The 134,342-nt window shown below is 33.2% G+C and overlaps 13 protein-coding genes and 1 non-coding gene across 20 annotated transcripts; 10 read left to right on the forward strand and 4 right to left on the reverse strand.

The window, feature by feature from the left end:
* Nucleotides 1-11,591: 11,591 nt before the first annotated feature.
* On the forward strand, nucleotides 11,592-16,279 carry LOC125821822 (beta-glucosidase 18-like). The gene is made up of 11 exons (XM_049501185.1): nucleotides 11,592-11,747; nucleotides 11,819-11,885; nucleotides 12,180-12,238; nucleotides 13,943-14,018; nucleotides 14,117-14,191; nucleotides 14,294-14,381; nucleotides 14,479-14,727; nucleotides 15,015-15,134; nucleotides 15,226-15,475; nucleotides 15,574-15,676; nucleotides 15,809-16,279. Exons 1-11 carry the CDS (start codon nucleotides 11,592-11,594, stop codon nucleotides 16,117-16,119), a joined length of 1,554 nt encoding a protein of 517 aa, XP_049357142.1. The 3' UTR covers nucleotides 16,120-16,279.
* Nucleotides 16,280-16,808: 529 nt separating this feature from the next.
* Nucleotides 16,809-22,249, reverse strand: LOC125822525 (RNA pseudouridine synthase 6, chloroplastic). 4 transcript variants are annotated; one of them, XM_049501930.1, is made up of 10 exons: nucleotides 21,980-22,249; nucleotides 20,402-20,530; nucleotides 19,995-20,249; nucleotides 19,831-19,912; nucleotides 19,484-19,599; nucleotides 19,317-19,371; nucleotides 19,056-19,167; nucleotides 18,513-18,682; nucleotides 17,723-18,069; nucleotides 16,809-16,889 (listed from the first exon to the last, which is right to left on the reverse strand). In XM_049501930.1, the coding sequence occupies exons 1-9, from the start codon at nucleotides 22,237-22,239 to the stop codon at nucleotides 17,797-17,799; spliced, it is 1,452 nt and encodes a 483-aa protein (XP_049357887.1). In that variant the 5' UTR covers nucleotides 22,240-22,249; the 3' UTR covers nucleotides 16,809-16,889; nucleotides 17,723-17,796. The 4 variants fall into 4 exon arrangements, with proteins under 4 accessions (XP_049357887.1, XP_049357888.1, XP_049357889.1 ...); XM_049501931.1 differs by having other exon boundaries at nucleotides 16,809-16,918; XM_049501929.1 differs by lacking the exon at nucleotides 16,809-16,889 and adding an exon at nucleotides 17,020-17,602.
* Nucleotides 22,250-32,464: 10,215 nt separating this feature from the next.
* Nucleotides 32,465-34,887, forward strand: LOC125822374 (cytochrome P450 77A1). Its single transcript, XM_049501769.1, has 2 exons — nucleotides 32,465-33,249; nucleotides 33,868-34,887. The coding sequence occupies exons 1-2, from the start codon at nucleotides 32,494-32,496 to the stop codon at nucleotides 34,636-34,638; spliced, it is 1,527 nt and encodes a 508-aa protein (XP_049357726.1). The 5' UTR covers nucleotides 32,465-32,493; the 3' UTR covers nucleotides 34,639-34,887.
* Nucleotides 34,888-55,575: 20,688 nt separating this feature from the next.
* On the forward strand, nucleotides 55,576-64,665 carry LOC125821950 (phospholipase A I). Its single transcript, XM_049501302.1, has 18 exons — nucleotides 55,576-56,342; nucleotides 56,860-57,007; nucleotides 57,177-57,255; nucleotides 57,365-57,518; nucleotides 57,611-57,820; nucleotides 57,900-58,145; nucleotides 58,250-58,412; nucleotides 58,484-58,744; nucleotides 58,884-59,005; nucleotides 60,047-60,208; nucleotides 60,334-60,526; nucleotides 60,642-60,778; nucleotides 61,332-61,470; nucleotides 61,722-61,922; nucleotides 62,010-62,484; nucleotides 62,563-62,779; nucleotides 63,032-63,121; nucleotides 63,801-64,665. Exons 1-18 carry the CDS (start codon nucleotides 55,740-55,742, stop codon nucleotides 64,245-64,247), a joined length of 4,047 nt encoding a protein of 1,348 aa, XP_049357259.1. The 5' UTR covers nucleotides 55,576-55,739; the 3' UTR covers nucleotides 64,248-64,665.
* A 694-nt stretch (nucleotides 64,666-65,359) lies between these two features.
* On the forward strand, nucleotides 65,360-66,882 carry LOC125821951 (pentatricopeptide repeat-containing protein At1g77170, mitochondrial). The gene has a single exon (XM_049501303.1). The coding sequence runs from the start codon at nucleotides 65,393-65,395 to the stop codon at nucleotides 66,758-66,760; it is 1,368 nt and encodes a 455-aa protein (XP_049357260.1). The 5' UTR covers nucleotides 65,360-65,392; the 3' UTR covers nucleotides 66,761-66,882.
* A 4,958-nt stretch (nucleotides 66,883-71,840) lies between these two features.
* LOC125822289 (uncharacterized) lies at nucleotides 71,841-72,554 on the forward strand. The gene has a single exon (XM_049501677.1). The coding sequence runs from the start codon at nucleotides 72,004-72,006 to the stop codon at nucleotides 72,409-72,411; it is 408 nt and encodes a 135-aa protein (XP_049357634.1). The 5' UTR covers nucleotides 71,841-72,003; the 3' UTR covers nucleotides 72,412-72,554.
* Nucleotides 72,555-73,978: 1,424 nt separating this feature from the next.
* On the forward strand, nucleotides 73,979-74,174 carry LOC125823019 (U2 spliceosomal RNA). Its single transcript, XR_007442683.1, has one exon. It is a non-coding gene; the product is annotated as a U2 spliceosomal RNA (small nuclear RNA).
* Nucleotides 74,175-75,855: 1,681 nt separating this feature from the next.
* LOC125822618 (tobamovirus multiplication protein 1) lies at nucleotides 75,856-83,768 on the forward strand. 2 transcript variants are annotated; one of them, XM_049502039.1, is made up of 12 exons: nucleotides 75,856-75,900; nucleotides 76,008-76,212; nucleotides 77,086-77,176; nucleotides 77,263-77,315; nucleotides 78,316-78,408; nucleotides 78,483-78,554; nucleotides 79,432-79,504; nucleotides 79,613-79,658; nucleotides 79,784-79,847; nucleotides 82,616-82,669; nucleotides 83,123-83,200; nucleotides 83,278-83,768. In XM_049502039.1, exons 2-12 carry the CDS (start codon nucleotides 76,063-76,065, stop codon nucleotides 83,368-83,370), a joined length of 867 nt encoding a protein of 288 aa, XP_049357996.1. In that variant the 5' UTR covers nucleotides 75,856-75,900; nucleotides 76,008-76,062; the 3' UTR covers nucleotides 83,371-83,768. The 2 variants fall into 2 exon arrangements, with proteins under 2 accessions (XP_049357996.1, XP_049357995.1); XM_049502038.1 differs by lacking the exon at nucleotides 75,856-75,900 and having other exon boundaries at nucleotides 75,945-76,212.
* A 507-nt stretch (nucleotides 83,769-84,275) lies between these two features.
* On the reverse strand, nucleotides 84,276-89,462 carry LOC125822619 (derlin-2.2). Its single transcript, XM_049502040.1, has 7 exons — nucleotides 89,169-89,462; nucleotides 87,970-88,069; nucleotides 87,102-87,316; nucleotides 86,922-87,005; nucleotides 85,800-85,853; nucleotides 84,498-84,798; nucleotides 84,276-84,434 (listed from the first exon to the last, which is right to left on the reverse strand). Exons 1-6 carry the CDS (start codon nucleotides 89,265-89,267, stop codon nucleotides 84,613-84,615), a joined length of 738 nt encoding a protein of 245 aa, XP_049357997.1. The 5' UTR covers nucleotides 89,268-89,462; the 3' UTR covers nucleotides 84,276-84,434; nucleotides 84,498-84,612.
* A 5,226-nt stretch (nucleotides 89,463-94,688) lies between these two features.
* On the forward strand, nucleotides 94,689-108,372 carry LOC125822614 (uncharacterized). The gene is made up of 20 exons (XM_049502034.1): nucleotides 94,689-95,405; nucleotides 96,076-96,544; nucleotides 96,647-96,732; nucleotides 97,023-97,136; nucleotides 97,333-97,521; nucleotides 97,813-97,878; nucleotides 98,179-98,229; nucleotides 98,846-98,968; nucleotides 99,060-99,176; nucleotides 102,927-103,034; nucleotides 103,119-103,254; nucleotides 104,045-104,182; nucleotides 104,541-104,717; nucleotides 104,802-105,403; nucleotides 106,143-106,320; nucleotides 106,403-106,899; nucleotides 107,178-107,367; nucleotides 107,667-107,892; nucleotides 107,989-108,144; nucleotides 108,235-108,372. Exons 1-20 carry the CDS (start codon nucleotides 94,689-94,691, stop codon nucleotides 108,353-108,355), a joined length of 4,461 nt encoding a protein of 1,486 aa, XP_049357991.1. The 3' UTR covers nucleotides 108,356-108,372.
* Nucleotides 108,373-109,670: 1,298 nt separating this feature from the next.
* LOC125822622 (15.4 kDa class V heat shock protein) lies at nucleotides 109,671-110,568 on the reverse strand. The gene is made up of 2 exons (XM_049502044.1): nucleotides 110,315-110,568; nucleotides 109,671-110,167 (listed from the first exon to the last, which is right to left on the reverse strand). The coding sequence occupies exons 1-2, from the start codon at nucleotides 110,454-110,456 to the stop codon at nucleotides 109,896-109,898; spliced, it is 414 nt and encodes a 137-aa protein (XP_049358001.1). The 5' UTR covers nucleotides 110,457-110,568; the 3' UTR covers nucleotides 109,671-109,895.
* Nucleotides 110,569-115,817: 5,249 nt separating this feature from the next.
* Nucleotides 115,818-121,260, forward strand: LOC125822617 (polyadenylate-binding protein RBP45). The gene is made up of 6 exons (XM_049502037.1): nucleotides 115,818-116,194; nucleotides 117,804-118,272; nucleotides 120,485-120,540; nucleotides 120,616-120,746; nucleotides 120,829-120,928; nucleotides 121,017-121,260. The coding sequence occupies exons 1-6, from the start codon at nucleotides 115,883-115,885 to the stop codon at nucleotides 121,191-121,193; spliced, it is 1,245 nt and encodes a 414-aa protein (XP_049357994.1). The 5' UTR covers nucleotides 115,818-115,882; the 3' UTR covers nucleotides 121,194-121,260.
* A 1,072-nt stretch (nucleotides 121,261-122,332) lies between these two features.
* On the reverse strand, nucleotides 122,333-124,858 carry LOC125822620 (mediator of RNA polymerase II transcription subunit 21). Of its 3 annotated transcripts, none has more exons than XM_049502042.1 (5): nucleotides 124,756-124,858; nucleotides 124,452-124,676; nucleotides 123,134-123,211; nucleotides 122,889-122,940; nucleotides 122,333-122,744 (listed from the first exon to the last, which is right to left on the reverse strand). In XM_049502042.1, exons 2-5 carry the CDS (start codon nucleotides 124,659-124,661, stop codon nucleotides 122,668-122,670), a joined length of 417 nt encoding a protein of 138 aa, XP_049357999.1. In that variant the 5' UTR covers nucleotides 124,662-124,676; nucleotides 124,756-124,858; the 3' UTR covers nucleotides 122,333-122,667. The 3 variants fall into 3 exon arrangements, with proteins under 3 accessions (XP_049357999.1, XP_049357998.1, XP_049358000.1); XM_049502041.1 differs by having other exon boundaries at nucleotides 124,452-124,684; nucleotides 124,756-124,787; XM_049502043.1 differs by lacking the exon at nucleotides 124,756-124,858 and having other exon boundaries at nucleotides 122,649-122,766; nucleotides 124,452-124,684.
* Nucleotides 124,859-125,527: 669 nt separating this feature from the next.
* LOC125822616 (UPF0051 protein ABCI8, chloroplastic-like) lies at nucleotides 125,528-128,841 on the forward strand. The gene is made up of 2 exons (XM_049502036.1): nucleotides 125,528-126,960; nucleotides 128,477-128,841. The coding sequence occupies exons 1-2, from the start codon at nucleotides 125,539-125,541 to the stop codon at nucleotides 128,693-128,695; spliced, it is 1,641 nt and encodes a 546-aa protein (XP_049357993.1). The 5' UTR covers nucleotides 125,528-125,538; the 3' UTR covers nucleotides 128,696-128,841.
* Nucleotides 128,842-134,342: the final 5,501 nt, after the last annotated feature.

The raw sequence follows: 134,342 nt of genomic DNA on the forward strand, positions 1-134,342 counted from the left end.
CCAAGTTAAACAAATAAGTCAATAGGATCATGACATGTGTCAAAGATGACAAGCCCGCTTCATAAAGCCCATATGACATGTCACTTAAATCTGATTGGTTGAAGGGAATCTTGTTCCAATCGCAACTCCTCTATTCTAAAACTATAAATAGGAGTCCTCATAATTCAGAATAGAAGATAGAAAATTCTAAACAAGAAGCTAGAGAAAATCCGTGGTACAAACACCATAAAATTCTCTATAAAGCTACAAGTTTAAGATCAATTCAAGCATTCAAGTTCAAGAACAATCAAGATCAAGATCATCAGATTCAAGAACAAGCTCGAAGCCCTTGAATTCAAGTAAAAGTCAAGATAAAGATAAAGTTCAAAGTTCAAATTCATCGAAGATTCAAGAACAAGCTTTAAAGCCCTTGAATTCATATTTGAAAAGGTGAATTCAGAGGAATCATAGAGATTGTAACACTCACACTTTGAAATAATAAATACGATTGTTGCATAATTTGCCGTTCTTGATTATTGTTTTCTTGACGCGAATTTTATTGTCTACAAATTCTGGCATGCCCAGTGGGACCAAATCTGCCCTTCATCTCTTCTCTTAAATCAAATCTGAAAATTTGAAGCTGCAAAGGTGGAAGAATGAGTACTTCAAGCATTGTCTTTGAGTTTTATCAAGTCTACACTCCGACAAGCCTTGAAGCAGGGGGCATTTGTAGACATTGAAATTTTTCGGACTCTACAAGACGTGTTCAATTTGAATTGGGACTCTAGAAGGTGTGTTCAGTTTCAATTAGAATTCTTGGAGGCTACTCAACCCTAAACCCTAGTTTATGCCTATATAAAGAGTATTGAATTCCCTTAAAAGACATCTCAAAATGTCCCATAAACTCTTGGGTATTTTTAAAGATCAAGATTCGAATATTTCACAAAAGTCATGGAATATTCATATAGAGGTCAAATCTAAATCATCCTAGTTCGATAAATATGTCACTAACAGCCCTCGAATCATGGATAAATCTTAAGAGAGTAGAATCAAGGGAGGAACAAAATTGTACCCGTGCTATTTATCAATAAAGTTATGTTTCTTTTTATTTTATTATGATTGCAATTTATTTTCTGTCACTTTAAAATTTGCTGCAAATAAAGAGTATTTTAAATTACTACTAGCGAGAACTAAAATAAGATGAAGAAAATATTTTAGATCAATTGTTGATTTGTTGTTTTCGCAACCACAACAAGTAAAATGGACAGGAGGGAGTAGATCCCCAATTTCAACATGAGTAATTGAAGCAAAAAAAAAGATATTTTTACGTACATCTTTACACTATGTTTGGATGATTATATATTGTACTAGTTTTCGAACACGTGTGTTGTACGTGTAGATTGTGCTAATTATAAGTATAAATACTTCTAAAATATAAGTGTACGATGTGTAAAATATAAGCTCAAATAATCAATAAACGGTATATTCAACTGATATTATGATCATTGCAAGGCACATTATACAAAAATATTGCTATCAAGTGAATTGCAAAACTAATACTATAATGATTTCAATTATACAATTCTTATAATATATCAAGTATTCAACTTGTTAAAACTTCTTTTTTTAATATGTTACAACACATAATTTAAATGTCGACATTATAACAAAAGATTTAATGCCTTAAAGTTTCCGCCTTCTTTTTAAGGAATAATACCCTCCACTTTTTTACAAATGCATACATATCGAGAACTTGTCGTCGAAGGAGAGTGGTGTTTTGTAATAGTTGTAGAGAAATTCGATCAACATATGTCTTCCTTAGGATGGCCAGTAGATCATTATCAATTTCATAGTCTAAACCTTCAAAAAAAGGTATTTATTTGTTATAAAATAATCATTGTTTAAATATTTATTTGACATATATAAATAATAATTACATGTATATGTACCTTTCGTCTTCTTTGGCTCATTCAAAATTATTAATTCTGTCATCTGTAAATTTTGACAAAAGAAATTTTTATCAAGTTATATACATATAATTGAATTATGAAATACAACACAATCATTTGTGATATATTAACAGTATGGTAGAAAAAAAGAAAACAATATAAATAAAAAATTATATGGTACAAAAAATAATGCATATAAAAAAAGATAACTTTGAATATATATATCCTAGGAACGTGCATTGCACGTTTGACCTCTATCATTATATTAAATTTTATACCGTCCGAACTCATATTTCTAATTTATTTATCTTATTGTGTGTCACCAAGTTCGTCCATTAAATCCATGTAATGTAAGAAATTTGGTGAAAATAAATAATATAAAATAGAGTAAAAAAAAACTCTTTTTATAATTCATGGAAGTGTTATTACATGTTTATTTGAAAAACATATAATAAAGTGGAAGTGTCATTATAGGTTTATTTCAAAAGCATATAATAAAGTTCAACATTTTAACATAAACTTTCTAATATATAATATATTAATTGTCATTATTGATTTGATTATAAAATTTAGAAAAAAGTAATTTTTTAATTAGAAAAATTATAGAGAAAGGGATTTTCGTAATCCAACTTTGAATTTAAAACCTTCCACTTTTAACATAAAAAAATATTTGTAACATCAATCCAATTAACGTGACAAGCAATAAGATAAACATGCCATCATACTATTAGGAAAAAAAACTTAAATAATAAATAAATTAATGCAAACCATATCTAAATGTGAAAAGTTTATATTCAACAAATATAAAAATATTATAAAAGTGAAACGGTAGATAACAAACATTAAAGTACTATATAGCACACAAGAATCAATAATCAAAATAATCTTCTTTTTATATTACAATTAACTTATGAAAATGGTTTTCCTATTCTAATTAATTTTTGAAAATCAAAGAACTGCAATGAAGATTAAATATATTAATTTTAATTATTTGACATAATATTAAATCACAAATTTCATTTTTATAAAATTCACTTATTATAGTTGATGCATACTTTTTTTATTATTATTATATTGAATAAATAAATAAAAATAAATTAACACAGTGTGTTGACATAACAAAAAATGATCAAAAAGAAAAGAAAAATATATATTTTTGGATTGTATACTTGAATTTCACCCATGTCAAGTTGCGGACATATTCGATACTTAAAAAGTTATTTAATGTTTAACTAATTTTGCGTAAGAAATAATCATATCTCAATTCATCATTTAAATCAACTTCCGGAAATGGAAGAAATGAAAAAAAGAGTTTGATTTCAGTTCTTTGACGTATATAATTAACTTACAAATTTCAATTTAACAATATAAATTGTATCAAAATTTAAATTTTACCATGTAAATTTGCCAAATATTTTGCTTAGAACTGAGATATCTATTCCTTACTAACAAATGGTACAAAAATAAAATAAAAATTTACTATAATTATGCCAAAAAAAGAAGAAGTTATAATGATACAAACAAAAAATATATTGTATTTATTTACTTCTACGTATGGCTTTATTGGTGCACAAGGTGTAACATTATTTTTCTTCAGAATAATAATTAAGATTATTTGTATCTAACCAAACAAAAATAGAAAATAAAATTATTCTTTATGTAATAAAGAATATCAATGCAACTAAAACGCAAATTAAATCAATTCCATACGTGATGAAGCAGACATACTTTATCAATAACAAATGAAAAACATAAATAACTGAGAAAATAATCTTTATTGAAAGCCTGATAATCAATGGAAGAAGAAGAAATTATTATGAAAAATTACAAGAATCAATAAAGCAAACAAAATTTCTTTATTACAAATGAAACAATACCTGATACAGCCCAATAGAAAAAAAAATCACCAGCTTTAAAATTAAAATCTACTACAAAGTGAATTATTTAAAAAGTTATAAGTATATGTAGTGATATATTGAATTGGGAAGCCAAAAGTTTGGAAGTTAGAAGAGCAAAAGTCTGAGAGTTGAAGAAAAATAATGAAGAGTCGATATTTGTTGTGATCTCTGAAAGAAAATGCCTTAAAGGTGTTTTTACTTTAATTGAAATTTTTTATTAATGCAAATAAACGGAAGTAGCTAGAGAAAATGTAATTATTGATATGATTTTAAAAGTTAGTAAAAGATACTTTTTTAATGGAAAACAATTAGTGTAGGGGTATTTTTGTAATTCAACTTTTGATTTAAACTCTTCCCAATTATAATAATAATAATAATAAAATAATAATATATGATAATGACATATGATGATATGATTATGTTGTATTATTTTAATAAATATAATGTTTGGATACATTAGTATCATTTTTCCGCATACAAATTATTACTATGAAAAGGTACATAAAAAATAAAATAAAATAATAAGTAAAGACAAATTAAAATGACAAGTAATTATTAAGAAAATGACCCAATCTGATCAAATTGGTCGTTTCACAAAATAGTACTCTTTTTTTTATCATTACCTAGCAATAATTAAAATGATACTATACGATGCAATATAATAAAATTTAAATAACGATCAAAATAAATATACAATTCGATATCAACCGTCCAAACAAGATGTTAACAAGTGTCAGTGACACATATATGGTACTCCCTCTATAACAATTTATGTGATTTACTTTCTTTTTTAGTCTTTTTAAAAAAGAATGACACATTTCTATATTAAGTAATAATTTAACTATAAAATGTCTATTTTATCTTTAATGAAATGATTTACGATCAGACAAATTTCTATCATTCATTTTGGACCATAAAATTTAAAAGACTTCAATTTTTTCTTAAATTTCATGTGACAAGTCAAACTACCTCACATAAAATAAGACAAAGAAAGTACTATCTTTTTGTTTCTATTGATTAATTAAAAAAAAGTAAAGAGGTTACTATTCTTCCCAGGTGCTTGAAAGAGAAATATCAAGTAGCACTTGTCTCTGTCTTTCCTCTTTCACTTAACAAATCAAAGCTATATGATTCCTGCAATGTTTTATCACATAGCAATTTGCATTTTGTTTTATGGTTTCATAGTATCATCATGTCATCAAACGCACAACCTTAATATTCTTGCTAACCAAGTTACATCTTCAAGCAATTTCTTGTTTGGAACAGCCTCTTCTTGTTACCAGGTACTTCCACACTTGTTTTTTATTTTTTTTGGGGTGGGGTTGTGAATTGTTGTTCTCAGTACAATTTTTTTTCCTCGGCAGTATGAAGGAGCTATTCTCAGTGATGGAAAAGGTCTCAACAATTGGGACGTTTTTACTCATGAAGCTGGTCAGCTTATAAAATTAATGAATGTCAATTTCTTTTAGTCCATTTTTTTTTAAAAAATATTAATTTTGGTTTGTGTTGTTGCAGGTCATATTAAAGATGGAAGCAATGGAGATGTTGCTGTTGATCACTACAATCGTTATTTGGTAAATCTAATTTATCATTTGAGCTTTCCTTTTTTATGCAAGCATTGTTGTTTATTGGAAACATGGGAATTATATATATATTGTTCACAACTGAACTAATCCAGAACAGGTAAGGGGAAAAGAACAAGTGGGATTTGGGATATTTTATTAATTGGAGAAAGAGTAGGTAAATAATTTTTAGGAGTAGGACATAGTTACTTGTCTGATAAATGGGTATTCCTTAGATAAATATTACTACTGTAATTATAATATATGAAGGAAATTGGATTGGGTCAACCCGGATCCATAGATATATATTATCCTGTTGAGATGAGATCTACCGTTAGGCACATTGAAATTAATAATTACTAGATAGGAAGTAGTTATGCTTGAACAATTTGTGTGACTTTTGGAGATGAGAATTAATTTTTTCATGCAACATCTTTCGAGAAGAAAAGGGAACACCCTACTTTGTGCTTGCAGGACAGCATACATGTTTGACATAAAAGAGAAACAGTTAGTCTTGCTCTGTAAATAAGATCTAAAACTCACATTGCTAATAGCTTGTGTCAAAGCTCATCAATATCATAAGGAACTTGACAAAATGGCAAGACGGATTTGGTTTCTGCAACAAGTTAAAAGCGTCTCACAAGAGCTTATGAATGAATGTTAGATCAACATATTAGCAAGAAAATAGACTCACTCGTAAAGCATGAAAATGATGAATTCTGAATTTCTGATGTTTGGTAATAAAATGAAAACAGGAGGATGTCAAGCTCATGGAAGACATGGGCGTGAATAGCTATCGTTTCTCCATCTCATGGGCAAGAATTCTCCCCAGTAAGTTATAACTGTCACTAGTCTCTTCCCTTCATTTTTCAGCAAATACTTCTTGTTGTCTTTTCGATAGATCAATCTTTTTCTTTGTCGGGTTTAAATTTGACTCAGAGGGGACATTTGGAGATGTTAACATGGCTGGAATTGAGCACTATAATAAGCTTATTGATGCACTCCTACAAAAGGGTCTGTTCGACTTCACCTCCTAATAGTTTTAAGATATTGATAAATCCAAAATGAAGCAAAAAAGTAATTTTTGGGCTCAGACGACTTCTTTATGTGCTGTGAATTCAGGGATCCAACCTTTTATCACATTAACTCATTATGACATACCACAAGAACTTGAGGAAAGATATGGTGGTTGGCTGAGTTCACGAATACAGTAAGTAGCTGGTCCCATCTTACACTTTAAGGTATTTGTAGATTCCATCAAAAAGCTGTAACGATGAACAAGTTACCTTGTCTTGTGTTTCAGGGATGATTTCAGCTATTATGCAGACATATGCTTCAAATATTTTGGGGACAGAGTCAAATACTGGACAACCATCAATGAGCCTAACGTCATGGCTGTATATGGCTATAGACTAGGAACTTATCCTCCAGCTCGATGCTCCAGTATATTTGGGAAATGTAGTGCTGGTGATTCAGAAAGGGAGCCCTTCATTGCAGCTCACAATATGATCCTATCTCATGCAGCTGCTGTCAGAATTTACCGTACCAGATATCAGGTTCGATCGATGACTCTAGAGGGCATGATCTTGCAGAATTAGTCCAAAATGGATTACCCCTTAAGTGCAACGCTAGTAAAACAGGAATGTGGTATACTTAGTGTTGGGTTTTAAAGGTGTGAACAGGAAATGAAGGGTTGTGACCTTTATGAAAGGTTGTGTCTTTTCTAAAGGGTTGTGATCATTTGAAAGGCTGTATTTTTTTCAAAGAGTTGTGACCTTTGCCCTTTGTTAGCTATAAATAGAGAGGTTTTCTCTCATTTTTCTGCATCGAATTATTCCCTTCTTCTGCATACATTTCTTACAAAACAAAATCGATTGATCGTGTCTGTGTGTGCTTCGTTGCTGTCATTTTGAGTTCGTTGAAATTATCGAAGTTGGAGGTACCGCTACTTCTTTAATGGTTAATCCGTTTTATCTTGGGAGGAATTAATTTACAACCTCGGGTACTTGAGGGGATTAAATTTCTTAAGGATACACAGTGGGTTCTGTGGACTCGGATAGTTCTTTTCTTTTTTTTTTCATCTTTTATTATTTCTAGTTTGCTAATCGTACAGGAGACAACACTTAGAAGACTAGAGCTCGAAAATTTATGCTTGGAAACTAATTCCTCCTCTATCTATTAAATGATATATTGTAAAAGTTCATTAAAAGACCATACAATTAGAATCAGTAACTATTTTGTGCTGGTTTTCAGAAAAGACAAGGAGGCATGATTGGAATTGCTTTGGATATCCAATGGTATGAGCCATTTAGCAATTCCTCAGAAGACATAGCTGCAACTGAGAGAGCTCGGTCATTCTACGTCAACTGGTAACCTTTCCTTGTCAGTAGTTCAGTACTACAATCTGGTTTCTTGTGCATCAGATAGTAAGGAAAAGAATGGTGTTTTTTTACTATGCAGGTTTCTAGACCCTATTATATTAGGAAGATATCCCAAAGAAATGGTACAAATTTTGGGATCTAATCTGCCTGACTTTTCAAAGAATGATTTGAGCAAGTTGAGTTATGGCCTAGATTTCATTGGCATCAATTACTATACGGCTAACTATATCAAAGATTGCTTATATTCTGCCTGTGAACATGGAAATACTTGGTCAGAGGGTTCCTATTTTGCTACTATAGAAAAAGACGGTGTCTTCATTGGGCAACCTGTATGTTTTCTCCCCTTTATTACTTTAGCATTCCTCATCTTTTAACCCACTCTGCCATACTATTACTGGCACTTTCTGCATTACTGAATTTATTTATTTTCCACTACTTTAAATGAATCAGACTGGAGTGGAATGGCTCTTTCTGTACCCACAAGGGATGAAAAAAATTGTGATGTACATGAAGGACAAATTCAACAATACTCCAATGGTTATCACCGAAAATGGTAAGAAGCACATTCTTGTCATTTAGAAGCGAGATGCTTTTTTGCATTTTGATCTGTTGGGATGCAACTACTGACATACTTGGCAATGTTGCAGGCATTGCTGAGAACGATAATCTGAATCCTTCAATAACGGACACCTTGAACGATATTCATAGAGTGAACTATATGCATAGCTACTTAAATTCTCTGGCAAATGCAATCAGGGAAGGTGCAGACGTGAGGGGGTACTTTGTTTGGTCCCTTCTCGACAACTTTGAGTGGCTAGATGGATATAAGCTAAGATTTGGACTTCACTATGTCAACTATACTAATCTTCAGAGAATACCAAAATTATCAGCTACCAGATATAAACAGCTCATGTATAACTTCAACATACAGCTTGAAACACATACTGCCCAGAACTAGTGGCTGGGAGAAGACCATGAAAAGCGGAGGCTTGTAAAGTTTATTGTGTAATGAAACAAATAAGTGTTCAGCGTGATTCCTGCCTTCATATTGCAAGAGTTAAGCTCAAGCCTTACCTTGTATTCACTTCTATGGAACTGTAATCATGTAAACAAGATCTATATTAACTATGCAGAAATACTCTATTGAAAGTTGAGTATAACAATCTTATTATCCTGATTTATTGATGACTAAGAGATAACACAGCAGAAAATAATAAACTGATATACATGCATGGACCATTAACCTAGTAATATTTTTTGTGTCCATTTGATATTTAGTCACTAGGGTTATAATATTCAAAGCAAAAGGCTTCCAACAACACAAAGCTTGATAAATCATACACGAACAAAATTTAGAATTGAAACAAGGGAGTATCATTTTCGAAATTGAACTTTTTTTTTTAAAAAAAAAAAGAAGCTATTTCCTTAATGCTAAGAGTACAATTTAGTCTTGAATTTTAATAATGATACTTTCTTAAACAAAAGTGATTAACGATAATTAAAAGAATATGAAAAAAATGTTTAAGATCAATTATTTTTTCTCAACCAGGACAAGTAAAATGGATAGGAGGGAGTAACTCCCCAATTTCTACCTGAGTAATTGAAGAAAAAAATATATTTTTGCTTACACCTTTACACTATACTCGGATGGTTATGTATCATATTATATTATGTTGTATTGCATGATTTTAGTGAAAATAATATTTGGATATATTGTATTGTTTTTTGTTGTTATATAATGTTACATATCAATAATTTTTATGATTAAATTATAACAAGAGAAAAGACATAAAATCATCATTGAATTTGAGTTGTTTGTTTTCAAATTCAAGTTTCTCTTCTTCCTTGGTTGATTGTTTATTCAATTATCTCTTTTTTTCTGCTCTTCTCATCTCTTATTTCTAATCTATCTTACTTTTGTGTTGTTTAATTCGGCATTTGATTTCAATTGGTTTCATCTCCAATTGGCATCCTTATCAAAAAAGGTCGTCAAGATTAAAATAAAATAATTTAATAAAAGTAAAGACAAATTAAAATGAGAAGTAAATATGAAGGTAACAACGCAATCACACCAAATTAATTGTTACACAAAATGATATTTTTGGTCATTACCTAACAATAATTTAAAATAATGCAATACGGTACGATAAAATTTAAGTAACAATCAAAATAAATATAGTACTCCATCTGTTTCAAAAAGAATGATCTCCTTTCTTTTTTAGTTGGTTTCAAAAAGGATTGTCTCTTTCCTTTTTTGATAACATTTTAATTTCAACTTTCCATGTTACATGTTTAAGGATAGAAGATAAAAGGGCAATTTAGTACATTTGACATAGCTTTGATTTAGGACCACAAGATTCAACAGTCTTTTTTATTTTCTAAATTTCGTATCAAGTTAAACTAGGTCACTCTTTTTAAAACTAAAACGAAGGGAGTAATATTTAAAGTAACCATTAATATAACGGAGAAGGGCCTAAAATACCCTTAAACTATTGAAATTGATACAAAAATACCCTTAATTGACCTTTTGGCTCTATAATACCCTTGACGTCAATCTTTACGACCCTATAATGCCCTTTATTACAGATGACTGCGTTAGCAAATATAATTAGAGTTTTCATTTAATATGTGGCACCCTGTGATTCGTTAGAAATTTGATTAAATGTTAACCCAAATTTGGATCCATTTATTAATCCCTACCCGCCCCAACTAGAAAACCCATATCTAAAGAGGCAAAAACTCAAATACCAGGTTCATTTTCTCTTTCCTTCTGTAATGGAGAACTCAAATACATTATGTTTTCCTAATTCTCAATTTTTTTCCGTAGAAGACATTTTATTAAAAGGCATGCTCCTTGATCTGATGGCTTTTTAGATATTTGAGAATCAATTTAAGGAGAAAATTGATTCCCCTTTGCAGAGAACTTGCAGAATATGTTTTAATTTTTTCAAAAACTTTTCATTATTGTGTACTTAATTTTCTTGAGAAACCTCTTTCTTAACATCCATCCATTCCACCAAAAATCAACATTTGTAAAGTATCTTAGCTCAGGATTAGTTCTCGATTCCTCACCATATATACACGATAGAAAGCTCCGTCCGCCAACATTTCTTCTACCGACAAAAACATAAGGGAAAATGGGGCTTCTAGATGGAGCGGGTATGGGTTGAGATTTATTTTATTTAGGTTAATTAAATTTCTAACGAATCACATGATTAAATGAGAACTCTAATTAAATTTGTTAATGGGACTGTTTGTAATAAGGGCCGTAAAGATTGATGTCAAGGATATTATGGAGCCAGTAGGTCAACGGAGAGTATTTTTATACCAATTTCAATAGTTCAAAGATATTTTAGACCCTTTTCCGTTAATATAATACTAACAACCGTCCAAACAAGGGGGGTACACAATAGGAAAATAGACAGTGACACATTTTAATTTTTTTCTAATTACTATCCCTCCGTTTCATAAAGAATGACCTGGTTTGACTTGGCACGGAGTTTAAGTAAATAAATAAGACTTTTGAATCTTGTGGTCCTAAATTAAAGTTATGTCAAATGTACAAAATTGCCCTTAATCTTGTGGTCTTAAATATACCACGTGGAAAGCAAAAAGTAAAATGTTACCAAAAAAGGAAAGAGGTCATTCTTTTTGAAACTGATTAAAAAGGAAAGGAGGTCATTCTTTGTAAAACGGAAGGAGTAATAAAAAACGTGAAGAGGTTGCTATTCTCTGTCTTTTTCCCAGGAGCTTGTAAGAGAGAGTATCTAGCATCACTTCTCTCTATTTTTCCTCATTCACATAAAAAATCAAAGCAGTGCTATGCTTCCTGCAATGTTTTATTACATAGCAACTTGCATGTTGTTTTGTGGTTTCATAGTATCATCGTATCATCAAACACACAACCTTAATAGTCTTCCTAACCAAGTTACATCTTCAAGCAATTTCTTGTTTGGGACAGCCTCTTCTTCTTACCAGGTACTTCCTACACTTGTTTTATTTTTTGGGTCTGAATTCTTGTTCTGAGTACAACTTTTTTTTGTAGGCAGTATGAAGGAGCTATTGTAAGTGATGGAAAAGGTCTCAACAATTGGGACGTTTTTACTCACGAAGCTGGTGAGCTTTTTTAACGGCAGAATATATAAATATGTCATTTAAATTGATCTTATTTTATATTTATGCTCTCCAATTTTTGGATATGTGCAAATTGAACAAGTTAGACACATAATACACTTAAATCACCATATAGGACACAAATTGTCAGGTAAGATACTGCGTAGGACGTATTTCTCTATTTGTTCAATTTTATGATTTTTTAATTAATGAATATCAATTTCTGTAAGAAAATTTGCAAGAATTTTAGTCCATTTGAAAAAAAAATAGTATTCATTTTGGTTATTGTTGTTGCAGGTCATATTAAGGATGGAAGCAATGGTGATGTTGCAGTTGATCACTACAATCGTTATTTGGTAAATCTAATTTATCATTTGAGGTTTCCCTTTTTATGTAGTTTCTGCAAACATTGTTGTTTATTGGAAACAGGGAATTATATATATTGTTCATTCAACTCTTTTTTTCTTTATTTTTGAACAAATCCAATAGAGGTAAGAAAAAGAACACGTGGATATTTAATTCGCGACAGAGTAGGCAAATAATTGTTTGGTCAATAATATGTAGGAGTAGGACATACTTCTTGTAATTATTAAGAAAAATATTTTTGGCCAGAAAATTTGGTCAGAATGATATTTTATTTATGTTATTTAATATTTTTAAATATTTTTATCCTTTTAACTTTAATACCTTTTAACTAAAAAATGAAAAAAAGATCAGTTTGTTTTAAAATAAAAAATATATTATAATTTTTTTAATTTTCTAGCCTAATTTTCTGTCCATTTAGACCATTTTTTATTTTTTTTTAAGTTTCATACCTAAATTATCATTTATTAATTTGAGAAACACACGTCTCTCTTTTATTACACTCTCTACATGGTGTGTGTACTACACTCTCTCTTTTATTAAAAAATATTATCATATCATACTCCACATGGACAAAATATCTCACTTTGACAAAAAATTAAATAAATTATTACCATTAGTTAAAGTTAAAGATTAAAATATTACTATCCAAAAAAAATAATTATAAAAGAAACTGTAAAACTTTCAAAAAAAATTCTCATTTTGTGTTAGATATATACATATGTTTTTAGGATAATATGTTTTACTTGCCATAGAACTTTTTTAAAAATAAAAGAGAGTGTGTAGTACACAATGAAGTTTTTTCCTCATTTTGTGTTAGATATATATGTATGTTTTAAGAAGTATTTTTTACTTGTCAAAAGACTTTTTTAATAAAAGAGAGAGTGTAGTACACACACCACGAAGAGAATGTAATAAAAGATACACACTCAATAGTTCAGATATGAAACTGAAAAAGAAAAATAATTTAGATGTGTTTTTCACACTTATCTCTATTAATTATAATATATATATTTATTAGCACCCCTAGCAAATCTCTTAATACCTTAGATAAGGACTTAATAATGTTGTCATTTATATTGTTACTTGCTAATTACTATATTTGGGTTTTGAAAGAATTAGATGTATTTGACATTTGCTCTCTTTGACATGCTAACATTTTGTACATTTAAGGCAATTTCAGAAGGGTAACACATTCTTGTATGTTTTTATCCTGTTGAGATGGAATCACATTGAGATTAATTAGATGGTTTTTGCTAAATTGGATTTGGCCTACTCAAAATCAACAATAAACTGATAAATTAGATAAAAAGTACTTTTGGAGATCAGAATTAACTTTTTCATGAAACAATCATTCGCGAATCAAAGGGAACACCCTAGTTTGACACAAAAGGGAAACAGTTAGTCTTGCTCTACAATTAAGATGTAAAACTCACATTCTGTGTCAAAGCTGATCAACATCATAATAACGAAGCAGATAAGCACATGATATGCTTTTGTTGCTAATCGGAATGAAGGGAGCATGCATGCAAAATGGCAAGACAAATTTGGTTTCTGCAACAAGTTGATCATACGCGTCTCAGAAGAGTTCATGAATGAATGTTAGATCAACATACTAGCAAGAAAATAGACTCACTCGTAAAGCATGAAAATGAAGAATTCTGAATTTCTGATGTTTGGTAATAAAATGAAAACAGGAGGACGTCAAGCTCATGGAAGATATGGGTGTGAATAGCTATCGTTTCTCCATCTCATGGGCAAGAATTCTGCCCAGTACGTCACTACTCTCTTCCCTTCATTTTCAGCAAATACTTCTTCTTGTCATTTCAATTGAACAATCTTTTTCTTTGTCGGTTGTAAATTTGACTCAGAGGGGACATTTGGAGATGTTAATATGGCTGGAATTGAGCACTATAATAAGCTTATTGATGCACTCTTACAGAAAGGTCAATTCTTCTGCTTCACTTGCTAATAGTTTTAAGATATTGATAAATCCAAAAAAGTTAATTTTTGGGCTCAGATGACTTCTTTATGTGCTGTGAATTCAGGGATCCAACCGTTTATCACATTAACACATTATGACATACCACAAGAACTTGAGGAAAGATATGGTGGTTGGCTTAGTTCACAAATACAGTAAGTAGCTGGTCCCATCTTACACTTTAAGGTAGTTGTATGTATATTCCATCAAAAAGTTGTAATGATGAACAAGTTAACTTGTGTCGTGTTTCAGGGATGATTTCAGCTATTATGCAGACATATGCTTCAAATATTTTGGGGACAGAGTCAAATACTGGACAATCATCAATGAGCCTAACCTCATGGCTGTTCGTGGCTATAGAGAGGGAACTTACCCCCCAGGTCGATGCTCCGGTATACTTGGGAATTGTAGTGCTGGTGATTCAGAAAGGGAGCCCTTCATTGCAGCTCACAATATGATCCTATCTCATGCAGCTGCTGTCTGCATTTACCGTACCAGATATCAGGTTTGTTCGATGGCTCTATGCCCTTTCCCCATTGCCATGTCAACTCTCAACACGCATGATCTTGCAGAATTAGTCCAAATGGATTACCCCTTTAGTGCAACGCTACTTTCTGGCTTGTAGGTGAATTTTGGGGGAAGTAAAACAGGAAAATGGTATACTTAGAAGACTAAAGCTCGAAAATTTATGCTTGGAATTAAACTGCTTCCTCCCCCTCTATCTATCAAATGGTATATTGTAGAAGACCATACAAGTATCAGTAATATAGTCTATTTTATGCTGCTTTTCAAAAAAAACAAGGAGGAATGATTGGAATTTTTTTGGATACCCAATGGTATGAACCATTTAGCAATTCCTCAGAAGACATAGCTGCAGCTGAGAGAGCTCGGTCATTCTACGTCAACTGGTAACCTTTCCTCATCAGTAGTTCAGTACTACAATCTGGTTTCTTGTGCATCAGAAAGAGAAGAAAAAAATGTTATTTTTTTACTATGCAGGTTTTTAGACCCTATTATATTAGGAAGATATCCCAAAGAAATGGTACAAATTCTGGGATCTAATCTGCCAGACTTTTCAAAGAATGATTTGGGCAAGTTGAGTTATGGCCTAGATTTCATTGGCATCAATTACTATACGGCTAAATATATCAAAGATTGCTTATTTTCTGCCTGTGATCATGGAAACACTTGGTCAGAGGGTTCCTATTTAGCTACTACAGAAAAAGACGGTGTCTACATTGGCCAACCAGTATGTTATCTCATCTTTTAACCCACTCTATCAAACCATTGCTAGCACTTTCCACATTGCTGAATTTTTATTTTTTCCCCTAACTTTAAATGAATCAGACTGGTGCTCCATGGATCTTTCTGTACCCACAAGGGATGAAAAAAATTGTGATGTACATGAGGGACAGATTCAATAATACTCCACTGGTTATCACTGAAAATGGTAAGAAGAAAAGGAATTTCACATTCTGTCATTTAGAAGCTAAGCGAGATGCAGTTTATCAACTAATAACTTGAACGAGATGCATTTTGATTTGTTGGGATGCAACTATTGACACAATCGGCAATGTTGCAGGCGTTTCTGAGAATGATAATCTGAATCCTTCAATAACGGACACCTTGAACGATATTCATAGAGTGAACTATTTGCATAGCTACTTAAATTCACTGGCAAATGCAATCAGGGAAGGTGCAGACGTGAGGGGGTACTTTGTTTGGTCCCTTCTCGACAACTTTGAGTGGCTACATGGATATAAGCTAAGATTTGGACTTCACTATGTCAACTACACTAATCTCCAGAGAACCCCAAAATTATCAGCTACCAGGTATAAACAACTCATGTATAACTTCCACATACAGCTTGAAACACATACTGCCCAGAACTAGTTGAAGAAGATGATGCAAAAGCAGCAGCTTGTAAGCAGCCTGATCCCTGCCTTCATATTACAAGAGTTAAGCTCAAACTTAACTTGTATTCACTCCAATAGAACTGTAATCACGTAAGCAAGAAGTTTTAATTATGCAGAAATATTCTGTTGAAAGCTGAGTTCTCTCTATCCCCCCCCCCCCCCCCCGCCCCCCCCAATCTGTTAGGCTTCAACAGATTTATGAATGTTCCAATATTCTACAAAATGGATGTTTTACTCCGGCTGAATTTCAAAATCTACTCTAAGAAAGCTCATGATTAAAAAAACCATCAGCAGATAGGATGGAAAAGTTATATTCAAGAAGCATACACTATTATAACAACCTCACTGACACTATTTTCTCCATTGTCTTCACGAAATTGGTGTTACAACATCAGCCAAAAATGCTATTTATGACAGCGCATTGTATTTACATTCCTAAAAATGAAAAGTTGCAAAAAAAAAAAAAAAAAGCATGAGCCTGAAATATTTATGACATGCTCTACTACTGCAATAAGATCTTTCGTTACACAGAGGGGATTTGACTCCTGGTCAAGGGAAGACTACCTTATCTGCAGACCATTGCTTCAGAAACTACGAGAGTAGGATAAGGTATGGGGTACCTTCAAATGACCGAAATGTGTCGGTGAATTCCTCATCAACATCCTGCTATTCCACAACTACACAAGGTAGATCAGTAAGTGAGCCTTTTCCTTGAAGCTCATAATATGATCCCAGCACAGGCAGTTGCTGTCGATATATAAAGAAGTGAGTATCAGCTATAAACACAAATAAAAAGTGAGTATCAGCTATAGACAGAAATAAGCTATCTTGTCTGGATGCAAGATAGCACAATGTGCTTATTAAGAGGTGTCAAATGAAAGATGAACATTTCTTCTCCAGAAAAAAGTGGTGGTGCTTGGTTGGGTGAGGAGTGGGGTTAGTAGGAACTCAACTCCTTTTTTCACAGATGAAAACAAGTCCAAATAACTTTCGCTCAACACCCCGAGATGACAGCCTAGCCATGCATACATCTAGTGCAAGACACATGAATTTTTACATCTGACAGGTCAGCAAGTTAAAGAGGAAAATCCTACTAGTATGTTACTATTGTATCAGTCCATAATCTAACATCTTGCCTTCCCCCTCAAATCCCTCATCTTTCTCGTCTAGCTTTCTCCCCAAGAGAGTGAAAGAACAGGAGAACACAGTCAAGAGGAAGGAGAACTTCAAAAGTTTATCATTTGCCTTTGGTGCATAATAGATGGCAAGGGTTGATATTAATTAACACAAATTCATGGTTCGGAAAAGTTCCTCTCAACATAAATGTAACTCTTACATATCCCAACAAAACTTCACAGTATGATCCTATTATCACCTCTAACTTAAGTATATGCTGTATTGCTGACATCATGACCAGCTTCCTCTTTCTATCACCAGCTGAGGTACCATACAACACAAAGCTTCACCAATGAGCGGAAGAACTATTCAGCTTAAAATATTTTTATTTTTTTTGAGACAGGTAACTTTTAGCTTAAAGATAATTGTGTTTTATAGTGATTGCTGAATAACAAAGCTCTTACCTTGTGCCGAAGAATTTGTCAGGCCTGCCACATTATCTGATGAAGCCAGGCTTAAACATTAGCACAAGCTTTATCTACCTCCACCAGGGTAATCTGGCACCATAACAGTGCTGGCCGTCGTCCCACGAGATCTGGCATGCCTGAAGACCTACAGCAACACTAGGTTCCTTCCCATGTTGTGCTATCCACTCGTCTATTGCAAGTGATTTATCATTTTCGTTTGAATATAGTTTTTTGTTCTTCCCAAATGGATTACTCCCAGGACAGACTATTTCAGAAATTGCAGCTGGCATATACATTGAGTCACCTACCACTGGCGCACTACATGCAGCTAACTGTGCTCGAATCTGCCAATTATGACCATATATCATCAGAATATCAGTGATTCTCAAGACATAGATTTTCAAACTGAAATGCCATTTTGAGAAAATCACTGTTTTAGTTCCTTTTCACGTCTTCATTTGTTTTGAGATTGCAAAAACCAGAGATGAACTTGTAACAAAAGCTACCATTAGTAAACCAGTTTACGCATGATTAAATAGTTTAGTCATGCACGCTCTCTCTCTCTTTAGACCTGTGAAAAGAAACTATGAAATACTTTTCCGAGAAAGTAACCTGATTCGAGATATTAGGCCTTTCCTGTCTAATACTTGTAGGAATAAAACCCAACTGGCAAGCAGGTCAAACAACTTGCACAAGCAATTACTCAACTTTGAAACATCAAACTAGAAAAATCCTGAGGACAGAAGGACAAATGCATGAGGGAATCAGAAAACTGGAATTTAAATACCTGATGAGTCCGACCAGTTAGAAGGTTGATTTGGCACTCATATGCAAAGTCTTTCAAAGCCCATCCACAGTCCTCAAGGTTGTATGTCCTCTGGATTTCACTACTAGGCCAGGGTACCTTTTTGCATTCTAAGACCTCAAGTTGGCATAACAACCATCCTTTCACAAAATCTGCAAAGCATAGATGCCAGAGGAAAATATGAGCACTTTTGGAAGAACATCCAACTCCTTATGGCAAACATTAACATCATGGGTTGTTTGACATGGAGATGTACATATAACATATGATCCTTTCAATGTCAGCTCTTTTGGGTGTTAGAAACTTGAGAATAGACACAAGCACAAGGACAACTATTTACTTATTTCATATTTGGACTTGATACTTATTTTTCGTCATAATTTATCCAATGATTCTAAAAATCTATCTGTTATAACCTTTTATCCAGATTAGAAATCTCAATTTTAGTATTATCAAACTCTTTCTCTCTCTGTCTATCTCTATCTCTCTCACGCGAGCAAAATATTAGTATTGCTACTTGCTTACCTTCAGAAACAAGTCTTGGGGCCATATTAATAGGACGCATGTAGTGTGTAAGTATTCCAATAGGAACCGGAGCAGCAGCAAGAGCAAGATAAAGCTTTTTGACCTTCTTCTCCTGGCAGATAATAGATGAAGTTATCAAGAACACCAAATGGTACACTCCACAAAGGACCTCCATTGTAAGGGAACATGGAAGTTGTTATTCCCTATAACTCTCTATCAAATCTTTTGTAAGACTATATGCGACATAGAGGTGAGTCTCACCCTGATTTTTCCATGAAATACAGAACAGTACTCCTTGCTCCGAGCCAGCACAACACTGCACAAATTAGAAGTCATGCCAGAACCTTTCTTTCCATGACATCCTATTTCACCTCTGCTTGAATTTTGAAAAAAGAAAATTTACGTGGGATAAATACAGCCAACCATACCATCCTTCAGTGCAATTGTCAATCTGATGGGTAGTAAGCAGTGGAGCTGAAAATCCTAATGCTCGAGTAGCAAATGTAGCACAGCTTTCTTCAATGTTATCTGTAGTTCCTCCTACCTGAGTTTAAGTTGTCAATATGAAAAAGAGTTAGCTTATTGGTAACGGAAAAAGAAGAAGAAGAGCCTAGAACAACATTAATTAATAGTAAAAATTAAAAGGTAACGATATAATGAGAGGAAAACCAATGTCAGTTAGAAGTAATTTATTTGACAGAAATGACTATCAGCAAAAATCAGCTAGAGGATTTCACTCAACAGATAACCATATTTAATTAAGCCTTGTACTCACAGATGTACCAGCAGGTTTATCCAGAACCACATAGTCGTCGGTTACAGCAATAATACGAGATTTCCAGTCAATGTCATAGCACCTAATCATATCAAATCTTACAACATTACCTTCTCACTGACAAAAAGTCATGAGCCAAAGTAAGAATAGGGTTCAGTAATTACCTCGGAAAGCGCTTAGGGTGTACATGCACTCGCAAATACGTTCCAGCTTCAACAATTTCATCAGCACGAGTTATTTTGAAAGTTTTCTGAGCTTCACGTACAGTTTTCCCTTTGATTGAAGTTCTCTGTCTCAGAATTGATGGATCTGTAACTTCTTCATACACTTTAATTTGCTCAGGACTGGCAGTCGGAGGTGGCTTAGGACATACAAGTGCATAATACACAGCTCCAAACTGTATAAGGTCTTCCACATATCTTAATGATGAAAAACATTGGTCAAAATACCACTTAACTGATCCAAGATGACTATCACTCAACTCATCGGTGATCACTCTCAAGGTGTAAATTATGATATGCAGGAAAATAACAAAAGAACAACAGAACACTAAAGAAAGATAGAAATTTACAATGGAGGGAGATCCAAAGCTTTACAAATATATTCTAGAACAGGTCCTTCTTTTGTGACGACAAGATGCTCAACCCTAGGTGGGCTGTTCTGCAAAGGGCATGGCATCAAGCGTCCATATCTAAGGTGGCTGAAAAAGTGAAATAAAAACAAATAGATCAGTGTAACAAATCATAAGAATCAAATTGGATACTAGCCTGGTGGAGGTTGATGACATTGGAGACATGTCTCTACCCGATCAAAGAAAATTGTAACATTACAAATCTAAACTTAAGTTGCAATACACTATCAAAGTAAGCTTCCTGCTCTTGTTTAGACTTTTTAATCTATACAGCCAACAAGTAAAGAAACCATTTTGAACCTAATGATCAGATATGCCGAATTCATGGCACATATTCATGAGCAGCACTAATGCTGTCCACTCCATTAATTGCCTCTACCAAATGAAATCAACACATAGTTTTAAAAAATGCAAAAGTACCCAGATACATTATTTGTTTTCTACAAATAAATTCAGATGTAGAAATGTTTTGTGGACATATAACATCAGTGCAGCTCAGATGCAATTACATTTTTTCAATAACTTGGTGTTCAGGCCAACCTGTGGCCCTTTTTTAACTATTTATACCGATGAAACTGGCAAACAGCCCTTTTTCGGACTGTTGATTAAGTTTTAGCGAGCGCTTTGTTCAGCCATCTTTAATGCGGAAATAAATTTTGACAAATATAACCCCAATTAAAACATGGAAAAACTCCAGGAAACTTTTACTAGTGTTTGAACATTTATCAGTTCGATCATGAATCGTTCCTTGAATTTGAACTGATAAAGCTTCGACTCCATGAATTTATCAGTTTGAACTCCATGAATCATTCCTCAAGTTTGAACTGATAAAGGTTTGGCTCCACGAATCATTGACAATCGCAGCAAACTTTCATAGTTAGATTGTGAAAGTTTGAACTCCATCATCCTTGTTGGAGTTTGAACTGACAAAAATTTGAACTCCATAAATTGTTCATGGAGTTTTAAACTGCAACAAATATTCACACTTAAATTGTGAAAGTTTCAAGTTCATGAATAATAGATAAATGTTTGAACTCCATGAAATCGTTCATGGAATTTGTAACTCCAACAAATTTTCAAACTCGCACAAGATGCTGGAGTTTCACTTGTCAAAGCTTTGAATTCCAGCACAATGTGCTAGCATTTCACTTGTCAAAACTTCGAATTCGAGCACCGTGTGCTGGAATTGTTATAAGTGTTTTGGCTAGGTTTTCTTTTTCAAATTTTACCCCAGTGAGTAAATTTTAATTGCCCGCTCAAAAACTAGTCATCCCACCTAATTTTACTTTTATACCTATTTAGATGGTTACAAATGATTTGAAAAGAGAAAAAAACAGTTTCGAACAGTTTTAAGCTTAATCTATTAGAAATTTACCATTTTCATTTACTTAATTATGTCTTCAACAACCATGAACCCCCAAAAAAAATTGGGAAGGGTAGTCTTGTGATAACTTAAAAAATACAGAACACGACATTCAACTTTTCCAGTAGTCTAACAAATGAAAAAACAAGAATTACCCATTTGAGGAAACAGTGTGAGAAGTTGAATTGATATCAGACAAAGCAGTGGACTGACAGCTGAAGCTTCTACTGCAGGAAGAAAGCGTCAATCTTTTGTAGTGATTCTTGTTCTTGAGCAGACGGCTACGAGTTGAGGCAAATGTGTGCACCATATTGAAAGGGGAGAAAAACCCATTTCTCCAATTTGGGGTCCATATTCGAGAAGCAATCAAACTGTTGGTCAAGATTGGAGTGAAACTGCCACTGGCAAAAGTCATCGTCTTTTGGGGTTCTTGGAGGGTTTAAGGCTGATTGAAGATACTGATACAGTTGCAGAATTTTGAGACAAAAGGATTTTTTGGAAATTGCGATTACGCCTTTATATTTTTGGGAAATTATATCCAAGTCCCTTAATTTTTTCATAATGCACTAAAAAGTTATTTTTTTTAAAAAAAAAGCACTTGTATAAAATTGTAAAAATTAAAAGAATATAAAAAGGTATGAAACTCACTCTCTCAATAGTTTAGGTATGAAACTCAAGAAAATGGATAGTTTAGGTGTGTTTTTTACGTATCTCTATAGTTATTCATATGTACAAAGATCAAGATTTGTAACATAATAATTTCAAGTAAAAAAAATAGTCGTATAGAACTTGTTTGATCATAAAAAGGCTTGTTGAAAGAGATGCTAGTTTTTATATATTATGACATGTTGGCATAGACTCAAAAAATGAGGTTTAAGAGAGAGCAACCATTTTTGTCTTGCGGATTGAGGTATATGAATCATAGTAAACTTACTTGGAAAATCGTAATATATTTTGTTTAAATGTTACTCTAAAACATGAAGATAACATCACATCTTATTAATATTACACTAAAAGTATTTTTGTTAATGAGATACAGTACCTTGAGAATATTTGTGATTATTAATTATTGGTGTGTATAAATCAATTCACAAACATATTATCTCCCAACGTTTTACTAATTGAAAATTGTATTTTTGAAGAAGGAAGGATATCACATGTTATATGAAACTAGTGCATATGGTTAGGCTGTCTTTTTTAAATAAAAAAAAATGGATAGTCAAATTTCACATTTTAATTATTTCTTAACTTTTTTTTTTTTGTTAGAGAGAGCATATGACCTCTGTGTACTCGATAGCATGTTGAAGTTAGTGATTCTCATTTAAAAGTTTAAAATAATAGGAAGCACATGTCTTTTATTTAATTATTACATGCTCAATATTTTTTATGGTCATTTGAATACTAATTCTTAATTGATCGATGAGCCCTAATGAGTAATAACCTTTAAAGAATTATCTTCAATAAACACTTATTTTGGTGATTAGTTATTGTAGCAATAGTTGTTTTTTGATTTGCTCTAAATGATGAATTTCTTCTTCGATATTAATTCTACTAAGTAAGAATTGTGTTCTCACTTGATCAGTAAAATTGGATTAATGCAATTTATGAGTGACACATTATATATTAATCAACTGCAGCCCACCTACTTTGCAATCTAGAAACTGATTCAGATTTCAGCCTAACATCTTTATCTATCAAAGGTTGACATTCAACAATTGGCAATTATATCTCATAATTATAATATTTTTTCTTGGTTATATTTGTAATGGCATACTTGATATATGTGTTAAAATATTGATACGCATATTTATTGTTTCCGGAAAGTACAACAAAACTTCCAATATGCTGTTTTTAGGTTGAGTGTCATTGTATATATGTATAAAATAATGGGGAATTTTTGCAAATAGGACTATAATATATTGAATTATGCTCCATAGTTATAGTTTGCATATTTACAGATTATAGCTACAGTTTAAGCTATCTCATTTGTATAATTGCGAGTTTGTATAAATCGTAGGCGAGTTTGTATAATTCACGGGTATGTTTGTATAATTGAGTTGTTTTTGTATAAACTTGAAATAACGAATTTATACAAACACTAACATCTGAACGTTAAACAATTATACAAACTATATTATATAAAATTACATTATATAAACCCTATACAAATTATACTATACAAATTTTGAATTATACAAACTCGAAACCTCAGCCCACGTAATTATCATTAAATGTTGATCGCGAGTGGTTTAACTAAAACTATAGTTATGATGACTAGTTAACTGTAGATGTTTGCTTAACCATGAAATTTTCCCTAAAATAAATGATAAATAAGTGAATATATAAAATTAAAATAAATTTTGCCTAGCCATATGTGATCACTTTTAGAAGTATTTATTGCCAACTTTCTATGGTAAAGGAAAACTCACAATTTAAATACCAAAAATCTTTAAAATTGAAATCATAGAACTAAAATAATAAATATGAATCTAACAACTAACATTTTATGTTAAGTTGAGCAAATTATTGTGCTCGCCCGTGAAAGCAATTGGTGCCTAATTAACAAATTGCATACGTTACGTTTCTTCTAATTTAATTTCTAGAGTAACAAGAATAATCACTATCTTCTCAAATTTTTGAATCTTGCACAAATTTTATCACACATATACATAGGTTCATGGTGTCTGTCCCCTCCATTCTTTGAATTTGTTGCTTCATCAATTTAGGTATTCATATGCAGTGTCCAAAACTCTATTTAATTCCCTTACGATGAATATAAAGCTAGCCAATCATATAGAGAACTAAAAGGATTATACCTTTTATAGATCAGAGATACTATAGAATCAAAATTTTAACTTGATAGATACAATGTTTACACAAACTTTCGTTCTAATTTCAAACTTATGTTTTTAGATACAATACTTCACGAAATTTTTCATGAGTTCTATGATCTAAAATAAAATAGTGAATTCAAAATGGTTATCTAAGAGCTAAGCTCGGTGGCGAATCCCAAGATGCTTAAATCATGGATGTTCAATTAGAGATGAACCAAACAATGGAAAAAGATCATTTAGTGAATGTAAATTTCAAATATTGATGATGAAAATTGATAATAGACGGTTGTTTTTAGTTAAATTAAGTATATTATATTATACCAACATGGGTTTTGTGGTGTATCTGGTGGGAGTGTTTCACACTTAATCAGTGGTTTCGGATTTGAGTTTTGGGTATAGAGAAAATCTTATTGAGAGCGTCACCCCCGAATGGGCCTGCAGAGCGCAATCCGAATTCGAATTTAGTTGGAGCTTCAATGTGAGCTTCAAACACTATTTGAATTTAATTAGAGCTTCAATGTGGACTCCAGACACCGAACGGAAAAACAAAAAGAAATGTATATTAAAATAATTATATATTATATTGTTAGAAATGAGATGTACAGCAGATCTTCTTGTAACTTTTGATTTCTTACTTATCTTTTCTCTTTTTTCGTAAACATAACAAATATTGTACGTCTGACCAACTTTGACGTAATGACTCTTTTTTTAGTTTATAACTAGATAATCAAAGGCCCGTTTACGGGTCCAATATTATAATATTAAATTATAGTATAATTTAAAAAAAAAATATATATTTGGGGGTTAATTACATCTTATTTCAAAAGTTTCTTCAATTACAAAAATTCTTGAGTTTTATTGCTCTCGGATACATTTTTTGGTTGTTCGATATATTACAAATGATACATTATTTAACGGAAGGGATGTATCCGAGAGGGGAAAGGAATGGATGCAAGGGGGATAGGGATATGTCCAAGAGGATTGAGATGTATTTGAGAGGGAATAGAGATTATCTTAAGTTGTATATTTATGTAATTTTATTATATTATATATGTTTATTTTTTTAAAAATGTTAATCATGAATATTTTAAAACACGATATAGAATGAATTGCACTTTATAATAATCTTTTTTTCTATTTCAACTAAATTAATTGAAACTTATAAGTTTTCTAAGTTTCCATAACTAAAATTTAAAAATATATCTCTCATACTCATTTAAATATTATGTATAACACATACAATGAATCAAATAATAATAACATTGGTATTTTTTCATAATCTATTTCAAAACTCTTTGTATTATCAAGCTTTTATTATGTAGGAGAGTTATTTATATTATCAAACTTTTGTTATGTATAAGAGTGAAGAAGTAGGACGGTCCTTATCACATTTTTGATAAAAATCAAACGGACCATATTATTTTTTCAGAAATATTTTTTTAGACTCAATTAATTGGAACAATATTCTTTTTATACGTTGCAAATAGAATGTCACATAATAGAAAATAATCTAACTTTAAAATACTCATTTTACTGTTAACAAAATTATTTATAGTCATACAAATAGTCAAGGAATATTTAGACCACAATTTTTTTAAAATTATTTCTTTTATAAACTGTGTCAAGTCAAATGGTGTCATATAAAATTGAAATGGAGGAAATAACAAAAGATGAGGAGAATGAAGACTATGCTTTACTTCATATCTTATATAGTACAAAATTGAGAAATAGTGCAAAATAGTCTCTTATCTTTGGGTTAGGACTCAAAATCCTTCTTGAGTTTTCATATGGAGCGGTAATAGTACTTCAGATTTGCAATATTACTGCACTTTCGATCCTTCTCCAGTTTTTTGTCTATTTTTCAACATTGATTTTAGCTACAATTTATGTATGAAATGTTCAATCGTCTTTTTATATATTTAGAATAATAACTTTTGTGAGAAAAGGTGAGAAGTGGAACACCTTGTTTTGTTTAGTAGAAAATGTATTGCAGCTAAAATCAAGAGGTTCATCACATAATCTTCATGTGCAATAGTACAAACTTTTATTTTCTTGCAACGGCATATGTTAAGGTGTCCTTAGTGTAGCTACAATAATATTTCTACTTAATAGAACAAGGTGCTCTTATTCTCATCTTCTCTCACATGGAGATATTTTTAAAAAAATATATATAAAAGACTGTTAAATATTACATGCATAAAATTGTGGACAAAATCAATATTAAAAATAGGCAAAAGTATTGGAGAAACAAAAAATGCAGTAATATTATAAACACAAGATACTATTACTGTTTCATATGAAAAATCAAGGATGAGATTGAGTCCTAACCCCAAAATAAGGCACTATTTTGAACTTTTTCTTAGACAAAATCAATAAAACATTTAGCAACAAAGAGAATTTCAAAGGAATTTTCATCCATGTTGAAACAATGTACTATCCATAATGAAACAATGTATGAAGAGAATAAAAAAGCATTACAAAATTTACGTGTTAGAAATTATAGTAGCTTAGTAAAATTGTTTATAAAACATTTTAATTAAATAACATCAACTGATGATAAAATAATAAACATTTGAAACTTATTTTACATAATTCTATATGTTTTAATTTTTTTTAATTAAAAAAAGGGAATAATATTCCATACCTAATATAGTATATATAGATAAAAGTAAATTACGTAATGTATTTTAAGGAGATAAGAACTATTTTGATTTATAGACATATGTTATATGTTAATTGTCATAATGAAACAACATAAAAATTATAAGATATAATTTACTTATAGTTGAAAATTACTTATGAAAAAATGGATTACAAACTATATATTTAAATAAGTTATGTCATATACATACTAGTGTAAAGAAATTTTACACTATAAATTTATTTACTTATTGTAATATGTAATTTATTTTAATATGAAAATTTACAAATTTGATGTTTTATGAAAAATTGGTATGAATATTTTTATGTGACCTCATAGTATGAAGTTCTTTACTTTATGATATAGAAGAATATTACTTAAAATAAATTATAATATTACCCTTATATATAAGCCAACAACATATGGGACTAACACTGCAATATTTAGTTGTACAAAATGTTATCTGAATTGTACTCTTAACCCTTATATATATGCCAATAACATATGGGACTAACACTGCAATATTTAGTTGTACAAAATGTAATCTGAATTGTACTCTTATTTAGATAAACACACGTGTACTCAGTACTGCACTCTTTTATTTTGACAAATCACGTGTATTTTTTTCCAACACCCACAATATTATTATACTATGTCCAATTCTCCACTCCAATTTTCTCTCATTCATCAGTGGTATAGTTGTCAGATTTATTTGGGTAAGTTTTTCAGTTTCTCGGTGCTTCTATTTTGTTTTCCAATTTACTGCACTAAAATGCACCAAACGGTTTTGCTCTACTTTGTCTCCAGAGGATGTACACAAAGGTAAAATCCTTTCACTTTTTGCTCGCTATGGTGTTTGCTCTGATTAGATCTATTATGGGTATGATTATTTTGAGTAAATTCTGTTGTGATTACAGAAGTTTGAGCTTTACTGACTAATTAAGCATTATAATAGAGAATTAACATAATATGCAAAAAACATATTAATATCATATGACCACCACCATTTTGGTGTTCTCGACTACATCCAAAAGTATTCATGATATCTAAGGGGCCTTGTAGTATGTAGTTTGGTCTTCATATTAACATTCCTCCACCTCCAATTTTGTTGTAAATTTCACAGCTTAGGTATAATTGTTATATACATGAATCTTCTACATCATCTTTGAAATACTATACATGTGGCTCCAACAAAAATACCATACGTGTGCACAAAATCGACAAATATACTTAACTTTGACCCTTTGATAGTGATTCTGCATCATCTTTGAAACTTGAAACAGGGTACTTTCTAAATCTGGAGCAAAACAGAAATATGAATTACTATGGGACACTAAAGAGGTAGGAAGTTTAGTTATTTCTGAATGTTACGTATCCCTACTCCTTCCTGATTGTCATTTTATCGTCTAACAATTCTATATTTTCATTTATTGTGTTGTTTTGTAATATCAGAGTTTCAGTGTTTGCCTTGCAGGTGCTATGTAATAATGATAGGTTGAATGTTGTTATTTCTTTCCTTCCAGCAAATACCATTCATTTTGAAGTTTGGTAATATCAAAGATGAAATGCCCGTTTTGCTGATGTTGCATGATATTGATAGGTTGGGATCTGTTATTCTTTTTCTATCCGCAAGCACCTCTATATTTTGCCATCACTTCATCAGATGAATGAAACCTTTACTATCTACAGCTTTTCTCCCTTTGTGTGCGAGTCTCTGCAACTCACTATAAATTTATGGTCAATACTTGATCTATATACAAGAACTACTTTAGTAAATTTTGTTATTTAAACAGTTCACAAAAGATAATTCAGTGTCTTACTTGTTGATTTTTCCTTCTGGTTCATTTGGATCCATAAGTATGGAATGAAAATAGATATACCTCTATTTGACAAAGGCAGTTCTGGAACTACACTAGGTGTTGTTGACAGTGATGAACGAGTTGAAGAATGAACATATTGGTGGAGCTTTTTCTAAAAATAATAGATGTAAGCTTTCCCCCAAACAATTTCATGGCAGTTGCTCTTTGTTCTTCCTTTGTTGTTAGATTTATATGTTATTTGTCGAATTACATAAAATTTACTTCATTGTACACATTTTTTTGGATCAGGTGCTTGTACTTTGTTCATTAGAAATTACAGGTATGACCACATCTGGCACTAAAAATGGTTTTGCCTCTCAAGTGTGATTACACTTCTATTCATATGTAAGTGTTTTCTCATTTGTTATCTAGAAATTTGATTTGTACAGATAAATTATTTGTATAACTACTCTATGATTAATTTGGTTGCTACTTATGATAGTAATATTTACATGTATGGCTAAATTCATTAAATTTGATAGCTAGACAAAGTGGTGGATAAAGCTTAAGCTTGATGGGTTCAATTGTATCGATTATTTTCCACACGATACATGACCATGTGTAATTTTTAAAGTGTTATGTTTTCAGCCGTAATACCCTAAAGGTTGAATTCATGAAATTTAAATGTTGATGACTCCTCCTTTTCGGCTAGATTGTGAGGGCAATTGCTTAATCAATACTTTTAGTGCTTATATAACTTAAGCATGGAACTTACTCCTTACTAGGTGGATGCTATTTGGAAATTTTGGTAGGTCATTTCCTGAAATATTAGTGTCGTATAGATGAGATATGACAGAGTGAACATGTAAAATTTTATATTTGAAATTCATTGCTTTTCCAAGTGTGATTCCATCATTCTACAAGTTAGCAGATAGTTACAAAATGAAAAAGAAGAGGGGTACCATCAAAGTATTTCATAAATTTTCTGTATATGCCTTTTTAATTGCTGAAAATTTGAGTAAACAATCGATTGTTAGTATTATGCCGTATTATTAAATGGCTTAACTTTTCCTTTGGATTGACAATATAGTAGTCCCGACTTGTGAGCCTGAATTGGATTGTCCCTGTAATCGAAATTGTAGTTTTACATGTGCATGTTTACTCATTTGTATTGAATTTTCTGTTTGGATGGTATCTGATCTTCGTACGCTCCTGACTTCTATTCCAGATTACTTCCCACAGGTGATCATTGTCTTTTGTTCATGCAGGGAACTTTTAGAAGATTATTAATGGAGTCGTCCTTTTAATCGTCTTAACTTTTCATTTTCTAGGGATGCTTCAATATGTTGAGGGCGATCTCTAAAACTCCAAGAAGTTTGATCAACCTAGACAAATTGTGAAAACATTAGTTGTGTAATTGTCCACTGTATCATGACTAATTTATAATGATTGATTACAACTCCAGCATTGTCCTCTGAATTGCAAGGGAGGATAATCTTACAAGATGTATCTAAAATCCTTTACGATTGGATGAACAATTTTATTAGCCATTGTTTTGATTATTTTGTTCTAATGAAGGTATTCTTAAGGGTAAACTTTATGTACTTATTTGGCATACGTTTACATTAATATATCTTTAAATGCTTATAGTTGTGTTGTAACTGCATCAAACAAGCTTTCGTAATATTAGCGCTATGTTTTTCATTTTGATTCACACCTTGCACCTCCAAATGATGATGCACGTAATCCACAATTGAAAATATAAAATGTTGGGCACGGCTATGCCATTCTAGTCTTAATATAAATGTAATTGAAAATGTGGGTCCATATTAAGTATCACATCATTAGGATACACATGACATTTAGAAAAATATAGTTGATTGTACTATCATTATAAATCTATTATCACTTTTTTGATGACATAACATAGAAACAAACATTCTACAGTTTTTATGAAATAATAAAATTTACCCTTGGTCGTCCTCAACTTGGCTCTTCTATGTAAAAAAAATATATATATAGAATAGAAATATACTCCAGTATTATTTTATTTGTTTTTTAAAACAAAAAAAAAATGTTATGACATTCATTTAGGTTGTCATATTTTCGCATTATTTAACCATCCTTATTTATAATATCATCATTCATCATAAAGTGTATTATAAATTTTATGATGATCACAAAATACTTGGTTCTCTTTCGCTCTTATTTTCTTCATATTTGTTTAGTAGACATTAGGTACTTCATTATGATTTGTAAGGTAAGACCTAAATTTGTTTTATTTTTTAAAATATAGGAGTAATTTTCTTAAACAGACCTGTAACATACCATGGTTTTCCACTTCCGCTTACAAAATAAAGGTTTATTACTACTATATTTTATTTTATTTTTTCTTGTGTGGTAATTGATATCCTCCTGTTTAAAATTTCGTAATTTAAATATTGTTTGTCTTTTCTAATAGTTTGGTCAATCCACTCCATTTCTTAGAAACTGTCATAAAAGAGAAAAAATGATGCTTGAGTTGATTTTTGAAGTGGAAACTCGTGACCAAAAAAATAGTTAGATGAGCAGGGAAAAAAAATACTACGTATCAATTTGTGTATGCATTATTGGTTACAGGTTAGACATGAAATCGGTTGTGCAGTACCAATAAATTTTTAATATTATTTTCATTGTTTTAGTTTTTATTTTTTTTTCTCATATTTATTTATTTTGGTCAGAGATTATATTGTTTCTCCATATTTGGAGGTTGAGGAGTAGAGATTGCCATTTATTGCTTCTTTTCGTGTATAATTCACAGTTTTTCCCTAGCTAGTAGGAGTACCACTTGATTTAGTCTCAGTAAAAGATGACTTTTAATGCATTATATTTAATTCATTTGATGTACACACCTGTCCACTTATAATATTGAATTCGAAAACCTTACTATAATTAATATCATTACATAAGTTGTATTAATCTTTTTCCTAGTTAATTATATATGATTTCATATAGTAATCTTCCAAACTGCAACCTAACTCATTATATTCAGGTCAAAATCTATTTCTTTTCCCTAAATACCCAAAATTATGAGTATATAAATTTATTTAATTAATTAATTAAGTATCAAATTTATTCGGAAATATAAAAATAGATAATAATTTATTTATTTTCTAAAGTCATGTAGATGTCAGACGATATATATAGTTGTCCTCCTACCAGTAACTACTAAAATATTTATGATCAGGTACGGAGATTAAATGTATAGTAAATATTTTGTTGAGTATACAATAAATATACGACCAGTAGGTAGATAAACTCATTCACTACCGATCCGATCTGATCCCTCCCAATTTTTTCTTTATAAACAAATATACATTTCACAACACAACACACTCAAAAGAAAGAAAAATAAAATGGAGGTAATGGATATTCTATTACTTGGCTTAGTAATTCTTTTTTTATTTGTATGGTGGAAATATTGGTCAATCACTGGTGGTGGAAAAAAAAATTTGCCACCAGGTCCCCCTGGTTGGCCATTGGTTGGAAATCTTTTCCAAGTTATTCTCCAACGTCGTCCTTTTATTTACGTAGTACGTGATTTACGTAAAAAATATGGACCTATTTTCACCATGCAAATGGGGCAACGTACCCTTGTTATAATTACTAGTTCCGAACTAATCCACGAAGCATTAGTTCAAAACGGCCCGCTTTTCGCGAGCCGTCCTCCGGATTCACCGATCCGTTTGATATTTTCCGTGGGAAAGTGCGCCATCAACTCGGCCGAGTATGGCCCGTTGTGGCGCGCTCTCCGACGGAATTTTGTTACGGAGTTGATTAATCCAACGAGGATTAAGCAGTGTAGTTGGATAAGGAAATGGGCAATGGAATATCACATGAAAAGGCTTGAAAATGAGGTTTCTGAGAATGGATTTGTGGAAGTGATGGCGAATTGTCGATTTACGATATGTAGCATTCTTATTTGTCTTTGTTTTGGAGCTAAAATTTCTGAAGAGAGAAATAAAAAGATTGAGAGTATACTTAAAGATGTTATGCTTATTACAGCTCCTCAACTTCCTGACTTTTTGCCAGTGCTCACACCGTTGTTTCGCAGCCAAGTGAAACAGGCAAAAAAATTGAGGCAGACTCAACTTGAGTACCTAATTCCTTTGGTAAGTTTAAGCTTCTAAAAATCAGCTTATTTTGGAGAGTGAATAATTTGTCCACCATACATTTAAAAAAAAATACAACAGTTTTGTATGGTTAATTAATTTGAAAATCACTTTTGCCAAATATTAGGCTAGCGTTTTGGGTTTGGCCAACTTTCCAAAAACTAGTGGCTTTTAGGGGAGATAAAATTAAAGCTACCTTTTTTTTTGCTTGTACTACTACTCAAAATATTTACTATTTTTGTGTAGAAGCTTTGTCAATCACCTAACTCTCTAAACCAAAGCAAACTTCATATTAAACATAGAAGTATTTTTTGGCTTTTTAAAAGATTGGCCAAACAGGCTACAAATCATTAATGAGATATAGATTTTTAATTATAAACGTTTACAATATGAAGAAAGAAATAAGGGTCGAAGTTTAGACTGCTCACAGTAATTCAAATGTAGATATGATTCTCTTTTACGGGTCAAACATGTGGAACTATTTTTTGTTTTGTGGATAAAGATGAGATTTGAACAATGGACCTTTCACTTGCAAAATCACATATGTGATTGTATTATCTAAAAGTTTAAGTTATTAAAAAAATCACATTTTAAATTATATCATGCATGTCTGGACAGGTACGAGACAGAAAGGCATTTGTGGACAGCAATGGAGATCCTAAAAGCAGTGAATCAGAAATGGTAAGTCCAATTGGTGCAGCTTATGTTGATTCATTATTTAGTCTTGAGCCACCTGGCAGAAAACTTGGAGAAGCAGAGATTATCACACTTGTTTCAGAAACAATAGGTGCAGGAACTGATACTAGTGCCACAGCACTTGAATGGGCTTTGCTTCACTTAGTAATGAACCAAGAAATCCAAGAAAAACTCTACAAAGAAATAGTTGATTGTGTTGGTAAAAATGGTTCAATTTCAGAAAGTGATGTTGAAAAATTGCCTTATCTTGGAGCCATTGTGAAGGAGACTTTTAGAAGGCATCCACCTAGCCATTTTGTTTTGTCACATTCTGTAACAAATGATACACAATTAGGTGGCTACAATATCCCTTCTGATGCCTATGTTGAATTTTACACCGCCTGGTTAACGGAGGATCCTAGCTTATGGAAAGACCCGGGTGAGTTTCGACCCGAAAGGTTTTTGACTGGGGACGGAGTTGACGTGGATTTAACCGGAATGAGGGGTGTCAAGATGCTACCGTTCGGGGCGGGTCGTCGGATCTGCCCCGCTTGGTCATTGGGTACGTTGCACATTAATTTGATGCTTGCTAAGATGGTTCACAAATTCAAGTGGATACCCATACCCGACAACCCGCCCGACCCGACAGAGACCTTTGCTTTTACCGTAGTGATGAAAAATCCCCTCAAAGCAATTATTTTGCCAAGGATCTAAATCAAAATTTGAGGGAATTAATTAATTAATTGGATCGTGGTTAATTATATTCCACATGTGTGTTCAAGTGGTGTACGTGCGATGTATTATATAAGGTCTTAGGTGGCTTCTTTTTAATGTTATACAAATTACTATGGATAATGTTTCTTCACTAATTTGCTTTTGTTGGATGTCATGTGGGTTGTGGATGTATTAATGATGAAAATTTTATCTATATATATGTTCACTTGGTGACATGAAATTAATATAGTGCAGATTTCTTTTTATGTGTCAACTATCAACAACAACACTTCTTGTGATCATAATTAGGACAAAAGGGTCCGGTGAACCCTTATATTTATACGAGCTTGTATTATAGACTCTTTTATTTAATATTTTATCAACTGAATCCTTAAATTCAATAAAATATAATATATCAAACCCCTCTAACCATTGATCATGCTGACTGACATTAAGATAGCTGAGTTGGCGAGACAGTGTATCTACTCGCGTGTTAAAGGCAAGTGAATACCATAATTCAGTTTTTAAAAAATATTAAAATCATATCAAAATAAAACTAAATAAAATAAAAACATTCATATCAGAATAAAACTAAGTAGGCGTTTGGCCATGCGATACCATATCACGATATGGTATCGTGAGATGGAATCAGCGTTTGGACATGCGATTTTACGCTGATTCCATCTCATGATTCCATATCATGAGAGGTGATACCATATTCTCCAAAAACCATGATATGGAATTATATGGTGATTCTGTATCATGATTTGAGATATTTTAATACAATAATTAATCCATGAGTTTATATTTTGTTAAAACAACCCCACATTTATATCTACTAACCATTTGTTTCATATGTAAATAAAATTTATAATCACATCATTACTTTTTAAAATTTATTATTCTCACCGACATAAAATTTATTATTCTTACCAACATATAGTCATTTTAACTCACACCTCACGATTGTGAAACTTTTCAACATTCACTTGAAACAATTAACCGGCATGTTAAAATAGTTGCCGAGGCAATTGGTAAGATAGCACCAACATTTATACAACCAAAAAATATGACTGGTGTACATTCCAAAATTCGACATAATACTCAATTTTGGCCTTGGTTTAAGGTAAAATTTCAATCACATTAATAAATTTATTTTATGGCCTTAATAAGTGCACATTTATATTTTATGTGTAAGTTATTAGTATTTAGTTACATATTTCCGCCACATGGTAACTTTAAATTATATCCTTAGAATAAATATTATTTATTTACACAAAAATGTCTCATTTACGTCACATATGCTTTTAGTAATTCTTTATAAAATGTTTTTTGGTAGATAAATATTATGTTGTTGATGTTGGTTTCCGAAACGCAAAAGGATTTTTAGTTCCATACAAAGGACTACGCTATCATTTGCAAGATTATCGAGGAAGTGAAAGAGAGCCTCAAAATGCCAAAGAACTATTTAATTATAGGCATTCATCTCTGCGCAATGTGATTGAACAGACTTTTGGAGCTTGGAAAAATAGATTTAGAATACTGAAACAAGGTATGAACCATTGTGATATTGATACACAAGTGAAAATTGGCATAGCTTGTGTAGTGTTACATAATTATTTGCGAAAATACCAATGTAGTGATGAAATATTTATGGTCTATGAACATGAAGATATAGTTGCGGAGGATATTGACCAACAAATGGCTCAAAGTAACAATGTTGGTTCGTCTTCTTGGTCACATGATCGAGAAATGCAAGTTCAACGTGAGGAAATTGTTCGTACTATGTGGGAAGATTATATTAAAGACTAGTACACTACAATTTATGTTCAATTTTTTTTATTAAATTAAAGTTAGATGAAACAATTACTTAAGTGGAGAACAAATAACTTTGTAATAATTTATTATGCGATTTAATAATTTTTTGTTTATTTGATAAGATTGAATAAACATATAAACAATTGAGGCTATTTTAATAGTTTTACAACTTATGTGATTTTTATGTTTATGAGAAAATATACAACACAAAAATTTCGTATCACATGTACATGTCTAAACAAACCTTCAATTTCATCTCATGATTCCATATCATAATACCATATCATGATACCATATCGCATGGCCAAACGGGCCCTAATAAAATAAAAAACATTCTGCTTCACCCACTCAACCATTTTTCAACCATTATCATCCCTCCCCAACCCCTTTTTCATCTAATGCAGATCCCAGAATTGACATTAACACATCCTTCAGTCTACTGATTCACCGATGAAGGGAGAGAGTGACGATGTGTACCGGAGTTCACTGATTCGGAGTGGAGTGAGAGAGAGGTAGCGCTGGTTCCTTTTTCTACAAAATGGGAGGTAGCGAGGAGGTTTGCCAGCCGGAGTTGATGGTGCAGCAGCGGGTTGCTGGATTTGTGGAGTTAGAGAAGAAGGAAAGGAAAATGGTGAGGGTCTGTCGGAGATGGAAACAAGTGAGAGAGAGAATATGTGATTTCACCGGCAAGAGGAGTGGCGGCGGCGGCAATGACTTTCTCCGGTGAAATTTGATCATTTCACCATGGGAATGGAGGAAGATGTATGGTCCTGGACTCCCAAATTTTAGTTTGAAGAAAAAAAATTAAAATTTATTAAATTAGTACTTTTTATTTAATAATTTTGGTTATTTTTTTAAAAAAATAATTAATGAAGATTAATATGACATGTTATTAATTTATGTGACATGAATTTGACATGTCATCTATTTAAGGGAGAGTGAACTACACACATTGTAGGAGGGATTTAAAAATCTTCTTTTAATTGAACCTAAGGGTTCAGTTGATAAATTGTTAAGTAAAAGGGCCTATAATATAAACGCATACAAGTATAAGAGTCTACTAAACCATTTCGCGCATAATTAATAAAGGCTCAACTTTTATAGTATACTAGCAATAACGCGCTTTAAACATATGCTAATAATAGATTGGATAATATAATTAGGAATAATTAACAGTCACATCTCTTTTATTCCCCATAATTAAGCATTTAATATGGTACAGTATAAAAAAAGTTCTTTATGTTGCGATCTTAAAAATAAGAAATATGATTTAATAATATAAAAATTATTTATTTAAGCTATTATAATTAGTTACTTACAACATGTAACTACACACGTAAACCTGATAAGTAGTAACATAAAAAGATGGAGGAAATAGTTAACCTATCACTATATTATACTCCGTTTGTCTCAATTTATGTGACACATTTCATTTTTCGAGAGTCAAACAGTTTAAGTTTAACCGAAAATTTGCTCATGAAATTTTCAAATTTTTAAAAATGAAATTTATATATTTGTAAACTACACAAAAAATACTATTAGTCTTAATAATTAATAATACAGAATATTTAAAAGATATAGGAAAAATTTACGGTAAAAAATAGGCATGTTTAAATCTCGATATCTGAAATATATCACATAAATTGAGACAGCGGAAGTAACAAGTTAAAATACTTTAATATCAGTTTATATATTTTATTATTTTACTAATATAGTACTTTACTTTATACAATAAATGGATACTCTATGACAGGAAAGTGTAAAAGCGGACCTGAATTGGGAGACAACCCGTCAAATCTAAGTAATGACTTGTAATATATAGTGTCCCACAACTATTTAGCTGTTTTTATGAAATTAAACAAACAAGCATTCAATTTTTATTTTTCATTTCTTTTTTTGGTTATCATGAGTATACTACTGGTTAGAGAAAACTTTCATAAAACCTTCAACAACCTTCATTGAAGAAACTTTATGGTTTTGTACTTTGTTAGGTCTAATAATTAAAGAGAATGGAAAAGAAATAATGGTCACGAGTTACGACACGTTAGCAGATTTTGTAAAGTTCATTTGATGAATAATAATATTAAGATTGTGACTAACAGGATACTGCTTATTAGACCTTTTGTTGAAATTTGATATTCTTCGATTCAGTGACAAAGAAATGGTTCCATTCCTTAAATACACCGACTTTATCTGAAAAATTAATATTATGACTAATTCAACCTTAAAATATAACTTGGGATTGTTTAAGTTTATATTAAAGAGACTATATTAATCTCTTTAAAGGACTGATGTAGAATTCTTCGTACACCCGAGGCTCCATCAAAAAAAAAAAAATTAATTTTACTCATATAAAAAATAATAATTTAAACTTAATTTTCAAAACTAATTTGAAAGATGAGATTGTTTAACCATGATAAGAAAGTACTCTTCTTCTCAAAATTAGATGAGACTTTTCACGATAGAATTAATCCATAAACATGTGCCTTAATATAAAAATTAGTACTACTATTTTTTATTTATATAATGATTAAATGAAAACAAAGAGAGTTAATACCAAATAAAGTTAAATCATTATTTCACTTGCCAATTTAATCAAATTTAAATTTTCAAAATATTATTAATAAGATTAATTTAATAAAATACATATGTAATACGTATCATGTCAACGAGGACTAAGTACTATGAAATCGAGGAAGTACTTAACAAATTATCAAGCTCAAATATAGCTCATTCGAGTAATAATAATACTACTAAGATTGGGACCAATAGAAGTTTGTGATTCTATTCAGTGGCGGAGAGACATATCTTCTATAAAAATTATCATTCAACACCTACTTCGTCAATAAATTTAATTTATAACGATGAACATTTAACCTAATATAATGTTTGATGTATCTTTAAATCCTTTTAGTGACATATTTATAAAATGATCACCTGATGTATCTAATAACCAAGGCATCATAAACAAAGAGCAAATCAAATATTACCAAATGAACTACTATTCTACTAATATTATCACTTGATACCACTTACCAATAATTATTACGGGTTCGAACCATGGGCCAAAACTTTTTATTTAAGAGTAATTTACAATAATCTCACTAGTATAGAATCTAATTATTTGAATACACGTTATGTTGTAATATTATGAATCTTCGTACCTAGATACATGTATCTCGGAATAAATGAACTCAAAATTAGGTTAATTTGTTCTAGATACACTTTATCCAAGTAGATTCACATATATCTAAGATACATATACAAATCTCGCGCCCTCGCCTCCCTTCCATCTTGCTTGTCACTCTCTTATCTCACTCGTGTATCTGGTATGCGAGATATATGCTAATTACACTAGATTTTTGATAGTGTAAGGGTACGGTGCTATCCTTGTACTTTGTTTGTTGCACATGGCCTAATGTACACTTGCCCACTTTTTCTCACTCTTTTGGTGGTTTGTCAATTTGAATCTATTTTTTGAAACAACACCATTATTTGCCATATTTGATTTGAAAATCTTCTCATTTTCTTGATGTTATAGAATTATAAGTTTGAAAAAAAAAAAGGCTAGCCCACCCCAGCCCTCGGCCCTTCTAGGGTCGGGTTGGATTGAGCATTTTCAGGCCCTACCAAATGAAGGGTTGGCCCTCCCCAGCCCTTCAAATTCTTTGGCCCACGAGGCTTGGGCCGGGTGGGGTAGGGCCGGCCCTTTTTGACAGTTCTAGTCTTTATGCATGCTGAGAAAATCATGTATGAGTCAAGCTCATATGAATAGTACTATACTAAGATTGTGACTAATAGGAAAGTGATCATCAATTTAAGGTCTTTGGTTTAAAGATTGATATATATGGTTCTATTTAATAATTAGTGGTAGAGGGGCATCTTTCCTAAAGATTGCCATTAGTTACCAATTTTGTCAAATATTTAGGACCCGTTTGGACATAGATTTCTTAAGAAAAAACGGGGAAAAATTTAGCAAATAGTATTTGTCCATACAGTTTGTCATTATTTGGCAAATAACCCAAATGCTAGAAAAAACTAGTATTTAGGTCAAGTCTCATTATTTGGGAACTTTTAATAATTCAAGTTCTACACCAAACTTTTATCTTTTACAAGAACACCCTCTATAGTAGTTGTTTGCGTTGTTTTACATAATTTTTTTACGTGAACATCAAAGTACTGATGGAATATTCAGTGACTATGAAAGTGATGATATGGTTGTTGATGAAAATGATAAACAATCGGCTTAGGGTAACAAAGTCATGTGCCATGAAACACAAATTAACATATGGCTAGTTTTGATAGTTCTTAAAACTTATGCGTATAAATCAAATCTCTCTATATATATAAAGCTGGATGTGAAAACGCTGATGTGACACCTTTTAGAAGACAGTATTCCTATTTATCTATTTTCTCAATTTTTTTAATTTTTCATCACACTAAATACAATATAATTTAATATTATATTCAATATATTAAGCATTAATTGCATTGCAAGAATAGAAAGAAAATCACCATTTATAAACAATAAAGATTTAATTACAATTTTATTATAATTAAGGAAAGGGAAAGATTAATTCAACATTCTATAATCACATTCAATATTCTAAACATTAATTGTATAGTTGGAAACGGAAGAAAGACCCCACGGAAACAAATATTCTAATATCCTAATCTAATTTTTTTGGCATTCTCTATAATATTAAAAATTATAAATTTCATTTAGAATAACTACGTATTTATGGTATGAAACAGTGAAATCATTTACAAATTTTATTAGTAACGTAATGATTAAAAATATTGTGAGTATATAAAGAGAATCACCATTTAAGGAAAATAAAATTTTAATTATAATATATATTTTTATCTATTTTTTTAAACCCTCTATATTTCTTTATCTATTTTTTTACTTTTTTTTTAAACCCTTATCTTTCTTTTCTTTCTTTCACGTTCTTTCAACAAAAAATAATAAGAGCATAAACTTTTATTTGATTATTGTTATTTATATCATTTTCTTTTATTTTCATTTTCAATTTCATTAAATTCGTCTCTTTATTCTATTTGTGTATAAGCTGATTATCCTTTCATATTCTTCATTAATGTTATTTATTAAGATTAATTAAAAGTCATTATAATAATCTTTTAAATACGATAGCAAAAGGAGCCTCAATTCAAATTCAACCATGATTTTTTTCACAATTTTCTTTTCTTGCTTTTCAACATTGCTATTAGAAAATAATACTTTGGAGAGACATAAGGTAATTTTAACTTCCTTACTATTTTTATGTTTATACTATTGTGAAAAATGTATTTTTTTTCCATTTCATTTAAATTATATAATCAACAAAAATATGATGATTATATTGTATATAACAATAAACATTAAGGCATCTTTCATACTGTCAAAAAATTGTTCCAACAAATTGAGATTTACATTTTTATGAAATTGTTTGGTTGTTCTATATTTGGAAATTTGTAAAGGGATTCATAATATGGATATTTATATTAAATTAAATACAAATGCATTGTTCATATGTTTCCTTGGTTCTTTTTTTTTCCAATTAATTTGGCAGGCTTTATCAAACTAAGGATCTCAGGACACATCTTTTCTGTCTCTCTATTTATTTTTTTTCATATTTCACTTGTGAAATTACATTAAATATGTTATTGTTGTTACATTATTAGAGGATATTTAATATTATTTTTTTATGAGAAATTGTAATTGTTTCTGTAAGTTATCATGGCATGGTGTGATTTTGGTGATTGTCGAGACATGTATGGAGGAGCAGACATGAAAAAGGTTCTTATAGAAGCATCTTGTCATTTGAGTATTTTCTCTATTTTCATCTAACACCCAAAATAATAATAAAAAATTGTTGAATAATAAAGAGATGGCAAATGAAAAATTATCTCAATATATTGTAATTGATTGATTTATTAGTTTCATTATCCATACATATTAGAGGTTTGGTTAAATTTTTTGGAAAATAATATTAATTTTTTTAATTATATTGTTCAAAAAATATTGATTGTTGAATTCAAACTATTATGTTTTACTCGCGGGTTCAAAATTTATTTAAAAATAAAAAAGTGTTAATTATATGTTTAAAACTTACTTCTAAAAGAAATGTGTTAACTAATGACTATAGGTTCAAATAATTTTAAGCACGAATAAGCTTATTTTGTTACATTATAATAGAATAGTTAAGATGAATTTATCAACAAATTAACAAGAAGTCTTGACTAAATTTGTACTTAATAATTTTAAACTTAACAAGTATAAGGATCTTTAAATTTAATATTGTGTTAAGATTTGAATTTTTTTATTGACGGATAGTCTTAATTAGATAAAATTTAAATTTTTACTTAATTAATATGTCATATTCCTCTTGCTAAAATATATTAAGTGGATATTTAATTTTTAGAATGATTGTAAATTATATTTATATATACATGTTTCTTTTAAAATCTTTAGTAACTTATTGACTTGTGCTAAATAGTTATATCACCACAATACAGTTAGAAAAAGATAAAGTGAGGGTGATATTTTTCTTTGGTCAAGAAATATAATTATATTTTTTTTAGATTTCTTTTTTTATTTATGTGTGCTATATTAAAAGAACTAAATTTTTTTTTAACTCTGTTAATTGTATTAAATGTGCATTGCAAAGAAATTAAAAAAGACATTTTTAGAATATGTTAAATGTAAAACTTAATTTGACTTTATTTTCATTAATCACTCCACGCAACTTTTTATTATTATGACCTATAAAATAATTAATAGTCATATTTATCATATTATTTGGTGTTTCATATTGTAGCCCTGAAAATAAAATCATTGTACGATTTATAGAAGATCACATTAGCTTTTTAGGTTGTTATATTTTCGATGCTTATTATATTCATATTTTAATTTGATTTGAAGAATAAGATGAAGAATGGTGATCGGTTTGTGGGAGTGGAGTGGACGTCCATAAGAACTCGGAAGATATGTGTGCTGATTTCACATTTTTACTTCTATTTTTTAATGAGTAAGGAATTAAGAATGATGTTGCATTTTTATTGGTATGATTTATCTTTATTTCACATCTTATGTGAATTTCTTATTGCAATTTTTCTGTTCAAAATAGTAAAAAATTTAATAACTTTATTGGAAGTCTACTAAGTACTAACCAAACTTTTTTATCTTACATCAATATTATATTTAATAAAATTATCAAAAATTTATCACTCTTTCTAACCGCGCGAAGTGCGGAGAAGTTCACTAGTTTCTTAAAAAGGTGAAATATATTTCCCAAATACTATGGTCAAACACATGGTAAAATTTCACCCAAATAATATTTGCCAAAAATATTTGAAAATCTATGATCAAACGCTAACTTAATTGATGAACTTTACTTAATATAAAAAAAATTATGATACATATAAAGTAAAATCTCACTAAATTAATATTCAGTTAATTAATTATCTATCTAAATAATATTTTTTTTCGATCCCCTATTGGGGTCAATGAACAAATCACTCATTTTGATAAGATAATAATATAATATATTTTCAGAAGACGTCTATATATGGTCCCATTAATTTTATAAGTTATTAATTCTTTATAAGTACAAATATATCTAAGACAATTTAGTGAAATATGATTCTATTGTGTTCTATCTTTTGTTAAAATTTAAATCTAGTTGAAGCTCATCTCTCACTTTTCTCATTGCATCCAAAAGTTTCGTTGTTGTCTTTTCGAACTGCACCATAAAATTGTGAAGAGTTTTAGATGTGATAAGTGTTTCCTTACGCGTAACTGGTTCTGAATGTATTGTATTATCTTCAACTTTATCATCAATATTGTTTTTCCAATGGTATCCACATTTTTTTCTAAACTCTGGGGAGCTTTGAACTTGCATTATTTCACTCATCCAACATGTTATTAACGTCCATTTTATTGTGGTAATCGAGATTATTAATCATGACCTCAAGTTCATAAATGACGTTTTTGTTAGGGTTTTGTCCTGATTTTCTTACATTATTTGAAGTTTATTTTTTCCTTAAAGAAAAGACAAAACATTACCATAAATGTTTTTACTTTTCCTGAAAGGAAAATATAATATTCTTTCATATTTGGTTTATTCTTTCCTTTTAGGAAAAGGTTTTTGAGTAGCTAGACCTTTTCTAATAAGAAAATGTTTTAGGACTCTATAAATATAGATTTGTTTCTTCTAACACAAGAACAATAACATCCACAGTGTAGTCGTTTAAGAGTCTTGTTTATGTGGAGATTTATTCTCTCTAAAGTTTCAATGTTTTTCTTTATATTAGTTTTGATATAATAATATTTTGATTTTTAGTATAAGTTTTTGTTATCTGATTTATCAACTATATGATTTGCAAATTGTAAGCTTCCGCATGACGCTCTAATTCACCTTCAGAACCCAACAATTTTCACAAGTAGATTCATTCAAATTCTCTGAGATTTCATTCCCTAGTGACTTTTGTGTTGTCAAAACACTCTTTAAATTAATAAATATTAATTCATCAATTAAATAATACATTTACAAAATAATAGTATTTTATAATCTCACCTATATTAATTTAGTAAGATTTTACTGTATCTCTGGATTATGATTTAATTACTATATTCTTTTCAAGCTAGTTGATGAGAAGAAATTTATTAGATTATAGAATTTATCTAGTTTTGGGGATATTTTAATAATCAAAACAAATTTCAAAATTTGCTTCAAATCTGTTTTTGGATTAAGATGTCGGTTTCTTTTAAAAAATTTATGACCTCTTAAATTATTATATTTTTTTTATGGATCTTTCGTAACTGCAATTTGATGAATTGTAGTAGCTAGTAATTTTTATTAAAATATCGTGTTATGATTTTAAAATAATATATTATCTAGTTCATTAAAAATGATAATTTTATGTTAAACTTTATATAAAATTGGGATTTATGATAATGATAATGAACATTATCAAAGTAGTTTCTACATAATTTTCGAAATTATCAAGTATGTTTGTTTGACAAGATTGAATATTTTTGATTGTTTTAAGAACTTATCGATATAAATCATATTTCATATTTTTCAAAGAAAAATAGTGAAATATGTCTTTAAAAAATTATGATCAAACACATTTTAAAACTTCAATTCAAATTTCAGCAAAATTTATTTTTTTCAAAAGTATTTACGAATTTATGATCAAAACGCTAGCTAATTAGCACCACAAAAATGCAGAGTAGAAGTAAATGATTTGTTGGGTAGTTGGTGCTCAGTGGTTGTTCTGACTTCTGACTTGTTTTATTATGAGTGGACCCTTAACTAGCAAGATATTGAAATGTGGGCAATGGCCTGGTAATATATAGTAAAACAATTATCTATTCATACTAAATTATTTTGTTCATTTTACTGCTTTTGAGATATTCTCTCCGTTTTATATTAGTTGACTCATGTTAACTTGATATACTTATTAAAAATTTAATTAAAGAAGTATTTTAGTAATAATATTTTGAATTCTTAAATTTAACTATTATTGTCTTATGTAGTTTTTTTTGTTTCCTATTTGGTGTCCGGTACCGTATTGGAGCCCAATAATTCCAAATTGGCACCGCGTAGCGCCTCATTTGGAAGAAAACGCTTCCTATCAAGAATTTTTCATACTCAAGACTCGAATATGAAACCTTTGGTTAAGGAAAGAGCGACCCATTCGCTACATCATATCTTTTGATGGTTCTTATGTAGCTCGTTAACACTAAAAATAGTATAAGAACAAATAAAATATTTATTTTTAACATAAAAATCAAATAAAATGAAATGGGGGAGTAATATTATATGTTAGGAATTTGGATCATAAATGTTGCTTCATAAGGAAAGGAAACTATTGTTCCCATTTTTGGTGGTCTTTTATTGGTCTGCTCTCTGCCACCTCATTGATCTCTATATCCAAGAAAAATATACAGTTGACCTTTAATTATTTGGACTTTGATGTATTAAAAATAATAAGCTAATTAAATTTTTTGAGTGAGATCCATTGGAATTTGTCTGACGGAGTTTTTGCTCTCCAGATTCGCAGTTTATCCTTGAAAAATTTACTTATTTTTAAGAGTAGTAAATTTATCTTGCTATAGGTTAACTCGTATGTGATTTGAAAACTACTGTATATGAGCGAAATTTCTGTACACACTTAAAAAATAGCGATTGCGAATTTTTGTTGTCATAAAAAGAAAGTCTTGATGTCTTCATATCATATGGTATGAAGCAAATGTATAGAACATTTTAACTTTTAACTAGATTTGAAATTGGCAAATCACTTTTTTCTCGTGTTAAAAAATTAGAAAATTGTTCTATGATTTAGACTTATCATGACCTAACATTTTATTTCTTGCGCTAAACGTACGATTTCTCTGGCATTACGAGTTTTTGGTTTATATCATAATGATGATGATATCTATATAAAATTAATTTTGAATAGCATTTCACGTGACTACTCATGTCTATAGTTTTGTTGTAAAATGCTTATAGAAAAAAAGTTTTGTACACCGGTATTTTCATGCTTTTTATATTGAGTATTCTACTTGAGATTTTTTTAAAAATAATGATATACCACTATTTAAGGTGTCGAAGTTGATAAAATTTTGCAAGTCTAATTGCTTTTATACTCAGATAAATTTTTTACAAAAACTTCAAACAATATGATCTTAATTTTTTGCTTAAAATATCTTAAATCAATAACAAAACTCCTTCGTGACTTGAATTAACAGACCACCCGTCAAAGCTATGAATTCTACCCCTCCATTCCTTTTTAATTGTCATAGTTTTCTTTTTTATAGTCAAACGATATGAATTCTGACTAATATATTAAGATGTATTTTTTTTATCATATTGATATGAAAAGAATTATAATTTATAGTACTTTCTGTAAAGTTTTTGAATGTCTAAATTATTATTTTTTTAAATATCAAATTAATGTAATCTAATTTAAATTTAAAATTAATTAAATTGATTATCGAAAAGCGTAATATGACACAACTAAAAAAGAACATCCAATTATTTAGTACTATTTGTTTTCATTTCTTTCTCTCTTTGGTTATGTTTTGGTCACAGCGGGGCAATGAAAGATGAGTAAGGCAAAGTTCCATTAAAACCTTTCAACAACCCCCACAGAAGAAGCTTTATGGTTCTATTTGACTTGATATACAAGTTGGTCTATTCATTTATTTAAGACAATAATAAAGAAATAAAAGGTCACGAGTTGCGACACATATGCAAACACGATCAATTTTACTCTCCTACTACATGGTCAAAAATAAGGCTGGGCACCGAAACGGGTTGTACCGATACCGTTCCGATTCGTTCCGGTTCGTTCCGGTCCGGTTGTATTCGGGACGGGATGGGATACACTGAACCGGTACACGGAACGGAACGGTCAAAAATAAGGCTGGGCACCGAAACGGTCAAAAATAAGGCTGGGCACCGAAACGGGTTGTACCGGTACCATTCCGATTCGTTCCGGTTCGTTTCGGTCCGGTTGTATTCGGGACGGGATGGGATACACTGAACCGGTACACGGAACGGAACGGTATCATGATTTGGTACCGGTATACCGGTACCGGTTCCGTTCCGGTCCGGTCCGGTACCGGTCCGGTCCCGATAAATCATTTTTAATTAAAATAAAAAATAATATTTTTGTCATTATTTACTTTTATTAGCATTTCTTTTTTGTTTATTTAATTTTTTAAAATTACAAACTTAAGTTATTTAACTTACAAGTTATAAGTATAACTTAATAGCTTAATAACTTATAAACTTCAAAAGATTCAAATCTTTAAAACTTATAACATAACTACATAAGCTCAAAAACTTTTTTAAAAAAAACTTTATTAAACTAAACTTACAAACTTATATACGTAAAAAAACTTTAAAATATCTTTAAAATAAACTTAAGTAAAATTATTATAAATTTTAAAACTCAAATACTATAAACTAATATAACTTAGAAAAAAAAAAAAAAACATTCGTATTTTCGTAATTCAAAATAACTCAAAAAAAATAATTATTTTTTGAAATAGCTATATGTGCCGTCCCGTTTATCCCATCCCGTTCCGTTCCGGTCCATTCCGGTCCGTCCCGGTTCTATCCCGGTATATAGTGGGACGGGACGGAATTGAGCCTCCATCCCGGTAGTTCCGGTCCGGTTCATCCCGATACCGGTCAACAACCCGGTCAAACCGTCCCATTCCGATCCGGTACCGGTTCGTTCCGGTCCGGTGCCCAGCCTTACTCAAAAATAGCTTCGACGCTATCCAAATAACTCAAATATATCCTTCTTCTATAAGAATTATTCAAGCTGGATGTCCAAATCCACGTGACACTGATATTATGGTAAAATTGATATTTCCTCCGTCCAATTTTTTTGTCATATTTTTCTTTTTTTAAAGTCAAACTATAATAATTTTGACTAACTTTTTATGATGTATTTTTTCATCATATGCCACTACAAAAAAAGGGTCGATTTGTGGGGGTTAAAATTACAAATAGTGGGGGTTTTAAACCCCCACAATTTACTGATAGAGGGGTTGCTGAAACTCCCGTGGTTAGGTGCTATTGGTTTGTGGCAGTTTTTAAGCGACCCCGCAATCAACAAATTACGAGATTTTAACCTCCGTAATCTTGTTTAGACAAATGATTCTATTTCTTTTTAATTTGTGGGGGTTTATAACCTCAACAATTAAATTTTAGTACTTCATGTTGTGAGGGTTATAACCTCCGCTCTATTTTTTTAATTGAAATTTTAATATTCAATTTCACAGAGGTTGTAGTTTACATAAAATTAAACTACAACTAATATTCATGCTAATTTTGTAATTAAACCAATACATTCATAATTGTAATTAAATTGATTAATATCTCATAGAATAAAAAGTACAAAGATTTGTTAAATCATGAAGAAGTTAATATAAATTAATGTCAAATGTCATCAAATTTATAGTAGACTTTCTTTAAACTAAAAGAACACAAAAACGAAAAAAATTTGATACCTTGTCTCTATGTACTATAAATTGCATGTAAAAAATTGTAATTTATAGTACTTTTCGTATAGTTTTGAATATCTAAATTTTATGTTTAAAATATTAAATTAATGCAATCTAATTTAACTTTAAAAATTAGTCAAATTGACTTTCGAAAACGAAAAGCGCAACATGACAATTAAAAGGGGCAGGCCCACGTGGGTTCGAGGGGTTCTCATCCGAACCCCCTCGGCAAAAAATTATACCGTATATGTAAGGTAAATTTTCTATATATATATATTGAACCTCCTCAATGATAAGGAGAAACTGATAGCGTAGTGGTAAGTCTCCCTGAAATTAAGCTTCACATCACCAGTTTAAATCCCTGTGATGGCGTTTTTTCTTCTTTTTTTTTTAGTTTCAGTTCTGTTTTTCATGTTTGTTTTTTTTTTATTTTAAAAAAAGTGCAAAAAATGTGATTTTAAACCCAAAAGAATTCAAGGGTCCCATTTCTAAAGGCTTATTTACACGTTTATACTTTTATTTTTCGAACCCTCTGAACGAAAATCATGAGTCCGCTACTGATGTGGCATACAACCTCACCCAAGTCCTAACACATCTCACCTCATCCCCCTCCCCCCTTTCCACTACTTGGACTATAAACGACGTACCATACATCAACATCACTGTTTGTTGATTAGAAGTTATATGTTGCTTGATTTTAATTTTAGAATTTTTTTAAAAAAAAATGTTTCATCCTGCCTCCACTATATATATATCGAATAAATAGTGCATAAGTTTGAACGATTACACGAATTTATTTTTATGGACTAAATTTGATATATTCCTATTAGTGAATTGTTTCAACGTATAAGTAACCATGAAAAATATGGGAAATTTTTCTGTACATGTGCTACCTTATTATAGTGTTATTTACCTATAAAAGATTTGTTTGAATTGTCCATCAATTGGTATTAATGATTAGATGTGTGTGTTGTGTGATTCGCGCAAATGACTTTTTTTGAGTTTCTTGTTTAGATTTTGTCCATATTTTTAAAAAGTAGTACTTATAAATATAGTTCTTAGGAAATTACTCTTCTGAACAGTATTAGATTCGGTTCTAATATTTGGTCATATATTTTACAATCTTTCAAACAAAATATTAGACAATCGTCTATTGTTTTCTTATAAGATCTTCAGTTTACTCATAAAGACCTTTGGATTGTGGTTTAAAAGGTCCATAAATTCTAAGAGATATAAAAAGGTCATTTACTAAATAGCTATATCTCCAAAATGTACAACTGATAAAACAAATCTGATTTTGCATAGGATTAACTGATTGAGGGAGGACTAAATGGAAAATATGATTATTAATTCTTCAAAGTTGAATTAATATGCTATAATCAACGTAAAGAGTTTGTTTGAAAAGAATGTGAAGTGAATACAAATAGACACAATTCAAAGATTGGCCTCATGAACTGGCTATTTATGCAAAATTAGCCATTAAAGGGCCTAAGGTACTAGCCCAAATAACCTGCTCATGTGTAAGGCCCAAATTTGCCTAAAACCGTGGGCTTGAAGTTTGAGTTCTAGATATCACAACTGAATCGACATGTCTCAAGTTTGAACTTGATTAGTCCTTTTATTTAGCTATCCATTAGTATTTACTTGAGTAAAATAGAAGACAAGAAATTAGGAAAAAGATTGGTATTTATCACCATATGTTTTAAAATTAAGATTAATACATAGGGTGTGTTCGGTGTGGAGAAAAATATTTCTCAGAAAATGTTTTTCAATTCTTTCATGTTCGATTGGTCTACAATTTTGAAAAAAAAAATCTTTAGGAAAACAAATTTCTTAAAAATGAGGAAAATGACTTCCCGGATAGAAATAAGAAAAATACAAGTTCTACAAGTGACTTTCCATATTGATTGTGTCATTTTCACCCCAAACAAGCCTCATCTTCACCCCTACCCTAGTATCTCCTATCCCCATTACCTCACACTCCTACCCATACTTCCAGGTCTCATGGCATTTATCTATACTATATTATATACACATGTATTTAGCATAATATTTTTTCCTAAAAAACATTTTCCTTCCTACTGAACACACCTATAGTGTTGTTTGATTTTTCTTGTATATCTCATAGATAACTTGTAAATCTAATCACTAAAATAAGAGAGAAAAGCATAACCACAACGAAATCAAGTGCCATGTAATTAAATTATTCATTCGTATCACACTCTATATAGATAGTATTTTGGTGATATGAACAAAATAATAGCAACAAATATTAGTTTACATTAGAGAAAACTAAAGTATGTGATAACTAAATCATATTAGTAGAAGCACACACTCAACTATCTACTAACTCTTGATCCTAATTTTCGAGCTTCATACCTTTATGTTTAAGTCTATGTCCTCAGTCTATTAATGGTGTGTCATACCTATCTAATCACTTCTTATAAGTTCTTCGACCTGCCTATACCACTCATAACTCTTGTTGTAACTAACATATCACAACTCCTCACTGATGCATCTTCGCACACGTCTGAAAACATCTGAGTCTTGTTTCTCTCATCTTATCCACCATGGAGACCACTCTCATTTTGTCTTGTATAACTTTATTCTTAATCATGTCTTTTCTAGTATGCCCACACATTCGACATCTGAGTATTCTCATTTACTACCTTTATCTTGTAAATCTAGATAATTTTCATTGGATCACTCTGCTCCATTCAATAGTGCTAGTTCAACCATCACTCTATACAACTTACCTTTAAGCCTTGACCCTTGTCGATACATTCTTATTGCACAATACCTCAAATGTGAGCCTCAATTTCACTCACCTACTCCAATTGATGCATGGCATAATCGTTAATTGTACCATCTCCTTAAATAACACACACAAAATACTTGAAGCTTTCTCTTTTAAATATGATTAGTGTATCGATCTTCACCTCCACTCCCTCTTCACGTGTCACGTTACTAAACATAACTTTATTTCTTGCATAAAATAATACTAAATCAAAATTTTAAATTACAAATCAAATACAATCAAACCCAATTTCTTAAAAGTCTTTTTTTCAAGTTATATTTGATTATTGATTCAGTTTTGAGTTTATTTTCTTTGAACAACTCTCCTCAAGTCCAATAAAAAGAAAAAAAAAAGTGTAGTATATATTGATGTACATAGTGATGTGACTGCCTTACCCTTAACTAGAGGTTTCAAGTTTGATTAATTAACCAAAGTCTCAAATTCAAGCTTTGGATATGAAAAAACTCATGTTTGGAGTTTCACCCTTGCAGTGCACGATCTGATTTAGTCGAGACTCCAATGCAGACTTTGAACACCAAGTGGAAAATCAATAATAAAAAAAATTGTAGGGAAATATGCAATCAACACTAGAAGGAAATTACTCTTCTAAATAGTATTAGATTCGGTTCTAATATTTGGTCATATATATTACAATCTTTCAAACAAAATATTAGACAATCGTCTATTGTTTTCTTATAAGATCTTCAGTTTACTCATAAAGACCTTTGGATTGTGGTTTAAAAGGTCCATAAATTCTAAGAGATATAAAAAGGTCATTTACTAAATAGCTATATCTCCAAAATGTACAACTGATAAAACAAATCTGATTTTGCATAGGATTAACTGATTGAGGGAGGACTAAATGGAAAATATGATTATTAATTCTTCAAAGTTGAATTAATATGCTATAATCAACGTAAAGAGTTTGTTTGAAAAGAATGTGAAGTGAATACAAATAGACACAATTCAAAGATTTGCCTCATGAACTGGCTATTTATGCAAAATTAGCCATTAAAGGGCCTAAGGTACTAGCCCAAATAACCTGCTCATGTGTAAGGCCCAAATTTGCCTAAAACCGTGGGCTTGAAGTTTGAGGTCTAGATATCACAACTGAATCGACATGTCTCAAGTTTGAACTTGATTAGGCCTTTTATTTAGGATTAGCTATCCATTACAATTTACTTGAATAAAATAGAAGACAATAAATTAGGAAAAAGTTTGGTATTTATCATCATATGTTTTAAAATTAAGATTAATACGGTGTGGAGAAAAATATTTTTCAGAAAATGTTTTTCAATTTTTTTCATGTTCGATTGGTCTACATTTTTGGAAAAAAAAAATTCTTTAGGAAAACAATTTTTTAAAAAATGAGGAAAAGGACTTCCCTGATAGAAATAAGAAAAAAACAAGTGCTACAAGTGACATTCCATAGTGATTGTGTCATTTCCACCCCAAACAAGCCTCATCTTCACCCCTACCCTAGTATCTCCTATCCCCATCACCTCAGACTCCTAAGTCCTACCCCTACTTCCAGGTCTCATGGTATTTATCTATATTATATATACATGCACTTAGCATAATATTTTTTCCTAAAAAACATTTTCCTTCCTACTGAACACACCTATAGTGTTGTTTGATTTTTCTTGTATATCTCAAAGATAACTTGCAAATCTAATCACTAAAATAAGAGAGAAAAGCACAACCACAAAGAAATCATGTGTCATGTAATTAAATTATTCATTCGTATCACACTGTATATAGATAGTATTTTGGTGATATGAACAAAATAAGTGTAGCAACAAATATTAATTTACATTAGAGAAAAATAAAGTATGTGATAACTAAATCAGTAGAAGTACACACTCAACTATCTACTAACCATTTACTCTAATTCTCGAGCTTCATACCTTCATGTTTAAGTCCATGTCCTCAGTCTATTAATGGTGTGTTATACCTATCTAATCAACTCTTTTAAGTTCTTCGACCTGTCTCTATCTCTCATAACTCTTGTTGTAACTAACATTCCATAACTCCTCACCGATGCATCTTCACACACGTCTGAAAGTATCTCTGTCTTGTTTCTCTCATCATGTCCACCACGAAGACCACTCTCATTTTGTTTTGTATAACTTTATTCTTAATCATGTCTTTTCTAGTATGCCAACACATGCGACATTTGAGCATTCTCATCTGCTGCCTTTATTTTGTAAATCTGGACATTTTTCATTGGCTGTCACTCTGCCCCATACAACTGTGTTAGTTCAACCATCACTTTATACAACTTACCAGCTTTAAACATTGTTGATACATTCTTATTGCACAATACCTAAAATGTGAGCCTCGATTTCACTCACCCTACTCCAATATGATGCATGACATAATCGTCAATTGTCCCGTCTCCTTAAATAACACACACAAAATGCTTGAAGCTTTCTCTTTCAAATATGATTAGTGTATCGATCTTCACCTCCACTCCCTCCTCATGTTTCACGTTACTAAACATAATTTTATTTCTTGCATAAAAAACAACACTAAATTAAAATTTCAAATTACAAATCAAATACAATCAAACCCAATTTCTTAAAAGTCTTTTTTTCAAGTAATATTTGATTATCAATTTAGTTTTGAGTTTATTTTCTTTGAACAACTCTCCTCAAGTCCAATAAAAAGAAAAAAAAAAGTGTAGTATATATTGATGCAGTGATGAGACTGTTTTATCTTTAACTAGAGGTCTCAAGTTTGATTAATTAACCAGAGTCTCAGATTCAAGCTTTGGATATGAAAAAACTCATGTTTGGAGCGCCACCCTTGCGATACACAAATGTATTTAGTCGAGACTCCAATGCAGACTTTGAACACCAAGTGGAAAATCAATAGTAAAAAAAATTGTTGGGAAATATGCAATCAACACTAGAAGGAAAAGGAGCAAAGAAAAAAAGAAAAAGGCAATTGTAAATTTGCAAATACAATAACGACGTCATAACACCTTATTTATTTGGCGTTCTTTACTGCAATTGGAAATCTATATAATAACGACGTCGTAAAGGCCTATGAAATACTTTTCCATTCCTGACTTCTTCGCGTTGTTTCCTTTTTTCTCCAACTTAACGTAACACTGCCGTTCCGAAACGGTCCCGCGAGAAACCAAAAGCAGAAACAACGAGACTGGAAAATGGAGTAAAAGGCCTTCTCTTCAACAAGAAAATCAAGAATCATCAAAATCTTCACTTTTACTAACCAATCTTAATTTTCTCCAAATCCCATTTTCGTTTTCGGATAAAACAAGAAGTTCTTTTAAACCCTCCGGAAAATTCCAGACAGGGACAATTGGGATTTTCAGTTCCAGTCATTCTTTGATCTGATGATCTGATCGCCATTGTAATGTAAAGAACAAATTAAATTACGTAAAGGGTCTGTTAGAATCAAATAATCTTGGAAAATTTGACGGGGTGACCAATGTCTTGGGGATTGGGTTGGAAACGCCCATCAGATGTATTTCACCTCACATTAAGCTATGGTGAAGACGAGGCATTAGATGAGTCCACGCCCACATCTTCAAGATCGTCCTCATCGACGTCGGCGCATACTTCACCATTCTCGCCGTCACCCCCGTCGCCGGCGGCGGAGGGTCAAGAGGAGAATAATCAAGAAGAGCTATTAGGGTTTAGGGTGGATTTAGATTGGAACGTCGGTGATGATGAGGATCAGGTGGCTTTAAAGTTGCAGTCACAGGTTATGGTGGCATTGCCTTCACCACAAGATACTGTGGAAATTGAATTCAAGGAAAAGACGGAGAATGAAAATGCTGGGGAGGAGGATATGGGTGAGGTGGCTGTGGAAATGAGAGTGGTGAAGAGGAGAGAGCCATTGAAAGGGGTGATGATGTGGCGGGTGGGTAGTTCAAGCCAGCAGAGTGATGGGATGGGGGTATTGTCAAAGTTGATGAGGTTGAATTTCGCCAATGGCGGTGGTTTAGGAATCGGGGAAGGCACACCAGTGGGGTGTGCTGACCACTGGAAGAGTGTTACTGTTGTTAGTCTATGTGGTCTTGGACTAATGGTGAGTGATTCTTGTTTTAACATTAGTTCGTAGTTGCAAGTGTGTATGAATTTATAATTAAGTTTTGATGAGTAATTTTGAGTTTAAAATTATATCATGTTCGTTCTTGCCAAACCATAATAATTGGTCTCAAATAGAACTATTGAGTATTGGAATGAATTTGGCTCTAAGTTGAATAGAGTGAATATCAAGGATCATGTAGCCAATTCCAGCTAGTTTTGAAATTGGTTGGAGTTGTTTTTCTTGTTTTGTGCATATGCACAATGTGGTGTTTGTTGTTCAATATACAGGGCACTTCTAACTTCAGAAAGCATTCCAAGGTATGGTATTTGTTATATGTACTATGTCTTTCTTTTGTTTTCCTGATTCTGAGGGACTGGTAGGATATATGAGAAACTGATCTGCTAATAGTGGTTTTGATTAAAACCAATCCAACTACTGTTTGTAACTTGTAGAATGGCTGTACTGAGAAGTAGTTTCCGATCAATTGGGTCTCCCATATTTTTACATGTTGCAGGTGCTGCCAGTAGAGATAACCCAGCTGCCTCTTATTGAAAGGCTATATCTTGATAACAATAAGCTATCAAATTTGCCACCTGAGCTTGGTGCACTAAAATGCTTGAAAGTTCTTGCCGTGGACTACAACATGTTAGTCTCTGTCCCTGGTAAGATTGAAATCTTCACATAAATACTGACAGAGTACAACCTATATAGCTGTGAACAGTATATTTGTTGGATTTACCTTAAGTCAGTTCATAAGGAGTAGTAATACAAATAGCAAATGATTCCTTCCTACTCATTTCATTCTTTGCCCTGGTTGGATATGATGAACAGTGGAACTAAGAGAGTGTATTGGGCTAGTCGAATTATCGCTGGAACACAACAAGCTGGTGCGACCTCTTCTTGATTTCAGGTCTCTCTATTTAGACTTATGATAGGCCAATCTTCCATTTCTCTTTATTTCTTAGTCAAATCCTGTCATTCCGTGCTTGAGATCCGATGTTTTTATAACTTAATTATAGGGCAATGACAATGTTACGTGTTCTGAGGCTTTTTGGTAATCCTCTAGAATTTCTTCCTGATATTTTGCCACTCCAGAAGCTTCGCCACTTATCTCTTGCAAACATAAGGGTTGTGGCAGACGATCAGTTGAGATTAGTGAATGTGCAAATAGAGGTATTCATAACACTCTTTTTCAAGTTATTCTGCTTATCTAACAGGCCTTATGAGGTTGAAGAACTCTGTTTTTTTTTTAATTGAACTTGCAGATGGAGAATAGTTCTTACTTTATTGCATCTCGGCATAAACTGAGTGCCTTCTTCTCTCTTATATTCCGTTTCTCTTCTTGTCACCATCCCCTGCTAGCTTCGGCCCTGGCAAAGATAATGCAAGATGAGGGGAATCGTGTAGTTGTTGGGAAAGATGAGAACGCTGTGAGGCAACTCATAAGTATGATCAGTAGTGACAATCAACATGTGGTATGCTAGCTTATACTCTGTAGGATGCTTTGATCTAATTTCATATCCAATCAATGCATAAAATTGTGTTTTTGTGCAGGTAGAACAAGCTTGCTCCGCTCTTTCTTCTCTTGCCACAGACGTTTCTGTGGCAATGCAGTTAATGAAATCAGATATTATGCAACCCATAGAAAGAGTACTAAAATCTGCTGGTCCTGAGGAAGTCATATCTGTGTTGCAAGTTTTGGGAAATTTGGCGTTTGCATCAGATATTGTATCCCAAAAGCTGCTGACAAAGGATGTATTGAGATCATTGAAACTTTTGTGTGCTCACAGAAATCCAGAGGCAAGCCTCGCTTATTCTCTTTTTTTGTTTGGGTAATTCAGTTAGTAAAATGTTTTCCTGTTTCCGTTGAGTGATCTTTGAAATGAATTATTTTGTCTACTTAGGTGCAAAGACTAGCTTTATTTGCAGTTGGTAATTTAGCGTTCTGCTTGGAAAATCGTCGTATTTTAGTTACTTCAGAAAGTTTACGGGAATTGCTATTGCGGTTGACAGTTGCATCAGAGGCACAAGTCAGCAAGGCTGCAGCTCGTGCTTTGGCAATACTAGGTTGGTTTCTGTATGTTTCTTATGGTTCAGCTATACCTGGCCTTTTGAATACATATTCTATCTTATTGCAGGGGAGAATGAGGTTCTGCGGCGAGCTATAAGAGGGAGACAGGTCCCAAAGCAAGGATTGCGCATACTTTCAATGGATGGTGGTGGCATGAAAGGTCTGGCAACTGTGAGAATCCTTAAGGAGATTGAGAAAGGTACTGGGAAGCAGATACACGAACTTTTTGACCTCATTTGTGGGACTTCAACTGGTGGTATGCTTGCTGTTGCTCTTGGGATCAAACTGATGTCCTTGGAAAAATGTGAAGAAATATATAAAAAACTTGGTGAGTTTCTACTCTAAAAAGGCTCAACTTTGCTGCGTCCTTTCAAGTGTTTTTAAACTTGTTGTAGTTTGCTTGACACAGTGGCAGTGCTGATGCATATCTTATCATATACCATGCCTCTCTAAATTCACTTTTTCAGGAAAACTTGTGTTTGCTGAAACTGTTCACAAGGACAATGAAGCAGCAACATGGAGAGAAAAGTTGGATCAACTCTACAAGAGCTCATCTCAGAGTTTCAGGGTTGTTGTACATGGATCTAAAGTATGTGATGCCATTAGTTTTCTTCCTTTAAGTTAATTCACACTTAGTCTTGCCATGCAACTTATGTCTTGCCTATATTGATAATAGGGTGTCCAAAATATTAGAGTACTTGTACATAAAATGGTTATTTATTATAGGGAAAAGGGGTAAATATACCCCTCAACTTTGCAATTACAAATATACCCCTCATTAAAAAAATTGTGCATATATCTACACTCACCGTTAACAAATGGTGTATATATACCCTCACCGTATAACAAATGGTGCATATTTACCTTTTTCGTTGACAAATTGAATTTTAAAAAACAATCCTAAAATTGGTTTTTTAATTCCAAAAATGACATGTGGCTTTAAAAGATTATACCTCACCCATTTCTTTTTACCCCTTCAGACATGACCCAACTATAAATAACCCAATCCTTCTTTTAATCAGACACTACCCAAACCCATTTTATGACACTGAAGTAGTCGTGGAATAGTGCCAAACATCAGTGGGAATAGTAGCCAGAACTGTGGCCACAGTAGCCTGAATAGTGATGGAAAAGTGTCGGAACGATAAACCTAAAAGAGGCATGATGTTGCTCAAACAGACACTGGAAAAGTGGAAAGAATTGTTCTAGTAAGATCAGGGGAAAGAAGATGGTGTTGCTGGAATAGTCACTAAAAGTGTGGTTTCACTGAAACAGCGTTCAATAAAAGATTAGAATAGTGATTAGGGATGAGAACAGAAATATTTTTCGAGCATCAGCAAAAATAATAGGATTTGATACCATGTGAGAAATAAGAGGAGATAAGAGAAGGCTTGAGACAAGTGTCTGTCTTATGCCTAGGAACTTATCAAAAAAAGAAGAAGTGTATAAATAATAATACACAAATACTGTCATCCCATATGGTACAATATATCTAATCTATCAGTTCGACTGTTTCTAATTTGTAGTTTTTAAACATCTACCCGGATTTTTTTTCTAGTACTTAAAATGCTGCTGAATAAGAGGGACCTTGTGACTTTGAAATCACAATTGACCCTCTATCCTCTTCCAGCACAGTGCAGAACAGTTTGAGAGATTGTTGCAGGAGATGTGTGCTGACGAGGATGGGGATCTTCTGATAGAGTCAGCAATTAAAAGGATTCCTAAAGTTTTTGTTGTATCAACTCTGGTCAGTGCGACTCCAGCTCAACCCTTTATTTTCCGCAACTATCAGGTTATTACTGAATCCTCATATGACTCAATACTTGGACTTCATCTGAGTAGTGCTTACACTAGCTCTGCCTCTATTATTTCCTTTTTATTAGTTTGTCATTGAACCTTTGTGTTGGGGAAGTGCAGTACCCTCCTGGGACACCAGAGATTTCCCCTGCGGCTACTGAGAATTTGACTATTGCTGGCCAAGGAACAGTAAGTGATCCAGCTCAAGTTGAACATAAGAGAAATGCTTTCATGGGAAGCTGTAAGCATCGGATATGGCAGGCCATAAGAGCATCATCCGCTGCACCTTATTATCTTGATGATTACTCTGATGGTATAATTTTGCTTATGTTTAAAAAAATTAACTCATGGCAAATCCTCACGAGCTCTGTTTCTATGGACGCATGTCATTGTCATCTTCCCTGACTCTTCTCTCTGTTTAATTTCAGATGTATACCGCTGGCAAGATGGTGCAATTGTTGCCAACAATCCTACCATTTTTGCCATACGAGAAGCACAACTATTATGGCCAGATGCAAGGATTGACTGCATGGTCTCAATTGGTTGTGGTTCTGTACCCATGAAGGTATACTAAAGGATTGCCTATTATGATCAAGACTGCCATCATTTTTCAGGCTTTAAAAGGCCTTGAACATGCTGTTGGAACTTGATGTATTCATGGATCACATTTGCTTGCCTGTTCTTTTCCATATATTTAGATTGGAGAATCTGGAAATGCACCTTCAATACAGTTCTTAACTAAAATGTTGATTATGTGATACTCATAGAATTTTGGTATTATTTGACAACTTAAGTCAGCTGCAAATTTGTTCGTTATTCTTAATGTGTCATAATGTCAGGGGGTTCCCTTGGATCATAGCATATTTTTTCAATATTCTTATCTTCTGCTGTTAATTCTGGAGTTGAGTTCACAGTCTGCTACTTTTTAAAAAAATAGAAAAATACCAAATTTTTTAAAGAAATTAAACGTTGAAAACAGTGCATGATATTTTATCGCCAAGGTCTTACTCTCCATTGCTACTGGAAGTTTTCGTTAAGGCAAGATAACATTTACTTCAAACCATGTTACTTGAGTGTTCAATTTATAGCTGTTTCTGCTGTTTTTCCTGCTGTGTTAGGTCCGCAAAGGTGGATGGCGTTATCTTGATACTGGCCAAGTGTTGATAGAAAGTGCATGCTCAGTTGACCGGGTGGAGGAAGCTTTAAGTACATTGCTTCCACTGCTTCCTGATGTGCACTATTTTCGCTTTAATCCAGGTGAAGTTACTTTACAATGTTGCCTGAGGTGAAATATTACAAGCTAAAGATTGGTTCTTTTCCTTTTGGGAAACCTTATTTCCCTAATTCTTTTCCTGAACTTTTGGAATTTCATAAACAATTCAATTTTTAGGTATCAGCCAGAATTAAAGAAAATGAATTAGGAGTATGATCTAGTCTTGCACTGCGGTGATATTGAGTTATAATTTTCTTCACATTCTTAACATGCTTTCTACATATCTGGGATGCAGTTGATGAGCGATGTGATATGGAGCTAGATGAGACGGACCCTGCTGTCTGGTTAAAGTTAGAGGCTGCAACAGATGATTACATTCAGAACACCTCTGCTGCTTTCAAGAATATTTGTGAAAGATTGTTGGAGAGGCCACATGATGAGAAATTTTCAGATAAAAAGTCCAATCAGTTTCTCAAAGCGAAGAATTCTAAAACTGGTGTGTGTGGAATCATTTTTAATTTCTTGCCATGATATTCTTTTGTCTCAGATGGATTGAACTTTATTGGATTCAATTTATTTTCAGATGAAAGCAGTCCTTCTTTAGGTTGGAGGCGGAGCGTGCTTCTTGTCGAGGCCCCAAATAGTGCAGATGCTGGAAGAGTCTTTCACCATGTTCGCTCACTAGAGTCATTTTGTGCTCGTAACGGAATAAAGCTCAGTCTTTTTAATGGCATATCAAATACTCAGAAAGCAACTCCAGGATCAACTTTTCCGACACCTTTTGCTTCTCCATTGTTCACTGGGAGTTTCCCTTCAAGCCCTCTCTTATACAGTCCTGATATTGGGGCTCATAGGGTTGGTAGAATTGAGTTAGTTCCACCACTAAGCTTGGATGGATTACAATCTGCAAAAACAACCGTCTCACCGCCCGAGTCTCCTCGAAAACGTCGACAGCTTTCGTTGCCTGTTCAATCTTTGTATGAGAAGCTAAAGAATTCCCCTCAGGTTGGAGTTGTGCATTTGGCTCTGCAAAATGATACATCTGGCTCTGTACTGAGGTAAGATATTCCTTATTTTTTGGTTACTTATTGGAAATGCTGTTTATCATGCTAATGTCATCAACTTCTACGAGATAGTTGGCAGAATGATGTATTTGTGGTTGCCGAACCTGGAGAACTAGCAGATAAGTTTCTGCAGAGTGTCAAATTCAGCTTGCTGTCTATGATGCGAGGCCGCCGGAGAAAGTATGCATCAGTCATCTCTGACATCTCAACCGTTGCTGATCTTGTTAGGTGTAGGCCATGCTTCCAAATTGGGGGTGTAGTCCACCGTTATATTGGGCGTCAGACACAGGTTTGTGCGGACATGATGTCTGCCATCCTTATTTTGTTATTCTTTGCTTTCAGAAACCAAGATTTATGAATTTGCTTTGACGAGAGGGAGTTGCTCGGATGGTAAGCACCCCTCACTTCCAACCTGAAGGTTGCGAGTTCGAGTCACCAAGGGAGCAAAAGGGGTGGGAGCTCCTAGGGAGGGTAAGAAAAAAAAGTGAATTTGCTTTTGATCAAAGGAGTTCATGAATTTCCTATTTTTTGTCTTCTGAAGGTCATGGAAGATGACCAAGAAATTGGTGCCTATATGTTCCGCAGGACGGTTCCTTCAATGCATTTAACTTCAGAAGATATTCGGTGGATGGTATACCCTCTGATCATTTATGTCATTCAGTATTGCATCTTTTTTTCATTGCAAGATTTTATGTGTGAGAAGGAACTTATCTTTTCCAAATGATGTTATATGGTTGGTATCATTTGATTGAACAAGTCAACACCAATCTGGTTGGGTTCAAAATATGACAAATGAACTTACTTGGGTTCAAGTATCTGTGGCAAGGATAAACTCTTCAGCACTCAGAGGTCTTCTGCAGATAAAGCTCTGCAGTGCTGATGCTCCCTAATGGATGTGCACAGATAGCGCTTTCCACATATTGCTTTTATCCTAAAAATTGAATTGAATAAATTTATCTCTGGTTTCATTGCTTCATCTGCATCACAAATTTAAGAGGCTTGTTCATTACACTACACATTTTTGAATGTATACTTAAGGTTTACTACCAAGACTTGGTTAATCACTTGCTATACTAAAGGTTTACTATTAAGACTTGGTTAATCACTTGCTCTGTCATTCATCGTTTAAGTAAATTGGGTTGCATTTCTTTCATTTGTCATGATAGAGGGCTTAATACACTGTCAGTGAGTATGTTGATTTATTTCGTGTTATCTCTCCAAGACCTGTGCTTGTGACCTATTACTCTATGCGTACACATTTACCCTAGAAAATTTGTTAATCCTTTTAGTATATTTGTTAAACCTTCCAGGTTGGAGCATGGAGGGAGAGAATTATAATCTTCACTGGTTTCTATGGCCCTATCCAACCTGTAATCAAGGCTTTTCTAGATTCAGGAGCAAAAGCTGTTATATGTCCTTCCTCTGAGCCTGATGAAGTGCAGTTGTCTACATTTCACGGATCAGGTGATTTTAATTCTTTCGATAATGGAAAGTTTGAAATTGGCGAAGAAGAAGCAGAGGATGACGATACTGAACCTACTAGTCCAGCTAGTGATTGGGATGATAGTGAACCAGAGCAAAGTGAAGGACGCTCTCAATTCTTTTGGGATGATGATGAGGGGGAGTTGTCCCAATTCATATGTCAATTCTATGAGTCTCTTTTTCAGGGTGGTTCAAGAATAGGTGCTGCATTGCAGCATGCTCGTGCCTCGCACCGTAGCCTAAGATATTCATGCCATCTTCCCAGCATACCATAGTTCGTCGGTTGACTCATACCATGATAGTCTCAAGGAAGGCGCAAGTCAGCCAATGCTTTTGCTGACTGCATGTTGCTTGATTAAGGCAATTTGCACGATCTCTACATTACTCCATACTTTGTAAAGAAGACGTATACTTGTTCAAGCAAAGGAAAAGGATTGCAGAAGAAGCATGGGAAGAGAAAAAAGCAGTAGAAATGAGTAATAGTTCCAAGAAGCTAGAGAAGCAACCAATTTGAGGCTCTGAAGTCAGTTTTTTTGTGTTCTTAGTCACTGATGGATGCTTGTTTTTCTTTAGGGACCAGTTTTGCAGAATTTTCCTTGTAAGTCATTTCAGATTGAGAAAGGTTTTGAGTCCCAATAAGTAACTTGTATAGGAAAATTAATTTATTGGATAAAGCATGGACAATTTTTTTAACCACCCTTATCCACAATGAAGATTTATCTGCCTTCTTGCGAAAAGCAGATTCATTTCTTTCTTGTTCTTCTTGGACAGTGGTTGATGGTGACAACACAATTTGAAACTGATATGCTATTAGAATCTGGTGTTCTCAAGTGGTGTCTGCAAATTGTAAAGGAGGAACCTATGTGATGTTGTGCTTGTTAAACAAAAACTAGTTGGGACTTGGGATAAACTCATGTGCTCTTGTGACATCTTATTTTACGAAAATAGAGACATTAAGGTGAGGCTTAACGGTCAATGAAGTGGGAAACTATTCAAGATAGGATTCAAATAATCTCAGTAGATACACAAATCATTATGTGATCTCTTTCCATTCCATCTTTCAAGGTTTGGATGACAGAGCTATTTACTATTTCTGCCCATTGATAACGCAAGGTGATCTCCTTTCATTGAAGATAGGCGTCTGATTGCGATTGAGTAGATCTCAAATTGGTCCGGCCATGAAATTTGATTAGATTTTTATCAAATTTCCAAAAATTAGTCCCGTCATTTTACTAATTTCTGGGACATCTCTTAAACACTACTTAAAAAACTCAAATTTTCAAGTTTGAACTTCAAAAGCTATGACCAAACCGAAAGTATTAGTTGTATAAGTACATCAATCAAATTGCCTAGGATAAATATAAGGTCTTTTGGGATTAAAGCAACAGCTGGTAAGAAATCAACACCAAATATATTATTGATGAGTCCATTTCATTGTCTGTTGCTCCGATTTGGTAGAAACAGAGTGAACTCATTTCATCTGAGTCATAGTTTAGCCACTGCTACTAATATTCTCGACAGCAATGACAAGATAATAGCGACCCGAATATCAAATTGCAACAATCTACACCATCTTGACCAAATTTACGCCCAGGTAATCCGAAATCACTTCTTGGAGTTGTACCCTGTACAATTCCACTGGAACAACATTATTAGATCATATACTAGGCTCAACTCCCCTAGCAACGCTCTACATGTATACATCACTATGTCAAGAACTGGTGTTCGCCCAGATACTTTCACGTTACCCATTGTTTTAAAGGCGATTTGTCAGGTTCTGAATTATGTTGTGGCAAGGCAGCTCCATGGGATTGCAATAAAGCTCGGATTAGAAACTAATATGTATTGTGAGAGTGGGTTTATTAGCTTGTACGCTAAAGCTGGTGAATTTGAGAATGCACGGAAGGTGTTTGAACAAAATAGTGAAAGAAAGTTGGGGTCTTGGAATGCTATTATAGCGGGGTTGTCACAAGGTGGGCGTGCTAAAGAAGCCATAGAAATGTTCTTGGAGTTGAGAGAGAGTGGGTTGCAGCCAGATGATGTGACTATGGTTAGTGTGACATCTGCTTGTGGTAGTCTTGGAGACTTGGATTTGGCTTCTCAATTGCATAAATGTGTCTTTCAAGCGAAAGAAATGGAAAGGTCTGATCTTTTGATGATGAATTCTCTTATTGATATGTACGGTAAATGTGGGAAGATGGATCTTGCTTATAGGGTGTTTTCAAGGATGAACGAAAGAAATGTATCCTCGTGGACTTCTATGATTGTTGGATATGCAATGCATGGGTATGTTAGAGATGCGGTTGAATGCTTCCATTGCATGAGAGAGGCAGGTGTTAGGCCTAACCATGTGACATTTATTGGGGTGTTGAGCGCTTGTGTACATGGTGGGATGGTGAAAGAAGGAAAGTATTATTTCAACATGATGAAGAATGAATATGGTATTGCACCCATGTTGCAGCATTACGGGTGCATGGTGGATTTGCTTGGCAGGGCTGGGTTGTTCGAGGAGGCAAGGGGGACGATTGAAGGGATGTCGATGAAACCGAATGTTGTGATCTGGGGGTGCCTAATGGGGGCTTGTGAGAAGCATGGGCATGTGAAAATGGGAGAATGGGTGGCTAAGCACCTGCAACAGTTGGAACCGTGGAACGATGGAGTGTATGTGGTATTGTCCAACATTTATGCCAGTAATGACATGTGGGAAGAGGTAAGGAGGATTAGAGCAATCATGAAGGAGCGAAAACTTGCCAAGATTCCTGCTTATAGTTTGTCAACAAGTTCATAGTGAGAGCTGAAGGTGGACCTGCGAAGGATAAATGATCAGAAACATTGCTCTCTCTAATAGAAGTGAGTGCACAAGATGGTTGTCATATGCTGCACCTCACAAAAGTGGTTCATATAGGAGCAATGTACGTATTTTAACGTACCCGTTGACCCTCAATTTTGATCCACTTAATTATTATTTTATTTATTTTTAGGTGAGAATGTTGATTCATTTCGAGCCATCTCTCCAAGAGATGTGCTTGTGACCTATTGCTCTATGCACACACATTTATCCCAGAAAATATAATGATTTAGAAAGGAGGCAGCACTAACTCCTCCAGTATTTGTTAAACCTTCCAGATTGTAGCATGGAGGGGGAGAATTATAATCTTCACTGGTTTCTGTGGCCCTACCCAATTTGTAGTCAAGGTTTTTCTAGATTCAGGAGCTAAAGCTGTTGCATGTCCTTCCATTGAGCCCGATGAAGCGCGGTTGTTTACATGTCAGGGGTCAGGTGATTTTAATTCTTTCAATAATGGGAAGTTTGAAATTGGCGAAGAAGAAGCAGAGGATGACAACTCGGAACCTTCTAGAGTCCAGCAAGTGCTTGGGAAGATAGTGAACCAGAGAAAAGTGAAGGACACTCAGAGTTCTTTTGAGATGAATATGATGATCAGGGGGAGTTATCCCAGTTCATATGTCAGTATTATGAGTCTCTTTATCAGGGTGGTTCAAGAATAGATGATGCATTACAACATGCTTGTGCCTCACACCAGTGCCTAAGATATTCATGCCATCTTCCCAGCATACCGACTACCGTAGTTAGTTGGTTATATCTGATCATGATAGTAGTCCCAAGGGAAGCGCAAGTTTGTGAATGCTTATGCTGACTGCATGCTGTTGCTTATCAAAGCATTTGCATGGTCTTGTGATTCCATACGTTGTAAAGAAGAACTGTACTTGTATATGCAATGGAAAAGGATTGCAGAAGGAAGAAAACATGGAGAGAGAAAGAGAGAGAAGTAGTAGAAATGAGTAATAATTTTGAGATTTTTAACTGATTGTTTATGTTCTGTCTTTGATGGATGTTTGATCATTTTTCTTAAAGGTTACTCTTTTGTGAAAAACAGGTACATTTCTTTGTTGTTCTACTTGGACACTGCTGGATGTTGACACAATTTAAAACATGCTATCACAATCTGGTGTTCTCAAGTGCTCTCCGTGCAACTTGCAATGTGTGAACAGCAATACATGAGATGTTAGTGCCTGTTACACAAAAACTAGTTTGGTTGACGTTGAACTCATCTCGTGACTTTATATTATACTAGATATAGGACCCCATGCCAGCACGGGGCCCAATATATATATATTTTTTATTTTAATTTATGTCATATTATGGAATTTGAGAAGTTGTTGAAATTTTTATATGATTTTTAAAATATTTTAAATTTTTAGCTATTGTGATTTGTAGTACTTTTTTTTAACATAATTTTGAAAATAATATTTATTATTCTGTTTGTTCTAATTTATGTGGCACACGCAGAATTTCAAATATTAACCCTTTTTTATATGTCTCTTTAATATATTAAGTTGTTAATTATTGTATTTTATAGTACATTTTGAACCTAATTTTTTAATAATATATGTTATTTGTCATGTCCCAATTTATGTGGCATTAATTGATAGATTTGTTGGAGTCGAGAGATTTATTTTGTTAATTATTGTAATTTATAGTTTTTTTTTCCGTCAATTTCAAACAATATATGTTGTTAATTGATAGAATACTTTTAATGTAATTTTTTTTTAAAAAAATATGTGTGACTCTCCATGTCTCAATTTATGTGGCACATGTAAAGTTTTGACAATTAACCAAAATTTTAATACATTTAAAAAAATATTTTTAAGTCGTTAAATTTTAAGTAATTTAAATTGTTGTATTATTTATTACAATTTATAATACTTTTAAAGTAGTTGAAATATTGTACTATTTATTATGATTTATAACAGTTTTTTAAAAAATTTATGTCATATTATGGAATTTGAGAAGTTATTGAAATTTTTATATGATTTAAAAAATATTTTAAATTGTTAGCTATTGTGATTTGTAGTACTTTTTTTTAACATAATTTTGAAAATAATATTTATTACTCTATTTGTTCTAATTTATGTGGCAGATGCAAAATTTCAAATATTAACCCTTTTTTATATGTGTCTTTAATATATTAAGTTGTTAATTGTTGTATTTTATAGTACATTTTGAACCTAATTTTTTAATAATATATGTTATTTGCCATGTCCCAATTTATGTGGCATTAATTGATAGATTTGTTGGAGTCGAGAGATTTATTTTGTTAATTATTGTAATTTATAATTTGTTTTTCGTCAATTTCGTCGACTATTTATTTTATTAATTATTGTAATTTATTGTTTCTTTTTCGTCAATTTCAAACAATATATGTTTATCATATAATCCATTTTATGTGGTACCAATAGAATTTAGAGAGTCAATTAAATTTTGAATATAAGTTTTAAATAATTAAGCTGTTAATTATTGTAATGTATAGTATTACTTATATTATTTTTAAATATATTTAAATATTATATGTTAGGTTTTTTATCCTAATTTATATGGCATTGATAGAATTGAAAGTGTCAAATAATTGTTAATTATTGTAATAGATAATATGGAGTATTTAAGTCATTTATAGTATAGTAATTAATATATAGTATGTAGTATTTAAGTGTTATATTATGGAATTTGAGAAGTTATTGAAATTTTTATATGATTTTAAAAATATTTTAAATTGTTAGCTATTGTGATTTGTAGTACTTTTTTTTTTACATAATTTTGAAAATAATATTTATTACTCTGTTTGTTCTAATTTATGTGGCACAAGCAGAATTTCAAATATTAACCATTTTTTATATGTCTCTTTAATATATTAAGTTGTTAATTATTGTATTTTATAGTACATTTTGAACCTAATTTTTTAATAATATATGTTATTTGCCATGTCCCAATTTATGTGGCATTAATTGATAGATTTGTTGGGGTCGAGAGATTTATTTTGTTAACTATTGTAATTTATAGTTTCTTTTTCGTCAATTTCAAACAATATATGTTGTTAATTGATAGAATACTTTTAATGTAATTTTTTTAAAAAAATATGTGTGACTGTCCATGTCCCAATTTATGTGGCACATGTAAAGTTTTGAAAATTAACCAAAATTTTAATACATTTAAAAAAAAAAATTAAGTCGTTAAATTTTAAGTAATTTAAATTGTTGTATTATTTATTACAATTTATAATGCTTTTAAAGTAGTTTAAATATTGTACTATTTATTATGATTTATAACACATTTTTTTAAATTTATGTCATATTATGGAATTTGAGAAGTTATTGAAATTTTTATATGATTTTAAAAATATTTTAAATTGTTAGCTATTGTGATTTGTAGTACTTTTTTTTAACATAATTTTGAAAATAATATTTATTACTCTCTTTGTTCTAATTTATGTGGCAGATGCAGAATTTCAAATATTAACCCTTTTTTATATGTGTCTTTAATATATTAAGTTGTTAATTATTGTATTTTTTAGTACATTTTGAACCTAATTTTTTAATAATATATGTTTGTCATGTCCCAATTTATGTGGCATTAATTGATAGATTTGTTGGAGTCGAGAGATTTATTTTGTTAATTATTGTATTTATAGTTTCTTTTTCGTCAATTTCAAACAATATATGTTGTTATTTGATAGATTTTTTGGAGTGGACTATTTTTTTTATTAATTATTGTAATTTATTGTTTCTTTTTCGTCAATTTCAAACAATATATGTTTGTTATATAATCCATTTTATGTGGTACCAATAGAATTTAGAGAGTCAATTAAATTTTTTATATAAGTTTTAAATAATTAAGTTGTTAATTATTGTAATGTATAGTATTACTTATATTATTTTTAAATATATTTAAATATTATATCTTAGGTTTTTTATCCTAATTTATATGGCATTGATAGAATTTATAGTGCCAAATAATTGTTAATTATTGTAATAGATAATATGGAGTATTTAAGTCATTTATAGTATAGTAATTAATATATAATATGTAGTATTTAAGTCATTTATAGTATAGTAATTAATATATAATATGTAGTATTTAAGTGGAAGGTGGTGGGGCCCACTTATATAGTTTGATAAATATATTGGATATTAGTAGTGATTTATAGTTTAGTAATTAATAATATATAATATGTAGTATTTAAGTGGAAGGTGGTGGGGCCCACTTATATATTTTATAAATATATTGGACATTAGTAGTGATCTTATTGGCACAATGGTAGTCATTCCTAGAGTCTTCTATAATATAGTAATATATGAAAATAGAGTCACAAGTGTGAGGCTGACCGATGATAAGACAAGAGTTCAAATTTCAATAGATATAAAATTCTTGGTGATCTCTTCCCATTTGTTCAACGAGAGGTAGTAAGCATACATCACCTTTATTAAAAAAATAAATACACAAGCAATTTAGCGATGTGTTTTTAATAAGAATACTTACTTGGTAATGGTTTCTTTAACTTAGTAAACATTGCAATCTTAGGTAAACGTCGCTTTAAACAAACTAGGATTAGTGCTTACGCCATTTTTATTTTTAAGTGCATGATTAGGTTGTATAAGTACATCATTCAAATAACCATGGATAACTACAAAGGTTATTTTAAATTAATGGGGCGGCGTAAACATGATAATCTTTTCCAAATTATCCTATGATTATTTGCAAAGCAAGGGTTAAAAAAAAGGCCTAGACATTGATTGCTAAGGACCACAGAGGTATCCTCTGCTGTCATAGACATGATTAAGTTCATTTTTAGCAATAATTTAATAACAAAAAAAATAAATTTTCTTTCTTGAGGTTGATCATGATGACTAACTTGTGTATGAACCAATAAGTCAGAGAGACAGGAAAAGGTAAAATAAATAGTAATTTATATTTAGGCGTATGCTTTGGTTGCAAGTTTGTTGATGATTACATCTCCCATCCATCCACTGCTACAATTATGCAGAGCCTCACGCTGTCCACTTTCAACAAAAAAAAAAGAAGAAGCATATGTCTATTAAACACTATCATTAGGCATTAGCACTATAGACAAGTTGCTTCCTTAATGCAAAGTTAAAAATACCAACCAATTCATTCTTCACAAACAAGCCTTCCAACAATCTCTGAATTTCATCTTCATTTTTTAGCGAAAAAACATAATGTTATACAGAGCTAGGAGTATTACTAGTAGGTTCTCTGATAAAATGAGTACAAGTGTGCCGGTTGAAGTAGGCACAAGGGGAACTATAGGATCACTTTTGAAGAAAGAGATTGAGTATTTCAGAAAAGTTGAGGTGGATTGTTGTAAAGGGAGTTGTAATAATAAATCTCAGAAGAGTTCAGTGGAAATAGATTCATGTGGTGGTAATTCTAATTGGCCTAGTTTCGGGTTCTTGACGATGAAATGGAAAAAGAAGAAGAGAAGAGGTACTGGTGGTGCATTACCTGCAATGTGTTCTATGGTTGAAGTTTCTGAGAGTTGTAAGATGAATGAAATTCCAGGGTTCAGTTATAGAAATCTCAAGGTTGATTCTAAGAGATTTGAGGAAGAAATAATGCTCTCATAGGAGCTTTCAATTTTTTGTGTCAAGACTGAATTCTGTTCTTATTCTTTAGCCAAATATCTTTTGCTTTCTGATTGCCTTCAATTGCTTGGAATTTGAGAGAATTGTCAATCATCTGGACTTCTTGTTTTGGCAAGAGCAGGTAATACTTTGCAGTTAGACCTGGAAAGTTACATGTATAGACCATAGACGGGCACGTATAGAATATGGACTGTGTTGTTCATAAGCAGGAAGACTTGTCTGCATTACTAGGCCTAAGTATTTTGATTTCCAGTCAAAAGTGAGCAAGATATGAAACATAAAACATGTTTTGTGCAGATTAAAAGACCAAAAAACTCTAGGTTATTGTCATTGAAAGAAATTTGCAGTTTTCCACTTTATCAAATAGTGGAACTTGAATATAGTTGAGACTTGAGAGTCATATTTGATGTTTGTACATGAGGTGAACATGTTCATGTTTAATGTTTTCGCCTGCAGCAAAGAGATTTTTCTTGTAGTTCTTACAGATTTCATCTTCCACGTCATGGTAATTGTTCATGTTATTTATTCATCCTTTCTAATGTTTATGCATATGCAATTGTGGAAAAACAGAAACTTTGAGGCCACATGTTTTTTCATATCATTAACTCAAAAATTACAGAACCCATAGTCTGCAACAACCTTAGGTCTGTTTCTACTGAATCCACTTGAACCATGTATATATCTTACTCAAAAGTAACTGTAAGAAACATGGATATATTTAACACTATACTCATTCTGAAGTTACTAGCTCTTAGAACATCTTAGGTGTAGTATAAGAACGAGAAAAAGAGGAATGTCTAGTCACGCGTTAAACTACATTGACTGTTTTACATTATTTGTTATATATCATTTGAACTTTTGTTATATTAGCTCAAGCTATGTTAACTAAGGAATTCTGGCAAATGATGATGCTTAATTCTTACTTCACCTTCTCATATCTAAGTACATATTCAGCTGTTGTCTTCTGCTTGCTGACCCTGCTAATTTATAAAAAGAATTAGTAGCACATTTGTTGGGATCAATTCAAAAAAAAAAAAAAAAGGATCAAGAACAAGATATAGTTTCATCAAGTCCATTCAACGTTTTTGTACCAATTTTCACTATAAAAAACAAGGAATCACCATGTATTTTTTAAAAGCATTGAAGCTTGATTAATCCGGATAAGGCTAGTTAAAGTGGGTGCGCGCTCCCAAGCAGAACTTTTTTTCATATTCAGGGCTCAAACCCCAAATGTTTAGTTAAAGGTGAAGAGATTTTATCCATCTCACCACAACCTTCTATGATAATAAACATTGTATTGACAAACACTTTGAGGAATGTATTGAAAATTCCATAATTTTGAACAGCTTGCTAAGGAGAAAAACATACACAATAAGTTACATGTAAAAAGAGTACATTTGATTTTCTTGGTCCTTTGCTGCAAATTTCTTGTGTAATACATAGTTCTCGCAAATGTGGTGCGTTTGTCCAAAAGTCCCACATCTCCACACAGACTAAGCAACAAGGAATCTGTACGCAATAAAATGCCAAACGGGCCTCTATTCAAAGCATACCTTTCTCGGCCTTTTGGCTAAGATCAAGTGTAGTATCTGTTCTTATCAGTTTAATATCTGATATGTGGGCCATTGGTTCACACGATATTAACTCAATTTCTTAAGGGGGAGAGTTCATCAAGGTAGCTTGCTACCTGGGCTCTCAAGCGTCGCCCATGCGTTGCACTATTGCAAGGGCCCGGCGCACCCCACCAAATCAGTCTAATAATTTCAGCTTGCGACCCAAACTATTTGGGTAGTTTTGATTTTACAATTTTGTTCACTGGTGAAGCTATTAAAAATGGACAATTGGTCGTAAGTTAGAGTAATTCGCAGGTTAAAGAATTAAAAAGTTCAGTAAGTGTAACGCAGGTCTTCTAGTTCTGTTTTCAACACGTAAATGGATTATAACTTATATCCCCCAATTCATCAACAACAGTTCTCAATCTTAACTTTCAGTGTTACACTAAACTTTCTTAACCTATTGAAACACTTGTTCCGAACTCTTTTAACCAATAATGTCAACTATTAACAAGCTGGGAATATCTTCAGATAAAGCATTTAAGGTCTTATCAGCCTTTTAGGACCTAAGAGGCAAGAGCCATGAGATGTAGGAGGTGCTACTAGATTCTTAAGCGGAACCATATTATCATTAGTGACCAAGCCAGAAATATAAAACTATTGTTTTTTACTTGCACAACATAATTTTTTGATGAAGGGTTAATATAATTACGTCTTTGCAAGCACTAACTTTAACGATCCTAAGGTGGTCTCTCTCTATCTCGTACTTCCTTTGAATCCGAATTGGAGTAACATTCTCGGAAATTAAAAGTATAACCTGGTCAAACACATCTAGGACTTGGTCCATTCTTTCCAGTTTCTAACGAGTCCTGCTCCTTCAAATATACTTATGGTCTATCAAATAGGAGTTCTATTTATATTTCATAAATAAAGTTAACAATATGATTTTAACTCTCCTTAATCCATAGTCCATGATTTTGTCAAAGTCCAGACACTGATATATAATTCATAGTCCATTTTTTTCAATAAAATAACAACTCAAGTTTGGCGATGAAAATTGGGTATACGGCGGCATGTAATTGTCGACTTGGAATTTGTGTTTGGCTTTTGGGCCATGCCGCCTTTCAACCATAGAATATCCGTGTTAAATTCGTACATGATCCTTTAAGTTTTATTTTATTTATATTCAAATTACTAAACTATTATTTTATAAAAAAATAAATCACAACTTTTAATTGATTATTATGAAAGTCGTGAAACTAATTTTTTTATATTTTGCCGAAAGTAAAAGACTTTTTTGTTACCAAAATTGTTCGGAGTCTTGTTTTAATTCTTAGGTAAAATTGAATAATTTTTTTTTGTTACGAAATATAGTTTAGTGACGTTTTGCATTATCAGCCTTTATTAAAATTATTTTTTCTATGGTAAAATCAGCTGTTCACTGTTTGTATGTATCATATCATAATGAATAGTGAATTGAATAGAATGAAATCCGTCTCCATATTTCATTACAACTAATGGGATAATTTTTGAGTCTTGATAAATTTAAGGTAAGGTTTCAAAAATGGAATCCTGCTATTCTAGCTCGTGCAAGGGACTATGATATTTTTTCCTTAGCAATCAAATTGTAGATAAATTCAAATTGAATCTATTGATTATTCTACCTCAGTACCTCTAAAGTAAAGAGATATTGAAAAATTTACACATACTAATATACTACAGACTTCTAACTTTCAACGTGAATATATATAGAAGAATCATTAAGAATAAAATAAAAACATCAAATATAAAAGTGTATTGTAATATTTTGTCACAAGACACATAAGATTTTATAATATAGTTAAAATATGAAACGAAATGGCCAATAACTCCAAATGAAGTTGAATAGTTAGTTATCTTAATATTTTGTATTAGGAAGGTAAGAGTAAATAAAACTATAGAAAGATTTCCATTTATGATTTGATGGCATTGTTTTCATGTGTATGGCACCTTAAGCACGTTCCTTACTTGTTCTTTCTTTTATAGCATCAGTTTTTTGACTTCTTTCAATACAATAAGATAAGCGGAGGAGAGAGCTGAAATGACTAGGTTGCCACTTGGGTCGTCGCCGATTGACATCGCCGGTCCGGCGACTAACTGGTGGGACCACGTCAACGAATCCGTTCAGTGGCAAGATGGGATTTTCTACTCCCTTTGTGCTTCTTATGCTCTTGTTTCAGCCGTTGCCCTTGTAAGTTTCTCTTTTTCTGCTCTGTAGATATGTAAAGATTGGTTTTTTCTTTCCTTTTTGTGAATTTCACGATCAAAGTAGAGTTTGGGAGCTGAAATGGTGGAATTGATGTAGATGATTTATATTTTAGACTCCAACTAATTTGATGTTGAGATGCAGTTGATAGAATTGCAGTGTCTAGTTCATGTTATAAAGTCAAATACTTGCTGTTAGTTGGGTTTTTTTCGTAACTTCTGTTAGAAATGGAAAATCTTGGTTGGTCAACTGTAGGAATGAAATAATGAAGTTTGCATATCATTCAAGAATGCTTGATTACCAAGTGTAATTTAGGGGTTTTCATTAAGGCAAATTACCGGATATTTTGTGCTTTTCTATGTCACTATTAAAAGTTGGAGCAGTGGACTGACTGGTTAATCATACTTCTGGTAGGTTCGGTTAGACTGTTGGTTAAAAGCTACAGAATAGTTTTACTTAGGTTCAAATACAATACTTCTTTATTTGTACTCTCCTTTCTTTCCTGAGGATTCTGCAAGACTTTGGATGTAGCTATGTCAGAATTCCAAATTATTTCATAATCAATTATCATGTAGCTGCTTGTTGTTAATTTATCTATATCTTTAAAGCTTTGATCTCTTATCTAAGGTTTTGATGTCAGTATTTGGGAGTACTCCTTTTGTGTGTGCTTTTGGGGCTTATGACCTTTTCCAATAAGTAGATGAGTTTCATGGAAGGGTGTTTTTTCATACTTCGATTAATATATGTGTTTCAGATACAGTATTTACCTAATACTGCATGTGTAGAGAACTGTTTTCCTCGTGGTGCTTGCTTAGTTGGCAGGACTTTTGGTTGAGTCTATGAGTTAATTATGTGCAGATTCAATTAATAAGGATCGATTTGAGGGTACCCGAGTATGGTTGGACAACACAAAAGGTGTTCCATCTGATGAACTTTGTTGTAAATGGAGGTAAATCGGACTCAGATTAAACAACCCATCCAGCTCTTTTTTTTAATCTGGAATTTTGTTTTAAATGCAAATCTTTTGTTTTTCAGTTCGTGCAATTGTCTTTGGATTTCACAAACAGGTTTTTCTGTTCCATTATAAGGTAATGTGCTTTCTTGAAAAGTAACTTTTCAATTGTCAATATTTCTTCTTAATTATGTTCAGTTTGCTTTCAATAGAGCGCGACAATGTATGCAAAGTTAGTTGCGCGGACTCTTCACTTTTGATGCCGCACCCGTCTCGGATTCTTCAAAAATACACTACTTTTGGCGAATCCGACATGCACCCGTTGGCATTTTTGAAGAGTCCGAGCAACATAGAATTGCAAACCTGAATGTATTGCCTTGTTCTTATCAACCGTTTAACTTTTTCTCTAATTATTATTCTTTTCTTTATAGTGCGTCAACTTATGTAGGAACTATCAGAAATCAAAATTAGGTTAGAACTGTACCTAGAAAAGTTATCACCTGATGGGACCATTTTCAAGTGGAAGTGCATGATGTTACTTTTGCTAATTGGAGCTGTAGGCTTTCTTATATCTTTGACGTTCTTAACTTTGAGCTTAATTTGACATTTCAGATTCCTTACCTTTTAATTTATTTATTCGCAAGGTCATCCTGCTCGCTTACTGCTAATATAATCCAATAGCAGTTCAGCAATCCTTGTTTGTAAATGTGTGAGCTAATTGGATTGAAAGCTCATTAGCATATACATTCTGTCTTTCAGATTCCAGTTTGAAGCTTATCACCTAGTTACCCATCTTTTACTTGCTCTAAACTTTTGGTTTGACTGCGATGGGCCGATGGCATTGTTCAAGTGCTTAGTTCCTCTGCAGCCAGCAACACCGTACTGTTACCTTGTCAAACCTTTAGCTTTGACTATCATTTTATTGAGATGAATTTTCTGTTAGCAATAACGAATCTACTGAAAGCACTTCCCTATTACGGCTTCTGTGATCTCTTTCCTTAATTTGGGTGGGCTACTGCTGGACCGTCACTTTTAGGCTGATGACGTGAGAAATAGAAATAAATAACATGCCACAACTGCCTCTTAAGCTACTGCCTAATTGTTTACTGATGTTAGATTTGCTCCACAATAACCAGGTGCTGACTCTGGCAATATTGGACCTACCAGGGCTCCTTTTCTTTTCAACATTCACACTCCTTGTTCTATTTTGGGCTGAGATATATCACCAGGCAAGTGAAGTATAGCATCTTGCAGGCAAACTGTAAATCTATTGATTCTAACCCTTGCATTTATGTAATGGCAGGCTAGGAGTTTACCAACAGATAAGCTCAGGATTTCTTATATTGCAATAAATGGTGCAATATACTTCATTCAGGTTTGCTACAAACGTGTCCCCTGCTCATACGCTATTGGACATCATTGTTGTTCATAGGGAAATATAATCGATCAAGTATCATTACTTATTATTATTTTGTCTGTAGTACTGTGTGATTTCTTTTAAGATTCTTTCACGCCAGTCAAACCCATCTAATTTTGGGTTCTAGTTGATAACCCCTTGTATTTTGGTGGTGACAGGGGCGGATTAGTGTAGAAGTTATAGGTTCAACTGAAGAAGGGTTCCCCGAACCCAACTTTAGCTCAAACCCTGTATATATGTTAAAAATTCTGTAAACAAGTACAAATAATAGATTTTGAACCCACTAAATCAATTGGGTTGTGGTAGAATTTCTGAGACACATAAAGTTCGAATCCTGGGGCCACCTCTGCTCATCGATATGCGGTCATATGTGTGCTTCTTAATATGTTGAATTCTGAGATATTCTTCTTTCTCAAAATGTTATGCCTGGTTTACCTGGGGTAACATGCTTGGAGAAAAGTTCAATTCAGAGCTCTCCTCCTACTTTCATTATCAAATATTCATAGCTTGGTTCTGGTTATACCTTTAATTATTTTTTCGAGAACAGTTGAAATATCTTTCCAAGATCTTGCAATAAATTTTTACAGAACCATATGCAAATTTAGCCTTGAAATAGGGCTAGATTCTCCTAATCCCCAGCCCATGAGAACCCTAGCTTTTCCCCTTTCCTAAAGGATAGATCACTTCTAAATAAATAAAGATGTCCATTATTCTTGATTTCTTGGTGAACATTCCCGATCGACCCGCTTGTCTCAAAAGCTAAGAAGCTTCTTGAGTCTTCCAGGTCTTATCTCAGGTAATAAACTAAATACAACTGAAAAATGGTTTTTGTCAGGCCTGTATCTGGGTTTACCTCTGGGTCAATGACGATAGCACAGTGGAATTCATTGGGAAGATATTTATGGCAGGTGAATCTCTTTTATATTAATTTTCTCCTTTTGCCCTATTTTACGGAAGGTTAGATCTGCTTTCAAAGTTTATTGCTTTCTTTAACCTTGCATGTTTATTTGGTGCAGTTGTATCAGTTATTGCAGCCTTGGGCTTTCTGCTATATGGTGGAAGGTGAATTTAAGTGCTATTTTCTCTGTGCATTTATCTTCTAAAGCATTATTGATCATTCTTACATGACCTTAGACATGATTAAATTTCATTGCTTTTCTTGTGGAATTTGTTTTTACAATCATCAGGTTATTTCTCATGCTGCGGCGCTTTCCTATTGAATCTAAAGGGAGGAGAAAGAAGCTTCATGAGGTTTGTGTACTACACATCTGTCTTCTTCTTCTTTTTTCTTTTTGAACTGGTAAAGGTATTTACACTTTTATCTTCTTACTTTATATATACAGAGGTTAGTGCTGTAGTTTGGCATAGAATACGTTTGCATGTAAGGCATAAGATTTATTCCTCACAAACTTAAGTTCTCCCTACAGCACCGAGAGGGAGAAACTTTTTAAACATGAAGTTTGATTAATTTCCTTGTCCTAAGATGTCCTGCTAATTGTTCTGCTATATTATAATCTTAACTTGCGGTGAATGACTGATATATTTAGTCCAGGTAACATTTAAGTGGAGAGCTAGAGTAAGGCTATCCCTGAGATTGTATAATTAAATTCTAAAATGATAATTAACAAGAATATGGAACCTTGTTGTGACATTCTTATTCAGACATTTTATTCAGTGCGTGAAGGGGTAACCTTTTGGTCATGAATCCACTAAACTGTCAAAGGCTGGTGCATACTATCTTTTTCTATTTAGTTTGTGTCACATAATGTGTTTGACTTTGACCATAAGCTCAACTCCAGCAAATTATTAATTTCTGTATCTGCAATCTGATGGGACTGTTCAAAGTTGTTTGGATATAAATAGACAGAAGATGTCAAGTAATAAAGATTGCCTAACTAGATGAGCAGGAATGGAACAAATTATAACATACAACATTAGGGTACCAACTTTTGATGTCTCCCTTCTCTAGATTCCTCTTTTTTTATGATTAAGATTTTATTAAACCATCTGCAGCACCAACAAGGTGTAAGAGTGCACGATAGTAGCTAGGAATTTATTCCTTTAACAATGTAAGGAGTCAATGAACACCACTATATGGTCAAAATCAGTAGCAGCATTCCTGCTTCAAAAATTCATGTTCTGTAAGCATTTCAATATTACAAAAGATAAGGATGATGCTTTATCCTGAAAGCAGCTGCAGTTCCCTTCTATTCAAACCATCTGAAATAACATAGAGGGATTCTGTAAGTCCTCTGTATATTTTTTAATAAGGTCCTCTGTTTCTTCTTGATTCCCTGCACTGCCAACTTTGTACTGCCTCTACCAGGCATCATCCAAACAATCCCAAACCGGTTTAGAAATATACACCAAGTTATCCAGATGAATTTACAGCGTAGGAGTAAGTGTCTAAATGATTTAAAGCCCTCTTTGCAGTAGTAGTATCTGCTGGAGAAGTGAAATCTTCCTCTGTGCTGGCTATCATATGTTATGCATGCTTCATTTAAGGCTAATACCCAAAAACAGCCACTTTGGGAGTTGCTCTGGTCCTCCAAGTCATCTTCCATGACTACTAAGCCAATATTACCACATTCCTCCTTAACAACTAACTGTATCATGCTTTAGCTGAGAAGTTCCCATCATCCAATGATCCATTTCCATCACTCCCCCTAATTTAACAACTAGCACACACAGACTGTACCTAGTGTTGATGATTTTTTTAAGAAAAAAATTGATGATTTATTCTACATTGGAGATTCCAGTATTCTTCTTTGAAGGGTTCTCCAATGTACGTCAAATACTCTTTGTTGATGAAAGATTATATTAACTTGGGAAGAGTTGTTTCAGAGTGCTGGTTTCCAGTCGTTTGTCTTGCCATAGTTTGTTCTTCTGCTATTATCCATTTTGACCTTTCCACCTCTGCAAACTCTCCCCATGGATTTCCGATTCATCTTCCTAATACAACTCCATAAGATGTGACTGCTTTACTGCATCATTGTCCATCAATTCCATATTAATCTTTGATAACCCATTCCACATCTTCTCTTTGTTGGTATTCAGTCTCCATCTCCATCTCCATGGCCATTTGAACTTAAAAGACACTTAATAAATAGTCTAAAGCTCTTCACAACTAGTCCCCAGTTGTTTGCTCATAGTTGACCATCTAATCAAATGCACCTTCTTCATCTCACAATTAAATCCCCATAAAAAGTTACTTCTCAACTTATTCGTTTGTTTTTCAACTTTAGAAGGAATTGATACTAGTGATATTAGATAGATGGTGATCCCTGCAATACATATTTGTAAGTTCATCCTTTACCCATATGAGAGAGATCACTTCTTTCAATGGATTGATTTCCTTTCACATCTTTCAATAACTTCTCGCCATATGTCAATAAAGGCAAAAGATGCTGGATGATTGTTTCTCATCTCAATACCTGTATTGATGGGAGGGTATCGTTGCCTGGTAGAATAATTGAGAATTGTGCAAGCCCCTCATCATACCCTTGACTCCTTGTTTTTAGCTCCTAGTCACAGACCCAAATAAACTTGATGGGAAGTACTCCATTTTACACCTCAGAAGACTTGCTAGACTCTTCATAAGCATTAACTGAAAACAAACTACGCTTGGCTGATTTCCTTTTCTTCTTTGTTGATGAATAAACAGGAAATAAAAATATCTTAGATTAGTCTGACTAGATGGAAACACAATATTAACATATGATGTTTCTGAAGAAAGAATTTTTTTTATCACTATTTGTGAACCTAAGGAGTTCTTTTTTTTCTTAATTGATCATTAGTGGCCAACTCAAGAAAACGTTTTATTGGTCTATCTGATTGTTCTAACAACGTCTTCTGCGTCACCAACCATTAAATGATGCTGCTGTGAATATGTTTGTGTTATCTGAAGTTTTAATGAATGTTTCTAAGCACGTGCATGCATGGTAGATCATGGCTTATAATTCTTAACATCTCTTACTCTAAATTGGTTCATCTGATCTGATGTATGTATGTGATCACAGGTTGGATCTGTGACTGCCATATGTTTCACCTGTTTCCTCATTAGATGCTTTGTGGTAAGGCTTTATGTACCTGTTTCCTTCTCCCCATGATGGTCAACCTTTTATTATCCAAAGTGTAATAGTGTCCTAGCTCCAGTGTAATAGTGTCCTAGCTACATTATTAAGTTTTGCAAACTGGTTAACCAAATGAGATACTCTTAGCTTGTCTACGGGGAGGTCCAAGCAGGGAAATGAGGTTTTACACAATTGGTGCTTTAGCTTGTCAGAGGTGAAAACATTGAGGCTATCTTTATGAAATAAAGGGTTGCAACTCATGCCTTCCTTCAGGCTTCAGTCAAACCATAACTACTCCTGGGAACAAATAATAGAAAAAGGTAGACTAGAGAATAGGAACATGATAAAAAAAAGAGAAAGTATATCAGGTTTAAAGTAAAGCTAAACCGGCCTCAAATCTCCAACTCTCATGCACATGAGCTTCTTTGCTATGTCTAATCTGGTTCGCTGCAGGTTGTGTTATCTGCTTTTGATTCTGACGCATCTCTTGAAGTCTTGGACCATCCTGTTTTGAATCTGATATACTACCTGGTATGTATCATTTTCGTTATTCCATGTTGCTTACATTTACTACTTTGTCTGAGTGATCACATTCTTCTCTGTGGCAGCTAGTAGAAATTCTTCCTTCAGCTCTTGTGCTCTACATCCTGCGAAAATTGCCTCCAAAAAGAGTGTCTGCACAATACCACCCAATCAGTTAGCTGCAGCAGAATTTTATCGTCAGTCATACACGTTCCCATGGTTGCTGTTGCAGAAGCTAACTGGAGTTCTTCAGGAAAAGTGAAACTGCAAAAAAGATATTCAGTTGCAATAATTCTGTGGAAAGGCCAAAGATTCAACACTTTTTTCGCAGTTGTTAAACAGAGGTTAAGCTGTTTTTCTTACATTATATTGTTTCTGTGGTTGTAGCGTGAAGCATGAGACGAATAATTGTTCCCCACGTTTGTGAAAAATATCCTAGTCATGATGTAATGATGCAGAGGGTAATCTCAGTTTTCGCCATTGTACTGGCCATATTGTAACTATGATGTTCTAGATCTCCTTTACTGCAATGACTGATGTCCTTTGTTTGGTGAGTTTGTTCTAGTAATTTTACTTTATAGAACCCAGTAATTTTAAAGATTCAGTTACAGATGGTTCAAAATCTGGGTGGGTAACAGGCTTACTCGCTAATCGACATATCACACGATGCTGCTTGTACTACTCACTCGAAGCACTGGGGGCACAGAGTTATTTCCAATTAACGGCAACAATAACACAGCTTTGGTTTTCTAATATGGCAAAATTGATTCGTAACAAAATATGGCGAACTGATTATAGAAAACATTTTTCATTTTCTAGTTCTCGGAAACCCTTGTTGCTGCCTGCATTACAGCTTAATTTTTTTTTATATAATTGAGGTTACACAACAATCCTCATTAAACGCCAATGCACACACATATATGTACTGGACTGCATGTATACGACCTACATAGACGAGGTAGGTTTTCTTTGTCCTTTAAAATCTGGTTTTCCCCCAAGTTGATGCATGACATACTCCAAAACTGGAGTTGAAAATTTCAGTTCAACCAGTTTTTCTTTGAGTCTCAATAATGCACACCTCTAATACCAAAAATCAGCAATTGGCTTCTAAGGGAAGGAGAAACAACACCAAACAATTGAATTCTAAGACTTATAACAGAGAAAAAACACTTCATATAGGCGAATTTTCTCTACCAGCCAGCACAGCACTTCTCCAGTTCCAGATCTAAATTACAAAAAGCATCTTCAAACCCAAGTTGCCCAGCGTAAGAAATACACCAACAATTTGACAAGGAATGAAGACGGATAGTAACTAGCACAATCATCATCAACAAGACCAACCCTGATTCCCTCCAACCAAATATCTAAGGTCAATTTACAGGAACTGAAGACAGAGCCAATGGTTTACTTATAAAATTATCTCATTGATTTGGTGGAACTTCATCAACAGGAGGAGCAGCGAAGCGAACATTAGCAGGTCGAGCCACCACTACTGGCTCGTCAGCAAACAATGCTTTGATAACTGCTGGTGTTTTCAGGGGTCTACGACCAGTCATTCGCGGATAGACGCCTTCTAGGAAATAATAAGCATGGCCTGCAATCATTCCCTGAAACATGAAAGTTCACTTTCAGTATATAGCACCAACATTGCATGGTATAGGGTGTGGTGTGTTTGGTAGGAGGAAAACATTTTCCTGAAAATATTTTACAATTCTCATATTTGGTTGTCAAAGTTTTTGAAAAGTATTCTCTCTAGAAAATATAAGTTTCCTTAAAAATGAGGAAAATGACTTCCCTAACATAAGTCGCAAGTTCCATAAGTGGCATTCCACATAATCGTTTCACCCCACCCTCCAACACACACTACTTCCACCCTCATCCCCCACACTTCTACCTTCTAACCCACCCCTAGAGTGTTTGTCTAGATTATATAAACTATTTTCTGCTTACTCATCAAACACCAGAAAATAAGTAAAAATCCACTTATCTTATTTTTTAGGAAAACATTTTACAAGAAAAAATTCTGCATGAAAAACATTTTCCTTCGTATCAAATGCACACATAAAGTTCAATGAAAGGAAATTGGAATATTCAAACCCCACAAAAGGAATTTTAAAATGCAAGGTAACTGAGTGCTGGCATAAAAACAACAGGCACCAGTGCAGGTAGAAAGGTCTACACAGAAAAGCTTAACAATACATTGTGACAACAAAAGGAAACTAGTGAAAGATAGATGTGCAAGAATCCATATCTTCTTTTACAAACAAGAACTTTTTTACCACTATACTACAGATCAGCATCCAGTTTTCGGGGTTTATCACCTTGGACAAAATCCTCATTAGAAAACATAAATATGGCTGGTTGGTGAAGGCATCGACACATCTTTGTAGTTGGGGAAAGAAGAAAAGAAGAGAAATCTCTCTCACTAAATGAAAATAAGTAAGAAAATCCTGGCTACCAGAACTTTTATCAAAGATTCAGGCAAGATATCCAACAGGAAGGCTCAAGCAGGAGCAAAAACCATTTAACTAAAACTCTTAAGAGTCTCATATAGTAGGCATGAAACAAGTAAAACCTAATAAAAGCACATGAGTCACCAGAAGCGTACCAGTAGATCCCCCCAAGCACTGGCGCCAACAAGCACAGAGAACCCCAAAAGAACCTGCAACAAGGAGAAAGAAGTGTGATGAGGTTATCCACCACAAACATAAACAACAAACTTCATTGAAGCAAAACTACAAGTAGTTTTCCACTTCAAGAAACAAAATATGAAAAAGATTGTGACCCATGTAAATATTAATTTCCTGGATTCCTAATTCTATTCTAATTCAAGAATGTGTTTCTATTTATATTCAATGTTCTTTCAGTAGTTCTCCCAAAAAAGAACATCACTGCCAAATATCCGGGTGCTTGGATACACACTATTGGCTGAGCTATATGTAAGGGGCAAATAAGTTATTGGATTTCTCACTGCGTCTTTCTTGCCAAGACTATTTTGGTGAAGAACTCCATAACTAGGTTACAGAAAGGGTTTCTAGCCAAATAGATCCTAAAAACTGGAAACATAAAAGACTACATAAAAGCATGGCTCTGCAAATAACCCCTTGTTCACATAATAAAGAAGGGAGTGATTTTCAAAATCAACATACTGCAAGGTTCATCATCTTGAATGCAAAACACCACCTAAGATTGCATAAATCCAAAACAAAATGAAAAAGAAACCTGGCGCACAGGAAAAGCTTTCCTGGACCCAGGTGATGCTCTACCCACCCCAAATCTCCAGCCCATTGAATAGGAATGAACAGGAAAAATATTTGAGTAATGGATCTGCTGTAGCCCTTCAGGTTTGATAGCTCACATATAGCATAACCTATGAAGTCTTTTTTTTTTTTGGAAGAAGAACCAATGAAGTCTTCTTTAAACAGAGTCTATGATCACTGATTTGTCTACTTGAAAATAATACCTTTAAAGGCAAATTCCAAATATTTAAACTCATCCCCACTATGTATCAAAAGTTAGAGATTAGGTACTTAGATGAGTAACAAGCCACAACTTGTAAGGATTGTTCATAAATGACGGATTGCATTAAAGAAGTGGCAAATTGATAATGTCATATCTAGCAGAAGAAACATAAAGATGCAAGGGGACAAACCACGGGTGAGGCAGCTCTTAAAGTTAAAAGCTAATGATTTGTGAAGCAAATTATGATGGATTAAGTATAAACACTAACCCATGGGAGGTAAGCTGCGGTGAAAGTAAACAGACCCAAAAAGCTCATGTGGATAAACGGATTTTGCTTGCTCCATACATAAACCTACATATAGAAGGAAGCAGAATGATGAAAAAAGAAAGGCCAAGACAGAAAACAAAAGCCGAGTAAGAAATGGAGTTATACTGCAGAGGAGCTAACCATCATAAAAGTCAATGAATTGCTCAGGAATATGATCTTTGCAAATGACTCTGAGACATACGGTATCATCCCCCCGACAAGAACAATTCCTGTTAAAACAGTGGCACCAAACAAGAGCATGTAGAAGAAATCTGCCGTCCTTCCCCTGAAGGAGTTCTCTTCTAGAAGCTTGCAGTACCGAGCTAGGAAAAACATGTGAAACAGAAAGTCCAAGTCTGAAAACATTAAGAAAAAAGATATCAGAATAACGTAGAAAAAGAAAGAGAAAGTGTCTTCTCATGTTGATGTATTCCTCCAAACAAGCGACTCTGCCTTCATCTCATAACCTCAGATGCACTCACAAATAAAAATACATGATTAAAAGGAAAACTTGTAGGGCTGATTAGCAGAATGAGCTTAGTTTCCATTTTGGATTTAATCTACCATACTGTTAAGAACTACAAAATTCATTTCTGTGACTTGTGTCTTCCACTTCTCTCACATTTTTTTGTACCCAACTTCATCTCACTGTGGGTGAAATATCTTTTTCCAAGATCAGAAAGAAGTGAATATCAGGAATTGACTTCTACAAACATATTACAATTCCAATGACCATTGGCAAGAGTTGCTATAGCATTAACCATAATGAGAGCAGAGTGTATTGAACAGAAGTGCTACAAAACAATCAGTCAGACTACAAAGTACTGGCTGAATCCTGTATTTATCCACGATAGCTATTGAACAAAAGAGCCTAGCCATTAAAGCCTTAAAAGATTCATGGCTGTTCAATTAAAGTTATGCCTCATTAAGACGCTCATCCTCTCTAAACTAAAAGGAGGAAAAAAACTTTTCAGAAAACGAAGCTAACTGCTGGGAGAAGAGAAATTACCCATCTTCCGGAAGTAGAGAAAATTTGTAACCAGGCGCCACACCTGGTATTGCTTCACCACTAACTTGGGGTTCAGGTACAACTTATAAGGAGATATAATCTGCAACCCACACAAAATACAATCAATCAGTCAACCAACACTATATGTGGATGATTGTTACATATTGTTTCATAATGTATCGTATCGTGTTGTGTTGCATTGTATCGTATTGTTTTAATTAATATTACATTTGGATAGACTGCAATGTTCTTTGTCAATCACACATCAACAATTTGAATGATAAACCTACAAGAAAAGTAGGGTACGGGGTAGAGCTACTATAAAAAGGTTAAGGAAAAGAGTAAAATAAGATCTGGAAGCTTCGGGTGCCACACTACTTTGTCGCGTAACGTATGAAATGTTTTGCGAAAGTGGTGGCAATATTCATAGAGGAAACAAATAATTATTATTCATCAGCGTAATTTTGTACAAGATATACTCTAGTCTACTTGGTGTAGTTAAGATTTTAGTTATACGAGGTCAAACGTTCTAATCTAGATAACCATAACTTTACAACTTTTTTAACAATGATTCCGGCATGCTAAAATAGTTTTATAAAATAAACTCAGCCTGATTCGAACTTGCGTCCCTAGGGAGGAAAAGCTGAGCTTTGACCACTGGTACCATGAGCTCCATTGTTGCTCTGGGTGCCACGATTTATATTTATACAAATCCTTATACATAAATATGGATATACACGTATATAAACATAGTTCCAATCAAAACCATCAGGTGCCGTGGCACCTGCAAGTGTTAAACGTAGATACATAGATACGGTTAACAATCATCCTGTGCAAGTTTCAATCCTAAACTAGTTAGGGCCAGCTATACGACATGTAAATCCATTCTTCTCAATTCAGGTCCATTTCAACATCCCAATTACAACAATCAATCAACTATACCCCAATCCCAAATTAATTAGGGTTAGCTATATGAAACCCCTGTATCCATTAATCAAGGTTCATCTCAACATCCCAAATTACAACCCCCACTAAAAAAACAATCAACATACAAACAACCCTCAATTTTTATCATCGATATCTCAAAAAAAAAAAAAAAACCTACCCAGATATAGAAATCCTCAAATCCATACGAAAACATTTTAAAAAATCAATCTTGAAAGTCTACTGCTTTTCCTTAAGATGAATCATATCCATACCTCCAGAGAACAACCGATTGTGGTGATGATTGCAGCAGTGAGATAGGAACGGGTGATTATCGGCATCTGCTTGTACCATTCTTCCACAGCTTGTGCCATTCAGCCAAATCAAACTTTCCCCAAAACAAAACTTCCCAGAAATCCCTAACAACCCGACTGATAAAGCCTCTTGGTTATCTGAAAATTGATCAATTCGAGGATTTCTAATACATATACACACTCACATGCATATAATATGTATATATATGTATGTGATCGGATTTTATTTAGCTAGAGGAAATCAAAGATGAATGGCAAAGGGAACAATAAATTCTTTTATAGGATTCTAATCTTGTTTCTTTGAGGGGGCTATTGTCTATGAGGTTATAAGCGCGTATTAGTCACGGACCAATTAGATTATCCGGTGACGAGCAGAGGCCAATGAGATTGTTTGCGAGAATAGTATTGATGTCAGAGGCGCGTCAGTTGTTGGATTTTGTTGTTTTTGAGTTACTTTTAAAAGAGGAAATTCGATGATTTTTGAGTTTCAATCTACTTTAGTATTAGTATTGCTAGTGTATTGTTTATATTAGGAATATTGTGGAGTACCTCTTATCTATTCTTGAAATTATTTTATTTCTAGTCAGAGGGAGAGCGTCCGAGACATTGATAAAGTTATTGGGGGGAGAGAATTGGAGTAATTGATAAAGTTATTGGTATGAGAGTGTTGGAGTAATTGATAAAGTTATTGGAAGGGAAATGTTGAAGTAACCATTAAAGTTATCAGAAATGGAACAGTTGTAGTATCTGGTAAAGTTATCAGAAGGGAATGTTTAAGTAACTTGTGAAGTTATCGAAAGGGAGAACGTTGGAGCAACTGATAAAGTTATTGGAAGGAAAGCGTTGGAGTACTTGATAAAGTTAATGGGAGGAGAGCATTGAAGTAATTCGTAAAGTTATTGGAATGAGAGTGTTGGAGTAATTGATAAAGTTGTTGGACGGGGAACATTGAAGTAACTGTTAAAGTTATCAAAAGTGTAACAGTTGCAGGATCTAGGAAAGTTATTAGAAGGGAAATGTTTAAGTAACTTGTGAAGTTATCGGAAGGTAGAACGTTGGAATAACTAATAAAGTTATCGAAAGGGGAACGTTGGAATAATTGATAAAGTTATTGAGAGGAAAACATTTGAATAACTGGTAAAGTTGTTGTCATGTGATCAAGAGTTCACGAGTTCATATCATGGAAACAGACTCTGGCATAAATATGGAGTAAGCATGTGTAAAGTAAACCCTTACAATTCAAAACTCTTTTTCAAATTTTGCATATAGAGAGAACTTTAGTACATCAAACTGTTCACTAATTTTATTTCTAGTTGAAATGTTTTTCTTATTTTTTTTTCTATTTTAGGGAAGGAACAACTATAGTGGTTGGATCTATGTGTTGTGATTCACAACTTCATTTTATTTTATTTTGACTTTCAATCATATATGTCTATAGTTAGGGCAAATATATGATTTGACGATTTTGCGCCAAAGAAAATGAAATTTGACCATGCAAAGACATAACTTTGATAAAAGAATGTACGAAGTTAAATTTTTCGAGGTCATAAACTTCACTGAAATTGCCATTGACAAGCTATTATATATCTCGTGTTTTGTCAAGGCCATAACTTCAATTAAAAAAAGGGCTAAATATGCCTTTATCAAATTCACAACTCCAGTAAAAAGAAAATATTTGAAGTTGACCTTGACAAGCATACCAATCTTCAAGCAAAATGTATGATGTTTGACCTTCACAATGACATTTTCAGACAAATATAAACTTGCAATAATAATTGACCATTGGATATAAATGATCATTCCAAAAGCAAGTATTTGCATACTTCACCCATCTAATTGTCATGTTTCACTATTCTATATATATACTAATTAACTAAAGTATCCTTATTTATTTTTTGAGCAATTTTCATAAAGTACATTAGTATCGATGCTAATTACTCAACACATGAATAGTTTTATTAATTACGCGTCTTATTCGAATTGTCGTTAGATACACTATCTTTGCGTGTATATACTGTATCTAGTGAAATGTCTTATCTCTCCTTTCTTGCTCCCTCTCTCGTCCCTGTACTTCTCTTTAATTATATTTTACAATTATTTATATGTCATAATTTCACGTATATGTGTATCAATATCAAATATGCAATGATATATCTGTGTGTATGTAATCTCATCTTGTGTATCTAGTATCAATTTCATGTATCCATCATAAAAATACATTGATGTATATAACGTATCTTTACATAGTATATGTTGTGTATGTGCATAATTATAGATTAATTATGAAAAGGAACTAATATACCCAATGTATTTATACATAAATAAACTCATATGATATCAAATTTGTGACGTATCCAATATATCTAACAAATACTTTTAAAAAGATGATCAAGAAGATATAATTATAAAAAAAGAAATATAAAGTCACCATTGAAGTTGTCCCAAATTTTCAAAAAGACACCTTAACATTGCAACCGTCTTATGACCCCACTAAACAATTTTGAACATATATTATATATAATTTTTCGATCATCCCCAAATTTTACGAAGCAAGTGTGTTCACACATCAATCATTACATGACACGTGTTAATTTAATTAAAAATGTAATTTTTTTCATTTTAATTTTTTTCTTTCTCTCTCTCTCTCTCTCTTTGACTTATTTTAATTTGATTTCATCTTAAATTCCACTTAATCTTTCACCCTCCACTTTCAAGTGTTCCATCCCACCCTATTCTTTCTTTTTCTTCACCTCCCACGTTAAGTTGAACCCCTCTCCCATTTTTTTTCTTCTCCAGTCAAATTCTTTATTTCAGTAATTTTTTATAAAAAAGAATTCATACTATTTTCTAGATTTTATGAGTGATAAACAAAACTATTTATTTTTCTAAGAAAATTTAAATTTTTGAAGGTATCATCAATTACTCATTTTCATGTACCTTCAAAATTAGATATAATAATTTTAAAAGAATCAATGAATTTCCCGAAAATTGAAAGAACTTAATTGAAATCAGATTAAAAAAAACTATATGATACTTCCTAATCATCTCGAAATCTAATGTGTTTATCAAATTATTCGAAATGTAAGAAAATATTCAGATAAAGTTTTAAAATTAAAGAGATTAAAACTAATAGTAGTAAAAAAAGGAAGGTAAGTTGTGGTAGAAATGGTGATATTGAAAGTGAAAAGCTTCAATGGAGATGACAATGAATTTTTGAAGAAGAAAGAAAGAGAAAAAATAAAAAGGAAAAAAAGTAAAAATAATAAGAAAATATATTTTACAATAAAATACTTGTAAAAATAAAATTATATTAGTTATTTTAGATTGACAAAAAATGATGTAATAATATTCGTTCAAGATTGTTTAGTGGGGTAATAGAACGTCCGCATATTTAAAGTATCTTTTTGAAAATTCAAAACAAGTTTAGATGTCACTTTATGTCTTTTCTTAAATATATCTACATGTGCATAGAGACAAATGTTTGGTGCAATTATGCCTTAAACACAGGGAGGGGAGCTGGGAAGGGGAGAGTGAATAAGTGAAAGGGGAGGAGAAGGAGTGAAACATTATGTAATTATTTTTATGTATAATGAAATTTAGTAGATAAGGTAGAGATGTTTGTTCGATTAGGTTTTTTTGTTTAACTTAATCAGAGTTTTTCTTCCACTACAATTATCTCTTGACACACCTATTAAAATAAAAATAACAATTAATCCTAATTTATTTTTTGTAAAATGATAAAGTATTTGGGACTAGATATTTTTAGTAATTATGAGAAGTAGAGTCGCCAATATGGGCTAGGCCCGTAGGGCCGGCCTGGCCTAACCCGTGATTTAATAGGGCTGGGCTACGATTTTTTGAGCCCATTTAAGAAAAAGGTTTTTAAGCCCGGCCTGAATAAGCCTGTCGATTTGTGGGGCTTGAGAAATATGGATAGGGCAGGCCTGTGTGCTAAATAAAAATGAATTAAAAAATAAAATTAAAATAGAGTATTAAAAATAACAAGAGTCTAAACTCAAAATCTATTAAAAGATTGAAATATTATAATTTAAATATAAATTATATTTATAAAATATGTACTATATAAAATAAAAATTTCCTAAAATTTATAGGGAATTACTACATAGGTCGTAACCTAGGGATGTTGTCATAGTTTCTATGTTTTATTATGATCATTGGAAAACAATTAGATTAATATTTATATTTAGCTATTTGTGTTTTTACTTAAAATCAAACTTAATAAATATTATAAAGATAATTTTATTTGTTGATTTGATTAACAAGTAGTAACACTAACACTATGTAATATTCTCTTGTCGATATTTATGATAATAAAATTTAAATTTAAAAATAATAAAAAATTTACTTTCAAAAAAAGAAGGCTGGCCCGGCAAAGCCCGTAGCCCACATACTTGTGGGTTGGACCGACCATTTTCTGGCCCACACCAGAAATGGGCTAGCCCGGCCTGGACCATAAAATTTCAAAGCTTGTGTGGGTTAGCCCGAATGAGGTTGGCAGCCCATATTGACAGTTCTAATGAGAAGTATAGGGTGTGTCCAGTGTGATACATTTTTTTTTCATGAATAATATTTTATTAGAAATTGTTTTCCAGGAAACAAGTATTTTATTTATTTATTTGTTGTGTTAGGTAGGCATGCAAAAAATATTATCTTTAAAATATTTATAAATAATCTAGACAAATATTATGAGATGTAGGGGTGTGCACTATTTGGATTAAATCGAAAAATCAAATTAAATCAAATCGAATTCTAATTTGGATTGGTTATTTATGTTTTGACATCTATAATAGATTTACGCTTAAATATTGTGTTTTACGTTATATATATATATATATTCAAATAGTAACTATAACTTTGATTATGTTTCTCATTATTTCATAACCGAATAACCAAATCGAAAAAAAGATAAACCAAACCGAATCAAATTTATTTTGGTTCGAATTGGGTTACACTTCTTCAAAACAAAACATTGAAAAATCCAAACCAAATAGTACAAAATCAAACTGAAAAATCGAATGCACACCACTAATGGGATGTGAAGATAAAGAGGGACTACAGAGTGTGAAGTTGAAGATGATGTGTGTTGGAACATGAAGATGATACTATCAATGTGAAATATCACTTATGTAACTTGTTTTCCACACCGTCATCCCAAAAATCATCTTACTCATTTTAAGAAAATAAATAGTTCTCACAAATTTTGATCAATCGAACATGAGAAATAGGAAACACTTGTGCCAAACATACCCTAAATATTTTTACTTTCGGAGCCTCTTTCCTTTTCTGGGTTCCTTACCTTTTGGAGTGGGCCGGAGACCCGAGAATCCGAGGACAATTCAAAATTTTACTACTAATAAAAACCCCGCCCGTCTCCACATTCAAATTGAAATGGTAACATAAAAAATTCACCATTTTTCTCTTTCAGACAAATCTTCACAGAGATCGGAATTTGACCGGAAAATGGAACCAAAGAAACCGTCACAAACTTCATGCTCGTCACCCTTCCAGAACCTTCCATTTTCTTCGTCATCTTCTACTTCTCTTCTCCAAGATATATCCAATTTCAAAACTCCGAAGCATTCACGGAAAACAAATTTCATTTCTTCTTCTCCTTCTCCGTACCGACATCCAGAATTCTTCACTGCCTTGAAAACCACACCAGTATCCTCCGTCCGTCGCCGTGGAAGCATAAAGCCATCGGCTGTGAAGTCGAGTGCTGCTCGAAGATTAAAGGCGTTCGAGCTCGAGCAGTCGAAATCAGCACGGAAGGCGTTGAATGACAAAGAGAGATCGTTGAAATCACTAGCGAAGTCGTTAACTGTGTGGCTCAATTTCTTGTTTGAAAATCCTAGCTCTTGTGGCTGTGACGTGACGAGGTTTACTGGAGGATTTGAGAGGTCCAATAGGACGTGTATTGCGGAAAATGGGAAGAGGGAGAGTGGGCCAGGGTACACTGTTGGAGTTGATGTGTTATGGAGAGGGCCGAAGAGACAGAGACATTTGTTGTCGAATTCTGAAGATGAAGAGACAACAGTTATTTCGGATTCCATGTTTTCTGGACTTAAAGATTCGTTGATGGAGATTTGCAGTTTTGATGATTTAAAGGAGAGAATGAGTGCTTACCTGAGCTTAGGAAGCTGTAAAGAGGTCTTTGTTACAATGACTCAACTAACAAAGGTTAGTCCTTTTTTCTTACTAGACATATGGAGATGCTAATTTTGCCATTTAATCACCTTACAAATCCATTTTATGCGGAGTGATTATACAATGCGCTTAATCTACATTACAATAATATGAGATGCTTTCAGAAAACTTTGCCTTCACAAAGTATGGTTGGTCTCAAGTTTGAACAGATGATGAGGTTTATGGAGATTGAAGCTAAAAAAATAGTCTAACTGCTAGAACCTCTAGTCTCAAAGAGCCCTAATTCCCCTTGAAGGCAAACTAATCAGTATTGGATGAAATAGGCTAAAAAGAGAACTAATAGAAATATTGAAGGTTCTATTTCAACAGGGAATAAAGGGGACAACACAATTCATATAGCCATGCCAACTAGTATGGAAGAATTGATTGATTGATTTGATGATGCTTTTTAAGTACTCTTCTGCTATGTTTACTCAAGGAGATGATAATGTGTTAGATATTGGAATCAAGATTTTAGACACCAACTAAAATCCTTTGAGACACAGTGCAAAACTGAAAACTGTAACAAATGCAAGCCTTAGGTAATAATTGGATGATTCAACCAAGATGTTGTTATCACAGGGTAAAATTTATGGCTACTTTACTATGGTTTGCATTATGGTTGTTAGTTAAAGTTTCTCCTGTTTTGGTTATCTTTTTTCAGACCATTGATGAAGGACGGCTGAAAATGAGAGCTCACTGTCCCATGGTAACTGATGCTGGAATGAAGGAGAAAGCCTTGAGAATCCTGATGTGTTATAACCCCACTTGGCTTCGGATTGGATTGCACATACTCTTGGGGGGTGACACCTTATTACCGAATGGAGATGTCAATTCTGAGCAAGAAATTGCTTTCTTGAAGATGGTGCTTGAGAGACAATTTTTCTCACATGTTGGTCTAGCAAAGACCTATGCTTATAACAAGTTAGTGGAGGGTTTATATAGACCTGGTTACTATGAAAAGTTAGGCAACATAGTTCTGAAGAGATTTTTGCTGCTTGTTCTCATACTAGATAGAGTCAAAACTCAGAGTAGTCTGCCACTTAAATATGGTATTGATGGACTAGATGGAGGATCTCCTTTACTTTTCTCTTTGCAATCAGATGTTAAATCTAGCCGTCAACTGATCAACAGTAATTACCTGTTTACTCTTCATAATTCTTCTTGAGTAGCTTGTTTACTCCTTTTTATTTTAACTCACGAATTAACATTTCTATGACTTAAATACATGTTAGAATTCTTGCCATCGGATGTGATGCATGGTGAAGGTAATCTACTTGCGCATCTTGTCATCGTAGGCTATAAAGTGACATATCAACAGGTAAGCATGTTGATTAATGAACTGAGTTTGATAGTGCATATGCTTTTACTACATGGTTGAGTTTTTCTGGTTACAGGGTCGTCTCTTGTCTAATTTGGACAAAATAGATTCCTTGTCAAGCAGGTTTTCTCTTGGATACCAGATTGTCTCTTGTCTTTTGTTTACTTTTACTGCATGTTTGATCCCCATCAATGATCAAACAAAAAAAATTTTTTTACTGCATGTTTGACATCATTCATATGTGTTTCTTTATAGGTTTTTATTGTGACAATTGATATTTCCTGGTGCAGAATCCGTTGCTTGAGTATCAATTTGGTGTGGCTGATTTATTTGAGGACCTTCAAGATGGCATTCAACTTTGCAGAGTCATTCAGCTCTTGCGACATGATCCTTCTATCCTCTCGGTTAGCTTATGAACAATTGTTTTTCTCTCTTCTCCTTTCTTATATTCTAGTTTGATTCTTTTTAGCAAAATATTGGCATGAAGTGAATAGCTATATAAATTACATTAAAGAATAAATTAAAAATAGAGTTGTCACGAAGTGTATAGCTATTTCTCTTGATTGGTAACATAAGTCTTGTTTTTCTGTTCTATGTCAGAAAATGGTTGTCCCCTCAGATACTCGCAAGAAGAGTTTGGCGAACTGTGGCACTGTTCTAAAATATCTCCAGGAGGCAGGTGTACCATTTTTTGATCAAGATGGAACTATAATTATGGCAGAAGACATAGTTGATGGAGACAAGGAGCTCACCATTTCATTGCTCTGGAACATGTTCGTGCACTTGCAGGTAAAATGTAGTATTCCTAGTAATTATTCCATCTATGTCATTACAAGCTAAAAAATCTAACCATAATTATAACGAGTTATGATCTATTACCTGGTGCTTTTGTATTAAAAAATATTTAGTTATGCAATAAATCCTTTCTCAGTTTACTCAGTTTACTCAGTTGTTCCAGTTTCCTTACTATTATAAATCTGTTGTTAGCTGCAGGAATTATGAGACCAAATCACTGGAAGTTGAATTTTGTAGTCCTTTACTCCTTTTATATTCTCACGATATATTCTGTACATTCTGCAGTTGCCACTTCTAATCAACAAATCACTTTTGTCTGAGGAGATTTTTAAAATCCGAGGAGTTGTTAAGGTATGCTCAGTTTGGACTGTAGTTATTATTTTCATCTACTTTCCAGATAAAAAACACTCACATAGAAAGGTTCTGGTTGAAATCAAAATGTCTTTTAAGAACTTAATAAGTCTATAATGTGAGTAGTAGTGGTGTAAATTGGGTAAAATAGGAAATCTGAACCTCTAGTTTGCAATACTGTTAGTCTATGTGTTAATGCTCATTGTGTCTAAAAGAGTGATTACTTTATATTCACACACTGAAAGTCCTCTTTTATAAGCGATTCAAATTAGGTAATGCTTTTTATCTTTTCCTTTACAGCAAAACTCAAATGGCTGCACTCACTTGGACATGCTCCTGAGTTGGATCCAGGTATTGTTGTAATTTAATACTCTGTGACAGTGGCAGTATTATTTTCTTTAAATCAACCCTGTGGTGATCCTAGTATCATTCTCACTTGGTTTTGTGATGATGCTTTCCCATTCTTTCAGTATATTGTTACTTGGTGATCTGAACTCTGATTATTTCACATATGGTTTAGTGATGCTTAAAGGTTGATTAGTTGACGTAGATGAAATAAATTCAATTCATTCGGGGTGTGATTCTATACAGGCATTTTGAATGCACTACTCTCTTGGATTATCCTTTTGTCTCCTTTCTGGAAAACATAGCTCTTCAACTGTGATGCAAAGGGAACATACAGGATTTAATGGTGAATATGCCTCTGATTAATCAAAATGTAGTAAACTCCAATTATTTGGATTGTTTGACACGTTAACCCCTCAGTCTAAATACCATATTTCCAGTATTTCTGGAGGCGGTAGTAACACTCACACTTAGTTTTCAAATAACCTTGGCTGCAGAGTGTGTAGCTTCCACTGTGGAACACCCTAATACTCGTAAAGTAGTAGACTCATTAGAATATTATTGCTTCCTGTATGATGAGGGTTTGGATTCTGCATATGAACGTGATCACTGAATGTTTCAGGCAATTTGTGGAAGTTATGATCTCGAGGTCGAAAATTTTTCATCATTGGTTGATGGAAAAGCTATGTGGTGCTTGCTTGATTATTATTTCCGCAAGGACCACCGCTGTTCCTGCTCTTGTCAGGTGCTTGAATGTTATCCCATGAATGTATCATTGTTTAAAATTCTACTAATACAATTTTGCAGCTCAATACCATTTTGTGATGATATTACAGGCACTCTGTGAAACAAAAGAAGAAGTTTCCATAGTATCTGCAGTTGATTACACAGATGCAGTGCACAATTTTATTCTATCTCAAAAGCTGCCATTGCTATTGGGGAAGTTTCCAGAGGTGAATATATATATATATATATATATATAATTCTGTCGTAATTCTGTTATAAGTCTGTAAGGATTGAACGATCTATAATTCTGTTATCATCTTATTAAAACAATTAGCAAATAATTCTGAGTTTTTCAACGCGATGCTGCTCCAAGTGTTGTTTTCTGAGGATGAAGTTTCCCCCTTCAAATAAGAATAATGGACTTGGAAATTAAGAGAGGTAGGAAGAAGAAGGTTGTTTTTGATCGACCGAGGATTAAATGGGGTGGCTTGACCCCTACCCTTTCTCGGGAGATGGGCGAGAAGTTGACTGGGATGGGGGCTTGGAGTGGTAGTGAGGATGCGGACACCATGTGGAATAAAGCAGCTAGTTGCATTAGGGAAGTTGCTTCAAAGGTGTTGGGGGTATCAAGGGGTAACTTTGAAGGCCATAAAGGAGATTGGTGGTGGAATGGGGAAGTCCAAGGCATAGTGGAAGCAAAGAAGGCGGCATACACAAAGTTGGTGGAGTGCGTAGATGAGGAAGAGAAGCGGACGCTTAAGAAGGTTTATAAGACGACAAAGACAGAAGCTAAGTTAGCTGTTACGAAGGCTAAGACGGCAACTTTCGAACGCTTGTATGTCGAGCTGGGGGACAAAGGTGGGGATAAGAAATTGTCTAGGCTCGCAAAAGCAAGAGAGAGGAAGGCTCGCGACGTGGACCAAGTGAAGTGTATCAAGGATGAGGAAGGCAAAGTATTAGTGGAAGAGACCTCCATCAAACAAAGATGGCGAAAATACTTTCACAAACTTTTAAATGAAGAAGGGGACGGAGACATTGTGTTGGGTGATTTGGCGCACTCTGAAAGACTTCGGGACTTTGGGTACTGTAGGTGTTTTAGGATCGAGGAGATTATACGTGCTATTAGTAAGATGAGCAGGGGAAGAGTGACCGGACCCGATGAGATTCCGGTGGAATTTTGGAAAAGCACGGACAAGGCAGGTATAGAGTGGTTAACTGGGCTGTTTAATGTTATTTTTAAGACAGCAAAGATGCCTGATGAATGGAGGTGGAGTACAATGGTTCTGTTGTATAAAAACAAAGGTGATATCCAAAACTGTAACAACTACAGGGGTATCAAATTGCTAAGCCATACTATGAAGATTTGGGAAAGAGTGGTGGAGATGAGGGTGAGAAGAGGGGTGTCCATTTCTGAGAATCAGTTTGGATTCATGCTGGGACGATCGACTACCGAAACCATTCATCTTATGCGAAGACTGGTAGAAAAATATAGAGAAAGGAAGAGAGACCTACATATGGTGTTCATTGACCTTGAAAAGGCCTATGACAAAGTACCGAGGAATGTCCTCTGGAGGTGCTTGGAGGCTAAAGGTGTCCCGATGATTTATAATAGGGCGATAAAGGAATGTACGGTGGAGCCAAGACTCGGGTTAGAACGGTTGGAGGAGACTCAGAACATTTCCCAGTTGAGATGGGGCTTCATCAGGGATCAATCCTTAGCCTTTTTCTATTTGCTTTGGTGATGGATGAGTTGACGCGGTCAATTCAGGAGAAGGTCCCATGGTGTATGTTATTTGCGGATGACATAGTACTGATTGATGAGACGCGGGACAGAGTTAATACGAGGCTGGAGGTGTGGAGACAAACGCTGGAGTCCAAAGGGTTCAGGTTGAGTAGGACCAAAACGGAATATTTGGGGTGCAAATTCAGTGATGCGTTGGATGAGGCAGATGGGGAAGTGAGACTTGACACACAGATCATTCTTAAGAAAGAAAGTTCTAAGTATCTTGGGGCTGTAATCCAAGGAAGTGGTGACATTGTCGATGATGTCACACATCGCATTGGGGCTGCTTGGATGAAATGGAGGCTTGCCTCTGGAGTCTTGTGTGATTAGAAAGTTCCACATAAACTTAAAGGTAAGTTCTACAGAGTGGTAGTTAGACCGGTCTTGTTGTATGGAGCAGAGTGTTGGCCAGTCAAGAACTCACATGTTCAAAAAATGCATGTTGCGGAGATGAGGATGTTGAGATGGATGTGTGGGAACACTAGGAGCGATAAGATTAGGAATGAGGTTATCCGGGAGAAGGTGGGAGTGGCCTCTGTGGTGGACAAGCTGAGGGAAGCGAGACTGAGATGGTTTGGGCATGTGAAGAGACGGTGCGCAGACGCCCCAGTGAGGAGGTGCGAGGGGCTGGTTGTAGAGGGTATGCGGAGGGGTAGAGGTAGGCTTAAGAAGTATTGGGGAGAGGTGATTAGACAGGACTTGGCTCAGCTTCACATTACCGAGGACATGACTCTAGATAGAAAGGAGTGGAGGTCGCGTATTAAGGTTGAAGGTTAGTAGGGTTAGCGTGTTGTCTTTCCTTGCGAGGGTATGAGTTGGTAGCGTTTGTAGTAGTCCTAGCCTGGCACTTGTAGTTCTTGTCTGTGATCCTATAGCCATATGTTGTTTACTGCGTTTCACCTCTCACAGTATTTTCTTGATGTTATTGTCTCCGTTGTTGATTATGCACTATTTTTCTTATTGGATGTTATGTTTTATATTTTGTTTCCTCTTCTTTTACTTGGTTTGGATGTACTTAAGCCGAGGGTCCTCCGGAAACAGCCTCTCTACCTTCACGAGGTAGTGGTAAGGTCTGCGTACACTTTACCCTCCCCAGACCCCACTTTGTGGGATTTCACTGGGTATGTTGTTGTTGTTGTTGTACTACGAGTACTTGATTTTTTTACATAGTATGAATATGCCAGATTTCTTGTTTGTCCTATAAGTGTTTCAAACTATTTACATGGCTTCTGCACTCACATATTAATCTGAATGAAGTACCTTCTAATCAAAACAACATACATTCTTCTTTGCCAGGCAAATTATATGTTAAAAGGGCTTCTATTGTGACTAAACATTAACTGTGGCTCAAACAATTGTTATATTTTCCGGGATATCTCAAGTAGCAGTGTGTTGCAAGCATTTGCTTGTAAAGTTTCATGTATTGCAAGCATTTGCTCCTAAAAAATTGAGGCAAGCAAGGATTTTCTACTACTACACACTCCACAGCTTGTTAGGGGAGCCAAGCCTATGCAAAACAACCATTATGTAGTTTACCTATGCAGTAATGCAGATACAATATCTGAAAATGGAAGTTTGCTGGTAGTTGCCCTCTTAGTCTTTTCGTGCCAGAAGTGCATTCCTCCTTATTAATCGATGTTCCTAGTGACTGGATATGACACTGTACATACTTCATATGAGCGTTTATCCCTTTCTATGTTCTCTAGTCTTTTGTTGAAACTATCTGTTGAACTGAGAAAGAGAGTCAATTTGTAGAAATGACCCTGTCCTGACCTTAACCAATTTTTTTGGGATTCATTTCAAAAGTGGATGAAACCATTTGTCTGATACCTTAATGCTTTTAAATACATTACCTTCTGGAGGTCACAATACCATTTATGCAATTCTATGAATTTGGTATTGTTGTTCACTTAATGATCTACCTTTTTTGTCAAATCCTTCAGTCCCAATTCCATGTCCATCATTCCCTTTTGGTCGTTTCTACTAGGAAAGTTAAGTTTTACTGCATATTATGCAATCAGAATAATTCATTTGACCAAAATGATTTTCGTAGTTATTTTATTTTAGTGTGTCGATTAAGTAAAACCATGTCAAGCTAAACATCGTAATTCATTTCGGGGTGGCAGGAATAATCCAATTCTATACTCGTGGGAAGAAAATTGTATGATTGCAAGTTAAAAATGTATTTCTGCAGGTAATACAAGTCAGTGATATACTGGAAACAAACGGTGCATGCAATGGTCAGAGTGTCATTATTCTCTTGGTGTTTCTCTCGTATCAACTACTAGTAAAACGAAACAAGGTAATTATTCATTGTAGATTATATGCAACAAACTAGTGTCAGTCTTCATTTAGGAAAGTCATGACCATTGATGTCTTTTAACAGGATCAATTAAACTTCCACAAGTTATTGGGATTTAATTGTCAAAGTCCCGAAAGGAGACGGTTAAGCACAGATCAGTGGTTTATGCATCCCAAAGCAGCTGTAGATAAAGAACAAACACATTGGAAGGATGGTGAAGGTCTCTGATGGTTCTTTAGAGGGATTTTAGTTTTAGAAAGTTTATTGTTTATTTATTTCATATGTTTGGCCAACAAATGACTTGAAACATTCATTAATATAGCTGTTTATATGAACTAGAGGAAGTAAATTTTTGGATAACACAACACCCAAGGGTGTGGCCTAGTGGTCAATGAAGTGGTTGAGAACCCTGATGTCTCAAATTCAAAACTCAGCGGAGACAAAAAACACTAGGTGATTCTTCCCATCTGTCCTATCCTTGGTGGACAAAGTTACTTGGTACGTTGGTACCTGTTGGTGGTGGGAGGTGGTAGGTATCCCGTGTCCTAGCCTTGGTGGACAAAGTTACCTGGTACTTGCAAAAAAAAGTTTTAGATAACACCATGCAGCAAAAATCTTTCCACAACACCAAATGGTAGTGAGCACTGCAGACACTGTTTATATAAATTGCAGAGAGCATAGTTTTGATTGATAGCCATACTGCAGAACCCTTTTCTTGGAACCATAAAGTTGTCAACACTGAAGAAATTTTTGTTTTCCATCATATTTATATTCTTCTAGTTTCATCAAAGTTGGTTAGAATAAAACTTTTTAAGTTTTAATTTCCTATTTTCAATGAATTTGAATTTTATGAAAAAGGTTCCCACTTCTTTATGGAAATAATTTTGGGTAGAGGTGATCCCTCTTCGCATGAAGGCGTCTCTCCTTTGTAACAGCTCTATATTTATGTCATCGACATCCGTTTGAATTAATTTAATTTCATGATCTTTATGACCTTTTTGATGATACAGATGCTGCCAGAAATTTTAAGGCTGTAATGGCTTGGTGGCAAGAGATGGCTCAACAAAATAACAAATGCTTTTCTAAGGAAACTTCTAGCGGTCCAAAGCGGTCTTTCATTTTAAGAGGGAGAAATGATACTCATAAAGGTAATCATCCACGACATTTTAGACTTTCTCTGCAATGTTTAGTCCTTCAATCCATTATAAATTGAGTTAAATGCTGTTGGCACTTGGGCTGCGATAGGTTTGATGCGATGTTAGCAACTTCTACATCTGACAACTATCTACTAGTGTGTAAATCTTTTGCTGTAACCAATTTTGGGGGCACATCAATATTCCCTTAGATAGCTATTCTTCTTGTATATAACAACTTTGATGTAGATGTCACTCTTATCTATCATCATTCTTTGCTTTGTCATCTGAGGATGAAAATTTGAAATTATGCTTCGAGTAAAGTTTTTCCGGCCCTCAAGCCAGCTGAAAGATGTTTGTTTCATTGTTTCAGGAAATGCTGCAAAAGTAATACAGTCACTTTTCAGACAGTCAGTGCAGCAACGTAAATATTTGAGGATTAAGAATGCGGTTTATATCTTGCAAGCTGCAATACAAGCATGGCTGTGGGTAAAGAAGGAACCATCAATTCAATTCTTTGGTTCTCCGGCGTATCTAGCATCACTATGTGGTATATGCTTCTTTTTTTCCCCCTTTTGCTCAGTACTAGATGTTAGAATTTTAATCATTTACTGTATTGATACAAAATGAACAGGTACAAGGAGCCGTTCAGCAAATTTTGAAAAACACGCAGCCTTTGTGATTGATAGACATGCTTTTCTTAAGTTGAAAAGATCTGTAATAATCATCCAGCGTGCCTCAAGAGACTGGATTTCTCGAAAACATGTAACGGGAAACTCGTTGCCACAAGATTTGTCCACTCCAAGATTCATTGATGCTGCCATTGTCATACAAAAGTGTATTCGTGGGTGGATAGCGAGGTCTTGTCTTGTAAACACAGAACAATTTCACGAAGTTCCTAAGGAATGTGAAGATAATATTTGTCAAATAAATGCTGCGGTAGCAACCCAATGTGCTTCAAAGGAATATAAATTAAGCAGTTCTCTACACAGTCATCACTTTGCAGCAACTAAAATTCAAAGTTACTATCGTGGATGGTTGATGAGAAAGAATTTTGTGGATCAGAAGCAAGCAGCAGTAAAAATACAGAGTATTTTCCGATCTGCAAGATGTTTGAGGGATTTTCATTCCTACAAACAGGAAACTCTGTCAGTGATTACAATCCAGGCTTATATCCGCAAATGTATTGCTAAAAGAGATGTTTATAGGCATAAATCTCAAATTATTTTGATTCAGGTAAATATTTCTTGAAATATTAAAGGCTTAAGCATAGATAGATTGATTCATTTTTCTTTACTTCTGTGATTGGATCGATATTGACCTGCCATACATTGTACTTGAGTACACCTTTTAATTGGTGCTTCAGGCTTCTTAAGTCACTCAATTTGAAGTACATTCTGTTGAGGTCAACATATGGTCAAAAGAATTAGGTGGTGTAGCTTCTATTTTTCATGCATTTGCCTTGTATTTTCTGATAGTTGTATCCTGCATCCTTCAGAAATCATCAATCACATAAGGTGCAGGGTTCCAAATGTTTGTGACTCCTAGTCAAAATGCAGAAATTTAAGTATTTCCTTTCATGAGCAGATTATATTTCTATATATTGTTGAATCATCAGCCTAGAGGATTGGCTTAGTGTTTCTTCAGGCTTAAATAGAGTGTTTGCACCAGTTAGCATGAGGAGACATGTAGATAGATAAACCAGAAACATTGTAAGCTTATCTAAGAAGATGTGTATTTTATAACGTTTATATTTCTAAACGTTGTTGCCTTAGTTTGGCAAAAATGTTGAACTGCAATACTTTGTTTTCACACTTCTTGCTGCTATTCCGTCCTGACTTTGCAGACAGTCAATTGTTGTATCATTTCTGGCCTCTGTATTGATAACCTCTATGGTTACCCTTACATGAATTACTCTAACAAGGATTGCATTTAGCATCTCATGCAACTTTATCATGATATGTCATTGTGCCAGAGCCATTGTCGTGGCTGGTTAACAAGGAGAAAACTGGTCATTGAAAAAGAGGCTGTTATAAGGATTCAAGCTGCAGTTCGAAGCCTGAAATACCAGAAAGCATTCCTTCACCAAAAGCACGCCATTTTGGAAATACAACGGTTTGCAAGAGGAGCCATTACTAGAAAGAGGCTCCTAGGTGCCTTTATTTTTCAATCACAAGTTTCATTATTGACCTTTTCTATTCCTGCTTATAATCAACATAATGCATGGTATTCCAGGGGCCTCTTGCTACCGTAACGTCTCAAAATTGGGTTACCAGGCTCTTGAACTTAAAATACTACTGCAAGCAGTAGTAAAATTGCAAAGGTGGTGGAGATGTAAATTGCTTCATGCACAGAGAACAAAAGCCGCAGTTTTCATCCAATCGCATGCCTTAGGATGGATTACCCGGCAACGTGCTTCAAGAAACAAGGAACGATTACTTCAAGCAGTATTAAAGTTGCAAAGGTGGTGGAGAAGTAAATTGCTTCATGAACAGAGAACAAAAGCAGCAGTTGTCATCCAATCACATATCCTAGGATGGAAAGCCCGACAAAGTGCTTCAAGAAAGAAGTACCTGACACTGTTAGCAGTATTAAAGTTGCAAAGGTGGTGGAGAGGTAAATTACTTCATAAACAGAGAACAAAATCAGCAGTTGTCATCCAATCGTATGTCCGAGGATGGATAGCCTGCCAAAGTGTTTCAAGAAACAAGCACCGAATTGTTGTGATCCAAGTAAGTTATTGATCTCTCTAATAGCACCGTGCTTTTCTTAACATTCTTGAGGCAACTTCTGAAGTTCAGATGTTATTAGCCATATAGAATGAAGCTCGGTGTTGCATGATTAAGCTTGTACTGATTGTGCCTATACCGTAGGGGATCTGCTAGAGATCTTCTTGGATAATTTTCTTGTTTATGTTCTGAATATTTCCAAATTTATGTGGAGTTGAAGCAGCAGCATCTGCCTTTCTTTTTGAATTTTCTGTTTTCATGCTTTATTTTTCGCTATGCAGGCATACATGAAAGGATACCTTGCAAGAAAAGATTTAAGAGGGCAGCTTCTTGATTTGCGTCTGAAAATACAAAAATCTGCTGCAAATGTTGATGATGGCATGCGCATAATAAACAGACTTGTCGCAGCATTGTCAGAACTTCTGAATATGAGAAGTGTCAGTGACATTCTTCATATCTGTGCAACTCTGAGTAAGTTTCTTGTGCATCTGGCACAAATATTGTTGATCATCTCTTGTTGTCAATGTCCTTTTACTTACCAATGTTGGCGTTATATCTCATATTTCATTGCCCTTAACTGAGTTGTGCGGTCTTTACTGATGTATGTTGTCCTTTTATTTGTTGTGCAGCTCTTTTCTATAGAGACTGGACTTTAATTTAACAATAAATGTTAGAACAATGCATGTTTAGAAGATCATGAGTTTGCATTCAATCAAGATTGTTCAGCTAGGGATCACAAAGCAATAATTTTCTCATTTTTCCTATGATAGATATGGCAACACAACATTCACAAAAGTGTTGTGAAGAACTTGTTGCTGCGGGTGCTGTTGGTACATTGTTTAAGCTGATCCGCTCTCTCAGCCGGAGCATACCTGATCAAGAAGTTCTTAAACCTGCTCTCTCCACTCTCAGAAACCTTTCCCGATATCCACATTTGATTGATGTACTAATTGAAAGCTATGGATCACTGGAAACAATAGTGTCGGAGTTTTTAAGGTTTGCTATTGAAATATTGAGCATTAAAATAAAGTTTCCAATGCACTTAAGATGACGTAAGCTTTATATATTTCTGCTTTGCAAATGCTTGTTCAGAAACAAAGAAGAGGGATATTTCATTGCTTCCGATCTTCTGAAGAAGATATTCACAGAGAAAAAAGGTGTTGAAGCTGTGTGCAAGTCGCCTGCTCTTTTGAAGAGACTGCACAATCATGTGGAAGAGCTTTCAAGAAGAGCAAAAGCTGACAAGAGGTCTGCTCTTTAGTATACCAACCCCAGTTGCTTAATCTTCTTTCTCCATACATTAGATTATAGTGAGCTAATTGGACATAATTTATGCAGGACTAAACCTCACGCAATGAAAGAGCCTGTGGACAAAAGATTGAGAGAAGCTGTTGAGATATTGGAATTGATTAAAGTGTCCATGGGAAATCCAACTAGACGACTCTCTATGAAGGTGTAAGAATTTTCTTTCTAGTTGGATAAAAGTTCTAAATCTTTCTTGATATTGCTATACATGCAATTTGTACATCATGTATAACAAGAAAGACTAGAAACCTTTTATATCTGAATTGTGAAGAGAGCTTTACTTTATCTTTAACTTCCCATTCTCTAACACCATATCATTGATCTGACTTTTAGATAGTCCATTAGGGACTCTATGTGATTGTCTGAGAGCATCTGTTAGTTTTAGGATTACTGTATCTTGGCAGTTTAGTAGTACCTGCTTTATTTTCAAGTAACTAGTTCCACTTATTTTCGACAACTACATATTATTTTTTAGATATAGTGCCAAAACTTACCCTGTTAATCTAATAGTAGAAACTAACCTCATTTATTGAGTTTGAATCCACTAAATTGGTCAGTTGCCTTGCGGGTGTCATTAAATCTGGATAAGATATTTTTGATTGCATTGATCATACTCCGTGTGTGGCTTTTGCAAGTTGCAGCCTTTTGCTTAAAATCATGCAAGTTGTAATTTTTAATTATCTGGCAAGGGCAAGTTGCAGTTCATTAAACTAAAAGTTGGTTAAAGTAGACGTGAAGTAAAGGGGCGGAAGGGCCCACCTACAGGCTGCCGTCCCCAAGCTTTATTTAGATTCTATAGCCAAAAAAATATCACCACCCATCTACTGTTAAATTCTTTTTTAGCCCAAAATTTGTTTATTGAATTTAGGTAAAATAATTCTACCCTCTTATCTCACTCTTCCATTTTAAAATCCATATTATCGTCTTCCCTGCTCCCTCGGTAAAGATGAAGATATTTTTTGAAGCTTCCAATGCTTTTCTTCTTAATTAACCAAGTTCAACTTCCAATGGTGGTGCATTGAATTCTGAAACTATCGTGCCCAGATTTTCCCTGGAGATACTAATGCATAAGCTTTGGGGCGTGTTTGGTAAGGAGGAGAGTATTTCAAAAAAAAAAAATCATGTTAAATTTGTTTAAATATTTTCTTCTAGGAAAATAAGTTTTAAACATGAGAAAAAATAATTTTCTAAATGAAGAAGAAACAAACAAGTGACCTTCAAATTCATTATTTTCTCTCCACCTACTCAATGCCCCTCCACACACCCCTGATTTCACCCTGATAATATTTAGTTAAATTATATATAAATATTTAAGATAATAATTTAGAATGCACTTACCAAATATTAAAAATAAATAAGAAACTCATATATTTTCCGGCATGAAACACACCCTTGGTTTTTGTTCTTTTACTTCTAAATAAAAATGGGAGGGTGGAACATGAAAAGGAGAAGGAATGTAAAATCAGGGTAAATAGACTGCACTCCATCCTTTTGTTACAAATATAGTATTTTTCAAGCTCAAAAGTTTTTGGAATGACAGCAAATTCAGTTTAAGGATTACCATTGATCTAACTATGTACATAATCTCAAAGAGAGCACAATCTTGAAATCCCCCTCCCTAAACCCTATAATAATACTAATAATAATAAGATTAGGTATTAATATCAACCAAATCTTGTTTGGAAACAAAATAATCAAGCAGCACTAGCACCAAGATTCACTATGCTTTCTGGCAAGTCATCTGGTTCAATGAAAAATCCCCTTCTCACAAGTGTTCTTGGAACTGTGACTGTCAAAACACCATCTCTATAACTAGCAGAAATTCCATCCATATCCACCATTCCAGGTAGCCTAAATTTCCTCATAAAGCTCCTTATAGGCTCTGTTGTTTCATTGGCTGCTTCGGTTCTTATTATCAGATAGCTTGAATCCTCAACTTCCACCTTTATTTCGTCTTTCTTCACACCTATCCAAAAAAAAAAAAAAAATCATCCAAAATTCAAGAAAATTAATACCCAATACAGAAAAAAGCAAAGGGTGTCCAAGAAAGAGTCACTTTAACTAGTTCAACACTATTTTTTTTTTTTTTTTTTTTTTTTGTGTGTGTGTTTACCTGGAAGATCAGCAGAGTATATGTGAGATTCAGGGGTCTCTCTCCAGTGAACATAATTCTCAGGAATGAACTGATAGGGAAAAAGGAGAGGAGAGGTGAAAAAAGAATTCCATGTTGAGGGATGGAAAGTTGAGAATTCCATTTTCTTGAAAGTTGGAAGAAAGAAGAGGATTTAGGAGGAAAAAATGGTGGCTGCAAGAGAGGTGGTTGGTTGGTTTGGAGGATGAAAAGAGAGTTGATTTTGTCCTTATATAAGCCTAGCCAAGTTGGTGGCATTGCTCATCTTATTATACTTTTTATTTTAAAAAGAATGATTGGCTTCTCAATTCTTTAAAGAGGAAATGCAATTATATCTATCTTGGATAGAGAGCTACATGTGAGTTGCTACTTGCTAGTTTGGGTATCAAATAGTAAAGTGACAATTCACCCCAATTTAACTGTGATAGTCTACATTTCTGACAATCTTCTTTGCTTTGGTAGCAAAAAAGAAAATACTCATTTCTATATTTAGTATGAGAAATAATTTAATTTTAACCGTTTTATTTTATAGTGAGATGAGTTATAACCACATAAATATTTATAATTTATTTTATATTATTAATTTCAAAAGTCTTATTTTTATTCTTACACTTTATATCAAGTAAAATATCTTCTTTAAACATCTCACTTTAATTAACATTCAACTAATTAAAGTAACAAAATATATTTACGAGGAAAAAAATTGTCACGCTTTACTAAGTAAGGATGCGTATGTGCTGCATGACAAAAGTTACAGCCGCCTGATATTTTTATCAATTTCTTAATTTTCAATTTCCAAAGTTTGGTTTATTACATTTTCACATGTCCAATATTGATATGACAAGAAATAATAAATACTTTAAAACAATAATTTTAGTATATTACTTTTGAATATAATAATTCAATATTTTAGAAAAATGAATATAATTAATAAAAAAATAATTAAAAGTTAAGTGAGATATTATTTGTCAATTTTTTAAATTGAACCGTAAAAGTGAACAAAAAAAATACAAATATAAGAAGAAAAAAAAAAAGAGCATATAAATGCTGCTATCGTCACTGATGGAAGAAGAGAGCCAGTGTTATTAAATTCAACAAACTCAGCCTTACATAAGCAAGGGATTATTGCTTCATGTAGAAGTCATGTGCTTTATCAAAATGTACGCTTCAAACAAAGGTTTTTTTTTTTTTTTGGTTTCCCATATCCCACATTAGAGCTCCGACTAAATCTAGATCGTGCTCTGCAGGGCCCATTCAATCAAAGTAAACCTCATGAAAGCTATATATATATTATTCCCCGTCTACATTACGTTTTTTAAGAAATAATAAATGATATGAAATGGATGTAAGATTAAGTGGAATAATTCGTGTGATAATTCATATAGCTAACTCGAACATCTAATGAGTTTAGGATTGAGACATAACTATTCTTATTGTTGCTAGTAGTTAGATTAATAGTTTTAATTTGATTCAACTTATTTGTGTTAATGTCAAATCTAGCCAAATATTCTATTATCACATATATTATGCATCAGTCTCATAACCAGTAAAATAGTTAAGGTGATACATAACAATTACTTAATGAAAGAAATAACAGCCAAATCATATTGATTGAAAGCAATTTACAATTAAACATTTCTTTAATAAAATACCCTAGATCATTAATATATAACTGAATTTTTAACAACAGTATGCAAGACATGTGAATTACAATATCAATATGGCTCTAGTGGATATAATTACGAGATAGCTAATATGTAAATTTGCGGTGCAAAAAAAACTATTTAACATTAAACATGAAAGCTCTAATTCGTTGGTGAAATAAGTCATCAAGAGCTCCACCCCTAACTTCAATAGCTTCCTAAACCACAATTCAACATCACGATAACACGAGGAATCGATAAATAATTGATTTCATCCTGATAAAGATCCTTTACAAGATTTACCATCGAGTCTAACAAATGGAACAAAACAAGTTTGATGAGCTTGATAACTATCTCCATAAATGCGAGCTTGATCAAGTTGAATTAAACTTTATTTAAATTGAGTCAAACTTATATAAGATGTGGTGGATTCAGATTTTTCAGTCAGAAGATCAAAAAAATTAGAGCTTGACACGCAGATCCGATATTCTCACCTTTTTTGAGTCTTCAAGTACTTCTTTTTCCTTAACTTTTGAAGACTTAACCCACGATCTTTAGAAGTCTTACCTTTCTCGTGACTTGTACTATCGACTACGACATTTGAGGTTTGGATTTATTCTTGTCTTTGCCCAACTTTGAGGCATGCTCTCCTCACGTCAAGGAAAACATAATGTTCTTGAATGTATATTTTCTTGATTAGTATTCCATACTCAAATGTATTGTTGGTGTTTCTTTGACTACTATATCACTAAACTAGTGAACTTAGCCGCGCTTCGCGCGATCATAAATAGCTCGTTAATTAAATTCGCCAAATAACTAATTTTTAGAATAGTTGAGTACTACAAATATTCTAAAGATTCTTTGTAGTGTTTAATCCAAATATATCAAATTTTAAGTCTTAATTAAGTTTATTATTAGTACTTAAATTTTATACCTTTTGTAATTTTAAATCGCTTGAGAACTTTCGATCTTATGAAATTTTTTTACCTAAAATTATTCTCCTTATTTTAATAAGAAAAGTAAGTTTAAGGGAAAAGAGTCTGAAAAATACTCCAACTTTGGTCGAATTTGCTGTTACGATACCAAACTTTATGGAGGACCTTTTACCCCCTGCACTATTTAATAATGTATTTTAAAGGTACATATGTGCCCACGTGGACACATTACTATTTATAATATTGCAATATTTATGATGTCCACGTGGACACATATATACCTTTAAAATACACTATTAAATAGTGCAGGGGGTAAAAGGTCATTTCCAAAGTTCGGTATTGTTACAACAATTTTGATCAAAGTTCGAATATATTTCAGACATTTTTCCCTAAGTTTAATTTAATAAGTTGAACTCTTTATGGATATGTTTGTCTACACATAATTTTTTTATTCTGAAATATACATAAGATTAATTTAAATATATTTAAAATATTTTTGTACGGAAAATGATGTTTTTTTTTTAATTTCTATTTTTTGTTCCTTTAAACAAAAGATTTTTATTTTTATGATATCAACTATATATATATTCGAAAGTTATTGTTCTTTTGTTTAGTAATAATTAGTTGTTTTTTCATCTTTCACTAATTTTAGCTTATGAAATATTTGTAAATCATTTTCTATCTTGACTAATTTTTACTATAATTATTATATACTACCTATTATTTATATAAAAATGAATAGATTGAAAGATACATAGTCTCAATTACGCAAAGAATATAAAGTACTCAAATAAATTAAACTCAAACTATTTATATGTATTAACTAAAAATACTCCTTTAAATTTATCTATATTTTAGTTAATATTTCTAAATTATTCTAAAAAGTAAACATAAACAAAAATTGTGGAATCTCCTAATTCTCAAAATTGATTTCATTATTCACAATTTTTTTCATTAGAACAAAAGAATTAACTTTTGTGAAGAAAAATATATATATACAATGTTGAAACAATAAAAAAAATCTTGAAGGATAATGAACAAAACGATTCAAGCCTTCACAGTTAAAAATAATTTACCTGAAATTTCAAAAATATTATTTAGTGTAAGAATAAATTAAAATTAAATAAATAAATAAATGAATCTTTGTTGGAGTACCAAAGAAAATTAGAATAAATTAAAATAAAACAAATAAATAAAAGAATCTTTATAGGAATACTTAAGAAAATTATCCTAGCCTCTAATATTTAATTTGTACATAGTGTCAATATTCACCATTGAAGATTAATGGACAAAAACAATAATGTAGGGGTTCCTTTTCCTAGTGGGTTCATCAAACTTAAACTTAAATCCCCAAATACTGTCATATGTTCATCTTATCTTTCACTGTAAACAATAAAGATTATTTACAAAAAATATATATGCATAGAATAATAAGTACAGTAAAATCACCAATAATGAGGAAAAAAGCAACAAAACAAAAAAAAAAGAATAAAAAGGAATACTGCAAATAAAAGAGATCAAACAAGCTGAAATGAAAAGAGTAACATGGGTGAAATATTGTACTCACCAAGATTGAATTTGAATTACCAAAATTGTCATATACTCATCTTATCTTCTGGTAAACAATATAAATTAGTCACAAATAATCTATATATTATAAAATTAGACACAATCAAAGTGATGCAATTTGGTAACATAAATTAGATATTGTACTCGTCAAGATTAAATTTTGAATTCCCAAAATTGTCATATGCTCATCTTATAAACAATAGAAGTTAGTCACAAATAATCTATAATTCTATATATTATAAAATTAAACATAATCAAAGTGATGTACTTTAGTATAAATATAATGAAGAAAGGAAAAGAGAAGAAGAAATTCTTACATTGGTGAAGATGACATGCTCTAGTATTTATAGTACTCAATAAACTTTTAACTATTGAATAATATAAATTAAAAGAGTAATGTAGTAATCAATACAATTGTAACTTATATTGGTAATTAGTGTCTTAATTGTAATTTAGTAATAATTTTAAGAAGGAATAGAGAAAGGTTTTAGGAAAAAGTGATTAATGGTGTTAAATGGTGAACAAAATAAATAAAATTATCTTTAATTTCTACAAAATATTTAGGCAAGAAAATAAGGAAAAAGACACAAAATCTAGTGACAGAAAAAAGAGAGGATGAGTTGAAAACGTAAAAAGGAGTAATGGTAAGAAATTAAGCAAGGAGATTAGGAGAAGACATGGTGACCTTTGCAATTCTTCAATAATATATAGAATAATTAACAATTAATGTAATAGCTTATTATAGACAATAAAGTAATATGGTCATTAAAAAATTAATGGAACTTCATAAATAAGATGGAATATGGTTGATATTTTGATTTAAAAATAAGATAAAATATACAAAAAAAAAAGAGAAAAAAAAATAGCAATAGAGGCCTTAGAGAGGTGCCACATCACCTTTTCTACATTTGGTTTTATATTATATATAGATGAGACACGTTACACATAAGTTGGAAATACTAATAATAAAGCTTGATTTCTTACCTTAGTACATGCATATTATTGTTTAGAGAATTTAAATTTATATATATAGTTTCATGTAAATATAATATTATAATTTTTTGATTGAGCGATTCGAGTAAACACCCGCCTCTGAATATTAGCTTTGATCAAAATTAAGTTATTTTTTAATTCAAATCCAAATTTATAAGTGGAGATGGATTCAAACACTTTTAAAATCTTTTTTTTTTTTTTATATATGTATATATACAAGATTTTTTTTCCATATATATATTTTCTCCTTGTCTTAAAAAAGGAAAAACCCCACAAGGGCAGAAAATATCTCATCCGCTGGTTTCGGAATAAATAAAAGCCACGCGTGCATACAATACACTTCTCGTGTTCCTCCAAACATCCTTCTAGGGTTCCATCGTTCCCCCTCTCTGAACCCCATCTTCATCACGATGCAGCCAGCGAATTCCATGGTTCCACCACCACAGTACCAGCAGACACAGCAGTGGATGGCTCAGCAGCCGCCGCAGTATCAGGTTGCGCCTCCGCAGCAATCGGGATATTATTATCAGCAACCTCCGCAACAGGGCGGAGTTCCTCCACCCCAACAACAACAACCTCAGTACAACGCCTCTGGTTTGGCTGCTAGTACCGGTTCTGTCCAGCCGACTAGTGCTGATGAGATCCGAAGCCTTTGGATCGGAGATCTACAGTTTTGGATGGATGAACAATACATTCTCAACTGTTTCGCACAAACTGGAGAGGTATGCTACTGTTAATGCCCCTTTTTATTTTTTTTTCTTGAACAACTTGATATAGATTCTTGGTAAGTTTTCGAATGGTTCTTGTTCTTTTTCGAGTTTGAAAATGTGATTGGGGTACAAAATTATATGATCTTTCGTATTGAATGTTTATTTGAGTAATGTTAATTTGATAGTCTCTCTATGTATGATGTAGTCAGAGGCGTATCCAGGATTTTGGCTAGATGGGTGCACGATTACGAAAAAATATATTTTAAATATAAATTTGATCAATTTGACTTTTAGTTCGTATATGAACCATTAAATTTTAAAAATTATAGGTTCAAAATGTATAGTACTACTAGTTTTAAATTTTAATATACACATTTAATTTAATTATATAAAAATTTTACAATGTTAAATTTTTTAAAATTTTCAATGTAACACACTTGAAAATTTTGAAAGATTAAAGAAAAAAAACAAAAGCAAAATTAGCTGAAACGTCAAAAGTATAACCGATAACCACTTGGAAAGGTCTTACTCACAGAGACAAGATAGATATAAGATTTAAATTTATATCCTCACTTAGAGAGGTGCACCCAATCATCATCGCATTATTATATGATATACTTTGAACATGAGTTCACACATCTATATTTAAATATTTTTTTAAAAATATAGCACTACTATACATGATCTAGAGAGGGGAGCATGGGTTCACGTGAACCCACGGCACCCCCTCTAGATACGCCTCTGGATGTAGTTTCATAGTAAATAACTTTCGGTTACATTCTTGGTTAAAGGTATGTGAATAAACTGTTATTTGCATTCAGTGACTTGTCTTTCATGGTTGGTAAAAGGTATGAGGGTATGCTGTCGTTTGTATTCAGTGGCTAGTATTACCTTTGTTGGTAAAAGGTATGTGAATTTGATGTTTGTATTTAAGCTTGTGTTTTGTTGTTGGTATACAGTGTGACCTGTGAATATGCTGTTGTTTATATTCTCTAACTTCTGTTATATTGCTGGACTATCTGGCTAAAGGATATGTGAATATGCTGTAGTTTGTATCAGAAACTTTTATTACCTTGGTGGTAGAAGTATGCATTATGCAAATATGCGGAAGTTTGTATTCATGAACTTGTATTACCTTCTTGGTTGAAGGGATGTGAGTATGCTGTAATTTGTCTTCTGCAACCTGTATTGTGTTACTGTTTTTCCTGAAACATTTTAAGGTTAACCATAGACTAGTAAGGTAACCTTGCTGGTTCATTCTTTTATTGACTTTGGGTATTGACACTAGAAAGGGTTTTGGCGAATGCCTTTGCCAATTGTCACTTTATTTGAGATAGTGAAAGAAGGGATCTAATAATCCTTACACAACCTTAGTCAATAAAGAAATAAATCCATGCCTAAATCCGTGTGTAAACTTGTTCGTACTAAATGATTGTGTGGTGATTGCCTTTAGTTGCATGCTTGCCGAAATATACCAAAACACACTTTCACTTGCCCCCCCTCTCTAAATTAACTTTCTTGTCTTTTGTACTGTATGGGCATTATTATACTACTATTAGCAGTCTTTTTTCTCTTTCACTTGCCCTTTTTAGAGAATATGAACTGTTTTTCTATTATGTAGGTGACCTCTGCTAAAGTTATCCGTAACAAGCAAAGTGGACAGTCAGAGGGTTATGGCTTTATTGAGTTTATTAGTCATGCTGCTGCAGAAAGGAATCTGCAAGCATATAATGGGACCTTGATGCCTAATATTGAGCAAAATTTCAGACTCAACTGGGCTTCACTCGGTTCCGGTGAAAAACGTTCTGATAATGGTCCTGAACATACAATATTTGTTGGCGACTTGGCAGCTGATGTTTCTGATTATATGCTTCAGGAGACATTTAGGGCTAACTATCCTTCTGTGAAGGGTGCTAAGGTTGTAACAGATAAGGCCACGGGGCGCACCAAGGGTTATGGTTTTGTTAAGTTTGGGGATGAAAGTGAGCAGTTACGTGCTATGACTGAGATGAATGGACAGTTTTGCTCCACTAGGCCCATGCGGATTGGTCCTGCATCTAATAAGAAGAGTATGGGTGGTCAAAGTCAAGGTATGCCTCAACCTAGTTGGTACATGTACTGTGTTGTGTGGTAATCTTTGTAGCAGTTAAGTGAAACAAATCCAGCTTGCAGCTTGTTTGCTAACGTCAATCAGCATTTAGATTCTGGATCTTTTGTCTTGTTTAGTTGTCATAAATTCCTTTAATGATCAAGTTGTGATTGCTCGAGGATGCTGTTCCTTTAATTTGGTGGGTAAAGTGATAGTCTATATTTGTTCTGCTCGCCTATGCAGGTGTTGTTATGTTTTCTTTCATTTGTTATGCTCTTGAATTCTTGATGAGTACCCAGCTATCGACGTCATTTCGTTCCAGTAGTTAAAAACTTCCCCTTGAAATATTAAATCTCATAAAACTCCGCTTGTCTCCAAGCAGGATGATTTGGAGGCTCTATGATATAAGGGCCTGGACGCTTGTTTCAGCTGAAATACCTTTTAGGACGTGGTGTGGCGTAAGTCAGTTCATTTAAATGTGGTTAAATTTCACTATGTAGGATCCTCTTGACATTTATCCGTTCTAAGTTTTGCTACTTTTTCCCATTACTCCAGACTCCAGTCAGATTGATTTTTCTTTATGATCAGCCATTTTACTTCATCATTACTTTTCAGCCATTTTACTCTGTCTTTACTTTTCAGTCATTTTACTTCATCATTACTTTTCAGTCATTTTGCTTTATCATTACGTTTCAGCTATTTCACTTTAGCATTATGTTTCAGCCATTTCACTTTAGCGTTATGTTTCAGCCATTTCACTTTAGCGTTATGTTTCAGCCATTTCACTTTAGTGTTATGTTTCAGCCATTTCACTTTAGTGTTATGTTTCAGCCTTCTAATTCTTTGATTTCAATATCTTGTTAGCTTGCCTCGTGTTACACTCTGATCTTCAGTATACCTCTACGATTTGTGGCAGTCTCGTTCATTAATTTTGTAATCCTAGTCCTGAAATCATTTCTTAGTTCTGCTCCATATACCTTGTGAACCTGTTCAGTATTCCCCCTTCATAGGGACGAGAAGTTTCCTGCCATCATTTGTTTCTTGTTGGTACAACTTTTCAGTACGCATTTTTTTCTTTTTGTGATGCTATTACTATTTGGGTGGTGTTAAAATCATTTTTCTTTGACTATGATTTTTTCTTGTTTTTTAAATTATGTATTATTATACTTGGAATACTTATTATACAATTCAGATAATCTGTAGGTTTTATTCAAGAAGCTTGAAGAATCTATGCCCAGTAGCAAATTAATAGTAATATCTTCTTGATAAAAAAAGGGATTAGACTTTTTATCTACTGGAGTGCTGGTAGCTGTATGTATAGTTACTTGTTAGTTGTTACATTATTTAGGAAACTAGCACCCCTTTTCTGCCTTTTCTCGTCTTTATTGTTTGATAGGGCACATGCCAAAGCATTAAAAAATAAAATTATCTTAATGCATGAGATAGTATGTAATAAGATAATGACGTGCGGGCTGGCAGGTTCATGATATTATTCAGGAACCGCAGGTCCATCTGATGGTGTATAACTGTATATACAACTTCTAAATAATTTTTATATTTGTATATTAATATATTGGTCTTCTTCTTGCCCCTTTGCCAAACTATGGCCCATCCTTCACAAAATTGAACATAAATCTTTTCTTGCTTCTGAACTCCCAAAAGCACATCTGAGTTATAGACATTGTTGTATGTGAAGAACCTTTTTTTTTTGGTGATCCATCAGTTGAAATGTGTGTCCATTTCTCGAATGCTTGATTGCCTCTCCAAACTGTTAGACATGCCTCCTGGTTTTCTTAAACCTTTTAGTCAAATGTCTGTCAGTTTGTGTTCTGAATCTATACATATTCTGCTTCTTTTGAGACCTGTAAGGGGTAAAAGTTATTAGCCTTCTTGCCCTGTTGGAGCAATGCAATCACAAGTCTGATGCTTGATATATTTAATTGTGAAATAATAGTGCAGTCTCATCTCTTGAATTATATATAATAGTGTCCTCTTACTGGGAACCTTTGCACTTATTTGTTCTACTGATGGTGATGGTGGTAGTTTTCTGACCAGCCTTTGCCTTGTAGTTATGGTTTATTTATGGTACATACATATGCTTTGTAGTTTTGTATTCCTACTGTCCTGTCATTGCAAAAATGTGCAATGTACTTCATCTTACTCATGGAGCATAAAGTTCACCCTCTCTTCACATTTGCCTCTTCCATTTGCAGCTTCGTATCAAAGTTCACCTGGAACTCAAAATGAGGATGACCCTTCTAATACCACTGTCAGTACATTTCTTTCTGGTATCATTTGATGTTCTGTTAGCTTGTACTCATATCCAAATGAATTTTGGTTGCAGATTTTTGTTGGGAACTTGGATTCCAATATAACGGATGAACATCTAAGGCAGATTTTTGGACATTATGGGCAGTTGCTTCATGTAAAAATACCAGTAGGCAAGCGGTGTGGCTTTATTCAGTTTGCTGACAGGTATAGTAATTAATTAGCCTTCTCAAGAGGATCAATCTCAATGCTTGGAGAATTAACACATGGTCCATCCTTGTTATTGCAGAAGTTGTGCTGAGGAAGCTATACGGGTATTAAATGGAACTCAGCTGGGTGGACAAAGCATCCGTCTTTCCTGGGGTCGAAGTCCTGCAAACAAGCAGCAGGTAAGTAATGCCAAAATTATAATTTCTGTTTTTCGCTCTTCCCAGTCAAATACCAATCTGAATCTTATGTTCCATCTGGTATGTGCAGCCTCAGGTTGATCCAAACCAATATGCTGGTTATTATGGGTATACAGCTGGATATGATGGTTATGGTTATGCTCCCCCTGCTCAGGATCCAAATCAGTATTATGCGGGCTACGCTGGATATGGAAATTACGCACAACCTCAACAGCAGCAGCAAGTTTTGCAGCATCCTCAGGTTTGATGAACCCGTTGAGCTTATTTATCAACTAAAGCTACTTTATACCCACATCTCCATTTTGGAATGGAAATGAATGTGAAATGCTATTAGATAATATCTTTTTAGTTTTATTGCCAAATGGGTCCTTAAACTGATAATAGTTTCTTCACAAAAAATAACGATGTGTTTGAATACTCGTCTCACTTCCTTGCAGTGATATGCTGGTGAAAGGACTTGCTGAGTGCTTCCCGGCGTGATTTGTGTATTGATGTTATAAGCGGGACATGAGATTATCAGTTGGAATCCAGATGTGTATTTCACTATCTTAGGGTGTTGGAAACTTTTGTAGGCTATTTATTGAGGATACGATTTATGGTTCTGATCAACTGATTGTGTTCTGTTTGTTTTTTTTCGTGTTGCCATTTTGGTACTTAGATATGAGATCTAGATATACTTTTGAAGGTCTCGGAGAAGTGTAGGCATGTAATTTTATACTTGTGTGCTTTTTGGCTATCTCAGCAATGCTTAACACTCTATTTTGCTCGTTGCTCAATGTTGGTTCACCTTACAATAGCAATTTTTACTAATGCAGTGATTTCCGTGATAGTTTTATTTTGGATAAAATGGCTTATGTATTATTGGAGTCTTCAATATGTCTCCTGTTTTAGTGTCGACTATTGATGCCAATTGTCAGCTGACGTAGTTAAGTCCTGCTACCAGTCATAATTGGACCTACGTTCTATCTAAATTTTAGCATTCAACAAACCCCAGATAAATGTAAATTCTTCTCTTCGTTGCTGCTCACTCTTCCATCTTCGGTAGTCTAGGTTTTCTAGGTATTTTGTATGGTTGTTACTAGTTCGCTGCCGTGCCTCGTTTCCAGCACCAACAAGAAAATATTGCAAGTGCACTCAATATGGTACATCTGGCGATATGTAATCTATACTCCAAAGTATCCCAGACATAGTATTAGTAGTATAACGAGATTGTTAACTCCCCAAAATATGTCTACGAATTAAAACCATCAATTCGTTTGGGTAGTTATGCATGCAAGCTGCCATGTTTTGGGATCACATGTTTAGGAAGATACAGTCCGAGAATTGCATAACTTTTGACAACAAGTGCTAGAGCAGAAAAATTAGCCAACTTCCAAATAGAATTCGTGGCACAGAAGACACTAATATTTAAGGAATGTGAAGAGACAAAAAACTGCTGATTTTTGCTTTTAAAGCACATCATTCATACCTCTTTTCATTCTATAAACAAAGATCTAAACCAGATACAATGGTATACTGAATTCTTTTCTCCAGCAGTGGCCAAGAACTTAAAATAATAATGTCAGAACACGCCTAGTTATAATCAGTTAGTAAATGTACCCATAACAGAGACGGACACTATCAATTTGTTGTTCCTCCAGGGTATATCCCAGCAAAAATGGGCTCCTCCAGCAAATTCTTTCCCCTTAGATCTATCAAAGGGGAAATATCTACTACCTTATTCATTCTGGCTTCTTCAAGTTCAGGCAGTTATCTGTTGCTTGGTTAAACAACTCCTGGACCTGCTTTAGCTCCTTCTCTAAATCACCAAAATCAGCAAACTGAGTCTCAGAATAAACAAAAAATTAATAATACAAAGAGGTAAATGGAAATTTAGACCTTAGCCTAGTCAGAACAACTTCCACTATCTCAGGAAGAAAACAAGGGAAAAACAAACTCTTACCTGCAGCTTCCAGTTGTTTTTGAAGTTCTTGGCCAACTGCATCGTTCTCAGCCTACATCACATACATACATAACCGAGTAAGAATTTGGGTATAGCAAGACAAAATACTAAGCCCAAAATAGACAGATTAATCTTTATTTATCCTTCTTTATTTTTTTAGTTTAAATACTGTAAAGCTATAAGACATTGGAATTAGAGGATGTCAATATGTTAATTCCACCAATTATTCACAAAGAAGCATGTACCTGGAGTTCTGCAATTCTTTTCAATTGGGCTTCTTCACCCCCATCTGATAAAGGAAGAGCAGCAACCAACGCATCAAACTGCCCAAAAAAGGAAAAGGAAAAGGAAAAGGAAAAGGAAAAGGAAAAGGAAAAGAAAAAGAAAAAGAAAAAGAGAAGATTGTTTTAATACAATGACATTGTAGCAAAGCATACACTTTAGGATCACAATGCAAATTCATAATTGGTCTGAATTAGAGCCACACAACCCTCAAGGCTACTCTCAAGTCTCAAGTGTCAGCTGTGCAGCTTAAGTTTGATAGGATGCTAGATTAGACAACCTCTGGTTGTGAGGCCAAGAAGAAAACAAGGGAAATATAACTGTGAACTTGAACACCTTAGAACTAATCACAGGGTTGTCCATATACATTTCATAGAAGACAGCTAAAGGGCGATAAACTAGAATTCAGTTTTCCGGTTTTGACAAACAAGGTTTACCCGGTGAGACTTGGCCTAGATGTCATGGTTCCCAAACCTGAGAGGCTGAGATCAAGTTCTCAAGTTAAAATCCCTAGAGGCATGAGATCCTGTCCAGCTAGTAGTTGGAATTTGTCCGCCATTATGTGATTCAGTCAGGTTTTAATTCAAGTAGTTGGTGATGCTAATAGCATTATTGTATTTGTCGTTAAACTGAAGGACAAAAGACTAGGTCTTTGAACTCAACCACACTGGTCTCAGGAGTCAGTACTAAGGTCTTTGAACTCAACCACGCAGGTCTCAAGTCTGAACAAACAAAGACTTAATATCATCTGGTATAGAACTGCATGTACACATTAGATATGATGAGCCAAGAAACAACTTAGTGTTATCTCGTATAGAACTGTACAGACACATCATATATGATGAGCCAAGAAACATAAAGTATCCCCACGATATAATCTAAAGAGTTGACGTTTCCAAAAGTAAACATACTAGTCAAAGGAAGACAAAAAGAAACATTATTTTGTCCAAAAATGATTTTTAAAAAAAGGAATGGTAAGTGCAATTTTAATATAGCACCAAGAAGGTGCAATCAACAACATTTACAAGGAACCCAAGGATATACCTTCCTATTCTTAAAGGGATTCTACAAGTTCAATCACTTCTTCAGCCTCATTTACAACAAAAACTGTTTACACAAAAAACGAAACTAAACTAAATAGTTCATCTTGATCTTCCGAGAAAGTGAAAATTCCCCATTCTTGAAGTACATGCAGGTTATTCATATACCCTGGTCTGTGGCTTGCTCATATTAGTTGATGAATAAGCAGAAAAAGTGAAGGTATGGACTATGGAGTTTTACCTGCTTGGCAGCCTTAACAAAAGCAGCACTCATTTGTTTTGGTTGTTCTGCAACATTAGTTGAGTCTTCTGTGGGATTAGCAGGTGGAGGTTCTGGATAATTAGGTGATAGACGCACAGGAGGGGCGTCCCTTTGAAGAGTACCAAAGGTGTTGAAAGCAAGAGCTGCAATTGTATTTACTTGTTCCTGTAACTGTGATATGATATCCATCTTCCAAATCCTTCCCTAAATTGCTAACAAAAATGGTGAATTTACAGAAAAAAAATTCGAACAAAGGAATAGAAAACAGAGGAGAAGAACTTACCTTAAAACCCTAGAATTGGAGGTACGGGTCGAAGCAGCAGGGAAGAACCGAAGAAGATCCGAAAATCTGTTACAATTGTTTTAAAATTAGACCTAAAATTAACCATTATTTCAATTAAATTTAAAAAAACTCAAATACTTTTTTTTTTGTGCAAAAGCTACCCTTCAGGCCTTCACAGTTCACGACTTCAGGGAAAAACGCAACAAGGGAGAATTAATTTTGTTATATTAAAGGGTTTTAAAAATATCATTTTAAAGTCTATTCATTTTGTATGTGACGAAGAGAATTCATTTAAAAACACTCACTTGTCGCTTCACCTTGCTTCTAGTTCTAGTGTACCTTCCTTCAAGCGTTGAACATGATATTAGGTAGGATCAAAAAGTTTATTTAAATTTCTTTTTACATTTGTATTTTTTTGCTTGTTTTTATTTTAAAACTTTCAATATAAATTCTAATTTTATCATTATCAAGTGAGCGCTTTAAACAACACTATGCGTAAAATTCTAGTAGTCATTCCTTTTGTGGAAATGTGCTTAGCCATGAATGATGATAATTGATAACCCATCTCAATTAGGGGTTGGCTAGAAATGACATAAAATGCAACAAAAATAATTTAGGTTTACTACTTTCCTTTTTTTTTTTGGTAATTTAGGTTTTGAGAAGAGGCACGTGGTCAGCATACGACATCTGAGTTCAGACACCACAAAAAAAAGAACAAATAAAATTTATGTTTGGCTTTAATCCTGCTTCTTTCTATCTTCCGAAAACTTCTAAGCATCTACTATGGCTTCTTTTCTCACCAACGGAATCTCACGGTTCTGTCCTCAATCCATCACTGAGCAGCCTAAACTCCCAAAAGGGTCTAACTTTTTGCCTAATCCACCCTCCCCTAGAATCTCAAATTCAGGTAATTTCAAGATTAAAGCTGCTGATGCCAAGACAACTGTTGAAGTTCCAGGTAAAGAATCATCTTTATCAATCTCAAATGAAAACGACCCACTTCAGAAATTCTTGAAAAGAGACTATAAATGGGGTTTCAATGAAAATATTGAATCTTTTGCGCTGCCAAAAGGGCTTTCGGAGGAAACTATAAGGTTGATTTCATCAAGAAAGAATGAGCCTGAATGGATGCTTGAGTATAGATTGAAATCGTATGAGAAATTTGTTAAAATGAAAGAGCCTAAATGGTCTGATAATCAGTACCCAGAAATTGATTTTCAGAATATTTGTTATTATTCAGAACCTAAAAAGAAACCAACTTTAGATAGTCTTGATGAGGCTGACCCTGAGCTTGTTAGGTATTTTGATAAATTGGGTATTCCTTTGAATGAAAGAAATCGTTTAGCAAATGTTGCAGTTGATGCTGTTCTTGATAGTGTTTCTATTGCCACAACTCATAGGAAGACTTTAGAGAAGTCTGGTGTGATTTTTTGTTCGATTTCTGAGGCTATTAGGGAGTATCCAGATTTAGTCAGGAAGTATTTGTTTAGAGTTGTGCCCCCAGAAGACAATTTTTACGCGGCTCTTAATTCAGCTGTGTTTAGTGATGGATCATTTGTGTATATACCCAAGAACACCAAGTGTCCTATGCAAATATCTACTTATTTTAGAATAAATGCAATGGAAACTGGACAATTCGAGAGGACTTTGATTGTTGCGGATGAAGGAAGTTTTGTTGAGTATTTAGAAGGGTGTACAGCACCTTCATATGATACAAATCAGTTACATGCTGCTGTGGTGGAATTGTATTGCCATGAAGGTGCAGAGATTAAGTACTCAACCGTGCAGAATTGGTACGCTGGAGATGAGGAAGGGAGAGGAGGGATTTATAATTTCGTTACAAAGAGAGGAATTTGTGCTGGGGCTAGATCAAAGATATCATGGACACAAGTTGAGACTGGCTCAGCTATTACCTGGAAGTATCCAAGTGTTGTGTTAGAGGGTGATGAATCGGTTGGTGAATTCTATTCTGTGGCATTGACCAACAACTATCAGCAGGCAGATACAGGAACGAAGATGATACACAAGGGGAAGAATACGAGGAGTAGGATTATTTCAAAGGGTATTTCTGCAGGAAATTCTAGAAACTGTTACAGAGGACTAGTTCAGGTCTTATCAAGTGCAGAGAATGCTCGGAATTCCTCCCAGTGTGATTCAATGCTCATCGGTGATAAAGCTGCAGCCAACACTTATCCATATATTCAGGTAACTAGCTCTCAGTGAACTTTAATTTTGCTTTCTATCTCCGCATGATAACATAATTCTTGATGTAACTTTAGCTCTCTACCTTTAGAAGTACAATATTTAGTTGTGACATATGGCCTTGTTACTCTTTAGGTGGAAAACATGATCTTTCGGTGATCACAGTGTACTTCACTGTATTCTGTGGCCTCCTGATTTATGCATGATGCTGGTATCATTAAGTTTCAATCTTTAATATAAATTTTAGTTACCTGATCAAAGAAAAAAATCATTAAGTTCCAATCTTTGATGAAAATTTTATTTACCTGATCAAAAAAGGAAAATCATTAAGTTCCATTTATCTTTCTCATAGTACAGGAGCAATGTTTTTAGTTTACCACCCCTATCCAAGATCTCCCCTATTCCAATTGCAGAAAAGGAAAAGGAAAAAAGAAGGAAGGACTCCACCTTGAATTAGAATCATTCGACAAGAGCTTAGAAGAAAAGGTTCAACAAATGTACACATTGTTGTTAGTTACTTCTAAAAACAAGTCAATTAGGTGCATGCTGGGACCTTCGGCTTGGAAATATTTGAGCTGTCCGGCAGGTCAATAAATAGTCTCTCTTTCATTGGTGTCTGAGAATGTTCTCATGTAGACCATAAAACTAGTGGTTTGTATGTTACTCATGGTGAATCAAAAATGAAAAAAAAGGGGAGGGGGGAAGGGTACTGCTTACTTTCATTTGAAGTTCATTGTCATGAGAAGAGATTTTATTTTAACTTTCAATATGTCCATAGATCCTTTGTTGGATAAAAGCATCAACTGTTGTATCCCTGTGCTTGACAGTGTGGATGTGTGTTGATTTTTCTGGAGCTGAATTAAGCCTCCGTTACCGAAGATTAGTGTGTACTTGTGCATGGAGAAGGTGCAAATAGTAATTTTTATGGATGTGTTGTATGTCTTAAACAAGCAGCAAACTGCATGTCCGTCTGTTTGATAAACTTATCGCTATGCTTGGTCCAGAACTCCAGATGAAGTACATTTACTAATGAATATAGTTTAATACAGTGGCCTTTGATAATTATCCTAAATTTTGTTAACTCGAGGAAACTTAACCTTCATTAAATTTGGCATGTGATAGTTTTCTTGTAAAACATACCGCAGGAAACACTCTCCCATCCATGTGAATTTTTAGAGAAACTAGTTGCAAACTAATTTAAAAGCAGTCTATAGTCTCTAATATTCTTGATTGGATTTACCCGATGCATCCTTCTATATTTTAGGATCTCTCAGAAAGCTTCTGTAGTATCTATATATATATAGAAATAGATTAGTGCATATGGGTCAAAAGAAGACAACATTTGTTACTTTTGGTGTGGCTTTTAAGTTCTAAGTCAGATGCTACATGAATTTTGTAGTTATCCTGGTAACTACTGCTTGTGTATATATTACTCTTGTTCTACTTGGAACTCGGAATCTAATGTAACTGCGTATTTGCTCTTCTGTTTCTATATTTACATATGGCATCATTTTAACAGGCGAAGAACCCCTCTACCCGGATAGAACATGAAGCCACAACTTCAAAGATTGGTGAAGATCAGTTGTTCTACTTCCAGCAGAGAGGAATCGACTATGAGAAAGCAATGGCTGCAATGATATCTGGGTTTTGCAGAGATGTTTTCAATGAACTCCCTGATGAATTTGGTGCTGAGGTGAACCAATTAATGAGCTTGAAGCTTGAAGGGTCTGTAGGTTAATCAAAGCTGATTGCTGGTGTGGAAATTTTGGACTTTGTAGCCATTTGTTTTGTCATCTGTAAAGTTGTAATAGTATCATACCCAAACAAACTTTTGCTATTTACACTTCATGTAAATAAATAATGTGTCAAGGCATTGTCTTCTAATCCTTCTTTTATATCCATCTTAAACATGACTTCTAATTGATTGTGTTGTGCCTGAGAAAGTTCCACAATTTCAATTAAAAAATGCAAAAGGGAGAACGCTGCTTTAGAAAAGATCCATCAGTTTACGAGATAATTGTGTTGTAACAGTTTGTGTTTGACTAATCAATCTGAAAAATACTCTAACTAATATTAGAGCAGAAATTGTGTTTGGCCAAGGTCCAAATGTGTTTTTGGCTTTTTCAGCTTCTGAAGTGCTACTACAAAAATACTTATTTTTTCCTAAAAACTTAATCAAAACCTTTTCAATAGAAAAAAAAAACTAATTATTTTTTAACTTTTTAAAAACTTAATCAAAGACTATAAATAAATCAGGAGTACTACATATTTGTGCCTTCACCAGTACTTGCCTAAAAGAGTATTTAATAGGTGGAGTCCTCGATGGCAATGACATTCATTTTATTTGTCAAACCACTCATTAAGGGATTCTGTACCTTATTTTTTTTTGGAACCCCAGGATAACTCGCAGCCGCTACAATGCCTGCAGACCACACAGGGGATGTAAACCGCACTAGGCAAGCCCTATGCGACAGGCTCGACTTAGAAGGCATTGAGGGGGGATCGATCCCGGGTCATCCGTGTGGATAACCACCCTCCAAACCAACTGAGTCATCCCGAAGGACCTGTACCTTAATTATTTGCATTAGTTTTTCAAGTTCATGTCAAACTTTAAACTATGATATCCTTGTAATTATCTGATATTTAATCATTAATAATGAAATACTAATATGGAATCTGGTGAAGTAAATATTTTTATATGTAATTATTGCCAAGTCACTTGCTCACCAACTCTCCATAATTGTATTTTAAAATTATTGCTGACACAATTCCAAAATGCACCCGTATGCGACATTAGGCAGTTATATACTCCCTCGTTTCAATTTTACCAAAAGTATATTTTTACTTTCAGCATATCAAGATTAAAAAAAAGAAAAACTTATGTCTTAGACTATGTTTAACATTAATTTTTCATTCTCCAAATCATCTTTCAATAATTAAGAACTAAGACTATATATTTATTAATATGAATATATTATAATAAAACATATATTTTATTTATTATTACAGAGAATACAAAATTTATAATTTATAGAGGACAAATAGAAATGAATGTATATCCTCCATCCGGTTAGGGAATACAGTTTTTTTCTTCAAATTTTTATTTATAAAAAAGCTGTTTGGTAATACATTGTAGTCAACTTTACACTCCAACTTGAAGTTGAGGGTTTTCAATTATTATTTAAAAAAAAGGGGGGGGGGGGGGGGGGGGGGGGGGAGAGGATGAGAAAACTATCATCAACCACTATTTCAAGTAAAATACATGTCAAAATACAATTTTAAGTTTTAAATACTTTTTAATTCTAATATCATCAAATTTATGTCCAAATGTCTACTTGTCATATCATCAAATTTCCACCAGATTTTCGACCTTGTTTTAATTAACCAGATTTTTAATTTTTTTTAAAAAAATTGACTCAAAATATGTTGTCCGACAAGCATAATTGATTGACTTGCCTTTTTTAAAAGGTGAAAGGAGCAACTCTTGAATAAGTTGAAGAAACGCAGAAATTGGAGAAAAAAAGGCAGCAGACATGGTCGTTGACTCGTGAAAAAATAAAAAAACATGTTTGGGGTTGGACTTGCCCTCTCACTATATGCTGCTGATGCTAACTGTATAGTATAGTATAGTATATAGTTTTTTTAATCCAATTATTGAATTTCGCCGGTGGACACTTCCCCACTACACTTGATAATATACATAGCCTGACATTTATGTTTCTCTTTTTAATAATAATCACACAAAGACGAGAGGTCCATATTGGTTCATTCTTTGACATATCAACCTCAAAGACAATACATGATTCTGAATATTCATGACATTATTAATTAGAATGGGTGCGTTGATTATGTGCCTGCCTGTGTAGGCCGTAGTAACAAAAATATATATGTTAAATATATAAGTAAATTAAGTTACTGACATTTTCATAACAAATACTAAATTGTTTAGTGACTTTATGTGAAAATTATGTAAAATTGAGTGATTTTTTGTAGAAAAAATTAATAGTTAATTGACTTTTGGTGATATTCAAGTGATTTTTTTACATGGCATCAGGGCTTAACTCAACTCCAAAAGCTAGCTCGTGAGGAGAGGTCTGCCTGACTCAACCCAAAACTAGCTCACAAAGAGATGATTGTCCAAGTCCATATAAGGAGACCACCCGTCCATTCTTCAACCAATGTGAGACTTCTAATTAACCACTCTAACAGTTTTCAGCATAAACTTCTCTTGTTTAATTATTGATTAATTAATATTTAATTTCACCTTACTAGATCACATAATAAGTTTATTATTAGGTGTAACACAAAATGTGAGTATTTTCTTACCGGACTCAAAAACTTTAAATATTCAATACTTTTCACTCCAATTTTTTATATGGTATACAAATAAAAATGTCAATCCATATTTAAATTAATATAGGTCGACGGCCCCTTGGCAAGAAGCCAAGAACTAGTGACATACGAATTTGGTTTCAGTTTGATTTTAGAAGAATTATTTATTTAAGAAAACAACTACTAGTGTATATATATATATATATATATATATATATATATATATATATATATATATATTCTTACTTAATTAACTAGGTAATCATGGTATTTATTGCACGTAAAACGTTTCTGAATATAAATAAATGGAAAAAAAAAAAGTTACTGAATATAGCATTATTTATTCACCTATATGAGTCCACTACTATAATTATATAATGAGTTCTTTCAACCGCCTTAATTTTCTAAACCAGATGTCGCAATTTCTTGTAGACTTTTATTTACAATTATTATTTCAGATAACCATTTAATTTATTATGTTTATACATGATTCATAACGTCCTTAAAACAATATGCATGCTCGAGAACACAACTCTCCATTAGGGGTGTTAGGTGTTGCTTTCAGATAATTAATTACTCGATACTTATGTTAATGGACTATAAGTAGCAAATATTAAAAGTTTGTAAGCATTCTTTTTGGTCATAAAATTGAAATTGAAAATGAAGATGTATTTTATTATACTTTTTAGCAGGAAAGAAGAGAGTTTTTTTTTCTTTCTTTTCGATTTACCACTCAATGTCATATTAAAAATTTAATTATATTAGATCTATATCAAATAAGGTCTCATTTAAGGATGCCGCTCCCTGCTCATTTTTATTAGTATCAAACAGTCCTTAATATGCATGAACTCACCCAACAACCACTTGTGTATCACTACCATCCTCTGAAATGTGCATAGGGAAAAGGATCTTATTTATTTTTACTCAGTCTTATTGGGTTGACAAAATGGCCAATATATTCCTGCACCTCCATGATGCTCTTCCTAATTCCAGCTCAGCCATTTTTTAATTCTTTTTAAAAACACAATTATTATTTTTCAAGTTAAACTTCAAAGAAACCTTCATGACACATGCAATTGTTTTAATTTCATCACACCCTTACTTCTATCTTGACCCCACACCCCCATCCCCCCCCCCCCCAACACACACACAAAAGAAAAAACAATCTTCCCACTATATAAATATTTCCTCATTTCATCTTCACTAGCACCTCTCTACAATATAATTTTCTCTACACCCTTGAGAAAATAAATAAATAAATACTTCATCATGAATAGTCTTATGAGTAAACAACAATATTATGGTTACTCAAAGATGGAAATTGATGACCCTGAAGAGATGCAACATAGAAAAGCACAATTCTTGATTTACAAGTCATTAAAGAAATCAGATTCTATTAGAAAACAACCATGGCTAAAAGTGAGAATCTGTAAGTTGAAGATCAAGATTGGAAGAAGATTAAAGAGGTTTAGAAAGAGCATATTGTTGACATTTTCTGTTACTAGAGGTGGAGTTTACAAACAATTTATGTCACAATTGAAATCTTGGAAAGGTTTGCTTAAGAGTAGAGAGACTATGGTCAGTACTACTACTACTCTTCAACCAATGTTCACTTGAAGTTTTCGTTACGAAACAAAGTTGAGATCGGCTGTATGAATCTCTATGGAAAAAAAATGAATGAGAAAAAGAAACAAAAGAAGGAGCAGAGCTTTTTTATTTTTTATTTTTTTTGGCTTATGTTTTGTTCACAAGAGAATGGTGTGACATGATTATACACATATAATATAAAAAATACAGGGTTTCACCCTTTCTGAAACTAATGATTTTCAATACAATTTTCCTCATGTTATTTTTGGAAATTTAATTCCATTAGTTTTGCCCTGTTCTGTTGATTTTTAAGTTAGAATTGAAGTTTAATACGTCAAACTAGTTCATCAACAATAATTTCATCATAGTTCAAATACAAGGTTAATACTAGAATTTGAAATTTATGAGTTCTGATTAGTGATTTTACAATGAAATATTTATACATATTTAATGAATTTCCTAATATAAAGTTTGTCCAAATCCGTACCTGATACTTTAGTTTCACTCTTCTTCCTACCAAATTAAAGAAACAGCAGTGGTCTGTTTTTTTTTTTCCCTTACCCCACCAATGGGTTGGCCAGACCATTTTTGGGGCCTTCTAATTTGATTTCCTTAATTAGGTAAATAAATTTTGGGGCTTGTTGAACATTTCATTGTAAGTAACATAATCCGTTGGTGCCTTTTGTTTGTTAATTTGTCCCACAAGCTTTAGCCCTTTTTTTTCTTTTCATGTTTGTTGTATTTGGTAGGAACATTGAGCCAATTAGTTGGTTCTTTTTTTTTTTTTCTTCTTTAAAACAAGACTATTAAACCATATAAGTTCACCAGTAAATTGACATTTTTCTAGCTATTTCGTGCCGTGACAGTAAAGGTTTGTGTAATATTGACTTTTTTTGAATAGCTCTAGTAGTATAGCTAAAGTTGAAACAAGAACATGGCTTCCATGATTAGTTTCAACTTGTGAAAACACATGTACCTATTCTCCAAAGCTATTTTTATTTTATTTTAACATCACATTTGGCCTTGAGATGAATTGAAGGGGGGGAAAGCTTGAAATTTTGGTGATGAATTGAAGGAGGGGAAAGCTTGACATTTTGGTTAGTATAATGATACACGTTTGTACCAAAAATGAAAAGTGTAACATGCTAAAACATCATGCGTTGAAAGAGAAATAGAAGCAAAACAAAGCATTATTAGTAAATGTGGAGCATATTATTACTCCCAGTGGGTGAGGAATGAGGATTATCCAAGTCCATATAAGTCAATTGATTAGTCTCAAGTGTTCGGGTCAATCTTCAATATTTTATCCGATATCTATGACATTTAACTGATATAGATATATCCAGTAATTTTATTCGCCTATATTTTTAATCAAATAAAAAAATCACCTCACTCTTTTAATCCAATTAATTAGTTTAGTTATGTCACAGTTGTGGTATTATATTTATATCACTTTCAATCCTGGA

The sequence above is a fragment of the Solanum verrucosum genome, unplaced genomic scaffold (genome assembly GCF_900185275.1).
Source record: "Solanum verrucosum unplaced genomic scaffold, falcon-dt-bn FXZP01000103.1, whole genome shotgun sequence".
NCBI classification, from domain to species: Eukaryota; Viridiplantae; Streptophyta; class Magnoliopsida; order Solanales; family Solanaceae; genus Solanum; species Solanum verrucosum.

What these genes read in the sequence shown, in the direction of transcription:
- LOC125821822 (XM_049501185.1), top strand. Translation starts at nt 11,592, where the DNA reads ATGCTTCCTGCAATGTTTTATTACATAGCAACTTGCATGTTGTTTTGT. An exon ending in TGATGCACTCTTACAGAAAG is followed by an intron (nt 14,192 to 14,293) that starts GTCAATTCTTCT and finishes CTGTGAATTCAG; the next exon opens with GGATCCAACCGTTTATCACA. An exon ending in TGCATTTACCGTACCAGATA is followed by an intron (nt 14,728 to 15,014) that starts TCAGGTTTGTTC and finishes TTATGCTGCTTT; the next exon opens with TCAAAAAAAACAAGGAGGAA.
- LOC125822525 (XM_049501930.1), bottom strand. Translation starts at nt 22,239, where the DNA reads ATGACTTTTGCCAGTGGCAGTTTCACTCCAATCTTGACCAACAGTTTG. An exon ending in TATTTCATGGAAAAATCAGG is followed by an intron (nt 19,168 to 19,316) that starts GTGAGACTCACC and finishes ATTATCTGCCAG; the next exon opens with GAGAAGAAGGTCAAAAAGCT. An exon ending in CCCAAGACTTGTTTCTGAAG is followed by an intron (nt 18,683 to 19,055) that starts GTAAGCAAGTAG and finishes TATGCTTTGCAG; the next exon opens with ATTTTGTGAAAGGATGGTTG.
- LOC125822374 (XM_049501769.1), top strand. Translation starts at nt 32,494, where the DNA reads ATGGAGGTAATGGATATTCTATTACTTGGCTTAGTAATTCTTTTTTTA. An exon ending in TTGAGTACCTAATTCCTTTG is followed by an intron (nt 33,250 to 33,867) that starts GTAAGTTTAAGC and finishes ATGTCTGGACAG; the next exon opens with GTACGAGACAGAAAGGCATT.
- LOC125821950 (XM_049501302.1), top strand. Translation starts at nt 55,740, where the DNA reads ATGTCTTGGGGATTGGGTTGGAAACGCCCATCAGATGTATTTCACCTC. An exon ending in GTGGTTCTGTACCCATGAAG is followed by an intron (nt 60,779 to 61,331) that starts GTATACTAAAGG and finishes CTGCTGTGTTAG; the next exon opens with GTCCGCAAAGGTGGATGGCG. An exon ending in ATATTGGGCGTCAGACACAG is followed by an intron (nt 62,780 to 63,031) that starts GTTTGTGCGGAC and finishes TGTCTTCTGAAG; the next exon opens with GTCATGGAAGATGACCAAGA.
- LOC125821951 (XM_049501303.1), top strand. Translation starts at nt 65,393, where the DNA reads ATGAGTCCATTTCATTGTCTGTTGCTCCGATTTGGTAGAAACAGAGTG.
- LOC125822289 (XM_049501677.1), top strand. Translation starts at nt 72,004, where the DNA reads ATGTTATACAGAGCTAGGAGTATTACTAGTAGGTTCTCTGATAAAATG.
- LOC125822618 (XM_049502039.1), top strand. Translation starts at nt 76,063, where the DNA reads ATGACTAGGTTGCCACTTGGGTCGTCGCCGATTGACATCGCCGGTCCG. An exon ending in TTGTTTCAGCCGTTGCCCTT is followed by an intron (nt 76,213 to 77,085) that starts GTAAGTTTCTCT and finishes AATTATGTGCAG; the next exon opens with ATTCAATTAATAAGGATCGA. An exon ending in GAACTTTGTTGTAAATGGAG is followed by an intron (nt 77,177 to 77,262) that starts GTAAATCGGACT and finishes TTTGTTTTTCAG; the next exon opens with TTCGTGCAATTGTCTTTGGA.
- LOC125822619 (XM_049502040.1), bottom strand. Translation starts at nt 89,267, where the DNA reads ATGGCACAAGCTGTGGAAGAATGGTACAAGCAGATGCCGATAATCACC. An exon ending in CAATCGGTTGTTCTCTGGAG is followed by an intron (nt 88,070 to 89,168) that starts GTATGGATATGA and finishes TGTGGGTTGCAG; the next exon opens with ATTATATCTCCTTATAAGTT. An exon ending in ATTCATTGACTTTTATGATG is followed by an intron (nt 87,006 to 87,101) that starts GTTAGCTCCTCT and finishes TTCTATATGTAG; the next exon opens with GTTTATGTATGGAGCAAGCA.
- LOC125822614 (XM_049502034.1), top strand. Translation starts at nt 94,689, where the DNA reads ATGGAACCAAAGAAACCGTCACAAACTTCATGCTCGTCACCCTTCCAG. An exon ending in TACTAGAAAGAGGCTCCTAG is followed by an intron (nt 106,321 to 106,402) that starts GTGCCTTTATTT and finishes ATGGTATTCCAG; the next exon opens with GGGCCTCTTGCTACCGTAAC. An exon ending in ACCGAATTGTTGTGATCCAA is followed by an intron (nt 106,900 to 107,177) that starts GTAAGTTATTGA and finishes TTCGCTATGCAG; the next exon opens with GCATACATGAAAGGATACCT.
- LOC125822622 (XM_049502044.1), bottom strand. Translation starts at nt 110,456, where the DNA reads ATGGAATTCTCAACTTTCCATCCCTCAACATGGAATTCTTTTTTCACC. An exon ending in ATACTCTGCTGATCTTCCAG is followed by an intron (nt 110,168 to 110,314) that starts GTAAACACACAC and finishes TTTTTTGGATAG; the next exon opens with GTGTGAAGAAAGACGAAATA.
- LOC125822617 (XM_049502037.1), top strand. Translation starts at nt 115,883, where the DNA reads ATGCAGCCAGCGAATTCCATGGTTCCACCACCACAGTACCAGCAGACA. An exon ending in TATGGGTGGTCAAAGTCAAG is followed by an intron (nt 118,273 to 120,484) that starts GTATGCCTCAAC and finishes TTCCATTTGCAG; the next exon opens with CTTCGTATCAAAGTTCACCT. An exon ending in GTCCTGCAAACAAGCAGCAG is followed by an intron (nt 120,929 to 121,016) that starts GTAAGTAATGCC and finishes TGGTATGTGCAG; the next exon opens with CCTCAGGTTGATCCAAACCA.
- LOC125822620 (XM_049502042.1), bottom strand. Translation starts at nt 124,661, where the DNA reads ATGGATATCATATCACAGTTACAGGAACAAGTAAATACAATTGCAGCT. An exon ending in TTGTTAAGGCTGCCAAGCAG is followed by an intron (nt 123,212 to 124,451) that starts GTAAAACTCCAT and finishes TTTTTTGGGCAG; the next exon opens with TTTGATGCGTTGGTTGCTGC. An exon ending in AAAGAATTGCAGAACTCCAG is followed by an intron (nt 122,941 to 123,133) that starts GTACATGCTTCT and finishes TATGTGATGTAG; the next exon opens with GCTGAGAACGATGCAGTTGG.
- LOC125822616 (XM_049502036.1), top strand. Translation starts at nt 125,539, where the DNA reads ATGGCTTCTTTTCTCACCAACGGAATCTCACGGTTCTGTCCTCAATCC. An exon ending in ACACTTATCCATATATTCAG is followed by an intron (nt 126,961 to 128,476) that starts GTAACTAGCTCT and finishes TCATTTTAACAG; the next exon opens with GCGAAGAACCCCTCTACCCG.